The sequence below is a fragment of the Peromyscus maniculatus genome, chromosome 11 (genome assembly GCF_049852395.1).
Source record: "Peromyscus maniculatus bairdii isolate BWxNUB_F1_BW_parent chromosome 11, HU_Pman_BW_mat_3.1, whole genome shotgun sequence".
NCBI lineage: Eukaryota > Metazoa > Chordata > Mammalia > Rodentia > Cricetidae > Peromyscus > Peromyscus maniculatus.
This window is the reverse complement of record NC_134862.1, coordinates 100,928,298-101,047,553: the sequence shown is the minus strand read 5'-3', so window position 1 is coordinate 101,047,553 and position 119,256 is coordinate 100,928,298. Positions and strand designations below refer to the sequence as shown.

The 119,256-nt window shown below is 50.7% G+C and overlaps 2 protein-coding genes and 2 long non-coding RNA genes across 5 annotated transcripts; 2 read left to right on the top strand and 2 right to left on the bottom strand.

The window, feature by feature from the left end:
- Positions 1 to 7,418: 7,418 nt before the first annotated feature.
- Positions 7,419 to 50,399, top strand: Traf5 (TNF receptor associated factor 5). Its single transcript, XM_042258869.2, has 11 exons — positions 7,419 to 7,737; positions 26,953 to 27,171; positions 28,861 to 28,918; positions 33,856 to 33,957; positions 36,913 to 37,077; positions 38,062 to 38,139; positions 38,403 to 38,477; positions 40,795 to 40,887; positions 44,589 to 44,729; positions 47,998 to 48,166; positions 49,609 to 50,399. Exons 2-11 carry the CDS (start codon positions 26,954 to 26,956, stop codon positions 50,184 to 50,186), a joined length of 1,677 nt encoding a protein of 558 aa, XP_042114803.2. The 5' UTR covers positions 7,419 to 7,737; position 26,953; the 3' UTR covers positions 50,187 to 50,399.
- Positions 50,400 to 63,949: 13,550 nt separating this feature from the next.
- Rd3 (RD3 regulator of GUCY2D) lies at positions 63,950 to 73,788 on the bottom strand. Of its 2 annotated transcripts, none has more exons than XM_042258866.2 (3): positions 73,490 to 73,788; positions 67,387 to 67,698; positions 63,950 to 65,763 (listed from the first exon to the last, which is right to left on the bottom strand). In XM_042258866.2, the coding sequence occupies exons 2-3, from the start codon at positions 67,680 to 67,682 to the stop codon at positions 65,472 to 65,474; spliced, it is 588 nt and encodes a 195-aa protein (XP_042114800.1). In that variant the 5' UTR covers positions 67,683 to 67,698; positions 73,490 to 73,788; the 3' UTR covers positions 63,950 to 65,471. The 2 variants fall into 2 exon arrangements, with proteins under 2 accessions (XP_042114800.1, XP_042114801.1); XM_042258867.2 differs by having other exon boundaries at positions 67,387 to 67,695.
- Positions 73,789 to 83,378: 9,590 nt separating this feature from the next.
- Positions 83,379 to 103,568, bottom strand: LOC121821411 (uncharacterized). The gene is made up of 8 exons (XR_013043514.1): positions 103,283 to 103,568; positions 102,890 to 103,022; positions 94,038 to 94,211; positions 92,752 to 92,902; positions 90,141 to 92,657; positions 89,723 to 89,896; positions 87,753 to 87,840; positions 83,379 to 87,455 (listed from the first exon to the last, which is right to left on the bottom strand). It is a non-coding gene; the product is annotated as an uncharacterized LOC121821411 (long non-coding RNA).
- On the top strand, positions 96,919 to 113,226 carry LOC121821410 (uncharacterized). The gene is made up of 6 exons (XR_006062231.2): positions 96,919 to 96,948; positions 98,396 to 98,517; positions 104,878 to 104,934; positions 108,104 to 108,244; positions 110,101 to 110,361; positions 112,803 to 113,226. It is a non-coding gene; the product is annotated as an uncharacterized LOC121821410 (long non-coding RNA).
- The last annotated feature ends 6,030 nt before the right edge of the window (positions 113,227 to 119,256 follow it).

Genomic DNA, 119,256 nt, shown 5'->3' with positions numbered 1-119,256 from the left:
TGGATAACATGGGGACACCAGGACCCTCAAAAAGAAGGCAGCTTGGGACTCAAGAAGGCCTTCTCTGTGTGCCTCCCCAAAATAAATGACAGCCACACTCTGACTGCAGGAAATAGATGAACAAGAAACCAAAATGTGTTGAATGTTTTAACTTAGCCCCTCACAGTCACCTAATTTGTAGGGTGGTGGCATCTGAGCCCAGAGGGAACCCAAGTCGAGCTTAGGAGCCTTGCTGTATGAGTTCAACAATCTGTTCCATGGCCACTAGCCTGTGGGAGTACATAGGACATATAACCACATTTTCATATAGATAGAGGGTTATTGGAGTGGCTTACAGGCGGGGTTTGATGGCTGTCTCCTGACAGAAAGGCCAGGGGTCCGGCAGTTGAGTCACAACACAGCATGTCTCCACAGCCCTGACCTGGTGCTGGAGTCCGGGGGTCTCCTAGAGAGCTGCTGGTCTTCCGTCTGTATTGGAATCCTAAAGAAGTAGGTTCTGATACCACTGAAGGAACGCCTCAGCAGCAGGAGAGCTGAGCTTGCCAGCGAGAGTGGGGTCAAGCAGGAAAAAGCAAAGGAAAGCTTCTCCCATGTCCATGTATGTGGCTTGCCCTCAGAAGGCATGGACCATATTGAGATGGCTCTTCCCAATCAAGAAAATCGGTCACAGGGGTGGTTAAGTTGACAATGAAGAGGAGCCATTACACATACAGTTCACCCTCACTTCATCCTTATCAGTCCCTTAGTGAAGGAACAAGGCTCCCGGGGTCTTGTATTTGTGTTTTTTAATTATCACACAAAGTACTGGGTGTCATGGCATCGCCAGCCCCGTCTTTGGTTCCCTTCCCCTTTCCTCAGCATCTCTTACCCCTGAACACTTCATTAGAAAACAATGAAGGGAGATGGTCGTTGCATTGAGGTTTTTGCAAGTTGTCATTAACAAATTAGAGGCTTACTGATAGGGAGCAGGTCTTCCTGATGTGACTTCTTGGGACTCTGGCAGGAGTTTGTGTAAGCATGCTTGTAAGCGTCTGCACTGGTGAAGGCAGTGCTGGCAGCAGCCAGATGAGGGCCGCTGGACACTTGTGAGCTGCCGTGTCGGGGCTGGGAACTGAACCCGGGTCCTCTGGAAGAGCAGCTATTGCTCTTCACCACTGAGCCATCTCTCCAGCTCCGAAGAGAGTATCTTACAAAACAAATCACATCAATCTCGGGAGAAGATCTGCCTGCTGCCTGTCTTTTGTAGGAGTTAACCCACCGACAGGCGGAGCTGAGGGCGGTCATTTGATGGAATAGAAAGGATCATCTGTCACTGATCAGGAAGAAAACCCACGGATGTCTGTGCAGCACACTTGGTAAGCCAGCAAGTGTTTACGTGCGCCACAAGCAGGCTTGCTTTCCACCGGCAAAGCTTTCCGTAGGCTTGCTGCTGTCCACACTTTCCAGGCTTTTCCACGCGCTGTAGCCCATAATGGATTTTAAAGTGCGATTGCAAGCCCAAGGAAAAGATGTTTTCTCCTTGTCTGGTCACATCTGTCACTAGGTGATTGAAAGTGAGTCTTTTGTCCTTAACTAACACGACCTCACCAGTCTTGAGGTGTAGGGTGAGGAAATAATGCATTTGACCAGCAGGTGGCAGCCTTCCCTCTTCAGCCTGCCCTCAAGTTGGCGCCCAGGCTGCAGTCACTCCAGTCAATTAAACCACTGGTTGTAGGCAACTGTAGAGTGTCCAGAAGAATCAGATGTTTGCCCTTTCCTTCTGCAGAAAGAGTTTGTGGATAGTTTTCAGTCCTTCTCTTTGTAGGTGAATCTAGTTTAAGGACTGCTAAATTAGTTTACTGTTAAATATGATATGGAAATTAATACTGAATATTTTTAAAATAATAAAACTGCTCAAATTTGCCTCTGTCTTAAGGCTGTTTTGCTTGAAATCTCCCTCATGACTGCTTGAAGGGAGGGTACTGTAGGAGCTAAGAGGCCCAAACCTGACTTCCTCGGTTCATCTTCCACCTCTCTCAGAGTTCTGTGGTTTGGAGAAAATTGTTCAATTGATGACTTTTCCAGTCTGTAAAATTATGATGATTAAGTGGGTGTGTAGTTTGAATAAGAATGGCCCCCATAGGCTCATATATTTGAATGCTTAGTCATCAGGGAGTGGCACTACTTGACAAGGGTTAGGAGGTGTGGCCTTGTTGGAAAAGGGGTGGGCTTGTTGGAGGAAGTGTGTCACTGGGGGTGGACTCAGCTTTCAAAAGCCCCAGCCAGGCCCTGTGGCTTGCTCTTCCTGCTGCCTGCAGATCCAGATGTAGAACTTGCTGTGGGATATTGTGGTGGTATTCTAAATGTACTAAAATGTGATTTTGATTGTATGTTAATAAATAAAGTTGCCCAGGGGTCAGAGCTATTAGAGCCATAGCAAGAGTGTGGTGGTGGTAGTGGTGGTGGTGGTGGTGGCGGCGGCGGCGGCGGCGGCGGCGGCGGCGGCGGCGGCGGCGGCAGCGCACACCTTTAATCCCAGCACTTGGTAGAAGAGCTAGGTAGATCTCTGTGTGTTCAGGGATACAGCCAGCATTGGAGACATGTGCCTTTAAGACCTGGGGGGATGTACATACAGACAGTGACGAGGCAGTCATGTGTTTGGGTTTACAACCAATGAGAAGGCAGAACAAAAGACTATGAAAAGACATACACACAGGAAATAGGTCTCTTTTGGGAAGCTAGGAGCACAAAGGAGGAAGGATGAGATTTTAGCTCTGAGCTCTGACCTCTCGGCTTTCTCTTTTACATTGGTTCTGTTTCTTATTTAATAAGACGGTTGGTTACATCTACATCTGGCGCCCAATGTGACAAGAATCCATTAAAAACCACTTGGATAAGATGGTTGGTTACATCTACAGGATATCCTTCTGTACACAGTGAATAAGTGTTTTTCTCATTGGTTGATAATAAAGTTGTTTTGGCCTATAGCCAGGCAGAATAAGGCTGAGTTGGAAGGCCAAACGGAGATACAGGGAGAAGAAGGGCAGGGTCAAAGCAATCACCAACCAGACACAGAGAAAGCAAGATGAGAATGCTGCACTGAGAAAAGGTACCAAGCCACATGGTTAAACATAGATAAGAATTATGGGTTAATTTAAGTGTAAGAGCTAGCTAGTAATAAGCCTGAGCTAACGCCAAGCATTTATAAGTAATATTAAGCCTCTGAGTGGTTATTTGGGAATTGGTGAGTGGGAGAGAATCATCCATTCACAAGAACTCTCAGTACCTCTCCAGCACCACGTCTGCCTGTGTGCCACCATGCTTCCCACCATGATGATAATGGACTGAACCTCTGAAACTGTAAACAAGTGCCAATTAAATACTTCTTTTATTAGAGTTGCCATGGCCACAGTGTCTCAACAGAACACTGACCAAGACTGTGGTTTAACATGGAGCAAGTGCTGGACGCACTATACACACTTAGCCTCAGGAAATGTAGTTTTAAGCTGCACGTGCACATGTTTCTCCCCCCCCCCACCCCCATTTTTTGTTTCTTTTCTGACACAAGGGCTCTCTACATAATCCTGGATATCCTGAGACTTGCTGTGTTGCCAGGCTGGCCTTGAACTCACGGAGAACTTCCTGTTTCCTCACTGCAAAGATTAAAGGCACCTGGCTTTTTGTTTTGTTTTTTGTTTGTTTTGTTGAGACCATCTCTTGCAGATCAGGCTGGTTCACACTTGCTTTGTATCTGAGGCTGACTTGTATGGTAATATTTTATTTGTACTGAAATGTGATTTTATTTGTATGTTAATAAATAAAGTTGCCTGGGGGGTCAGAGATAATAGCAAGCCATAGCAGAAGCCAGGCAGTGGTGGCGCACACCTTTAATCCAGATCACATGACAAACAGATGTCTGTGTGTTCAAGGATACAGCCAGCATGGAGACACACGCCTTTAATCTCAATACCAACCATAGAAGACCTGGAGGTCTATATAGACAGGCAGTGATGAGGAGGTCATGTGGTTGGGTTTACAACCAATGAGAAGGCAGAACAGAAAGTCAATAAAAAGACACACAGGAAGTAGGTCTCTTGCTGAGGGGAAGGACGGCAGCGGCAGGAAGGGTAAGAAGGTGGTTTTAAGTCTCAGCTCTCAGCTACTGCTCTGACCTCTTGGGCTCTTAACTCTGCATTTGGCTCTGTTTTGCTGTGGGATGGTCTGTATGTCAAATGTGTTGCTCTGATTGGTCAATAAATAAAACACTGATTGGCCAGTAGCCAGGCAGGAAGTATAGGCGGGACTAACAGAGAGGAGAATTGAGGGAACAGGAAGGCGGAGGGAGTCACTGCCAGCCGCTGCCATGACAAGCAGCAAGTGAAGATGCTGGTAAGCCACGAGCCACGTGGCAAGGTATAGATTTATAGAAATGGATTAATTTAAGATGTAAGAACTAGATAGCTAGAAGCCTGAGCCATTAGGCCAAACAGTTTAAATAATATAAGCATCTGTGTGTTTGTTTTATAAGTGGGCTGTCGGACTGCCGGGGCTTGGCAGGACCCTGAGAGAAAACTCTCCAGCTACACTGTGTTTCTTAATTAATAAGACTGTTCATCTACAGACTTGAACTCCTGATTCTCTTCCCTCTGCCTCCTGAACACTGTGATTACAGGCTTAAACCACCACATCCAGCTTTATTTCTTGTCTATGTACATTTATGTTTTGTCCTTCCCATATACCTTCATGAATGTTTATGTTTGGTTTTGCTTTGTTTTGAAACAAGTGAGGGTGTCTCTACAGGTGTTAAGGCAGGTGATGGAGCCATCTGTGAGGAAAATGAAAACTTGGTTCAGATTGACTTCACCAATGTGGATCAAACCTCAGAGAATCTGATGCCGGGCAGTTTAAGGTAGGCATATTTAAACACAACAGAATTTGGATAACGGTTTGCATGCAACAATCATCCCATTCCAGGTATACAATAAAACTTAAGGTGAGACTACACAAAAACTCATTTACAAAGTACATGTGACTATGAAGATGGGTTCTATAGCTAAAAGGCATAGAATCTGGTGTGGTCTCTGGCTGAGACACCAGAGAAGCTAATAGGCTATAAAGTACCTGTGACACCTCCCCTAGGGATGCCTATTAACTGGGAAATAAAGGTCTATCTAGTGAGCGGAGAGTCTGGGATAAACATTTTAGGTGAGGTCTGTCTCTACTGCACAAGGTGGGTGAGGTCTGCCTCTACAGATAGCAAAAAGATCACCAGTTCATTAATAATAGCTACACCTGCCTTCTGGGCAGAAAACAAGTCATTCCTCCTTTGAGGAGAGGCCCCCGCATGTCTAACATCCCTGTTTTCCCTAGTGCTCTGGGCACAAGGACTTTTGTGCCCCCAACTGACAAGGTCTTGGTGTAGCCCAGGCTGCCCTTGAACTCAGCAATCCTGCCTTAGTCTTCCAAGCAGTGAAATTCCAGGCATGAGCGCCCCTGCCCAGCCACCATCAGAATTTTTAAGAAAGGCTACATGACCTTTTTCTGTCTGGGCTGCACCCCAGGGTTTGTGTCTGATCTCTTAGTCATCCTTCCCATGACTCTGGGATCAACAACGGGAGCTTCTGACTACTACCATGTCAGCATTACCAACACTGGCTGCTCTTCCAGAGGACCTGGGTTCAATCACAACACCTACATGGTGGTTCACAGCTGTCTGTAACTCCACGTCACTCTTCTGGTCTCCTTGAGCACCAGTAACACACAAGGTTACAGACATCCATGCAGGCAAAAAAAATTTTAAGTGTGTGCCCTCCCAAGCCCACCAAAAAGTCCTACTATGTATCTGTGGAGTCCAGTAGCCACCATTTGATAAAGATTTACTCTGTCCCAGCTTGGGATTTCATCATATCAAAGCCTTGGGTCTCATTTTTGGAACAGATTACTTTATTCAGTTGGTTAAGAGAGACCAGGGAATCATAGCTGAGCGTATTGCCAGTAACCAAACATAGATGCATTGTTCATACCACACAAGGATCTTTCCAGTCTAAACCATCTATGTTTCCTACGGTGTCTGTGGTGGTTTGAAGGAAAATGGCCACCAAAGGGAGTGGCACTGTTAAGAGGTGTGGCCTTGTTGGAGTGGGTGTGGTCTCGCTGGAGGAAGTGTGTCACTGTGGAGACAGGCTTTAAGGTCTCATATATGCTCAGTGATACAGTTCACTTCCTGCTGCCTTTAAATCAAGTTGTAAGAACTCTCATGTCCTTCTCCAGCACCATATCTGTCTGCATGCTGCTTTGCTTCCTGCCATGACAATAATGAACAGTAAGCCAGCTCCAGTTAAATGTTTTCCCTTATAAGAGTTGCTGTGGTCATGGCGTCTCTTCATAGCACTAGAACCCTAAGACAGGGTCTAAATATATAGATAGGGTTGTATCACCTTGCAGTAATGTAAGGAGAGGTGGGAAGTAGGGCATATAGATGTACTGTGTGGAGGGACAGAGGGGAGGGCTTCAGCTCAGGACAGGAATGCAGCTCTTTCAGCTCTCACAAGAGTAAGCTGATCCAGAGTGCCAAAGCAAGCCCACAGTCCATCTTCCCCAATGATGTTTAATCTCACTAACCAAAGGTTAGCATCTGGAGTTCCAGCTCCTGTTGGCTGCTCCACCAGACTCCACATCTGCTCCTTAAAGTTGCTGCCCAGCTCCAATGAACACCTGTGTCCACTCCAAAGTACCCAGTACCCCCTTCTCTTAATGATGGGCAGTGGACATTCAGGATAGCTAAGTACTTCCACGGTTGTCTGACTTGGGATGCTAGCCCATTTCATTCATATAGGCTGAAATTATTGTGAACGTGTGGAGAGAATGAATTGTAACAGTCCTGTGTTTGGGAGGCCAGGATTCAAGTTCTAGCCTTGGGTAGATCACTCCAGTCACCTCTAGATAGCTCTCGTAGTTCATTCAGGCACCAGGTGGCTCTGAAGACCAGGGGAGCTGTCTGGGGAGCTTTTGACCGATGAACTAACTCTAAGGATGACTCTGAGAGACAGCTAATGTTAGGCTAACAGCAGGACGAGGGCTGGCGGTAGATTTGTACTGCTCTGCAGGAAGCTCCAGGAAGAAGTGTTTTGAGACAGACCTCTGATCTTGAGCAAACGCGCGTCTGCTCCAGAACGGACAGGTTTGGGAGGCCGGCGAGAGACTGATTGAAGAGCGAAATGCATACGGTTCAAAGGCACATGAGGTACTGATGGGCCTAGAGAAAAAAGGCTAGGCTTCTAGCGTGTGGGTGACTCTCAACCTCCGAGGGGATACTTCGCCCAGCTCGCCGGAGTTCCGGCCCGCCCCCAGGGCCTCACGCCCCGCCTCTTGAGCGTCATGACCACGCCCCTCCGCCCGCCCGCCCTGACCACGCCTCCATTCTCGGCCCCGCCCCTCCCGGAGCCCGCCGCTAGGGCTGGACGGCGTCTGCAGCTGAGGCGAAGCAGCCCTGTGCCTGCCGCCGTAGGGCGCCAGCGGTGCCCCTTGAGCCCCACTGGTGGCGAAGGCCGGGTGAGCGGACCGTCCCAGCTACTCTGAAACCGAAAGCGGCTCAGGACGGCAGGCCGAAGGCGACCTGGGACACCCGCGCTCGGTCCCGGCCCCTATGAAAGACTTTGCAAGCAGAATTCGTTAACGTGAGCTTAATGCCAGGGACGCGAACTTGCACCGGTGCTATAGTGCGTGCTTGTTTGGAGACAGCACCCGACTTCCCAGAAGGTGAGTTCTAGATTTCAGCCCAGCCGCGCCTAGAGGTGAGCACCCAGCAAGGTGGGCGGAGACAGTTTTCACACCATTAAGGGCTTGACCTCCCTGCCAGCCCGCTGTGGGGTCTGACAGTTCTGAGGACTCTTGTTGCAGGTCCCTCTGGGCCACCCTGGTTGGCTTCTTTCTTCCTCAGCCTCTCCACTCCGTCCTGCTGACTTTCCATATTTGGCTGTTTCAGATTTCCTTTCTTGAGAACTCGGTATCGCTCCGCGGCAGGCCCGGAGCTGGTCGGAGTTCGGTTGTGGGCTAAGGTCGGTGAAATGGGGAGAGGCTCCCTTCTCCCCAGCCCTACCCAGCCGTGAGAAAAGCATCCAGCCACCAGCTTAGTGTAGTAAATATTGGGCATAGGTGCAGTGTGAAAACTGCATTGGGGCCAAAGAGGATGGTTCCTTTTTCTAGGAATATATGCATTTTTAAAGTGCTGGGGAAGACTTAAAATGCGAAGAAATTGGTTAAAGCATTCTGAGAATAGAACTGTCTGATGTGCTTCGTACGGCCCAAAGCCAGGAGTGTTAACACGACTGAGGTTCTGAGTGAAAACCTGCCACCTTGGACAACTGAACATAAAAGGCAAAAAGGCGGCAGGCAAGATGAATGGAAGGTGATGGTCGGAAAAGCCTAGGTTCTGTTCCTGTGGTGAGTTCAGGAAATGGGTCAGCCCCAGGTCCTGGACTGTAGTTTCCCTGGGTCTCTTGAAGGGCCAGCTTGTGGAAAGGGGCTGTGAGAGAGAAGGGTGACTTTCTCAGGGTCCCTGGCTGAGGCCTGTGGTGTGGGGGAAGCGTGGCCAACGTCAGCAGAGAACCGGTTGGATGTGGGTGGATGACATGGGGGCCTAGCCACTGGGAGTAGGAGCTTTCGTGTCCTGGGTGTCTTGGGGGTGACTTACAAGGTGGGGGAGCCGAGGCCTCTGAGTCAGTCCCGTTAGACTAGTGGGAGAAACACGCCTTACTGAGGGGGACCTTGAAGAAAAGGAGAGCTGCCTGGGAGAAAAACTGTCCCTTTCCGAACCGATTTGCTCATCACTCCTGTCCCTCGTCCTCCTTGGTCCCCCACGACACCCTATGAGTCAGGGCAGCTTTCCACATCCCCCAGATGGTGAGGGGAAGCACCGTGTGTCAACAACCCCTGAGCTCTGCCGCTGGGCCAGGCGTGGGACTTGGAGGTTTCTGCTTCAGCTTTCTCAGAGAGCCACATCTGCCTACCTCCTCCTTAGTCTGAGGGGTCAGCAAGAGGACCCAGATTCCCATAAGTACCTGGAGCATCTGTTCCCAGCAATGTGGGCAACATTCTGCTGGAGACTGCTCCTGCTGTGTGAACAAACCTACTCCGTCCACTCAGGCAGCCAAGTGCCTGGGGCAGGACCTGGGTCTGATTTTGTCTAGCCTGGAATCTGGCATTGGTTAGCCTAAAAGACGCTGGCTGAGTTGCACCCAGTTTATTTGGGGTGTGTCTCCCAGCTACCGAGGACAGGTGTTAGTGAGACCTTGATTAGACCCCGGGAATCAGACTAAGATTTCGGGTTATTAATAGTCTTTCACGTCAGACTAGCTTCTCTCTCCCAGACTAGCTTTTCCTCCCACTCCACCTGATTGCAAGCTGGAACTCAGAAGTGATAAGGAAATCTCACAGGGATAGGAGTGGACCCAACTCAACTCCATTATAGTTCTTGCCATTATATGTCAACTAGAAGAAGCCAAGATTCTCTAGACAGGTGGATGGGAGCACCAGCCAGATGTTAGCCCCACAACTGCAGTTTTAAAGACTTAACAAACAGATGACCGGGACGCAGGGAAGATACAGTCTCTGAGTGCTTTCTCGCCCTGGTTGTAGCTTTTCTGATTCTTCTGGGCAGGAGCTGGTGCCCCTGCGGAGCTGTGGGAGGGGTGGCAGGTGGGTGTCTACAGCACCGTTAGGGAGAGGTGAGTCATTCTATGGGACAGACAAGGAATCCCAAGGGCTGGGGCACCTGCCGCCACCACCACTCCCAGGCCTGGGCCAGCACTTCTGTGGTGCTTTGCTGAGAAAACAGTGCTTGAGGAATTCCTATGCATGGCCTCTGGCAAGCCCTGTCTCAGGAAGAGGTGGGATGGCAGACCGCGAGATAAAAGTGAAAACGCTTGCTTGCTTGCTCGTTAGTCCTGACAGGGACTCTAGTCCTAGGCACATTTGCATGTTAGTGTCGCAGGCAGCTGGCTGTGATGTGCACCTGTGCCTCTGTGCCCTCTGCGGCACACTCAGATGTGTGCATGTCGGCCCTCTGCATCCATGACAGCCCAGAGGGCAACGCTCATTTCGGCAGCCTGTGCCAAGTCAGTTTCCCTCCTCACCGAATCAAAACACCTCTGGAATCTCCCCGCAGCCTTCTCTTCCCTCAAGGCCAAGCGGCGCTCCTCCATGGAGAACCATGTCTGTCTTCTTCCTGAGGCAGGCTCCCTCCGCTGCTCCCTCCCCTCCGCCCCTGCTCCTGGTCCAAGCCCTCTACACTCTGCTGTTGACCTGAAGGCTGTGTTTCCAGTTTCTCTTCTCCCAAGTTCACTGGAAGCCCATGGAAAGAGTCTGCCCTTTTGGCTTCGGCCTCCCGGGATTCCCTGCACCTGCTCTGCAGCCCAGAGGCCTGGTGAAGGCTCCTGAGGTCTGCTAATCCTCTGTCGCCAGCAGGCGCCTTGCAGCTGTCTTCAGCCATCTCCCTGGAGCCGGCTGTGTCCCCACTGGGGTTCCCTAATTTGGCCCTTACTCCTCCCACCCCCCTCCAGCTTTGGAAGTGCCAATGTGGCTGTATCCGGAAGTCAGTTTTCTGTCCCTAGGCTCCTCTCTTGGAGTTCTTTCCCACTCTGAGGCTTAAACCTCCAGGCTTAAGGAAAGACACTTGATTTCTGTAGTATTAGTCACCTTGATTCAATGTGGTGTTTCCAGAGCTCCCTAGACACTCATCTCAAGCTGCTTCTTCCTCCCAGTTCTCCAACTGTTTCAAGGTCCACTGCTGTCTCCCTGTTCTAGTCCGGTCCCTGACCAGGCTCAGAACCGCTTTCCTAGGGTCCCTGACCAGGCTCGGAACCACTTTCCCGGGTGGCCTGAAGTATACATTTACTCTCTTCAGTCCCCAGGTTTGTCTGTATTCTGTTTTTCTTTCCACCGTACTGCAGATTGTCTCTGTAAGCCTTACTGGTTCACACACGTTGCTTTCGGTATGTCAGAGTGGAAGAGTGCAGGTTGCATAATCTGGCAGGCTGGGATTCAAATCTGGATTGCTTTCTTTTATTTTTGAGATAAAATGTCACTATATAGCTCAGGCTTCCCTTGAACTCACTGTGTAGCCCAGACTGGCCTGGAACTTGGTAGCAGCCTTCCTGCCTCAGCCTCCCAAATGCTGGGATTGTAGGTATTTGGTGTCTCGGCATAAGAAGCAGTCAAATCTGGAGTTTTGACCTTCTGGGTATGGTCATGTGATCAAGGCAAGTTGCCCAAGTCTCATAAGGATCTTAGTCCCACTGGCTTGAAGAGGTGGTGATATCTCCCACCTGGGGCTCTGGACGGGAAAAATGAGCCAATATCCATACCAAGCCCAGAGTATGAGAGCTCAGGAAGGCTGTGTGTTAACAGCACTAGAGTTGTGAGATCTCTGGATCTGGGGAAGGCATGCCTGACCTAAAGCAGACAGGCTAGCAGATGAACTTCCATGTGCCAGCATAGACCAGAAATTTATGTCATCCTATGCTGTTTCTTCTTAGTCTAGGCCAGAGACCTCATGGGACAAGACACAGTGGGGATTAGGTAGAATGAGTCCCAGGCAGCTTCAGAGGCAGAGGCTTGGGGGCTAGGATTTAGGTCCTTGGAAAGACCCAAGGCGGACTATTTAAAGAAGAATAGCATTTGGTAGAAGGTCAACACAGGGACCTATCAGAGGGAAATAAAGCAGACCAGAGAAGCGAACCAGAGACTCCAGGTCACCAGGAGCAGGCAGTGGTGGGGCTGACTTGTAGTCACCAGCCAGGGCTTCCCCCGGGTGGCTTAGAACTGGAGGAGGAGGGTTGGTGAATGGGACCAGGCTAAGCAGATACTGCAGAGGGTCTTCTGCCTCCTGAGGAAGGCGCTGGGAACACAGCTTGGGTACAGCCTAGGAACATTTGTCCTATCTCCCAGGTCAGCATAAATCAAAGACAAAAGAAACAGAGCCGTGCTGGGGAGGTGGAGCTAAGGGCACTTGTAGTTGAAGTTTTCTCCAGTCCTGCCCAGCCCCATGGACCCCGCAGCCACGTATAAAATCATCACTCAGAAGCTTATATTAAGTATAACTGCATGGTCATGGCTCAAGCCTTTTGCTAGCTAGCTCTTATATCTTAAATTAGCCCATAACTATTCATCTATGTGTCACCACATGTTCCGTGGCTTTACCTGCATCCCATTACATGTTGCTCCTTGGGCAGCTCGCTGGCATCTCCCTCGGCCTTCTTCCTGTCTCTCCCTTTGAATTTCCTGTCTGCCTCTAAGCTGCCTTGCCATAGACCAAACAGCTTTATTTATCAACCAATCAGAGCAACACATATTCGCAGCGTACAGAAAGACATTCCCCCATCAAGCACTGGCTGCTCTTGTAGAGGAGCTGGGTTCAGTTCCCAGCACCCACATGGCAGCTCACAATGGTCTATAACTCTGGTTCCAAAGGATCTGATGCCCTCTTCTGGACTCCGAAGGCACTGTGTGTATGTGGTGCACACACATGCATGCAGGCAAAACACTCACACACATGAGAGTAAGTATTTTGTAAAAGAAGCAGAACGAAATGGCATGGCTACAAAACCAGATAGGGTTTGAGGGACATGGGCAGAATCCATAGGTGACGTGTGTTGCGCTGGCTTCATTGCTAGAGAAGGGGATGAATATCTTCCTAGAAGTAACTCTGGAGAAAGCAGCCCAAGGCGGGCCGTCTGCTCCTTTTTGGATGCACCGACTTTGGAGTGTCTGAGGTCTGCAGTCGTGCAGGTGGGTCTCTAGGGGAGGATGTCTGGGTTGAGAGGAGAGGCGTGGACCTCACATCATGGTACACCATCTTCCATGCCAGCTCAGTTGGTTTCAAGGAAGCTTGCCAGTATTTTAAAGTACCTGTGTTAAGTCTGAATAGTTGGGGGTTAACTGTGTCACAAGCTGCCTCAAGGACAGATAAGGGAAGACCAGATGACCAGTGGCACAAGTGAAGTCAGTCACAAGGGGCCTGAAAAGAGAAGTTTGGGGGTGGTGAGAGTGTATGTCCTTCTTGGGAAGCTGAGGTTGTGTGGAATGAGATGTGGGCTAGTGGGGACAAGGCGCAGGGATTCCAGGGACGTCTGAGAATCCGGAGCTTTGGCTCTGCTCAGTCCCGTGAAACTGAAGGATGGAGCTGGCTGATGTGGAGATTTAATGTAGAGCAGGTGAGCATGCATGAGAAGCAACCACAGATGCTGCCCAGGAGTCCAGGGCAGGCGTTTGCCAGCTGGGGAGCTTGGCTGAATTCCGAGGTTACCTCTGCCGCCACTGTGAGAGAGCCAGGGCAGATCGTGGCCCCCGTGCAGGGAGGCACAGGTGTGGTGGCAGGAAGTAGAGGCTGTTCTGGTCTGATGACTTCTGTGTTTTCTGTGCAGTAGGAAGTGAAGTTTCCCGGGGAGGCTGGGGGGAGTGGTCAAGGTTTGTAGAGAAAAGTTTGAAATAGATACTTGAAAACACGGAGGGCTGAAATCAAAAGGCTGGCCTCATACTATTGTCACAGTGAAATTTCATGAAGGGACCCTGGTCCGTGGGACTTTAGACCTAGCACTTTGTGTAGTGGGTCCCTCAGGTTGCGGGACCCAGATGCCCCGTGGACATCAGGTGACCTGGACTGTTGCCTGTCTGTGTACATCCTTCTCAGCCCTTTACCCAGGCACCTAGTGCTCTGAGGCTGGAGCCTCCTCTAGGGCTCTTCCCTGTGAGTGGGGAACGTTGTTCAGACTTCAGACTCCACCTGCAGCCCACCCCAGGCCAGCCTTGCTCTACCCAGAGGATTTCAAAGCTTACAGATAGCTGGCATAAAAAGCGTTAGTCCCTGAGCGGTGTGCTCAGTGGCGCGGAGGCTCCTGCTCGCTGTGAATTGTTCGTCTCAGTCAGTACTTACTGAGCACCTATGGTGTGCAAGGCTCCAAGGCCTGGAGCTCAGTAAGCAGAAGAAACACCCCGCCCGCCCTCATGGTGCTGTGGAGAAAATGGGTGCAGCAGGACGGGGTGCAGCAGGTTGACGGGGTGCAGCAGGAGGACGGGGTGCAGCAGGATGACGGGGTGCAGCAGGACAGGGTGCAGCAGGTTGGGGTGCAGCAGGATGATGGGGTGCAGCAGGATGATGGGGTGCAGCAGGATGACGGGGTGCAGCAGGATGACAGGGTGCAGCAGGTTGACGGGGTGCAGCAGGATGACGGGGTGCAGCAGGATGACGGGGTGCAGCAGGTTGGGGTGCAGCAGGATGACGGGGTGCAGCAGGTTGGGGTGCAGCAGGATGATGGGGTGCAGCAGGATGATGGGGTGCAGCAGGATGACGGGGTGCAGCAGGATGATGGGGTGCAGCAGGTTGACGGGGTGCAGCAGGACGGGGTGCAACAGGTTGGGGTGCAGCAGGATGACGGGGTGCAGCAGGATGACGGGGTGCAGCAGGATGACGGGGTGCAGCAGGTTGGGGTGCAGCAGGAGGACGGGGTGCAGCAGGACGGGGTGCAGCAGGATGACGGGGTGCAGCAGGAGGATGGGGTGCAGCAGGAGGACGGGGTGCAGCAGGAGGACGGGGTGCAGCAGGACGGGGTGCAGCAGGAGGACGGGGTGCAGCAGGAGGACGGGGTGCAGCAGGAGGACGGGGTGCAGCAGCAGGACGGGGTGCAGCAGGAGGACGGGGTGCAGCAGGATGATGGGGTGCAGCAGGACGGGGTGCAGCAGGAGGACGGGGTGCAGCAGGAGGACGGGGTGCAGCAGGACGGGGTGCAGCAGGAGGACGGGGTGCAGCAGGATGACGGGGTGCAGCAGCAGGACGGGGTGCAGCAGGAGGACGGGGTGCAGCAGGATGATGGGGTGCAGCAGGACGGGGTGCAGCAGGATGATGGGGTGCAGCAGGACGGGGTGCAGCAGGATGACGGGGTGCAGCAGGATGGGGTGCTGGGCTTCTGTGTGGGCTGCTGAGGTAGGCTCGAAGCAGAAGGCTGCTCTGCTGTCAAAGCACACAGAGGCTGTTGTGGCTGGAGGGGGTGGGGGAGGGGAGGAAATAAGAACACGGAGGGAGGGTCACAGCAGGGCAGCCCGGACTGCTAAGGACAGCGGCTCCCACCCTGAGTGTCGTTTTTTAAGATTTAATACTTCATTTCTCACTTCCCTTTTATCCCTCCAAACCCTCCCATATATCCCTCCTTGCTCTCTTTCTAATTCTTGGCCTCTTTTTTCATTAATTGTGTTACATGCATATACGTATATGTATAGACATGTATATTCCTAAATGTAACCTGCCCAGCTCCCACTCACAGCAATCAATAGTTTCCTATAGTTTCCTCTGTGGAGGACTGAGTCCTCATGGACGTCCCCCGTCCACTGTGGCATGTCCATAGTTGTTATCTTTATTCCACTCACATCTGGGTAGTCATGCTTTGTGGGCGTGGTTTCTGACGTTACCAGGGAATACAATCTCCCAGCAAACTCGCTGACCTCTGACTCTTACAGCCTTCCTGTCTGCTCTTCCGCAGTGGTGTTCCCTGAGCCTTAGCTGCGGAGTGTTTCGTAGATGAATCCCCTGGGACTGGGCTTCACCGACTTCCAGTCTTTAAAAGGGCCGTTGTGACTACAGGGCTGTAAAGGAGTAAAGCCGCTGCAGAGGCCAGCCTTGAGACCAATTTCACCCGTGGAGAGCTGGCTGCGGCATGGGTGAGGGTGGGTCCACTGAAAGTGGTTCTGTGGGGGCCGGCTAGGGACAGGAGAGCAACAGGATTCGGTGTTTCGAGACAGCGAGGAGCCAAGGATAAGGCCCAAGTTTGGAGGCCAAGCCACGGGTGGGGGTGGAGGTGGCAGCGTTTGACTAGGATGTGGTCACAGGAGCGGGCTGGAGTGGGCCCTGGGGGTCGGGTGTGGCACTTGCCGATGGGAAGGAGTGCACTGGGGAACTGAAGTGAGGCTGGGGTCCGAGGGAGGGGCTCAAGCTGCAGACAGGATCAGAACAAGTAGAGGCTGGGGCAGGAAGATGGCAAATTCAAGCGTGCCTGGGCTCCAGAGTATGTTCAAGGCTAACCTGGGCAACTTAGTGAGACCCCCATCTCAAAATGTAAAAAAAAAAACAAAGGGGGGGTCAGGACTCAGTGCTAGAGCACTGTAAGGTCTTAGGTTCAGTCACGTGCAAGTGTGCACACACGTTCTTTCACTTAGCTCCAGGCTATATGTATAAGGTGTAATAAAACCTAAATGAGTTTACATTTAAACTTGGATCCCATTTCCAAGTTATTTTGTTATGTATATACAAATGTTTCAAAACTTCAAAATTTTAAAAATAAATTAAAATTCAAAATCCAAAAGCACTATCATCCCCACCTTTTGGATCAAGGATGAGGGATCTGTGTTTAAATCTCTTCTTCGGGGCCTGGAGAGATGGCTCAGTGGTAGACACACTTGCTGCTCTTGCAGAGGACTTGGGTTCACTTCCCAGCACCCACTTGGAGAGATATAGCTGCCCATAATTCTAGTTCCAGGGTGCCCAGCACCCTCTTCTGGACTCTGCAGGCACTGCACACACAGTGTATTTACACACATGCAGACAAAACACTCATACACATAAAAACAAATCTCTTAAAAAAATAAATAAACCTTGCCTGCTTACAGCTGTGTGATTCGAGGCTGGTTATTTTGTTACACGGTAGAAGCCCTAAATATGGTGGTATTTTATTTGTACTGAAATGTGATTTTAATTGCACGTTAATAAATAAAGTTCCCTGGGGGTCAGAGCTATTAGATCCATACCAAGAGTGTGGCGGTAGTGGCGCACGCCTTTAATCCCAGCACTTGGTAGACAGAACTAGGTAGATCTCTGTGTGTTCAGGGATACAGCCAACATTGGAGACACATGCCTTTAATCTCAATACCATAGAAGACCTGGAAGTCTCTACAGACAGGCAGTGACGAGGCAGTCATGTGGTTGGGTTTACAACCAATGAGAAGGCAGAACAGAAACACTATATAAAGACAACCACACAGGAATTAGGTCTCTTTCAGAGAGGTAGGACCACTGCAGGAGGAAGGGTAAGGTTTTAGCTCTGAGATCTGACCACTTGGCTTTCTCTTTTACATTGGTTCTGTGTTTCTTATTTAATAAGACGGTTGGTTACATCTACACCTAAGTAGGAGACTACATGTGAAAGCACAAGCTGTAGCAGATGAAGAATCAGGCTATAGGGGGTGGAAAGCTGGCTCGGTTGTTAAAGGAGCACTGGCTGCTCTTCCAGAGGACCCCAGTGTGTATCCTGCCACCCACATGAAGGCTAATCACTGGCTGTAATTCCAATTCCAGTGGACTGGACGCCCTCTCCTGGCCTCTGTGGGCATTGCATGCCTGTTGAGCACAGACATACATGCAGGCAAGACACTATTCACATAAAATAAAAATAAATAATTAAAAAAAATCAAGCTATAGGTCCCATAGAATTACCTTCACAGGTACTGCTTCAGTCAGGACAGTCCCTCTGGATACAGTTTCTGTCTCTTTTTCTTTATTTCATTATTTAATATATAGCCCAGTTGGCCTCAGTCTCCAAGGTGCTGGTATGTGCATCACCCTTGGCCACTCTATTGATACTTTTGCCTGATATTTATTTGTGAAGTCAGTGGCTAGCTCATCTCATGAATCTTTCCAGAGATGACTGGTTCCACTGAGGGAGGAAAAAGTTACCCCAAATTCATTCTGCCTGCTTTTTTTACATTGCCTCACCGGGCTCCCTGCTGTTCCCCTCTCCTGTGGTATCCATCCTGGTAGTGATCAATACAGAGTATCTAAGGGAAACGGTGCTGGAGCTGACCCTGGAATGCCCACCATATGGGTTAGGTATCTGGGGTGTGCCTGGGTAGTAGACCTCACAAGCCTCTGCCCTGCTCTGTGAGATTGGGCTGGGAGTACCACCTTTGGTCCATCTGTTTTCTCCATGGGCCTCAGTCACTGTTGGCCTCCCTGCCAGTTAGAAGGGGTCTCCCTATCTGCATCTCATAAAATATGAACCCATGTTTCAGCTCATGTCTGTGGCCAGTTTCTAGCCTTGAGATGGAGATATATTACTGAGCTTGGACTGAGGCATCAGTGAAAGGTGGAACATGACCTTTGGCAGCTAAAAGCCACCAGTGGTCAAACCAAGGCTTCTAAGTATCAAAGCACTCCTTCCAAAATACCCAGTGGCTACCTCATACCTTGGATAATACTGGACCTATGTTTACTCTGTTTTTCCTACTCACATAACTGAGTTTAATTTATAAATTAATTACAGTAAGAGATGAGCAACTAATAATAAACAAAATAAAACTATATGCTATAATAAACTGCCAGTATCATTACTTATTCATGTGTGATAATGAATAATGAAGCTCTGAGAAATCATAGAAGTTGATCTGATAAAAAGACAACTTCCAGATGACTAATGGGTGGGTAGTGAATACAGCCTAGATACTCTGGAGAAAGAGAAGGTCCACCTGGCAGTGGTGGCGCACACCTTTAGTCCCAGCACTCGGGAGGCAGAGGCAGGCAGATCTCTATGAGTTCGAGGCCAGCCTGGTCTACAGAGCAAGTTCTAGGACATCCAGGGAAACCCTGTCTTGGAAACCCATCCCCCAAAAAAAGATAAGGTCCATATCACAAGCAAGATAGGGTAGGAAGGCATAAGATTTCAACATGCCACCAAGAAATGGTGTGTGCAGCTTAAGACTCATGAATTATTTATTTCTGGAACTTTTCCCCTTAATAGTTTGAGACATTGATCTCAGGTAACAGAAGCCACAGCCACTGTACTCACTGCGATGCATGTTCTGGAGCCTGACTAGGGTGATTTCAGTCTCCGTTTCCTTCAGAACACCTCCAGACCATGGAAGGTGGACCAAGGGCTCAATTCTCACTTGAAAATGCTTCAGATTTCTAAGCTAAATCTAGCATGTTTGTTGTTGAGTGTGTATAGTTCTGTGTCCACATGATCACTGGAATGTCACATTCCATGTGTGTGTGCCCCGTGTATCTGTCTGTGTGAACAACTGGGATGGCCAGAAAGGGAGAGAGGAAACAGAACTGTGAATCTGTGCTGTTAGCCGCCCGCTTGAGGGAGCAGGGTGCTTACCTGCCTTCAGAAGCAGTCTGGCTTCAGAGGAGGGAGCCTTTCTAATGAGAACTGGGAGCTGTGGCTGAGACCAAGGGTAGAGAACCAGCCCTGTCTGGGGAGCCCTGCAGGAAGTGGGGTGTTGAGCAGGAGGAGGAACCTCTAAAGATGTGGTCAGCCTTGGAAGAGAACCTAAGAGTTCAGTGTCCCCAAGGCCAGGAGGATTGGAGAGGGATATGCCACAGACCACTGGTTCAAAGGGCAGGAGGGCTATGACAGACTCAGCCCTCACCCCCAGGTGACTCAGCCCCACACCCCAGTTTATTCAAGAGCAGAATACTGATGCACTCAGGAGGGTAGGGAAGATCTCAGAAAGGTGCTGGGGTATTTGGTAAGGGACATAGATCTGCTGGGAAGGCGTGGTTCTGTCAGATGATGCCCTGGAGCTCCAGGGATGAGACAGAATCTAGAAAACTTGGCTGGAGATGCTCCTGGGCTGAGGGTAGCCTTCGGACGGGGCCCAAGGAATGGGAATTGGGCTGACTCAGCAGTGCTTTTTGTTCCCCAGTCTGTCTGTAGAGATGGGGTGGTTTGCACATGGCAGCTGCCTGGCCGACTGCATGGTGGGATGGCTCAATATCACTGAATTCTGAACAGCGCACTGAGTAAGGAAGCAGGAAAATGTTCCCAGAAGATAAAACAGAAATGAAAACTGGCAACAACTGGGTAGGAAGACGGACAGCTCAGCTCATGTCGTGCTTGCTGGCCTAGTTCGTGAACTCCAGACCAATGAGAGACCCTGTCTCAGAGAGCAAGGGACAGCTCCTGAGGAATGACACCTGAGGGTGACTTCTGGACTGCACATGCATGCACACATGTGGGTACAGCTGTACCTGGAGCTGGGGAGTGGAAAAGGTGTGTGGCTGTGGTGGGGGGTAGGGTGAGGACAGCCTGAGGACCGGGCACACCTGCACACCTCCCCCCTGCCACACACACACACACACACACACACACACACACACACACACACACACACACACACAGCTCTGGGTAGGAGAACAACTTACTGAAAGAGGCCAGATGTGGAGAGCAGCCCTTGGGCTCGTCTGGGGAAGCAGCAGGTACCTGATGAAAAGCTCACACATATGCCAGGACCTAGAAAAAACCTAGAATTGCACATGTACCACTCTCAAGTGTGCGCTAGCCAGCAGGGAGCTATGCCTCCCAGAAGCTACTGCTGTGGCCCCAGCTCCAGCCCCAGCCCCGGCCGCCATCACATTCTCTCCAATGCAAGGGGAGAAAACACAGCAAGACAACAGACAGATGGTGAGGAAGTGGGGCCTGAGGGGGTGGGAGGCGTGGCACATTGTGCTGAGACCGGAGCCGTGTCTTCGGGAAAGGAGCTGGGCCATCTTCCTAGGGCCCCAGACAGCTCCTGACATCTGTCCTTTCACCCTACCTTTCCCCGTTTCCTTGGATGCCAGCACCTCTGCCCAGGTGTGGGGACTTAAATCCCCAAAGCCAGCCTTGGTTTCTCTGGGGACCCTCAAGCCCCACATCACAGGGGCCTGCCCTGTCTCCCTCCCCCCTGGGTGGAGTCAGCCTCCTGTCTTTGACACTGCTGACCCTCAGCCACCCTCTGTTCAGCATCTGGAAAGGTCTTTTTAGAACCAGAGCAGCCCATGCAGGTTCTCTGCACTCTGCTGGCAGAACAAGCCAGAGCGCCTCCCTGGTCCACTGGCTCAGCAGCTCTGGCTCCTGCCCTCTCCCGCCACCCTCCTCCACCATGGCACTCGGGCAGCATGGCCTCCCTTCTGTTTCTCTGACAGGGTGTACCCTGCCCCTCTAGCACTGGCTCTCACAGCTCCTCCTTATTTTCTTCAAAGAGCTTATCATATTCTGTAATTGCCAACTTCCTTTACTCCTGTATCCCCACCCACCCACCACAGCTGGACCGTATATCCTGTTCTGTTTTTTTTTTTTTTTTTTTTTTTTTAAAGATTTATTTATTTAATGTGTATGAGTGTTTTGCTCAAATGTATGTCTGTGCCTGCAGAGGTCAGAAGAGGGAACTGGAGTTATGGATGGTTGTGAGCCACCACATGGGTGCTGGGATTCAAACCTGGCCCTTCAGCCGGTCCTGGCCTGGACTGTCTTCAGGGCCCTGAATCTAGTAGCCCTTCTGCATGTGACCTTACGTTGGGCCCCTGTGTCCTTATTTACCAACTGTTGACTGAGCGCTGCTGGCTCCTCAGGAGAGTAATGAGGAGTGGCTGTCCCCGGGGACGTTTGTACAAAGTGGGGACCACACAGAGTGGCAGCTGTGGAGGAGGTCCAGAGCTTTGGAGCCAAGCAGGCCTTTGAGGAAAACTGTGGCTTTCCCTGGAGACTTAAAAATATCCCTGGTTGGCACTAGCTGACTGGCGGGGAGTCTGTGTTCCCCAGAGGCTTCCCTCCCGACTAGGGGCAGCCTCAGGACATGAGTGGGTCCGTGGCTCCAGAGATGCCCTTCAGCCCTGCACCCACATCCTTTGCTGTCTGCTAAGCTGCTGGAAATGAGGAAGTAGACTTGGCAGTCAGAGAGAGAGAGAGAGCACACTTCTCTGAGGAGCTGAAGCCCCGCCCTCCTGGCTCTTCCTCTTCTTCCTCCCCAACACAGGCCTGTCCCATCCCATCCCATCTGTAGCCTCAGAAATGCTTCCCAAGTGAAGGAGGGCTCTGCCTTCTTCCTCCCTAACACAGGCCTGTCCCATCCCATCTGTAGCCTCAGAAATGCTTCCCAAGTGAAGGAGGGCTCCGCCTTGGCTCAGCAGGGCTGTGCTGCCCTGCTGTGTGCACTGCAGCAGCGTCTTCCCATAATCCCCAGCTGGCCATCCTCCACATACATAAGCCTGCACCACAGAGACAAGCTGTAGCGTCCTGGTTGTGGCATCCACACAGGCTCCCCTACTACACACTAGCATCTCAGCGACTTTTCGAGCTGTTTCTGAAAGTGAGTTCGGTTATGTAGGCATCGGGTACACACACAGGTGACAGAAAACCAAGAAGCCAAATAGAAGACCCAGAGAGACTGCTGGGAAATGAGGCGGTTGACAGCAGGAGCCACGCCCTCCAGGGCTGAAGGCACAAGGGGCGGTGGTGGGTGGTTCTGCCGATCATCATCTGGGACTGTGCTGAACTAGGCTGGTGAGAACTGGCTGAGGAGAAGGGCCATCTGGCATTGGTGAGAACCACACAGATGAGGTCACATCGAGGTGCTGCCCCATCATGTTCTCACTTCATTCTCCTTCAAGAAAGAGTCTGCAGTGCCAACCCTCGCCCCACCTTCTGGTTCAGACCCTAACCTAGCAAGAGTAGAGATGGACCACCCCACCTCAGGGTGCAGACCCCAGCATAGTGGGTACAGGATGGACCACCCCAGCTCATGTACAGACCCCAGCATAGTGGGTACAGGATGGACCACCCCAGCTCCTGTACAGACCCCAGCATAATGGGTACAGGATGGACCCCCCCCCCCAGCTCAGTACAGACTCCAGCGTAGCGAGTGTACCGGATGGACCACCCCAGCTCAGGGTGCAGACCCCAGCATAGTGGGTACAGGATGGACCCCCCCCAGCTCAGTACAGACCCCAGCATAGTGGGTACAGGATGGACCCCCCCCCCAGCTCAGTACAGACTCCAGCGTAGCGAGTGTACCGACGGCTCTCAGCAGGCAGTAAACAACTGGCCATCGCTTTCATGTCACACTGGATATAGTTTATTATTAACCAATCTAGAACTTGTACGATACCCTCTGGGAAATTCCTTTATGTTTTTCATCCATTAAATGCTCCTTCGGTCCAGCTAAGCTGCTTTCTTTGTGAGCTCAACAGAGGCGGGCGGGTCAGCAGACTTTTCCTAGGCCTCTTCCAGACTCCAGTAATCCCTCATCAAAGTCTCCTTTGGTGGCACTTGCCACTGTGATATTGTAACATCATTTTCTGTCAGAATCCTGCCCTTGCAGGGCCTCAAGGACAATTGACTATCACAGGCCTGTGCCGGCTCTGGACCTGTGCCTGTGTGGCAATCAGTGGATGGGCGGTCTGCCATGGTGGGAGATGGGCAGGTCTTACTCAGGGCTTCATAGCTGGTGGGATGTGGGGCAGACAGTGTCCAGTTGCTGGTCTTGAGCATGCTTCTGAGTTTTGCTGAAGGTCCTGAATCTCCCCCAGGAACCAGAGCTTGGAACCCACTTGGGCTTCTTAGAAACTGTAACACAGTGTCTGAAAACATTCCCAAATTTTCCAAATACTTATGAATCCAAACAGGGTATTGGGACACTGGAGGTGGGTGGACAGACAAGCAAGGACTACCTTACTTTGTTAAACCTGAGACTAAGACAAGTAACATTTTTGCAGAAAGCTAAATGTTCACAGCTTCCACATTTGAGAGTATTTATGTGCTCCTAAAATGAGTTAGTAAAAAATAACATAAGGTGAGTCAAGAACTTAAATTGTTGGGAGCTAGAGATGGCTGAGAGGATACGGAGAGGATGCCACTCCTGGGCCAGAGCTAAGTTCCCATTCCCCACATCTGGCAGCTCATAGCCTCCCATGGCCCCAGCTCCAGGGGATCCTGATGTGCATGCACACACACATAGACACTCTAAAATCTTTTAAGTACTTAAAATGTGATACTCATTACTGTCCTTTGGAATTCTTGAATTTTAGAAAAGATACATTTGTTTATGAAACAGAAAAATGAGGTTTAAAAGGACTCTGAGTTTTAGAAAGCAGATGGATGCAATTTCTCTTCTTTCTTGGCTTGAACTGGTAACTCTCCGGCGATCTGTGCATTCCATTGCTTGCAGAATAGCCTCTGTCGGGAGTACGGAGGCTCTCATACTCCATGGTGATTGCTGGTTTCTCCCTTTTTGCTGGTTCTGTCACATGGCTCTTGTGACTCTGAGGGGAAGGTTTTAACATGCTTATGTATCCCCCATTACCAACTGGAAGCATCTAGTTAATTAGTATGTTAGGTGAAAAGACATCAGCCTATTGTGGTTCTGTTGGGCTTTCCTGTGGATGAGCCGAGTGGGTGGAGGCTTGAGGAAGCGTGGGAGGAAGGAGCAGTACCCCACCTTAGGACACACCCCATTTCCTTTCCTGCACAGGAACTCTGTCCTGAAGATCAGAAGTCCCTACCTGACAGCTGACCATACAAGCTGATTTTAAACATGTGATGAGATCAAAGTCACGGTTGGACCCTGGTCGGCTCTGGAGTGTTCAGTGCTCACGGGCACAGGCATTGAAATGGGTCTAGGAAGTACAAAAGCAAATGACAGAAGGAAGGACGTTCAGTCCTGATGCCCTGCTCTCTGCTCACCAGGAGCAAGAGAGTGTCCGTGACAGTAAGAACCACTAGTCCAGCAGCCCCAGACCCAGCAGCCCCAGGCCCAGCAGCCCCAGGCCCAGCGGCCCCAGGCCCAGCAGCCCGAGACCCAGCAGCCCCAGCCCAGCAGCCCCAGGCCCAGCAGGCCCAGCGGCCCCAGGCCCAGCGGCCCCAGGCCCAGCAGCCAGACCAAACGTGTTTCCCAAAATGAGCGTCAGGGACCTGTGGTGCCTAAGCAGCTTCTACTGGCAAAGCATTGCTGGCACTTGCCAGCTTCTGGCAAACTGGGTAAGGAGAGTCCTGTGGCTTCTGGCTTTGGCCAGTGGCAATGGCCACAGTGAGAGAATACTGGTGTGGCTCTGTCTTGGGCTGTCTGATTCCTGGTTAGAGGATCTGCACCTGCAAACAAACCACACTGTTGGCCGCTTCTGCTCCCCCTTCACAAACAAACGCACAGGCGTGTTTTCCAGAAGTTTCCAGAGGCGGGATGCTGTAGTGCCCAGGTGAGGATTCAGCTGTGGCCTGTTGAGCAGGATTTGAAGACGGACAAAAAATGGTGAAACAATGTGACTTTTTGTTGATTTTTTCATTAAAAAAAATTACTAATGCTAACATATAATTGGCTTATGTTAAAATAAATGAATGAGGGGCTGGAGGGATGGCTCAGCAGTTAAGAGCACTGGTTGCTCTTCTAGAGGACCCAGGTTCAATTCCCAGCACCCTCATGGCAGCTCACAACTGTCTGTAACTCCAGTTCCAGAGGATCCAACACTCTCACACAGACATACATGCAGGCAAAACACCAGTGCACATGAAATAAATAAAAAATTTTCATTAATGAAATGTTTTTAAATTCTTCTATTTTAATCTCAAATATAGCAGAAATCAAAAGAGAGAGAACCTCACAGACAGGAAGTCAGATCAGCCTCCTACACCTAGCGAGTCCTCCTAGAATTGAGGGGGTGTCAGTGACCCCAGTCTTGGGACAGTCTTGTAGCCAATGGCTGTTGCTGATGTGAGATAGCAGTAGCCATGGGGTTCCTAGAGGGCAATACTCATCCACATCAGGGACACACCCCCGGCACAGGGAGCCGCTCTGCACGGGCCCTGTGGTGGAGGCAAGCTTGTGGGTTTGAAGAACCAGAAGAATTCTGTGTGGCTGAAGTGTAGACAAAGGCAAGAGAGGTCCTGGGTAGTTGCTGGGGGTGGCAGGTGGGTTGTCCTGTAGACTGTTTAACATTACAGACCGTTTCTTTCCTCCTCCTCCTCCTCCTCTTCCTCCTTCTTATTCCTTTTTTTTTTTTTTTTTTTTGAGACAGGGTTTCTTTGTGTAGTCCTGGCTGTCCTGGAACTCCCTTTGTAGACCAGGCTGTCCTGGAACTCACAGAGAACCGCCTGCCTCTGTCTCCAGCATGCTGGGATTAAAGGCGTGCACCACCACTGCCCAGCTTTCATTGTAGGCTTTTTATCACAGCTAGGAGAAGCCACAACCGAATCACAGTAGCTGAATCATAGCAGCACTGAAAATACCATCCTGGTGTACAGCTTGGAGAATGGAGTGGAGGAGAAAGCAGTTAACGGGATCTTAGTTTGGGTGGGACATGGTTTGACTTGGTCCTGTCCTGGGGCTGTGAATAACAGGTGACTGTTAAGCAACGTCTGTTTCCCAGCAGTCTGGGGACTGGGCTTCTGGACAGAGTGCCAGCACTGTCCAGCTTGCTCAGACTCTGGTGAGGCTCCCCTTGTACTGTTGCAGGAAGAAAGAGGGAGGGTATTGGTGAAATTATTAAGGCCTTGTTGGAGGAAGTGTGTCACCGTGGGGGCGGGATTTGAGGTCTCTTGGTCAAGCTTCCCTCAGTGTGACAGTCAGTCAACTTCCTGTTGCCTGTGAGATGTAGTAGGACTCTCAGCTCCAGCGCCGTGTCTGTCTGCACACTGCCACGCTCCCCTCGTGATCATAATGGACTGAGCCTCTGAAACTGTGAGCAAGCCACCCTCAATTCAATGTTTCCTTTATAAGAGTTGGCGTGGTCATGGTGTCTCTTTACAGCAATAAAAAAAAAAAGCCTAACTAAGAGAGGGATTGAGGCCCAGCCGAGGAAAGGCATGGCTATGGTGGTGAGAGCCTGAGGCTGTTTCCTCACATCTCCAAGGATTTGGAAGCAGAGAAAGGGGAAATCCATGCTCAGCTGGCTTTCTCCTTTCTATTTGGCCCAGGACCCCAGTCTATGTGATGGTGCTGCCCACATTCAGGGTGAGTCCTCTCTCAGTTAATCCCCTTGGAAATGCCTTCAAGGGGATTATAAATCCAGCCAGGAGGGACCATCACACAGCCTTGCTGGAAGCCATCTGCACCCTCGCAGGTGCCTCCCTGTGGCAAGAAGTTGTTCGAATCCTGACGTAACTGCTAATTATGACCCACACATGGTGGTTGCTGCTGTTTGGGTATTTTCCAGTGAAGTGTTCCATCTCTTTGACTCCCCAGAATGGCGCAATCAGAGGAAAAAGGGGGTGTCCCCTGTGCCTTCATCCGACAGAATTCCGGCAACTCCATTTCCTTGGACTTTGAGCCTGACACAGAGTACCAATTCGTGGAGCAGCTGGAAGACCGCTACAGATGTGCCTTCTGCCACTCGGTGCTTCACAACCCCCACCAGACGGGCTGTGGGCACCGTTTCTGCCAGCACTGCATCCTGTCTCTGAGGTGAGTCGGCAGGACCTGCAGCTCTGACTGCAGCTGACCAGACAGCTGGAGGTGCCATTCTGGAGTCTGAGCCTGCTGTGGCCATGGGGCTGTAATTGAGGTTAGGGGCGGTTGCCGTGGCTTGGGAGACGCTGTCCCAGCTCCCGGCTGAAGTGTAATCCTCTTTGCCTGTGACTCCTTCACATAGTCACCCTGCCTTAAAATTCACACTACACAGTCTATCACCATAGCTGTCTATTGGCAAGGGCTCGTGGGGTCTGTATTGTGGCTGCCCTGGTGATCACATGTTTGAGGTAGCAGGCTGTCGTGGCTTTAAGGGACCTGACTGCCATGGGACTGTCCATGCAGTAACATCACTCCATCAAAAGGTTCAAGGTCATTAGCTCAGGAAGGGTACACTTTGGCTCATAGTTTTGGGGGTGCCAGTTCATGATTGACAGGTCCATTGCTTTGGAACTGTAACAAAGCAGCCACGCCAGGGTGGGATGACATTCTGGAGCCAAACAGTACTCCATCATCCAGGAAGGAAAAGGGAGGAGAGGAAGGGGCCTGGTCCCTCCGTCCCCTTCATGGGCACAGCCTTATGAGGCTCCACCTCTCCAGGGCTCCGCCACACGTTAGGTTCTCTAGGGGAACAGAACCCGTAGAATGAATGTACACTGAAGGGGGTTACTGGAGTGGTTTTCACGATGCAGTCTGGGCAAGCCAACAGTGTCTGCTTGCATGTGGAAAGGCTGAGAACCTGGCAGTTGCTTAGTCCACCAGGCTGGATGCCACAGCAGCCCCCAGACAGGCTCGGAAGGTCTGGGGGACTCTTGGAGAGCCACTGGTCTCCGGTATACATCTGAAGGTTGAAGAAGCTGGGCGCTGAAGCAGGTGAAGGGCAGAGTAGATGCACTAACAGGAGGAAGTGACAGCAGGCAGGCAGCGCAGCTTTTCCCCGGGATGCTTTATATCCGGGCAGGAAGGTGCTGCCCTTTCCAAGAGAAGCACCCCCCTCCCCCGGCCCCAGGGAATCCTTCCTGGAAAGAATCCGCCCAGATGCAGGTCTTAGTTGATTCCAGAGCTAAGGCATCCCACCAGCACCACCCTGGGGACCATGCCTGTATTTAACAGATGGGACTGGGGAGATACTTCACATCAAAATCATAGCAATCTGGGTCATGCCACTTGTGGGAGACCCGGAGAGACATGGAAGCAGGCTTTGGGGGTTTCTATGGATGTGGCTGCCAGGCTTTGAAAGGGGCTGCAAAGCCCATTCTCACTCACTCCACATGTCTGCACTCTCAACACCTCTGCGTTCGGGCTGGTTTGCTTGACTGAGCTCCGGGTCCTGAAGGTGAAGAACCACAGGTGATGTGGGTCTGATGTCTGCTCTCTGGCATGTCCCCATCTCAGGAGGCAGCCTGTAGTACGGCATGTTGGACAGGGGTGGGACCATCCACACCATCGGGGGAACTTGTGTTTGATGGCATGCTGGTGGGTAGGTAGGCATTTTCCAGGAGGGCTGTAAGACTATGAAGTTTGCTGAAGCTGGCTCAAGGCTGCTGCCTGGGTAGCACACACAGCTTGTGCCGATGCAGAGACTGGGCACTCAGGGCTAATGTGTGGCTGGGTGCCTGGATGCTCTTGGAAGGAATGTTAAGATTAAATGCTTGACTTCAACCTCATCTTTACTTTCCTCTCCAGAGAACTGAACGCAGTGCCGATCTGCCCCGTAGACAAGGAGGTCATCAAGCCCCAGGAGGTGAGCTAGTCACTGATTTGGCTTGGGTGTTGGAGAAAGCGCCAACATTCAGAGTTGACATCCAGGACAGTGTCTGGGGCCCGCAGTCCTCTCCTGCGGGTCAGATCAGACCCTTCTCCTGTCTGATTGGAGCATGTGTGGGTTTTACCGACCACACCGCACCCAGGTCTCACCACTTACCTACACTAGCTCCAGACACATCAAGCTCCTGGAAAAGGCAGAACACCCGTTTCTTGGGGTTCACCTTCCCCTCTGGCTAATCCCTAAGACATATTCTTCTGTTTAGTAACAACTTTATTGCTATGGTTCATAAAGTTTCCCTTTCAAATGTCTGGTTCTATGGGGCTGTTTTCAGAATCATGTGGCCATTGTGATGTGTAGTGACACCCAAGAAGAAATCCCTTGCCCATTGGCTCTCACCTTCTCACACCTCTGTAGCCCAGGAAAACCACAGTCTAGTTTCTGCCTTGATTTAGCTGCAATGTTGGATGTTTCACATAAATGGAATCATGCCTTTTTCCTCCACTCAACAGGTTTTCAAGGTTCATCCACGGGGTTGACTGTGTTAGTACTCCAACTCTTTTTTATTGCTGTATACTATTCTGTTGTATAGATATACCACATTTGGTTTCTCAATCAGCAGTTAGTAGACATTTGTGTTGTGTCTACTTTTTAGACTACTATGAATAATGCTGTTGTGAATACTCACATACAAAGCTTAAATTTTTGAAATATGGGGCTGGGGAGATGGGTGGCTCAATGGTTAGAGCGCTGGCTGCTCTTCCAGAGCAGTGAGCTCAGTCCCAGCATCCACATGGTGGCTCACAACCAACTGTAACTTCAGTCCCAGGGAATCCAATGCCCTCTTCTGGCCTCCACAGGCACTGCATGCACATAGTACACAGACATACATGCAGGCATGCACACACACACACACACACACACACACACACACACACACGTAGATATATCTACCCCAGCACTCCAAGAAAAGTTGGTATCTCATATTAGGAGCTGAGGGTGTGGTTTATGTGGGTCCTTATTCATCAAGCTGGGGCTCAATTCCCAGCCCTGGGAAAGATATAGTTCCTATAGATGATTATATCCATGACCCTAAAGTCTACTTTAAGAAGCTAACATTGCTCTTACGTGCTGGCTTCAGAACGTATGCAACCCAGATGATCAGTTCTACATGTACCTGAGGGTGGAACTCCCGAGTAATGTGGCAGCACTGGGTTTAACATTTCTTTTTTATAATTAAATGATTTTGGGGGCAGATTTTTTTCTTTTCTTTTTTGGTTTTTTGAGACAGAGTTTCTCTGTGTAGCCCTGACTGTCCTGGAACTCACTGTGTAGACCAGGTTGGCCTTGAACTCAATAATCTGGCTGCCTCTGCCTCCTGAGTGTTGGGATTAAAGGCGTGCGCCACCACTGCCCACCTGGGTTAACATTTCAGCAACTGCTAGTCAGTTTTGTAAAACAGTGGCCCCTTTTGTACCGTCCTACCACAGCGCATGCTGGTTCTAGGTAGCAAATCCTCATCCAAATGAGTTCTCAGCCTTTCTGATGCACCTTCCTAAGGATGTGAAGCCTGATTTATCCGGGTCTGAGTCACTTTTGTAGATGGCTGGTGACACTGTCAGCTTAGCTGCCCCACTGTGTGTCTCCGTGTCTCCTCTGTTGGAATGCCTCGTAAGATTCTGTCTGTCTGTCTGACTCTGTGGTGTGTGTCTGTCTCTCTCTCTGTCTCTCTGTCTGTCTGTCTGTCTCTCTCTGTCTCTCTCTCTCTCTCTGTGTGTGTCTCTGTGTGTGTGTGTGTGTGTGTGTGTATGTGCTTGTCTGTCTGTCTGTCTGTCTGATGTCAGTGCAGTACCCATTGAAGCAAGAAGAAGGCATCAGATCCCCTGAAGCTGGAGTTAAAGGTGGTTGTGAGCTGCCAGATGTCAGTGCTGGAACTGAACTTGGTTCCTCTGCAAGATCAACACGTGTTCTTAACCACTGAGCCATCTCTCCAGCCCCACCTTTGCCCATTTTAACTGGATTTTTGTCTCTAATTGCTGAATTATTACAAGTCCTTTGTTATATTCTAGACACTAGGTTTTTTATTATCAGATTTGCCAATATTTTCTCTTATTACATGATTTATTCTCATTTTGTGGGTGGTGTCTTTTGAAGCAGATAGTTTTCAATTTGCTGAAATTTAGTTTATCTGTTTTTCTTTATTTGTGGGTTTTACTGTTGTCTTAGTTTCTTCTCCATTGCTGTGATAAACGTCATAATCAAAACCAACTTGAGGAACATGTTTACTTCACCTCACACTTCCAGGCTACAAACCGTCACCTAGAGAAGTCGGGGCAGGAGCTCAAGGCAGGAGCTCAAGGCGGGAGCTGAGCAGAGGCCAGAGAGCAGGGCTGCTTTCTGGCTGGCTCCCCTGGCTTGCTTAGACCGCTTTCCTGTACAGCTCAGAGTCACTGCCCAGGGCTGACAGCTGGGCCCTCCCACATCAATCATCAGTCAGGAAAATGACCCCCACACTTGCCCACAGACAAACCTGATGGAAGCAGCTCTTTAGTTGAGGCTCCTTCTTCTAGATGACCCTAGTTCATGTCAAGTTGACAGAAAAAACCCTAACCAGCCCAACTGACCCCTTGTCAGCTTGACGCACAGATACATCACTATTAAACCATAACAGTTCCCTTCTTTTTTGTCCCCAAGATTATGTTAATACTAATATCAAACAGATTAAAACTTTACAAGTCCCACCATCTTTAAAACACTCAAACACTTAACAAGTTCAACATCTCTTTAAAAATACCCAGTCTCTTAACTGTGAGCACCTCCCCAGACAGTGGTGGCACACACCTTTAATCCTAGCACTTGGGAGGCAGAGGCAGGCCAATCTCTGAGTTCAAGGCCAGCCTGGCCTACAGAGTAAGGGCTACACAGAGAAACCCTGTCTTGAAAGAAAAAACAAAACAAAAACAAATAAAACCTGTGGGCTCCTGTTTAAAAAAACAAAAAAAAAAAACAACAACAAAAAAACAAAACAAAACAAAACAAACACTTAAATATTTCTTATTCCAAGAGGGAAGAACCAGGAAACAGTTATAGTTGGATCAAAGCATAACCAAATTTCAACAGTAAAAAGTTCTGGGACTCACTATGTTCTGGATGGCTTGGGCAGGCACCCTTCTTTGGCTCTGCTAGCCCCAACATGCAGCTTGTCCAATAGGCTCAGGACCCTGCCATTGTCTTTGGTAGTCTTCCCAGGGCCCTGACATCTCCAATGTGCTGGCGTCTCCCCTGCACCGAGGCTGCACATTTGACAATGGCCTCCTGGCCTCTCTCCAAGGGCTTCAGTTCTGCCACACTGAGCCAAGCCACAACTGCCCTCAACCCCATCAATTCTGCAGTTCCCAGGCCACAAAAACCACGGACCCGCTTACTGGATGCTTCTGGCTTGCTCAGCTACCTTTCTTAGACAGCCCAGGCCCTGCTGTGTAGGGATAGCACTGCCCACAGTGGACTGGGCCTTCCCTCATCAACTGGCAGATAAGAGAATGCAGTGACCACAGGCCTTTCTGACCCCAGCAATTCTCCAGTCAAGATCCCTTCTTTCTGGGTGATGCTACTTTGTGTCAAGTAGAGAAAACTACCTGATACAGTTGTTGTTTATTGTTCTTTTGGTTTTGTTTGTTTCTTGTCCTTTTGTTGTACCTAAAAAACCGCTGTCTAACTCAGGGTCATGGAGATTTTTCTCCCTGAAAATGTCTCTTCAGTTCAGTTTTCTTTTTTTCCTTGTGTTTCAGGAGCTCAATCTCTGCCTCCTCCTGAAGCTTTCCCTGAGCGGCCGATCTGACTCACCAGCCCCTTCCCAGTAGTTGCCTTCCAGAGGGCCAAGTGGTTCTCAGTGTGTTTGTCAGGGACAGGCATGCTACAGCCTTGGGCAAGTTCTTCAGTTTGTCTCTAAACTAAGAGAATGGCTTTCACATTCATAAACATTCATGAAAAAAGAGTCACAAAAATATGCTATTTTTGCAACCTCTTGTGAGTCTTAAACTACTTTAAAATAATTTATTTTAAAAAGCCAAGGGGGCAGGAGTGACAGCTCAGCTGTTAAGAACACTTTCTGCTCTTGCAGATGACCTGGGTTCAGTTCCCAGTACCCGCAGGGCAGGTCACAACTGTCTGTAACTCCAGTTCCAGGGGCTCTAACACCCTCTTCTGGCCTCTAGAGGTAACCTCATGCACATGGTGCTTGTAAACTCATGCAGGCACATACACTTATACAAATAAATAAGTCATCTAAACATTCAAAATCAAAGAATAATGTTTTGTGTCACATGAAAATGATACACTCTTCGACTTCCCGTGTCCACACGTGTTTTATTGGAGCACAGCTGTGCCTACTTGTGTAGGTCTTTTTGATGTCAGAGTTGAGGCAAAGGCAGGTGAATCTGTGAGTTCCAGGCCAGCCTGGTTTACAGAGTGAGTTCAGGGATGGTTGCCTCGTGACCTGCCGAGCTAACAGTATTTACCCTCTGACTCTCTATAGAGGAAGCAAACCAATACACAATTTGTGCTGGAATAACCAACCAGCACCTTCCAGGGGCACCGACACTTACACCCGAGTGGGAAACAACCCTCGACCTTGGCCTGGGCCTCCTCTTGACTTTTTTGACTGTCTGGGGTCAAGCTTACCCTGTGCTTCCCCCAGCTGCAGCCTGCTGGGTTGAGCGTTGAGTTGATGTCACTTCCTAGAAGTGTGTGTCTGAGGCAGCCTTTACTTTCAACGTGGTCTTGACATTTCCGTTTCAGCCACTGCCTGGAAGTTTCCAGCCGCTGAGATAGACTTGAAGACCAATCTCTCACCGTGGCTTCCTTTGCACCCCCGCGGTGCACTGGAGGGTGTGTGACTGATCGTGTCCGTATTTTAGGTGTTCAAAGACAACTGCTGCAAAAGAGAGGTCCTCAATTTATACGTCTATTGCAAGAACGCCCCCGGATGCAATGCCAGGGTCATTCTGGGACGATTCCAGGTCAGTATCACTTAGGACCAGTGTTGCCCATGCCATCCCTCTGGTGGCACCCACTTAGCTGTCCTGTGACGGGCCCTGGCTGAGCCACGTAAAGGGTTCTCTGGGTTTCTCTCAGACTGTCCCCAATCGGGCAGTACCATGAGCACCAAGGGCGGAGTGTAACCAAAGGGCTTGTTCTGTAGGAGCATGGAGAAAGCACCATCTGTATGCTAGGCTGTAATTATGGGATCGTTGAATCAAGAAGAGGGTGCAGGACTTAGCAGGCAAAAAGGACACTCCTAGTACCTCAGCATTCGGGAGGCAGAGGCAGGCAGAACTCTGTGAGTTTGAAACCAGTCTGGTCTACAGAGTGAGTTCCAGGACAGGCAGGGTTACACAGAGAGACTCTGTCTCAAAAAAAAAAAAAAAAAAAAAGGAAAGAAGGAAAAAACTATCCACAGGGGTGCACAATTGCGGGACCCCAGGGTGGGAGGCAGGCTGACTGGCACAGGGCTCAGCGGGAGGGCCAGGCCTTCCCTCCAAACCTTTGTCTCTTGGTGCTGGGAACAGTGCGTTCTGGTCTATGTTGTGACCCGTGACAGAGACTGAGCCAGGCCACCCAGGATGTGCTCTGTGAGACTGGTGGAGACGTAACAGGGGTGTCAGGGAAGTGCAGGTGAGGAAGGTGGAGTCCTGTGAGAGACAGCTCATCCCCTGGGCTGAGGAAGGCACAGCCCTATCAGGCTCAATCTCAGGCAAGTGACTCAGCCACCTCTAGCTTCCAGGGAATTGCTTGGCAGCTGCTGAGATTTTCCCCTCACACCCACACTGTTTGGAACATGCACGGCAGATGACTCAGCCCTTCATCAAGCCTCCAGGAAACTCACACACACACACACACACACACACACACACACACACACACACACCACCCACCCTGGGCACTGGGATGATAAATGTGTAGATGATTTCCTTGTCACCCTGGGGGAGCTCACAGGACTCCATTGTTTTCTGGGCAGCAGTCTGTTGCCGCTCATTTGAGTGACAGATTCTAGGCGAGGCTGCTTGTCCAGCTGTGTTGTCACCAAGCCAGAAAAACAAATGGGCTTGGAACACCACGGAAAGCTGTGGGAGCACACACGGGCTGTGGGGAGCACACACGGGCTGTGGGGAGCACACACAAGCTGTGGGGAGCACACACGGGCTGTGGGGAGCACACACGGGCTGTGGGGAGCACACACGGGCTGTGGGGAGCACACATGGGCTGTGGGGAGCAGGATCCGCTTTCTGCAGCTGTTTGCCAAGCGCTCTCACTCCTGTCTCCAGCGGCTTGTGTGGTGAGGTGGGGGAGCTCACAGGTCTGAGTGAATGTCAGCAGTTCAGGTGAGTCAAGGAGACTATCAGGAAGTTAGTCTGGGTTTTCAAAAGGCAAAAGGAAATAACTTTAACCTCATGATGAGAAAGAAAACCTACTCCTGGTTGCTTTCCCTTGAGAACAGGCAGCAAACTGTTTCTGTTCAGAGCTAATAGTGGGGCTGGAGAGGTGGCTCAGCAGTTAAGAGCATCCGCTCTTCCAGAGGACCCTCGTTCCAGTTCCCAGCACCCACATGGTGGCTCACAGCCATCTCTAACTCCAGTTGTCTCCCTGGGCACCAGGCACCCATTGTGGTACACAGACAAAATACCCAGACACATTAAATAAATAAAATTTTAGAAAGAGTCAGTAGTAAAATGACTTGGGCTTTGCATCTCCCCCAGCCTCAGCCCGCCCCTCCATTAAGAGCCTGACTGTAGGGTAGGTGAAATGGCCCCTCAAGAAAAAGTGCTGCTTCCAAGCCGAACGACCCGAGTTTGACTCCTGGAACCTACACGACAGAAGGAAACTAAACTTCTACAAGTTGTCTTCTGACCTCCACAAACAAACACACCACCATGCCACCTGCACCCCGCTCTTCACAAATACATGTGACGAAATTTTTTTATTTACTTTTTAAAATATATGTGGGGTCTCACTATGTACCTCTGACTGACCCGGAACTCACTATAGAAACCAGGCTCCTTGAACTCAGAGGTCCATCTGCCTTTGCCCACGTAGTGCTAAGGTTCAGGGTGTGAACCCCCCCCCCCCGCCCCCCGGTACTTAGACAGACAGTACGCAGGCTCTGCGCGGCTCCCTCCTCCCCCCCCCGCCCCCCCCCCCCCCCCCCCGCCCCAAGCAAACCAGCCCTCGCAGGACGTGAGTGAAACGGCTCAGAAAGAGAGGTGTCATGGAGGTAAATGAGGGTGGGCCACATCTGGGCTGTGGCTTCAGTGGGCCAGCTGTGCGAAGGTGTCCTGTGGAGAGACAGGTTCTGGTGCCTCAGCAGGGTCGTAGTAACTCGGAGTCGTGAGGTGTTTTCAGTGTCTGGTGTGACAAGCCCTGAGTAAATGCCTTCAGTTCACTCCTGCCCTGATGAAGAGCATTCCAGGTTATCTACCTGAACAAAGCCTGACCGTCCTCCTCCTGCCTGGGAACCTGCCCTCTCTCCTTCTGTCTCCCCCATCGTGAGTCTGTACCCCACTTCTGTGGAGTCAGCTGCTCCCTTCCTTCCTTCTGATTGTCCCACCTCCGATGTGCAGAGGTTAATAGAAGGTGCTGGGATAGGTAGGGATGGGGAAAAACACAAACAGAAATCCCACAGAGACCTGCCACACTCACTGGAAAGGCTGGAGAGAACGTGCATGACCTGGCACTTCATACAGGAGCCGGCACTGGATTCTCTAAACAAACTTCTTGTTATTGCCCCCAAACCCTCCCAGACCCTACCCCACACAATCTCCTAATTCCTGACAAGCCAGACCAGCTCTCACAGTGCCAGCCCCAGCGGCCTCTCTGCCCTTGTCCTCAGAAGAGGCAGTGGGCCTTCATGACAGCTGCAGAGAGGCCGCTGTGCCCCACACTGGCCCCGCCCCTGGGGATGCTGTCACCTGATGCAGGACCATCTTCAGCACTGCTCCTTCCAAACCATGCCCTGCCCTAACGAGAGCTGCCGGGAAGCCATGCTCCGGAAAGACGTGAAGGAGCATCTGAGCGCGTACTGCCAGTTCCGGGAAGAGAAGTGTTTCTACTGCAAAAGGGACGTGGTGGTCACCAACTTGCAGGTGAGAGCAGGCACCCGTGGGCGGCCATGCATGCAGCTCAGATGGGGTCAGAGGTGCAGTCTTTTCTTATTTGGACTGAATTTGGACTAAGGAGAGGATTTACCTGGCTGGGGATGTCGCTTGGTGGGCAGGGTGTTTAACTAGCATGCAGAAAGCCCTGCATTTGATCTCTAGCATGGCATAAACCAGGCATAGTGGCTCACAGCTCTCATCCCAGCACTTGGAGACAGGAGGATGAGCAGTTCATGGCTCCTTCGCATTAGGTCAGTCTGGGCTGCACAAGACCCTGTCTCTAAACAGATGTGGTTTTGTATCATCTGAGGCTGGAGTTGGAGCTCAGCTGGTAGCATGCTCACCTAACATTCACAAGGCTATAGGTTTAACCCCCACCACACACACCAGGTGATACATGCCTGCACTCTCAGACACTGAAGAGTGGAGGCAGGAGATCTGAAGTTCAAGGACGGCTCTTCCTTGTCTATATAAATAGGTAGTTCTCAAATCGGGGGGAGAGAGGGCAGAAGTTTGAGATTCTGCAAAGAACTCTAAGCCTTTTCCTTGGTGGGACTCTACATTTACTGTTGATGACAATAGCATTGGGCCTCTGCTGCAAATATGGGAGATGAGACGCAAGGCCTGGGTCATGTGGAGGCGATAATGGCTGCTGTCTGGATTCTGTTACCTGGCTGGAGGCGCAGGATATCAACATGGAGCCCATGGGCGCTCTTACATGTGTGGGGCCTCGATAGTCCATCCCCAAGCTGACTTTTTTGTGCCCCAAGCCTTCTGATCTTTCACTCAGAAATTTTTATTTTTTAGTTGAATTAATTTACATCAAGAAAGCAGGCATCTCTAGTCTTTTTTTGAAACTGGGCTATAATTGCCTATGGAGAACAAGCCACACGATGTGTCTCTCCAGAGACATGTGTATGAACACCTTGAGGCAAGAGATCTTGGCTTTGTTTCCCACACACTCTGTTTCAGGATCATGAGGAAAACGTGTGTCCTGCGTACCCGGTGTCTTGTCCTAACAAGTGTCTGAGGACTATTCCGAGAACCGAGGTGAGTAAACAGTCCTCCTTGGAGAGTAGAGGGGAAACATTTAGCAATCCTTGCGGTGTGGGTTTGATGAGAACTATAGACAAAGGCCTGGGGATTCCATAACCCTGTGATGACTCCGCCTATCTTCTGGGGCCGGCCCTTGCACACCCTTCTGTCTTCACCAGTTTCTCCTGCTGTCCCTCACTTCCTCTCAAGTGGCCTGATTATAGCAAACAGTTGAAGAATCTGTGCGTTCCCACAGCATAGGCTGTCCCATTTTGTAGGTGAACGAACACCTCACTGTGTGTCCTGAGGCCGAACAAGACTGTCCCTTTAAGCACTACGGCTGTACTGTCAAGGTAAGGTTTGGGTCATCTTCATCTCCGCCTCTGTAATTCACTGGTGAGTTCATTTTATTTTTTAACTCTATTCAGGATACAGAAGGGCAGAAGGACACTAGAGCTTTAGGACTACAATGGAATTAGGGCTTTCCAGAGAAACAGAACTCCTACATGCATACATATTTGCACATGTATATGTTATGTTCATGTATCTGTTCATACAGATGTGTAGGGAGACTCATTCTGCTGCTGTGGGATTCATGTGCCCCACATCTGCAGATCAGCAGACTGAACTCTCAGACTGGAGTTTCTGTGTTGAGGTCATGAGAAGTCTGCACCTAGGCCTTCAGCTGACTGGACAAGGCCCACCCACATTATAGTTGGGTCATCTTTACCTAAGGTTGACCAGTTGTAATCATGTCCACACCTAGACTAGTTGTCATTGAACATAGCCTAACCAGGTTGTCACATAAATCCAACCATGGCAGTAATTCTTTCTGATTCTGCTCTGTTGTGTCTACCAGGGTTAGGAACTCTTCAGAGTCATCCTTCCCGTGATTTCTGGGTTTATGGTACCACTGTATATCACTAAATGTTTTGAAACAAAGAGATCTGAGGCTGTGGGCATAGCTCCATAGTGGAATACCTGCCTGGCAGATATGAAGGAGGCATTGAGTTAAATTCCTAGCACTGGGGAAAGAAATTGCTGAAATAAAGTGATTTGAAATCATGCTTTAAAATAAGTTTCAATATATTTAAACAGCTTTAAAATAATTAGTAAGTTGTATAAAATAAAATAGAGAGAACAAAGTTTGACCTCTACTTCAGGCCTTTTGGCAGATTCCATTTGTTCAGAATAGAAGCTGAAACATCATGCTGAATATAACCTGTATATTCTATGAGTCTAATTACCCCAATTATATTTTTAACATAAGTACATTTTTTAGTTTAAAAAATAAATTAAAATTTGACTAGTCAGTGGTAGAGACATTAAGAGCTTGCTGGTTAATCCCTAGCGCCATCCCACCATGTCTATCAGTAGGAGCCTTGAAATAGATTGGGAGAACCTGTGGTTATGTTAGCTGCAGAAGGGTCAGGGTTTACCTCTTAGGGTGCTGTGGCAGCATTGCATCTAGTGCTGAAAAGACTTTACAGTCAGGCTCCGCCTCCAGCTGAGCTGTGTTCTGGTGCTAACCTCAGTGTCAAGAGCTGAGGGTTGGTAGGGGAGTTGTTCTCTGGAACCTTCCTTGGAGCAAGGTTCCAGCCCTCCACTGAAGGGAAGCTGAGGACGTATGTTCGCCTAGAAACATAGGGGAATATGGATCTTTGCTTTTATTAGCAGTAGCCTGTCAGCCAATAGCAGTGTAACTGTCAGGGGAGATGTAACCATTCCTTCTCTCAAATGTGTGACTCCGAGTGCAACAAATTTGCACAGGCCAAAATTAAAAGCAGGCTGCAGGCTCTCTGCCCCCTGCAACAGGGCATATAGAAATGTGCTCTGGGGAGCTGGCCCAGGCTTAAAACCAGTCTGCAGAGACTATGCTTGGGGATAGCTGAGTGGTGGAGAGACCATGCATGGGGATGGCTGAGTGGTAGAGAGACCATGCATGGGCATAGCTGAGTGGTGGAGACCATGCATGGGGATAGTTGAGTGGTGGAGACCATGCATGGGAATAGCTGAGTGGTGGAGACCATGCATGGGCATAGCTGAGTGGTAGAGACCATGCATGGGCATGGCTGAGAGTGGTGGAGACCATGCATGGGCATGGTTGAGTGGTGGAGACCATGCCTGGGGATGGCTGAGTGGTGGAGACCATGCATGGGGATGGCTGAGTGGTGGAGACCATGCATACCATGCATGGGCATAGCTGAGTGGTGGAGACCATGCATGGGCATAGCTGAGTGGTGGAGACCATGCATGGGGATGGCTGAGTGGTGGAGACCATGCATGGGCATAGCTGAGTGGTGGAGACCATGCATGGGCATGGCTGAGTGGTGGAGACCATGCATGGGCATGGCTGAGTGGTGGAGACCATGCCTGGGGATAGTTGAGTGGTGGCTATGCCTGCACCAAGGCAGGAAGAAAGTCAGCAGTGGAGTTTTGATAGCAGCCTGGTTCATTGTCCTGTAAGCTTGTTTGGTCCTGGCTGCTGGAGAATTCTAAAGCTGAGAAAGGACCCAGTGGAGTCATTTTTCCTGCATCTCTCTAGAAAAAAGTGCACAGGGAAACTAAGTTGGCCAAGTTGCTGAGGTTCTGTGTTAAGCGCGTACCTGTCACCTGCCTCGTTTGGGGAGCTTCTCAATAACTGGACTTCACTTTTGCTTCGTATTGAAGGGCAAGAGGGGGAACTTGCAGGAGCATGAGCAGGCAGCCCTGCGGGACCACATGCTTCTGGTTTTAGAGAAGAACTTCCGACTAGAACAGCAGGTGAGTCGTGGGGCCACGTGGGAAGGTGCAGGGCAATCGCTGACACTTAGCTGCTATGTTTTTTTCATGCTCTCTCCGGTTCCGTGTAAGCTGATTGAAGGCACATGCTTTTCTACTAGTGGCCAGTTACGCCCTTGATGTTATAGAACCTTTGAGCTGGAAGGTGCCTTTGAGTTCTTTGGGTTTATCACCTCCTGCAGATGAACTAAGATCAAAGAAGCCTGAAGTCTGTAGCCTGTAAGTGGCAAACTGGATCTCAAGCCAGTGCTCTCAGTGGCTTCCCATCCACTCCAGAGCCTTTGCACATCCCCTTCATCCTTACCGAGCACCTACCAACTGTTTGATATTTTAAAATTAGATCAGTCAGAGCATTACAGTAGTCGAAGGTCTGTTCTAAGTACTATGGGCTTCATGAACTTTGATGTAGAGCTAAGCTGCCCTAGAGAAGCTTTGTAACCCAATAAACACATACTAACTTCATACACACTCACTGACCCTGGCTGTCAAGCCTGTCATGGTTCCTGAAGCGCTCACAGCATCCATAAAGGCTGGCGCTAAGGAGCAGTTATTATGGAAGTTAATTATGTTGCAGGACCATTTTGGAAGACTTTTCAGGCCTGCTGTCAGAGAAGAAGTTTACCACTGCAGATTATTTTGTGATGTCCAATTCCACGTCACAGTGGGAGTGTGCTTTTCAGGGTCACAGCCAGGAGAAAATTAGAAATCCTGACTCAGCAGTAACTGGTCACAGGCCCTGCTGCCTGGGAACTGCGGGTTCTTTATATTCTCCCTATGCATACATCCACTGATTGAACAGACAGTACATGCAAGGTATAGGGTTCATTGTTAGGGACACTGAGTCACAGAAGACATAGCCTCTCCGTGAAGAATCATGGAAATACGAATAGATGAGTGGCTGTGCCTTCTGGAACACAATAATGCTGTGTGGGATACGGAGGCTGCAGCAAGGCACTCTGGGAAAACTGTGGAAGGCTTCTCAGGGTAGAACACCCAAGCTGTACCCTTGTTTGCTTTATTTTTAATTATGTGTATGGGGAATGTGTGCATGAGTGAAGGTGTATGGGGAGGCTGGAAGAGGGTGTCAGGTCTGGAGTAGAGGCAGCTGGGAGCTGCCCAACATGGGTTCTAGAAACTGAACTCAGCTCCTCTGCAAGAGCAGTACGTGTTCTTAACTACTGAGCCGTCTCGCCAGCTCCCCAGGCTGACACTGAAGGGAAAGAGAGTGTGCAGGAGCAGGGCGTGTGCCCAGACAGGCTGGCATAAAGGGTGCTGTAGTTTAAGGAAATGGAGTAGTCGAGTGCCTGAACTCCCGAGTGAGACACAGTGATGATCAAGACAGCAGTGACTTTCTGTGTAAACCTGACACTGTGTGTTCAGGTATTGTTTTACTTATGCATACTCTGCCTTGTTTCAAAAGGGATTTAAGGTCAAAAGTTAGAACTAATGTGTTTCAGTGTTTGGCTTGTTAAACATGTAATAGAGTGGCATTTCCTTTAAAATAGGTACAATTACCTATTATCTTTACGAAAAGGGAATAGCGTGTCAGAGGCTGATAGTGAGGGTGCTGGAGCCGGAAGGCCTGAGCCTGCAGGCTACACACCCACCTGCTTCACTTCTCGGCCCCTCCCCCCACCGGTTCCTCATTTGTAAATGGGATGTGGTAGATGGAGCGGGGGAATGCGTTTGCACTCTCAGGATAGTGCCTGGCACACAAGAAGCATTTCAGTATGGAGGGGAATGGAGAGCTGGAAATGGTGGTGGGAGCCACCCCTGCACCAGTGGACTGCAGACAGCATGGAGGCATTCTGAGGCTGAAGTGGATGCTTAGGAGGCAGAGAACCTGGATGGTATCGACTGAGATGGGCACCAGGAGAACAGGAGCCGGTTAGAAGCAGGGGTTGGGGTGGGGGGACTGCCAGGTGAGCCTCCTGGCCATTTGTCCGTCATTCGTCAAACACGCATCCAGTGTCTTCCCTCTAAGGGATCGCGCTGGGTCCAGAGAATAAAGGAGTGAGTCTCGGCAAGCACTCTAGTGGAGGAAAAGGACAAAACAACACTAAGAGCGAGTTGTGGGGGGGATGAAGGAGCTACGGGTGGGTATCGATGGGACTGGGAGGGCCTGGGTGGGTGATGGGGGTAAGGCGATATTCCCAGAGGCGGTGCCTTTGAGCGGCTGCACTGAAAAGGTAATTCTGGATGAGGGAAGTCCCCTGGTAGAAGCAGGCACTGAGCAGTCTTGCCGGATGCACATGGTTAACTAGGTGCTGTGCCGTCTTGTTGGACAGGATGCACATGGGTGAGAAATGAGTGTGAAGCCACAAGGGTGTCAGAAGATATAGAGCCTCCAGTTTCCTTTAGAAAAAAAAAAAAAAAGCCACTGGAGACGTTGAAACAGGGGAAATAGAAGACCAGATTTGTCTCTTGGTGTTGTTGGTTGTGATAAGGAGTATGAACTGGAGATATTTTCCCAGCACCAACTGGTACCAGGCTCCATACAGCTGCTGTGAGATCCAGGATGATCCCAGCTTCCATGGAGGGAACACTCCTGTGTGAGGGAAGGTCTCAGGGTGGGATCAGGTGTGAAGCGTCACAGCCTAGGAAAGAATTGATAAAAACTGTGATTGCTGAACAGATAGGACAAGTGTGATGTGTGTGAGTGTGTGTGTGTGTGTGTGTGTGTGTGTGTGTGAGTGATGTGTGTGAGTGAGTCTGTGTGTCTGTGTGTGATGTGAGTGAGTCTGTGTGTGTGTGTGTGTGTGTGTGTGTGTGTGTGTGTTGTATCATCTGTCTGTCTGTCTGTCTGTCTGTCTGTATGTGTGCATGTGTATGTGTGTGGTACACCTGAAATTCCAGCACTTGGAAAGTGGAGGCAAGAAGGCTCGGTCACCCGAGCTATGTAGCTGGTTCCAGGTCAGCCTGGGCCACAGACTCTCAAAAACCAGAAACCAAACAAACACACAAATGAGACGAAGTGAGAACTGGCTGTAAGAGCTTTTCTGTGTGTAATGTTGTGAGTGGAAGTTGGCCCGCGTTCAGACTGGGATGACTCTTAGGTTTCTGGTCGTCTCCCTCACATAGATTACAAATTCTGGGCTGGCAGGGTGGCTGAGTGAGTAAGAAGAGCACTTGCTGCACAAGCCTGAGGACCTGAGTGGAGGGCGGGCAGCCCAAGTCCAGGCTCGGTGAGAGACCGTCTCAAGGGGGAGGTCCAGAGCAGCAGAGGAAGCTGCAGACATGCGTGTGTGCACACACAGATTGATTGTGGTGTCTAAGTTTAGCAGTGCTCACCTAGTTTGGCTCCACTTGCTTGTGAGCTGACAGTTACCCGAGGGGGCTCTTTGGGGACGAAGGGCAGAGACAGAGCTGGCAGGAATTCGGTGAGGCGCTGACAGGTGTCTGTCTGACAGCGAGCAATGAAAGAGTGCACCAAGGCAGTGTATCGAGTCCAGCCACGTGACACCCCGACTGGCTGGCCATCACCGCAGGTCAGGGATGGCACAGTCTATGGGTCTGATTTTAGAGACTACCTGCAAATACTTTCTTGAATTACGTGGGACTCTGCCCATCAACACTGCCCTGGAAATGCACATGTACCGTTTCCCTCTAGAAAATGTTACCCCATGAGCCTGTGTGAATGCAATTAATGACTCGTCTCTCCTTGTTCACTTGCCTGTTACTAGATCTCTGAATTATATCAGAGTCTCGAACAGAAAGAAAGCAAGATCCAGCAGCTGGCGGACACCGTGAAGAAGTTTGAAAAGGAGTTTAAGCAGTTTACACAGATGTTTGGTAGAAATGGAAGTTTCCTCTCAAACGTCCAGGTAAGGGCTGGACAGACACGCAGGGGTTGAAAGTGCTGACTCAGCGGCTCACAGCCACCTGTAACTCCAATTTAGAGGAAACGATTCTCTCTTCTGGTCTGCACAGGCTCCTGCATACACGTGGTGCATACAGATATACTCAGGCACACACACACACACACACACACACACACACACACACACACACACATAAAATAAATATTTTTTTTAAAAGAAAAGAAGGGCTAGAGACGTGGCTCAGCAGGTAAGAGCACTTGCTGCTCTTGCAGTGGACCCGGGTTCAATTCCCAGGTTCAATTCCCTGGGTTCAATTACCACCCACATGGTGGTAGTTCACAACCATCCATGATTCCAGTTCCAGAGCATCCAATACCCAATTCTGACCTCTGCAGACACCAAGCGCATACAGTATGCACAGACATACATGCAGGCAAAACACTCACACATAAAATAAGCTAATATAAATCCTTTAAAGCAAGAAAACATCCAGGTGAGACCTGGTTTTTCCATTCAAAGCTGTGACCTGCTTTCAGTCAGCCCTGCTGGCTGAAGCCCCTCACTGGGGTTTTCCTCTTAATGTTTTAAATGGAAACCATATCAAATGCGTAGGAGTGCTGCTAGAGTCAGGGGCACCAGAATCAGGGGGTGCCAGAGTCAGGGGCACCAGAATCAGGGGGTGCCAGAGTCAGGGGCACCAGAGTCAGGGGGTACCAGAGTCAGGGGTGCTAGAGTTAGGGTGCCAGAGTCAGGGGACACCAGAGTCAGGGGCGCCAGAGTCAGGGGCACCAGAATCAGGGGGTACCAGAGTCAGGGGTGCCAGAGTTAGGGTGCCAGAGTCAGGGGGTGCCAGAGTCAGGGGCGCCAGAGTCAGGGGCGCCAGAGTCAGAGGGTGCCAGAGTCAGGGGCACCAGAGTCAGGGGGCGCCAGAGTCAGGGGCGCCAGAGTCAGGGGCACCAGAGTCAGGGGGCGCCAGAGTCAGGGGTGCCAGAGTCAGGGGCCGCCAGAGTCAGGGGGTGCCAGAGTCAGGGGCACCAGAGTCAGGGGTGCCAGAGTCAGGGATGCCAGAGTCAGGGGTGCACCAGAGTCAGGGGTGCCAGAGTCAGGGGCACCAGAGTCAGGGGGTGCCAGAGTCAGGGGGTACCAGAGTCAGGGGCACCAGAGTCAGGGGTGCCAGAGTCAGGGGGTACCAGAGTCAGGGGTTACCAGAGTCAGGGGCCGCCAGAGTCAGGGGGTGCCAGAGTCAGGGGGTGCCAGAGTCAGGGGTGCCAGAGTCAGGGGGCGCCAGAGTCAGGGGTGCCAGAGTCAGGGGACGCCAGAGTCAGGGGCACCAGAGTCAGGGGGTGCCAGAGTCAGGGGTGCCAGAGTCAGGGGGTGCCAGAGTCAGGGGTGCCAGAGTCAGGGGGCACCAGAGTCAGGGGGTGCCAGAGTCAGGGAGCACCAGAGTCAGGGGTGCCAGAGTCAGGGGACGCCAGAGTCAGGGGCACCAGAGTCAGGGGGTGCCAGAGTCAGGGGTGCCAGAGTCAGGGGGTGCCAGAGTCAGGGGTGCCAGAGTCAGGGGTGCCAGAGTCAGGGGACACCAGAGTCAGGGGTGCCAGAGTCAGGGGTGCCAGAGTCAGGGGGCGCCAGAGTCAGGGGGTGCCAGAGTCAGGGGGCACCAGAGTCAGGGGGTGCCAGAGTCAGGGAGCACCAGAGTCAGGGGTGCCAGAGTCAGGGGACGCCAGAGTCAGGGGCACCAGAGTCAGGGGGTGCCAGAGTCAGGGGTGCCAGAGTCAGGGGGTGCCAGAGTCAGGGGTGCCAGAGTCAGGGGTGCCAGAGTCAGGGGACACCAGAGTCAGGGGTGCCAGAGTCAGGGGACACCAGAGTCAGGGGTGCCAGAGTCAGGGGTGCCAGAGTCAGGGATGCCGGAGTCAAGGGGACACCAGAGTCAGGGGCGCCAGAGTCAGGGGTGCCAGAGTCAGGGGACACCAGAGTCAGGGGTGCCAGAGTCAGGGGACACCAGAGTCAGGGGTGCCAGAGTCAGGGGTGCCAGAGTCAGGGATGCCAGAGTCAGGGATGCCGGAGTCAAGGGGACACCAGAGTCAGGGGGCGCCAGAGTCAGGGGGCGCCAGAGTCAGGGGCGCCAGCAGCACCCGCACAGCCCCCGTCCCTGGAACTCCTTGTCCCAGTCGCTGTTTCTGGCACTCTGCGCTCCCCTGGCTGTGCGGCATGCATCTCCAGAAAGAATGCTGCATGTGCTGTGGCCGGCCTCTGATAGTAACAGCACTGCTTTCATGACCCAGTGTATTGACCAATGTTGGTACATGTAACATTTATACCATACTTTCATAGTATGTATGAAAATCAGAGTTTTGATTCATGTTGGGTTAATTTCCCTGATTGAGACACATTGAGAACATAGTTCTGCATTTTGAAGACAAGAAAGCAAAATCATTAATTACCCTTGGAAGAGCATGTGTTAAACCTCACTAAAATAAAATATAAAAAAAATCACTTGGTGGATCACAAATGTTAGATAATCACAAGCAGATTTCTAATAGATAAAAGTTCTCATTATGAGATTTGCAGTGGAAAAATTTAAGATTATATAATATGGGCAATGTATTTGAAATTTGTTTTGTTCCGGAAAATCTGGGCCACATAAACTCTACTTATCCAGTACATCATATATGTATACATATATGCATATGTTCTACATGTGCTGTATGTGCTGTGCATATGTATGTTCAGATGTGTGTGCATATATGCATGTGTGAACATGTCCAGAAAAAAGCCTATCATACTATTAGTCCTGGCATGTTTCTAAACAGACGAGCAGTGTGGAATTAAGACTGCATGGGCAAGGCAGACAGATGAATGCCCTCCATCTGAGAGAGCCATGGAGCATGTAGGCCTCTTCCAGACCATGTCCTGCTCTGCCTGGGCCAGAGCAGGGGCCTGGTCCGTCTCAGCTTCCTTACAGAGGGGAGCTGGGAGAATGGCTTCTCAGGGAAGGACATGCTAAGGCCAGAGGAGTGACAGCCAGAGAACACGTATGTAAGTGGAAGGGGACTTCAGACACATTAAGAAAAGCTCCGAGATTCACCAGAAGCGTTCAGATGGGCGAGGAGGGGGAAAGGCAGGGGCTGGTGAATTTTCTCTCTGGACTGTGTCGCTTTCTTTTCATTGGTGGATAATATGTGAAATATTTGCATTAAAATTCAGTCTTAACAAATGATGAATTTATTGTCTAATTTCCAAATCTGATTTCCAAATCTTTTTGCACTGCCAGACTCTGACCAGTCACATTGACAAGTCGGCGTGGCTGGAGGCGCAGGTGCGGCAGCTGCTACAAACCGTCAACCAGCAGCAAAACAGGTCTGACCTGCGGGCTCTGGTGGAAGCCATCGACAGCGTGAAGCAGAAGATTAGCCTGCTGGAAGCCAGTGACCAGAGATTAGGTGTGTGGCAGTCCACTTCTCTCCTGACTTCCCTGCATGATGTGAGAGCAGCTAACACCTCCAACAGGTCACAGCCCAGCTCTCAGGGATAAACTGGCTGAATCCTGTTTGTGAAGCTGCCTAGGCCAAAACGAGGGTCGCCCTGATGTGGGGGAGTCAGACAAGGCCCTGAGACAGCTCAGGCAGTCCCAAGAGCAGGGAGCCATGACTGTCAAGAGCAGGGGGAGATAATAATAAGTTAAGGGGGAGGTAATGGATGCCTGGCTGTCTTGGGTATAGATAGGAGAGGACTTGGCTGCTAAAAGGCACACCAGGGCCAGTGAGATGGCACAGCGGGTGATCTGCTGTGCAGTCAAGATGACCCGTGTGTTAATTACTTTTCTGTCACTGTGATGAAACACCATGGCTGAGGCAGCTTACAGACGGATAAGAGTCCATCACCAGCACACAGGGAGCGTGGCAGCAGGCAGGCAGGCATGTGCTGGAGCGGCAGCTGAGAGCTCACATTTCTATCCACAAACAGCAAGCAGAGAGCGCTAACCTCAAGCCCAGTGACACACCTCCTCCAACAAGGCCACCCTTCTAATCCTCCCCAAACAGCCACCAACTGGAGACCAAGGACACAACTCATTCAAACCACAAGACCCAGAGTTTGGCTTCTGGAGCCCACATAGTGGAGGGTAAGAGCCAACCACTGAAAGTTATCCTGTGACCTCCACAGGTATGCTATGGCACAAACGTGCCTGCACACACACACACACACACACACACACACACACACACACACACACAATAATAATAATAATAATAAAGCTTTTTAGTATAAAATGCATTATAGGGGCAGGGGAGATCACTCAGTGGATAAAGCATTTCTTCCTGCATAAACATGGCCTGGAGTTTGAATCCCTAGAGCCTTGTGAATGCCGAGTAAGCTTGAGAGCTCCTGTAATCCTAGCGCCCTGGAGTCTGAGACAGGATCCCCAGGACAAGCTCGCTGAAACAGCAGGGACTGGTTCAGTGAGAGACCTGCCCCAAAGGCTAAAGGACAATTGAGGAAGACACTCAACATCAACTCTGGCCTCTATATGCACACACATGCACACACACATGCACGAATGCAAAGACACTTTCATCACACCCATGCACACACTAGTTAAGCATAAGGCTGAGCATGAGAATTCACTTGAGGTGAATGCCCAGTGTGTCTTACACTTAGGCAAGCTTCAGGGTCAGAGGACACATCCCTGTGTGCTTGGTGTCAGCTTACCAAGGGGTGGCATCCACTGAGTTAGTGTTAGTAATGTGTGCGGTACCCGTGTGTGTGGTACCCGTGCGTGCGGCACCCGTGTGGATGCTGTGCTTAGCTCCACTTTGCCAGCGTTTCACTGGCACTGTTTGGCTAGCAAGCCCGGGCTGCAGCTTCCTGTTCTGTTTCCTTTCAGTTGTTCTGGAGGGGGAGACCAGCAAGCATGACGCACACATTAATATCCACAAGGCACAGCTGAATAAGAACGAAGAGCGATTTAAGCTGCTGGAGGGCGCCTGCTACAGTGGCAAGCTCATCTGGAAGGTGACAGATTACAAGGTGAAGAAGAGGGAGGCCATGGAGGGACACACAGTGTCGGTCTTCAGCCAGCCCTTCTACACCAGCCGCTGCGGCTACCGGCTCTGTGCCAGAGCGTACCTGAACGGCGATGGGTCTGGGAAGGGGACTCACCTGTCCCTGTACTTTGTGGTGATGAGGGGTGAGTTTGACTCACTGTTACAGTGGCCGTTCAGGCAGAGGGTCACCCTGATGCTTTTGGACCAGAGTGGCAAGAAGAACCACATTGTGGAGACCTTCAGAGCTGACCCCAACAGCAGCAGCTTCCGAAGGCCTGACGGCGAGATGAACATCGCCTCGGGCTGTCCCCGCTTTGTGTCACACTCCACTCTGGAGAATTCCAAGAACACCTACATCAAAGACGACACCCTGTTCTTGAAAGTGGCCGTGGATTTAACCGACTTGGAGGATCTGTAATATTAACCGAAAAGAAGCACAGGGGGCAGACGACATCGTTGAAGCCCAGACCTCTGGACTGAACGTGCTTTTGGTGTTGGCCTTTTGCCTTTAAGATCTGAGTGTTATCTTTTTCTCCTGGATCCCGCCCCAGTCTGAAACTTAAAACTCTTAGACTATTGCTGTTATTTATATTTTTATATCTTGTGAAAATTATAATGATCTTGACAGTAAGGCCTGGGGCTCCTCTCTCTCTCACTGATGTTAGGGAAGTGCCACGGGATGTCTAGTACTGAATGTGACTGAGTGCTCAGAGGCAGAATTCCCAGTTGACAAACTGGCAGTGGCGGTACACACACACACACACACACACACACACACACACACACACACACACACACACTTTTTATCCCAGCACTCAGAAGGCAGAGGCAGGTGGATCTCTGAGGTTGAGTCCAGCCTGGTCTACAGAGCAAGTTCCAGGACAGCCAAGGCTACACAGAGAAACCCTGTCTTGTGGTGGACATCTTTTTGGAGGCAGGCAGGCTGTCCTAGTGAAGTATGGGTGATGTAACTATAGGCAGTATGCTGCATTTGGAGCACAGTTCCTCAGGGAAGTACCACATCCTTGAAAACTGCATCACGTCTCTGTTTTCTGTGATTCACTAGCAGACTGTAAGCACAGTTTTCAGAGTTGTGTAACAGCTGGTCAATGGGGTTAGCATTTCACCCTCTCTACCAACACAGAGCAGAAGGTGCAGACAGTTATGTTTAGTGAACCAAAGTACAGATCTCATTAGGGTTAACCAGATGAAAACCATCCGCTTTGGTCAACTATACCAGTTTCATGAAACTCAACCAAGTGACATTTGTGTAACAGTTAGTGTGAAGACAAGCAAAGTCTTTATTATGATAGAGAAGATGTGAAAATTGGAGAATGGGGATCCCATCTGCTATGGGTAGCAGCTGTCCAAACATTGTTCTTTTGGAAGAACTTTTAAATTCATATATTGACAAAAAAAAAAGGGGGGGGTGTTTGTAGAAACCTGTGGAGTTTCCTGTCAGAGTTCTGAGTACTCTGTGACCAGAAATGACCAGATTTTTGTGTATCTGTCTACTGCGGTGGTTCTCAACCTGTGAGTTGTGACTCCTTTGGGGGTGGGTCAACCGACCCTTTCACAAGAGTCACCTAAGACCACTGGAAAACACAGATAATTACATTACAATTCATAACAGAAGCAAAATTGCAGTTATGAAGTAGCAATGAAAATAATTTTATGGTTGAGGGTCACCACAACATGAGGAACTGTGTTAAAGGGTCACAGCGTTAGGAAGGTTGAGAACTACTGGTCTGTTGTGTGTAAATACAAGCCATGATCTGCCTTTCAACTCAATAAGCCCGAGACTGACATCTGCCAACCTGCTCTGACTGGAAAAGCATGCTATGCCGTCTCCATTGCTCGTATACAGTTGGCTCTTCACACAGAAGGACAAGTGTCATGGCCCAAGGGCCATTCAGAGCTCACTCGGGTGACAGCCATGCACCTTGCAATTGGCACTCAACCTGTATAAGAAACAGAACTTGGGGCTGCAGAGATGGCTCAATGGTTAAGAGTACTTGTTCCTCTTCCAGAGAACCTGAATTCAGTTCCCAGTGCCCATGTCAAGTGGCTCACAAACACCTGTAACTCCAGCTCAGGGGATCTGATGCCCTCTCTCTGGCCCCTGTGGACACCTGCATTCACATCTGCACACACCTTCACACAGGTGCTCACAGATACACATAACTAAAAATGAATCTTAAAAACAAAACACAGGCCAGGCAGTAGTGGCACATGCCTTTAGTTCCAGCACTCGGGAAGTAGAGGCAGGTGGATCTCTATGAACTGGAGGCCAACCTGGTCTACAGAGAGTTCCAGGACAGCCAGGGCTATAGAGATAAACCCTTTCTCAGGAAAAAAAAAATGGGGATGGAGAGATGGCTCAGCAGTTAAGACCACTAGCTGCTCTTCCAGAGAACAGTTTCAATTTCTAGCACCTACATGGTGGCTGACAACCACCTGTAACTCAGGTCCCAAGGGATCCGACACCCTCTCCTGGCCTCTGGGCACTGCGTTCATGTGCACAGACATACATGCAGGCAAAGCACCCATACACATAAAATAAAATACTGGTTTTAAGTAGAAACAACTTACCTGACTGACTTCTGGGAGTCCAGGAACCCTCTCAGTCTCTTCTGTGAGGACACTAGAGTCACACCACAGGACAGAACAGGTGCATCTTAGAAATACACCGTCCCTGGCTGCTGGCGAGCTCTGGTACAGCGATGGCTACCTGTGACCTCAGAATAATCCAGAAGCCCAATCTCTAGTCCACAAGGCCAGACTGGGGGCATGCTGTGGGTTTGTTCACTATTTCATCTATGTATTGTCAGGGTTCTCTAGAGCAGCAACTTACAGAATGAATCTTTGTCTCTGTGTCAGGTGTGTGTGTGTGTGTGTGTGTGTGTGTGGAATTTATTCAAATAACTTACAGGCTGCAGTACAATTAATCCACCAATGGCTAGCTGTGAGCAGTAAGTCCAAGAAGCCAGTAGTTGCTCAGTCCATGAGGCTGGATGTCTCCATTGGTCTTCAGTAGATGTTGAAATCCTGAAGAAGCAGGCTCCACTGCCAGTGAAGGAATGGACGTGCTAGCAAGGCAAGAACAAGCAGGCAAAGAACAAAAGCTTCCAGCAGAAGGTGTGGTCCAGATTAAAGTTGTCTTCCTGCCTCTGATCCGGATCAAAGCTGTGTGTCTTCCTACCTCAGAGGTCCAGACAAGTGGCTTCACCCAAACAAAAAAACTCACAGGTGTGCTGTCCATTTCTGGATTGTAGTTCATTCCAGATGTAGTCAAATTGACAACCTAGAATAGCCATCCCAATCTCCAAGGTCTTTCTCTGTGTCTTCTAAAGTAGAGGATCATATTGTGAGTTGAGCTTTGAAAAACAAACAGTTACCAGGACAGTGGAGGTCAGAGGACAACTTTTAGGAGTAGGTTCTCCTGCCTTTCAGATCGGGGATCAAACGCAGGTTGTCAGGGTTGGTACAAGCCCCTTTACCTACCCTCTGAGCCATCTGACCAGCCCATACTGTAAGGAGTTTTAAGTAGTTGATACAGAAAACATTTTAAAGTGAACCTATCAAAGTATTGGCCTTGAATTTTAACCAGCCCCCTTGCATATAAATGTTGGGATGTAGTTTGCTTAGAGTCCAGAGTCCCTCCGTCACTAAAGTAGTGACCACAGAACAGAAAAGTAAACAGTGGGCTTTTTCACAAAATAAAAGTTGTAGGTTTTGTTCTGAAAAAGGTAGATCCATGTACAGATATTTTCCTCTTGTGTGTTGAATAGTTATCGTCACTAAATAACAAAGTTCTTATTTTCATTTTCATGTAATCTTGATTCCTCATGAAGAGAAAATACAGTTGGCAAAAGGGAGTTAGTATCCTCAAGGAGGGTATGTAAGGGTTACAGTAGAGTGTGATATTGATGGCTCTGAATTCTGACCCCTGACTGTTTTCAGGGAGACGAGATATTCACAACCAGGTTCTATTTACAGTACCATTGGAGAAATGATGACTCAGCAATTAAAAGCACACGAGAGAGAGAGAGAGAGAGAGAGAGAGAGAGAGAGAGAGAGAGAGAGAGAGAGAGAGAGCGCACACACACACACACACACACACACACACACACACACAACTGTTGCAGAGGACCCAACACCCACTTCAGGGAGCTCACAATTGCCTGTACCTCTTACCACAGCCACCTGTACTCAGATGCACAGGCACACACATACACATAAGTAAAAACAAATCTTAAACAAACATGGAGATAGAAGGCGCCTCTGTGAAGAGCACTGGTTGCTCTTCCAGAGAACCTGGGTTCAATTCCCAGCACCTGCATGGTGGCTCACAACCATGCACAACTCCAGTTCCAGGGGATAAAGTGCCCTTTTCTGGCCTCTGTGGGTCTGGCGTACATGTGGTGGTACACAGACACACAAGCAGGCAAAACACCCACACATAAATAACTTTTTTAATCTTAAAAAAAATAGAATAAGCTTTTTGTTTTGGTTTGATCTTTTTGTTTTGTTTTTGTTTCAGGACTGTTTCTCTAAGTAGCCCTGGCTATCGTGGAACTTGATCTGTAGACCAGGCTGGCCTCAAGCTCAAAGATCTACCTGTCTCTGCCTCCCAAATGCTGGAATTAAAGGTGTGCACCACCACAGCTGGCATAATAAAAAAAAATAAAAATAAAAAATAAAAAATAAAAAACTACTGAACTGGGGAAAGTTTTAGCATTTCTCAGTTGACCTGTTGTTTCCACACCCGACCCTAGGCCTGCGGTAGCCATCTTCTCAGAGGCAGGTGGACTGTCCCAGTGAAGTATGGGTGATGTAGCTACAGAGAGCATGCTGCATTTGGAGCACAGTTCCTCAGAGAAGTACCAAATCCTCGGAAATTTCTTCACCTCTGTGAATGGAAGCCCGGGAGGTGCCCCAGTGGTGAAGTCACCCAAGAATAGTGTCATGGGTGGGGGAGAGGATCCTGCCCAGCATCTGGGGAGGGATGGCTCAGAGGTAAGAGACGAGGGTCACTGAACCTGAGGCTAGTGTGAGGCAGTGTGGAGAGTGGGAGGTGCTGGGTATCGCTTTGTGACTTTGTGTTTGTAATGTTTCATACCAAACTTCTCTGCTTGTTCTGAGACAGACCTCCTGTAGCGAAGGACTTCAACTAGCCAACAAGCTCATGCTGATCTTGAACTTTGGATCTTCCTGCTCTCACTTCCCAAGTGCTAAGATTGCAGGTGTGTGCTGGCATACCTGGCCTCATAGCAAACATTTTAAGGAAATTTTCAAGAAATCTATCAACTCAAGATTCTATAAAAATAATAAACCCCTTGCCGGGCGGTGGTGGCGGCGCACGCCTTTAATCCCAGCACTTGGGAGGCAGAGCCAGGCGGATCTCTGTGAGTTCGAGGCCAGCCTGGGCTACCAAGTGAGCTCCAGGAAAGGCGCAAAGCTACTCAGAGAAACCCTGTCTCGAAAAACCAAAAAAAAAAAAATAATAATAATAATAATAAACCCCAAGAAATAACAAGCAACTACCTAAGGTATTTACTAACGAAAGAGAAATAGCATTTAAGATAGTTTATCAATAAGAGTCAAAAGCTAGCTCAGTGAGTATGATTAAAAAATACACAAAAATGGATGAGGAGTATAATATTAAAAAATATTAAGAACACTGGACAATAGTGTAACATTTGCAGCAGTTTTTTTGTCTGCCTTACACAGTTTAACAATGAGTAACATAAAATTTAACAGCCTACATGGTGATCTAAAGTTCATATTTATAAGCAATCAACTTCAATGCATGATTTTCAACAGTTGAGGGTATTTACTTTCAAATGTTACAGGTGTACATGGTGTGGGAGGGCAGAGTAAGCGAAAAGCAAGAAGAGAAATCCCAGGGCACTGCCTGTTTAAAATCATCCCAGCAAGGGGCTGGAGAGATGACTCCTGGGCACCCACAGGGTGTACAGACATTCAACCGAAACACTTATACACAAATAAATATTAAAATTTAAAATTTAAAAATAAATAAAAATGTTTAAAGAAATCATTTTCTTTAAATGAATTGTTTCTTACCCTCTTTCTTTTTTAAAAAAAAGATTTATTTATTTATTTATTTATTTATTTATTTATTTATTTATTTATTATACAGTGTTCTGCTTGCATGTATGCCTGCAGGCCAGAAGAGGGCATCAGATCTCATAAGGATGGTTGTGAGCCACCGTGTGGTTGCTGAGAATTGAATTCAGGACGTCTGGACAAGCTGCCAGTGCTCTTAACCTCTGAGCCATCTCTCCAGCCCCACATAATTTTAAACATTAATCTGTAGCCAGAAGTTTCTCCAGTCCCACCTGGCCCCACAGTCCTGCGGCCGATTATAAAATAAACACTCAAAGGCTTATATTAATTACCAGCTGTATGGCCTGGGGCAGACCTCTTGCTAGCTAGCTCTCTTATCTTAAATTAACCCATTTCTATTCATCTGTGTATCGCCACATTTACCTGCGTCCCATTACATGCTGCTCCCTGGACAGCTGGATGGCGTCTCCTGCCTCTCCTTCTCTTTCACTCTCTCTCTTGGATTTTCCCCGCCTGACTCTAAGCTGCCTTGCCATAGGCCAATGCAGCTTTTTTATCAACCAATCAGAGCAATGTATATTCACAGTGTACAGAAAGACATCCCACAGCATTAATCTCTTGTCCTATGGCTTTAGTTTTTGTTGTTGTTATTGTTTCTTTTCTTTTCTTTCTTTCTTTCTTTCTTTCTTTCTTTCTTTCTTTATTTATTTATTTATTTATTTATTTTTTTTGAGACAGGGTTTCTCTGTGTAGCCCTGGCTGTCCTGGAACTCACTCTGTAGACCAGGCTGGCTTCAAACTCAGATTTGTCTACTTCTGCCTCCCAAGTGTTGGAATTTAAGGCATGTGCCACCACAGCCCAGCATGCCTTTAGATTTTTTTTTAATTCTTCCATAAATGAGGAAAATAGAGAAAAGTCTCAACCATTTGTACCAGTAAATAGCAGCTATTAATATTATATAGTTTCATTATTTTGAAATAATAAAAACCTATTGGCAGTGCAGGGCAGGAGCACATGCTTGGCTTCATACCTCAGGGGCCTCCCGGTGTACACTTGAATCACACACAAGGAGGAAAAAAGGTTGCAGATAACCAACCATAAAAAAAAAAACAAAAACAAAAAAAAAAAAAACATTCTTTGTAGTCCGTTCTCAGGCTCAGCTGCAAGTTTACCTTAAGCCACAGCTACTACACAGTTCTTACATGTTCCATAGAAAGTTGTCTTTTAGGCTAAGAAATGTTCAAAAGTTGTTTACAAAGTCTTGTTTTTTGTTTTTCGAGGCAGGGTCTTTCTGTGTAGCCCTGGCTGTCCTGGAACTCACTCTGTAGACCAGGCTGGCCTCACACAGAAATCCGCCTGGCTCTGCCTCCTGAGTGCTGGGATTAAAGATGTGTGCTACCACCACCCAGCTTGTTTACAAAGTCTTAAGAGAAAAAAAAAATTTTTTTTTTTTGCTCCCAAAATACTATAAGGTTTCTAGCACACTCTGGGAGGTCTGAGCTCATCTTTATTGGTACAGTTCCATACACTGCACTGTGGAGGTCTGAGCTCATCTTTATTGGAACAGTTCCATGCACTGCACTATGGAGGTCTGAACTCATCTTTATTGGTACAGTTCCATGCACTGCACTGTGGAGGTCTGAACTCATCTTTATTGGTACAGTTCCATGCACTGCACTGTGGAGGTCTGCCATGCCTGCACTGCCAGAAAACTGAGAAACACCGAATTCTGGGCTGGGCCCCCAAAATGCCTTGTTTCATGGGGTTGTTGTCCGGGCAGTGAGCAGTCCAGGATGTTAAGAACTGGTCTGTAGGGGAACACGGTGTGAATATTTGAGTCTCCATCTTCCGGGAAGGGTGGAGTGAGGACTGCAAGGGCAGACTGTGGAAAACACACTTGATTGGAGAAAGAATTAGGGGTGTGCTCCCCTTGTGAGTGTTGGGGGTGGGCCTGATTTGGGAGCACATGCTGTTGGGAGCTCATAGGATTAGGATAGGGAGGTCTGAGGAGAGCCCCATCTGTTATTAAAGAAGTCGCTGGTGATAGGCCACAGGCTCCTGCCTCTACTCCGAGGCCTAGCAGAGCTGGCCCGTGTGTCCCGCCGCATCTGTTGCCACTTCCGCATCACCTGCTTGCATCACCTGCTTCTGTCACGTTTCTGGGAACTCCATGGGCATGGTGCTATGATGCATATTCATTTACTGAGCCTGGGGGCTCACTGCTGGAAACCTACTATTTTAAACAATGGAGAAAACAGATAATGATCACCTCCAAGACTGGTACCGAAAGTATTTGGGAGACCTTAGTCATTTCTAATTAAAAAAAAAATATTAAAAATGACTCACAGATGAGAAAATGAATATTGTAATTTTTAAAAAGCCGCCTACCAGAAATCTGGAGAAACAGAAGATGCCACCTTGAAATAGGTGCCCTTGGGGGTACTATCCAGTGAGATACTAGTCTCCTGGGAAAAGTGAATTTGTTACCTATAAATAGATCCTTACCTATAAAATTAAAAGAAACATCTGTCAAACCATCAAATTACAAAGAAAAAAATACAAAGATCAACCACCAAACACCACACTGTGGTAAAGTATGACAACAAAACCTGCCATAGCCAAACTTAAGAAATACTCCAAAAAGAGAAAAATCAAGTAAAGACGAGAGCTACCATGCTAGCCGGAAGTGATCATCAAACCTGGGGAAATTAACCTGCAAACACATACAGTCTCAAATCTTGGTCACGATCGATTACAAATTCTGTTCCTAAGGCCTGACGCTGTTCACCACGCTCTCCAAGCGGGGGAAGCAGCTGAAACCGAACCCGAAACCCATAGCCGGAAGTCGCCCAGAGCGTTGCCGCGGGGCGGGCTCCTGCCGCGGGGCGGGCGCAGGCGCTCCCGGAAGTCCCGCCCAGCCCCGCCCGGTCGGCCGTGGGACTCTGGTCCGCGGGCCTCCTGCCTCCTCCACCTCTGCTGGCTGCCGTGGGTTTCCAGGAAGTGGCGGCCACCCGCGGGGCTGCGGGCGACACAAGTCTCTGCCGACCACGTGCGCCTGGTGTAGAGCAGAACTACTGAAGAGAGGAAAAGAGTTTGAGATGAATGCCTGTGGAAACCAATCTCTCCGAAAACGCGGATTGTTTTGAGAACAGAACTGCATTCTGAGACGTTCCCAGACGTTCACCTCCCAGACATGTTGGAATTTTTTTCAAAAGGCTTATTTTTATTTTCTGTGTATGGGGGTTTTGTCTGTATAATGTAGGGTATATGCACTGTATGCACTCGTAGTGCCCGCGGGGGCCACGGGGCATTAGATCTCCTGGAACTGGAGTTCTAGGTGGTTGTGAGCCACCATGAAAGGTTCGGGGAAATTGAACTCAAGTCCGCTAGAAGAGGAGCCAGGACTCTTAACCACTGAGCCATCTTTCCAGCTCCCAAAGTATTTCTTTATAACATCTTCAACAAGCTTTTTTGCATTTAATTTTTTTTAACTTTCATTGAAAACTAAGACATAAACATACACATTGGCCTGACTCTGTCCTTTAGAGAGTGTCACCTACCAGTCTGAGTCAGAATTATAACCACTATGGCCGCCTCCACATCCTGCCCCACTGAAAGAGCTTCAGGGGTGAGAGTACACACAGGGCTGCTAAGCTAACCAGGCTCTCCTCTGCGGTTCTTGCTGGGGGCCTGCCTGCAGCTGTTAGCTTTTTGTAATAATAGTGTTTTCTGAAGTCACAACAGAAGCACAGCACAGCACACACGCAGTCCGCCGGTCACTTTGCCAAAGCACTGCCGCATCTCTGCACTTCACAGGGGAGGTTTGACGTTTTGGAGTGTGATGAAATACAGCCCTAGGAAAGTTTCCCCTGCGGTGTACGCAGTCAATGGTTGACCTATACCATGCAGAACTGCAGTGCAGGTGCCTCTGCCTTTCTCCAAAGGGCCGCGTGTCAAGTAGATGCATCCATCTCAAGTGCAAGGCAAGGCCCGCCAAAATGAGGGGTGGAGCAGACACACACACACACACACACACACACACACACACACACACACACACACGCCCACCTCCCTCCCTGTCATTTTGTTCTCGGGAAATCCCGCCTCCGCCCAGAGCAATTCAGACAATCAAACACTTACCTCATCTGGCAGAATGACTCAGGGAGTCCCACCACTGACCCAGTTCCCAGGTGGATACTGTAGACAGAAGTGCTCAATAAATGCATGATGAGCGTCTCAGTTTGGGTTACTGTTGCTATGACAAAGTCAACTTGGTAAGGAAATGGATTTCTTTCGATTTACACGTTCATATCGCTGTTCCTCATCAAAGGAAGTCAGAACAGGAACTCAAACAAGGCAGGAACCTGGAGGCAGGAGCTGATGCAGAGGCCATGGAAGAGTGCTGCTTACTGGCTTGCTCCCTCTGGCTTGTTCAGCCTGCTTTCTTATTGAACTCAGGGCAACCATCCCGGGATGACCCCACCACAGTGGACTGGGACCTCCCCCATCTATTTCTAAGAAAATGTGCTACAGCCCGATCTTATGGAGGCATTTTCTCAATTGAGGTTCCCTCCTTTCAGGTAACTCTAGCTTGTGTCAAGTTGACACAAAACTAGCCAGCACAGTAAGTGAAATAAAGGTGTGTTGACCACCTACTGTGTGCCAGCCATAACTTGGGAGATGTAAACTGAAATCAGACATGGACCCTTGCCTCAGAAAACTAACACTCTAACGAACAGTACAGATACATCAAAAATGCCTCATGCTCCTCCCTCTGCCTCTGTGAAAACCCCATGTTGAGATCCATATGCTCATCCTGTATCAGCAAAGTGTTTGCTGTGTGTCTGAAAGAAACACGGGCATGAAAAGTTCCTGCACCTAGGACTCTCACACACACTGGAGGCAGAGGGTGGTGAGAGCAGGCAGGGTAAGTGCATTTACATCCCTGCATGATGGGCATACTGCAGACCGGGGTGCCGCAGATGGAGGAATCTGGCCCGGGTGCTGATCCCCAAACCCAGGCCTGCTGACCTGTAACCTGAGATGAAGCACAGCACCTGACAGCTTCTGTGATGACACTGAGGTGCTGTGTGAACTGTAAGGACCAGTCAGATCTTCTTACGGGAACTTCTCTACGACAGACAACAATCTGCCCTTGGCAGGGTCACAGCTGGCTTCCTTGGTGAAATGAATTTCCCCAACTCCTTTTGCAGCTCTATTGGCCAGGTCTGTTTCCCTTCTGCTTGTGATGGCTTTGGTCCTAATCTGAAGCCTGGACATTTGGTGACAGTCCAGCAGATGTGCCTGGCCCCAGCAGGCAGAGGTCTCAGCTCAGAACTAGAGAAAGAGCTGGCTCCTGGAATGTCTTTCTCCTTCCAGTCCACCGTGTCCAGACCCTCACCTCCCAGCCGAATCCCACCCAGGACGGGGAAGCAGGCTTAGAGAGTTCAGGTGTTTCAGCAGCAGAACCATGACTGGGCTTGAGCTGGACACCATGATGGAGAACATGCTAGAAAACGCAGCCTCTGTGGGCTTGTGAACACTTTTCTCAGGAGTATTCAGAAACCTATAAAAAGTTTGTTTGTTTTCTTTTTTTTAAGATTTATTTATTTATTATGTATACAATGTTCTGCCTGCATGTGTCCCTGCACTCCAGAAGAGGGCACCAGGTCTTACTATAGATGGTTGTGAACCTCCATGTGGTTGCTGGGAATTGAACTCAGGTCCTCTGGAAGAGCAGCCAGTGCTCTTAACCTCTGAGCCTTCTCTCCAGCCCCTGTTCATTTTTTTTTAAAACTGGTGAAGAAAACTTTCAGCAAGTGCTTCTATTTTTAGGTAAGCACTTTTAGATCTCACAACACTGATTTAATAAAATACACATTACTATCCAGAAATGCCAGGAGCTGATTTCCAGACACATGTGCACTTGTACCTGGAAACATGTACACATACAGAGATACACACAGATGATTGTCTAAATTATTGTTGAATAAACTTTGAAGTAGCATGCTTTGCTGGTACTGGATGAACACTAGCTAATGTGGAATTTAGAATGAGGGCGTCTGACATAGACCCCGGCCGGAGTGAAGATCAGCAGTGGAATGCTTGCCTACCGTGGGGGAGGCCTTGGATTTTCTCCCTGACCCCACGTTAAAATAAAATACTTTTTTTCATTGCCTGCTTTTATGGTTATGGCTATTTTCCCTGAATTACTCTGGTGGATTTTAGTGTCCTATCTAAATGAGAAGGAAGAAGAAATATGTTTTAGGTTGTTGTTTGCGAGCACATCTCAGAAACACACAAGTGGGTGTGGCAAGAAGCTGCATTGGACGAAAAGTGACACATTACCCCAGAAACGTTAGAGGAGGAAGGACTGGTCAGCCCACGGCTGCAGAGGCTTCACGCCGACTCCGCCTTGCTGACTTGGACCTGTGGGGAGGCGGAGCATGATTGTGGAAGGGCAGAGTGGATCTGGAAGGTGGAGGGAGGGCCAGCTGAAGGGGCCAGGGACAAGATAGGCCCTAACGGCACAGCCCAGGGACCCACTTCCCCAGCCAGGCCTTCTCACCTCCCCATAAAGCCATTAGTGATGGCTCCATCAACAGACGAGGCTACTGATGAAGGGAGGGTTGTCATTCCGGTCACACCACCAGCTGCCAAACATGCCCTCAATCAGACCCTTACAAAAGCTCCCACATCCAAACTGCTGCATGCTTCAGTAACATTGTGGACATAACTTTCAGAGAACTAGAGAGATTCTTGGTTGTGTTGAGAAATTTTTACCAAATGGTTACAATGAGAATCTGGGCAGAAACCATCTTTGGCTGACTCTCAGGGTCACTATCCTTTATTAACTGCCTATCACCATGGTACTCCATAAACAGTATTCCATAGTAGGATTTAAGAACACTGACTGAGTATAGGTAAATCATAATTTTCTTGTCGATGTGAAGGATTTGATGAGACCCTCATTCTCAGAAACAAACTGCAAAAGTCATATGTGGGAGAAAGTTGAGGTGATTTCAGTGTGGATTAGTTATTAGATAATAGAACAGCAATGCTTTATATAGATATGTTTTTCAAGAGAGGGTTTCCCTGTGTAGTCCTGACAGTTCTGAAACTCGGTCTGTAGCCCAGGCTGGCCTGGAACTCAGACATCTGCCTGCCTCTGCCTCCTAAGTGCTGGGACTAAAGGCGTGCGCCACCATGCCCAGCCATTCTTTTTTTTACCCCAACTTCTGGATTGTTCTCTTTTGCAGAGCACACTGAAGTGTTCAGGAGTGAAGAATCATATCTGAGATTCTTATTAAAGTATATGCCCAAATTTCAGATTGAGATATTAAAACGTGAAATATTAGTTGTTAATCTTATTAAATAAATATTAATAACTAGTCAAGCTCCCTTTACTTTCTAGTACTTGAAAGTTTTCATAACAAATAAATAGCACCACAAATAAATGCAGTCATCAGTAACGTGGCTCCAGCCCCAGCTTAGCAGGCAGAGGCTCTGAGCTACATGCAGAGGGAATCCATCTTTGTCCTGGGCATCCAACCCTCCCACTCCTGCCACACTAGCCACTCATCAGACACTTCTGTTTGCTATTCCTGAGTGTTTTTAAGTTTTAGGAATGACAGCAAGTGCCATTAGTCCCTTTAACAGCCTGGGTGCAGAGGCCCAGCTCTGGGGCCCTTGCAGGCTCTAGTGTCACAGATGAGATGGGACAAAGCGGGACAGTACTGAGGAGGCTGGCAGGGACGTCAGCCTCAGCTGCCTGTCATCCAAGAGCAAGTTCATCACCTCAGGTTTTCCTTTTCTTTGATGAGACCTGGAAGGAGAAATCAGGAGTCCTCTGAGGACTCTTCTGAACCTCCCGCTGGTCACACTGTAGCCAGTGAGGGCCTCGGCCAGGGTGCCTGGCGCACTCCAGCTCCCTCAACATTGCTCCCCACTGTAGACTTGTTTGTTTAGAAGTCTTCTCAGTTCTTAGTGTCACAGCTGAAGCATCCACAAACCCGGCGAATCGATGGGACCCCCATCACACAACACAGGTCACTTTGGACCTCCATTCAAAGTTTGGCAACTGAGTGAACTTTTCAATATCTTCCAGTAAAAGACATGCTTAAGGTGTTTTTATTTAGAAGTGATTATATTAAAGAGCCAATCAGATCCTTCTTCCTGACAATGGTGGACAAGAGGTGTGTGCCATCCTGTCATTCTCTATCCAGATTCCAGTGAAGTAACCCCAAACCAGATCACTTAGAAAGAGTATCTATCTATTCTGTAGCTTCAGCACTCAAGAGGCTGAAGCAGGAGAATCACATGACCAGCTGGCCAGAATAGTCAGACCCTGTCTTGAAGGAAAAGGAAGAAGAGAGGGAGGAAGAGGGAAGGGGGAGGAGAGAGGAGAGGGGAGGGGAGGGGAGAAGGGAGGGAAGGGGAAAGGAGAGGGAAGAGGAGAGAGAAGAGGGGAGGGGAAGGGAGAGGAGAGGAGAGGGAAGGGGAGGACACACACACACACACACACACACACACAGACTTCCCACTGAGCCAGGGACTACATGCATTACCCAGTGATTTCTCTCCCCTATTTATTATAAGGTTCACTTGTGTTTTCTGGGCATGCACTGGGAACTAGAGAAGGACACTTTGCTCACCCACTACCCTGAACCCCACTTCTGCCCTGGAGTGTGGTGGCACCTGGCCTTCCAGATTTTTCACAGGTGACCCACACATGCACCATCAGTTAGAGCATGAAGCTATAGGACGCTGCTTGGGACTGGTTTTCTCAGGCACCAGAGGTGACCTAGGAAAGCTGGAGAGCTGGCGTGAACAGAAGCCTGGACTTCAGATGCCTTGGCTCCAGCAGCAGGTCTGAAGGCTTCCGAGCCCTGACTCTGGACTGGCCACACCCCACGGATGACATCCTGGGGGTATGGTCATCCTAACTATCCCTAGCTGCTTTTCTTGGAGAGCAGCCTTGGCCCCACCCCGACCCACGTGGTAGTAAGGGATAGGTAAGGCTACAATGGGTGGACAAGCAGCCATGGTCCTGTCCCATCATAGCCCAAGGACTCAAAGGCAGGAACAATTCCACATTGGAGGGATCAGAGTTAAGGCAAAAGCAGCAGATCCTTGGGAGACTCCATTTTTCACTCACTAGCTGAAGAGTGAGGTCTCTGTGGTCCCTACCAGCTGTCCTGGGCCCGAGGCTGTGGCTCCCCTGCAGTGAGTGCCATCTGGTCACCAGAAAAGGTGCCCCAGATGGGTAGGGTGAATGGGGCATCCTGGAGATTGGGATGAGAACGCAGGCCTTGCCAAAGAGGCGGACACTTGTTCCTTGTTCCAGACAGTGGTAGGAGATGGGAAGGTGCCTGCTCCAACACCAGGCCTTGTGTATGCATCAGGCTGGGAAGTGGAGACTTGCTGGGGAGGAACAGGGCTCCAGTCCTGACTCCTCCCTGTAGCCAAGCAGGTGTGCGCACTTGGGTAGGTGGCTCAGGTGGTTCAGCTGTGCTGTTTGGGTCTCCTGTTCCGGGTAGGTGAGGAGGTTCCAGCACCGGCAACCCGGAAACCGGCCTGTCATTCCCTCCTGCAGGTGACCGCCCAGGGAGGTCAGTCGGCCTGGGGTGCCCTGAACTCCGGCATGCTCCAGGTGCGTGGTGGCGGTGGCGCATCGCGCTCCACGTCCTCCGAGATGGTCCGGATGTCACTGGCGAAAGGCGCGATGCGCGCTCGGCTCTTGAAGGAGGACAGGCTGCCGCGGGGCCTCAGGCTCCACTGACGCGTCAGCTTATGGGCTTCCTCCTCCTGCTTCGTCTTCTCCAGGGCCTCCTGCAGCACGGAGCGGAAGAGCCGCGCCACCTCCTGCACCTCGGGCTCCCGCTCGGCTAGCAGCTGTCGGAACCTGCGGCGACATGATGTGACTGGCTGAGCATCCCACCTGCGGGCAACTCGCTGCCTTACTCTTGTCCCAGTCAATCATAAACTCATTCCCAGCACTGTTCACCTCTGAGCCTCAATTTCCCCATCTGTAAGAGGCAACACCTGTCTTTTCTCAAGGTTCATGCTCATATGCAAGGAGCCTGCCGCCAGCCTAAGTAAGGCTTAAGAGGCAGAGAACTCAGCATGGCTGTGTGAGGCTTTCCATGCCCCACCTGCCCTGGGGATTGCTCTGAAATGCATGTCTGGTTATGTCACTGTGTGTAATCACAGAATCCCATCTCCCCCAACTCCATGTCCCTTTCTTCAGTGTGACAGACACACTGTGCTTTCACATTGGCCCTTCTCCTTCCCAGGAAGCCCAGGAAGAACATCTGTATCTCCTTGGTCCTTGTCTCCCAAGCTGTTTCCTCTGCCTGGAAGATTTCTCCCTGGAGCTCAAGAATCATCCATCTGATCCTTGCCTTCCTCCTCCCTACAGAGAGCCAGCACTTGGCAGGGGCAAACGGGAAGGCCAGGAGGCAGCGTGGGAGTCCCCTCACTGTGGGTTTGGCCGGCCAGAGCACATTCCCTCTGTGGCTCTCTACCTCAGCCCCATCGTCTCTTCTGAAGTAAATAAACACTTTCAGAGGCTCCCATCATGTAGAGTCAGGAAAACGGGAGATGGCAGTCTGAAAGGTAGGCAGCCAGCGAGAAGACCACAAAACCAAAGAGGGAGAATAAGGGCAAAGCCCTCCTTTCAAGGGAATTTCACAGAGAGAGCAGAGAACGCGCAAGCGTTGGTGGGGGTGACTGGGAGTCGGGTTAGAGTGTTTAGTTGTAGATTTGTCCTTTACAAAGAGGAATGCTGACAGGAAACTTCTGTTCTTTTGGACTCATTCCTGGTTTGGGACTGACTTCTCCCATTTGGTGGGGACAGAGCGAGGGGAGCCGCAGCTTCGGGGAGACGGTTTAAGTTCTGGATAGAGCTGCCCCAAGCTTTCTTTACACACTTGGTGCCCTGTGCTCTCACACATTTGCTAGCCATTCATGTTCCCTCTCCCCCACAGACACACTCCCACCTCAGGCTGACCCGTGTCAAAACTGACTGAAACGGAATAATGAAGACACCAGTTTGGAGACATTGCCTGGGAAAGGTCCTAAGGAAAGAATACTGGTGCTGATATGCCAGGATTGCTGTGACTGTGAGGCCAGCCTAGGCTACCTAGTGAGTTCTAGGCTAGCCTGGGCTAAAGGAGGAGGAAGAGGAGGAAATGCAGTAGGAGACATTGAAGATAAACAGACAACAAAGGAGCCCATGGTGACATGCAGGTTCCCAGCCACCCAGGTAGAACGAGAACTTATGGGCTTTGAGGCTCACCCATCAGAGCCTGAGGGCCGCCAGATCTGCCTCCCGCCCCACATGAAGCCTCCCCCGGGTCTGATATGCCTTTTGAGTTCTTTTTCCTGCTCTACCCCACCTAACGTATATCTGGGCCACTCATGCCCTCTGGCTCTGACCCCCGTGGCCTCGGGCTACTGTAAGTGCAGTCACCCTCTCTGGAGGCAGTGAGGTCACAGCTGGTCCCCAGCCCAATGCCAGGCTTACCTGAGGATGGCAGGCCCACAGTAGGATGGGTGGATCTTGGCACACACATCCTCCAGCTGCAGCCGCTCCCCAGGGCTGAGGTCATAGGCAGGCCTGGGCGTGCTGGCCAGCCAGCTGTAGTCCACGCCAGTGCAGACCTTCCTGGCCGCGCTTCGACGCTCTCTCTGCTGCCTCTCCACCTCCCGCAGCTGCCCAGCCAGCTCCATCATCAGCGTCTCCAGCACCATCTCCGCCGGGCTCCGGGCTGACAGCCGGGGTGGGGTGTCGTTCCACCGGAGCCATGGGATGAGGGACATGGTCCTCCAGGCCCTGCTGAGACAGAGAAGAAGTGGGTCTTCCCTGTGCCCCTTGTCAGCTAGGGGAGAACCCAGGGGACCAAGAAAGAGAGTTGGGCCCTGGCTGAGAACATCTGCTCCCACCCCCACCCCTTACAGCTGTGTGGCCTCATGTAGGTCACAACCCCTTTGAGCAACATTCTCAGTTATGAAAAAGAAGACAGGGCCATTTAAGAAGCAGTTGTGAATGAGCTTGGTTCACAGTAAACATTAAAAGAAATAATGCATGCAGCCATGGTGATAAGAATCCTGAAAGCATTCTGATGACTGAACCCAGAGAAATTGGTCCCCAAGCCTCACTATCCCTAAAGAAAGCAGGAAACAGTCCATATATAGCACAATCATATCCCCATGATCTATGGGGGAAAGCACACACACACACACACACACACACATACACACACACACCATATGTAACACACATACACATATAGACACATACAACACAGAGTACACACATATACAACACATGCACATACATACACACACGTACCCTTAGACACTTACATCCTGTGCCAGTCCAACAAGAAAACACTGTTTCAGATGCCCCCAGTAAGGATGGTCCACCTAGAAATGTGTGGGCTGACATTACCCTGATAAAACTCAACTCACCCACCATCTGTTCACAGTTCATTAGTCCAGTGAGCATCAGCCATTCAGTGGATGGACACAGACAGGAAAGCATGCAGGGACCCTGCTCTCCATGAGACACAAGACTTACATCTCATGACTGGGGGAGAGCACGCTCAGTATCTGTGGGGAGGGTGAACACTAGATGATGAAGGGGAGCAGAGAAGGAGTTGTGGATGAGCAGGGTCAGAGTAAGGGCAGAGGGCAGGCATGAGGGCTGATAGAGATGGTGGCCTGGGTGGAAGACCTAGCCTTGGTCCAAGGTGTACACAGGGATGCCTGAGCCGGACCTCAGTGAAAACCAACTCTACATTGATCAGACTTCAATGTAAGACCAGAATTTCTGTGACTGCTAGAGAAAAAAGTAGGGAAACATTTCAGACACAAATATAAGAAGGGCTTTCTCAGCCGGACTCTAGTTATCTAGGAAATAAGGCCAACAACTGACGGACAGGACCTGGTGACATTTCAAAGAAATGTTAACTGAGTGGAGAAGCCTACAGAACAGGAGAAAACCTCTGATTTGATGGACACACACATGACATAGAATTAATATCTAAAATGTACAAAGAATTTAAAAAAAAAAAAACATGATGCCAAAGGGCAGAGTCAATAACGGGGCTGATGAAATGAATGGACAATTCTCAAAAGATGAACTACCAGCCAGGCGGTGGTGGCACACACCTTTAATCCTAGCACTCAGGAGGCAGAGGTAGGTGGATCTCTGTGAGTCTGAGACCAGCCTGGTCTAGAGCTGTTACACAGAGAAACCCTGTCTAAACCCCCCCCACACACACACACACACACAAATGGCTGGTGAACACAGGGAAGTGTTTAACCTCACTAGCCAGAGCTGGTCTCAAGCGTGGCCTCCTCTGCCCCTCTTTCCTGGAGACCTTAGTTGGCCTGTATTTCAGGGGCTAAGGCTGACTGGGCCTTGTGCTCTGTGAACCTAACTTCTGGGGCCCAGCATGGGAGTCTCACTGGAAAGGGGGGGATTCTCAAGTTTCCTCTCCTCACTCCTGCGCTCCTCCACACCGGCCCCGATCCAACAGCAGCAAGGTGCCAGCTGCTCCCCCAGGAGGCTCTACGGGCAAGCCCGATTAAGTTCTTAAGGCCACAGGATGGTGAGGGAGGGTGGGGGAGGGTCTCCAGACAGCTGCCAGCCAGGCAGACTCCTGGACCAGCCAGGCCTTGTGACCTGCCCTGGGAGATTGTAGTTTTGGCTCCTCACCACCCTCTGGAGGCAGGAACAGAGCTCCCGGGAAAGCTTCCAAGGCCCCTCCCTCTCTAGCTCACCTAGTCTGTGACAGGGCCTGGGTGACCTCGGAGCCTGTCACGGAGGCCTGCTCGCTTGCTCAGCCTCATTGACCGTCTCAGATACCAGCCTGGATGTGAGGAGGGACTGCCGTTTCCTTGGGTGTGAAGCAGCTGTGGGGTCTAGGGCAGTGTTAGGAGACAGTGCTGGAGTGTTTGTGGATGTGGGCAGACTTACATTCCAACCATTCAGACAAGCAGCATGCATGTGCATTTGCACACATAAACATGTGACTCCAGCAAAATGATTGTTTTATTGGAGTTTTTGTTTTTGTTTTGGGGTGTTTGTTGTACTTTTCTTCCAACTTGCCTGCATGTCAGCACATGGGGCTGTGGAATTCTCCACCAGCGGGCACAGGAAGTGTGCTGGGCTAGCCTGAGGTCAGCAGACCCCGGCCTGTGCCATGCCTCCCACTGCACTAGATGTGAGGCTCCCTCGAGGAGTATGTGTTCAGGAGTAAGTGTGTGGGGCGGGGGGGGGGGGGGGGGGGGGGGGAGGAGGATGCTTGTAATCCAAGCACTTTGGAGTCCGAGGTGGGGGTCTCTAGAGCGAGCCATCGAAATGCTTCTACAGAGTCAGCACTCCTGGATGGAAGGCACCTCTGTCATCAGTGTGTGACCATCTGAGAGGACATCCAGGTAACTAACCCCCACTGAGAAGACACTGCCTCATTCTCCCTGACCAGCCGGGCCTTACAGTCCTCATCTATGCATGGGGTTGACACACCATGCAGCACACTCCCCAGACTTCTGTGACTCTCAAAAGCAGGTGTGTGAAGTCCTGTGCAATACCTGGGTCTGCCATCCCAGAACCTGGTACGCAGTCTGGAAGTGAGTGCGGCCTCTGTGCCTGCCAGATGACAGAGAAAACAGGCAGAATGCTGGCCGACGGTGACACAGAGAGGAAAAGAAATGAAAGCCAGCTAGGATGACACACCCTAAGACTGCAAAGACCCCCACCATTGTGGTCTGTGAGAACCTTGGGGATGTGTCTCTCTCCCACGTCTGGGAAATGGGGCAGGATGGATGCTGCCTTCTGCTGATAGCTCCTCCCTCTTCTCCCTGAGTCTCTTCTGCTAAGGAGTGATGCCTCACCCTCCTTTAACTGCAGGCATGCTTGGTGGCCTGGTTGTCCCCCTTCCCTTTGGTCAATTGCTGTCTCAATGAGGCATGCTGAGGCTGGGGAGAGAGTGCCCGCTGTCCCTGACACATCTAGCCTGCGTCCAGCTCCCTGGGGTCTCAGTTTCCCTGTCTGTAAGAGGGGCAATGAGGGTGTTTGTTTCGAGTTCCTGTAAAACCAGATAACCCTGAGAAGAGCGTTCACACCAGGAGGCTGCTCCACCTGAGGCTGTCCCCGGCCCTCAGTGCAGGGACTCTTCCCTGGGGTCCTAGGAGAATCAGGTTATGAACTTGGAAAGACCTTGTTTCCACCTCTGATTTAAAATGTAGCATTTCTGGGCCGGAGAGGCAGACATGCAGTTAGGAGGGCTCGCTGCTCTTGAGAGGGCCAGCACTGACATGGCGGTTTACAATTCTTGGGGATCTGATATCCACTCTGATTTCCACAGGCACCAGCCACACACAAGGTGCACACACACACATTTGCAGGCAAAACACTCATACACATAAAAGAAATAAATCTGAAATATTTTAATGTATCATCTCCTCCAGGTAGGAATGCCCACCACACAACCCAGGAGTATCTATTATGACACCTGAGACTTCACCTCCAGCCAAGATCATGAATATAGTCCTGACTCCTCAAAGTTGCTATTTGTGAAATATTGTGTGCTCATCATTACTCTGAAACGCAATATTATGTCACTAGATCTTATAACCTTACCTATTTCTAGAAAAGCACAGCTATCACCATGTCATAAGTTGTTTTTATGCATATTTCAGTGGTTGCATTTCTACACAGCTAGTTTTTCTCTAATTCAGCTTTGGTGATGTTTCATTTAGAAACACTTCAGAGAATGTTTTCTCAGTGACCCCCAGCAGTCTGTAGAACAGAAAAGAAAGCCTATCCTGCCCCTCCCCACCCCACGACTTGGTGCAAGTTTCACCCCAACCTGGATCCTAGCCTTCCTTGGCTCTGTGATCTGGTGTCTGTATAGGGGAGCTGAGTCACTATATTCCAAGAGAAACTGATTCTAAGTGCCTGGGCCGGGTCACACGAAAGCCCCTGTTCCTACCGCTGCCCCCAGGTGTCACTCTCCCTCACTGGCCTCTTCCCTTCCCGGCCACCTCTGATCATGCTCTGATCATACTCTCCTCCCTCCATTTCTGGACATCCCCCGAGGACAGTGGCTTTTCATCTTAGAAACGCCCCAAGCCTGCCCTGAATCCCGAGGGAAGAGGAGTCTGGTCCTAGACAGTTAGAGGGGACCACTATGCTCACAGGTGCCACACAATGAAGGGGATGCTGGCCTTGATCCAAGAACCCTGATTTATTGGTCCAGAGGGAGCCACACCCAGGGCCGCAGCTGTGGCTCCCTCCTTGTATAGCTGGACTCCCACAGCTCGGATGAGTATCTGCAGGCCAGGGAGGGCTCTGTTCCCGGTGACCCTAAGGTCTAAGGGCACCTGACCCAGGCTATCCCAGAGCATGAGTTACCTCTTAGAGCAGCTGTGTGAGCTGAGGCCAGACCCCGGGTCCTGGCAGAGGTACAGAGAGCATATGTAACTGCCCTCCCTCACCAGTTCTCTCCCTGGCCCAAGGTCAACTTCACCAGCTGCAAGTTAGCCTCGTTTCTTTTCGGCATTAGAAAAATTACTGCCGTCAAGCCAGGTGTGAACGGGCCTGACCTGTGGGCCTTTCACCTACCCGGCAAAGACCTGTTCATCCCTCACACCCTCTTCTAAGGGTCAACTCTTCCTATAGCCTGCCCTCACTGCTCCCCACTAAGATAGCATGGGTCTCAGTGGCCATAGGACCCATCATTCCAGCATCTGTAATGATGGATGGATGTGTGCACGGGCAGCTGGGTATGTGAATGGATGGGTAGATATGAGTGAGTGAGTGAGTGAGTGAGTGTGAGTGAATGAGTGAGTGAGTGAGTGAGTGAGTGAGTGGATGGATCAGTGGGTGGGTGGGTGGATGGGTGGATGCATGCATGTGTGGATAGATGGTCCATAGATGGATAGAGGGCAGATGGATTGATGGATAGATGAGTCTCAGTCAGTTCTCTTAATACTGAGGCAGAGATGCAAGTACTTAGGTCTGAATATGACGGGAAATCTCCAAAAAAATTCTCCCTTCATCCCAATGTCACAACCCATTGAATCCTCCCTACCTCCACCCAGGTTCCCTCCTGGAGCCTTACTGAGCCCTCATAGGCTGCTCCATTGTAGAGGGGACCACACGTCCCCTGGACCCTTCTGTATGCCTAGACTTGACTCTACCCTTTGGGCGTGCTAAGTTGCATTTCTCAGATGGATTTGCTTCCTTCCTGTGGCTGTGTCTTCTGAGTACCACACAAGGGAGCTCTGAGGCTGCTTCTCTCTGAGGCTTGCTCAGCCCAGAGCAGACAACAGTTGTGGCTCCCCACAAGTTCATGAAGAAAGAACCAGGCTAGGTAACCCCCTCCCCCAGGATCCTGCCTGAGTCCTCTCATCTTTGACCAGTGAGGTCCGAGGGGGCCTCCCATGGCTACCTGGGATCCAGTCTATTTTCTGGTTCCCAGATGGCCAGGGAGCCTCCCCTCCACGCTCATAGCCAAGTGTGCCTGACTCCTCCTGAAGGCATAGCTGCCACTTCTGGACACACACACACACACACACACACACACACACACACACACACACACACACACTCTTACCTGAGATCCACCTCCTTCCGGGGCAGTGACACCGTAGGGGCCCTGCTTCCCGCTTCCCGCTTCCCGGTCTAGGGAAGGTGGGAAGCTGAGCGGTTGTACAGGGGCAGAGGTAGAGGGGTGCACAGCATCCTCACAGCCTCTCTCTGCCTCTTCCGCTGCCGGCGGCCTCCGGTGCTCTCTGCTTCTCCTGTCTGAGAAGTTTTACTGGAGGCACCAACTGGAGGAAGGCCCCAGCTGGGCTGGTGTTTGTGGAGTGCGCGTCGGTCCCCAGAGCCGAGCCACAACTCCCCGCAGAACCCGAAGGCAGGCCAGCTGCGGTTGCCATGGAGACCCACCTAAGCCTCTTGGCCTGCAGCCGGTATTAGCAGATGAGGGAGGGCTGACCTGACACACAGATGCCAAGAAGATCAGGCGGGCGAGAGCTCTATTCCCAGAAGGCACCTGGACCCCTCCTTTCCCAGCACCACCCAGTTAGATGCCGCCGACCTCAGCAGACTCCTGGCACACCTACTCGTGGCAGATGTTTCCAGCTGCCTGGTGGATGGTTCCTGAATGCAGATGCACTCTTCCCTCCAGGAGGACATTACTCTGGGCATCAGGGGCCCAGGATTACTTTTCTCCACCTTTCTGAGTCCCCTTACCTGTCGCCCTCTGTCTCTCCTTCTCTCCCAGGAGCACAGGGACAGAAGGCACAGGTAGGTCCAGGGAGAAGAGAGAAAGTGGTCCTGGGGAGTCAGGGTTCCGTCAGAGGTTGGCATGGGCTTCCTGCTGCTTCACCCCAGTCACCACGGGGTCCCTGCCTTTCTGCTCCCTGTACCACATGGAGGCTGTTCTGGCTACAGGCCATGAGTAGTCCTGGCTGCGCCTTGCAGATGTGAAGAGGCTCTGAGAAAGGAACGCTGCCCTGTGAAGGACCAGTGAACCGCAACAGCCTGCACTGTGTGAATCCTAGGGGATGCCGAGCCAGCAGCAGGAAGGGAGTGGCTTTGGACACATCTCGTTCAGTTGTGTTGAAAGTGAAGCAGAAAGCATGGCCAAGAAGACTAAGGCAAGCCAGCTACTCAGCCTGGGGCTGGCCTCCCACCTGCACAGTGGACGTTTGCGGTTGGGAGGGGAGACAGTGTGCAGAGTCTTCCGCCTTCCTTCCTGTGGCAGAGGCAGCAGGGTCTGCCATCAGGAGCTGGAGGTCAAACATTTCTCTTGGCAAGTTCGCATCATGACAGTCCTAACAAGTAAAGGGACGGGTTAGGGACCTCCTTCACTGTGCCCAAGTGGCCTCCATCCAAGGCCAGCTAAGGCCAGAGCAACTGAGGCAAGCACCAGGACAAGAGTGGCCGACTGATGATAGCACCTTCCGTGGGGCAGAGTGGGTGCCTTGCTCTGGCCAGGAGCAGGGCTGGGGACAGTTCTCTCTGGGAGCCTTTCCTTGTCCTTTCACAGACTAGAGAGTAGCCAGAATTCCCACCCCAGACACACTAGGTGTCTCTGCCCGCCCAGCCCCTTCCATTTCCTCAACCAAAGTCCTGCTTGTGTGCTCTCTGCACCAGCCCCAGAGCCTGGGCCAAGGATGAAGACAGAGAAAGCAGGCCACCAGCTTACAGGCCCAGGGCTCCCAGCTGGGGTGACTGGTGGCCAGGTACCTGTAGAGATCCGGAGACACCTTGGAGAGGAGCCCCACGCAGTGGGTCCCACCTCCTCTTCCTATTCCCTTGTCCCCATGCTGCAGACCTGAGAGTCCCCAAGCCCAGAGCAGCAAAGGTCCTTTACTCCCACACCTGCTGAAGTCAGGTTGTCAGAGGGACTGGGGACTTCCTCAAACAGCAAGCAAGACCCACGCTCCAGTCCACTGCACCTCTGTGGTCTCAGCAAATCCCAGGACTCCTGGGCCTAGCACAACACCCAGCGTCAGGGAGAGCACCAAACATACCCCCTGTTCTATGAAGGAAAGAAGCAGGCTGTGCCCCATGTCTGTGTGCAGTGCAGAAATCCGTGTTACGTTTCCCTCTGCATCCTAAAAGGTGCATGAGAGAAGCAGTATGTCCACAGACCTCAAAGTATTGAAAGATCTTGCTGGGCTGAATGAGGATGAGACTTGTGCCCTAAGGCTACGGGTAGAATGGAGATGTGCGGTGCCACTGTGTGCTGAGATTAGGACTTGCCTTCTGTGAAATCTGCTGGTTGCTAGAACTTTCCAGAGAGCATCAGAGTCTCCAGAACTGGTTTGTTTTGTACCAGTGCACTTGGCCCTTTCCCAGAAGGTAAACCAAAAACACCATAACTTCCTCAATCTCACCCACCACACACAGGAAAAAGGGCAGAGTTGCCCCAGCAACCACAAGGAAAGCAGAGGGCTGCAGACTGGCGTCCAGGCCCCAGTGGACATCTGGGGCCAGAGGTAGAAACCAAAGTGGCTTGAGAAAGCATCCAGGCATAGGGACTCGTGAGTAAGGACTGGAAACAGAAATTACAAGACAAAGCTCAGTGCTGTGCTCTGACGCAAATCAGAGGCAAACTGTCCGGTGATGGAGGAGCCGCTTCACAATTACAGATGTGCCAACATCCCCATCTGTGCAGTCAAAGAACAATTACAACAAAGTACATCTCTAGCTGGGCTTTGGGAAAAGCAGCAGCATCCCACCAGCCCAGGAGTGAGACTCAAGGCAGGTCTCAGTGTCTGGGGTGGCAGAGAGGGACCTGAGCCACGACCTGGTCCCTCTGCCACCGACACTAAGACCTGATCTGAGTCTCACTTGTGCCTGAGGCACAACCAGGAGCCCAGGTCTTCTTCCAGGTGAAGGGACGCTTGCACTCTGAAGGAATAGAGGGGGTTACTTGTTGGTCTAGCTCAGGTGTCCTCAACCTGTGGGTCACAACCCCTTTGGCAAACCCCTATCTCCAAAATTATTTACAATTCATAATAGTAGCAAAATTACTGTTATGAAGTAGCAACAAAAATAATTTTATGTTTGGGGGTCACCACAACATGAGGAACTGTATTAAAAGGTCTTAGCATTAGGAAGGTTGAGGACCACTGATCTACCTGATGTCAAGCTTGCTCATTTCTTGGGAAATACCTCTTAGTGAGTGTGGTGACAAGTTATTTGGTCTCTATAAAAGGACATAAAAGAAAGTTTGGACAAGAAAATTTTGCACAAAACCAAAATGAAGGAACTTGACCTTCCTACTTTATAATGTCACCAAAGCAGCATTAATTGGGGGGGGGTGTGTGTGGACCAAACCCCAAATTCCTCAGGGCAGTCTGCATCCTAACAATCCTGGGGATTTTGCATGGGATTTGCATAAATTTACATATAATTTGCAGAACATTAAGCAATTCTCAAAGCACTGGGAATGTGGGTGGATCTGTGTATTCCCAGGCTGTCAAGGACAAATTTTTGGAACTCCATTTCCAGTGCTCTGCTAACTTTCCCTCAGTTCAAGGTCTGTTTGCTCTCCGTGTCTTGGAGGCATTGCTGAATCTCCCCTCCTTGTAGGACCCTAGCACAGAAACAGAGGCCTTGAGAACAAAGAGCTGAGGGGTGGATCCTCCTCAAAGGATCACCTCTCAGGATCCTATCTGGACTGGACACCTGTCTGCTGGGTGACCCTGTAGAGATACTCTAGAGGGACTCTTGTGTAACCTGACTCCTGAAACGATGGACCCAATAAAATGTGGTAATTTTCCCCAGGACTCTCACCAGGGAGAAGGAAAAGGCGCCAGCCAGATCCCTGCTGGAAGAGATTCTAACTTGTCAGTCCGCCTTCCAGGATGACTGAAGCTGGAACAACCAATGATGGGTCAGGGTGGGCGGGGCCACACCTCGACCAGGACTGCCTAGACACAATATCCTTGGCCTTTATTTAAACTCTGGTTTCACTGCAGGACCCCGAAGACTGGTTTTGGGGGGTCTCTGGATCCCTTTGTCCCTCTTCCCAGCGCGGCCACATTAAATAAATCTCCTTTTTCTGCTTACCCCTTTTAATTTGGCTCTTGTAGTTGGCTTATTGAGGATGGATGGCTGGACCTCACTTGGGGCACAAGTGGTGACCCCCAAGTTGATAACATTATGGTGCTTGAACCTATGGCAGGACCCCTTTTTTTCGTCTTTTGAGAAATGGGCATATCCTTGACATGCACCTGCCCCCTATCACCCTCATGCATCCTGGCCCTGAGCCTTGAGGCCCCGAGCATCAACCAGAACTAAACTCCAAAGAAGCCCCAGGGCTCCACGTTGCTTCACCCTCATCTCCACAGCTCCCCAGCAGTCCTGGTGTGAGGGAGAAACCCAGGCTCGGCCCACAGCTCCCTTGTCTGGGTGGCTGGGAGCAGGCTGGCTGTGACAGGCTCAGAATTCCCTGTTGACCAGAGCTCCTCCTACCTGTTTGTACTTAGTTGGCGCCAGAGAGGCGTGCCCCAGGTGCCCAGGGCTGAAGCGTCAATGCTCAGCTCTGCTCCTCCTGGATACCACGGTCCCCAGAGCCACCTAAGCTGGTAAACATGGCAACAGTTACCTGGCTTCTGTTGCCACTCTGATTTGGAGTTCTGCTGTTGGTGAAACCATAAACAAGGATCAACTCAGTTTCTCCCACAGCCCTTGGTGGGGTTCCCCCTTCCCCCTCCCTTGCGGACTCCTCCTGTCCAAGCCTCTTTCTCAGCAGACATCTGCCTGTAGATAGCTAAGGAATCCTCTGTGGTTTTGAACCACACAGCTTCCACCTTCTAGGGCAGTGGTTCTCAACCTTCCTAATGCTGCGACCCTTTAATAGAGTTACTCATGTTGTGGTGACTCCCCAACCATAAAATTATTTTTGTTGCTAATTCATAACTGTAATCTTGCTACTGCTCTGAATTGTTATGTAAATATCTGTGTTTTCCAATGGTCTTAGGCGAACCCTCTGAAAGGGTCATTTGACCCTCAAAGGGATCGCACCCCACAGGTTGAGAACCACTGGTCTAAAGTATCTCTAATGATGTTGCCACAGGGCCACATTTCTGCACAAGGACAGGCTGAGTGACTAGAGAGAAATATCAATCCAACCCCCACATCAAGTCTGAATCCTTCTGTGGATGCCTGCAAAACTTGCCTCATGGGAATTTGATTTGTGTTTGATTTATGCAGCTAACCCCATATTGCTCATGCACGTGCAAAACCTTAAAATTATCATTAAATGTGTTGTGTGTACCAACCTGCTCAATGGGTATAACTGCCATCTCCGTCTTAGACATGGAAGAACACAGCCATGACCTAAGCAACCAGCCCAGGGCTCACATGAAACGAGTGGTAATCTAAGCCTGGGGCTGGGTTGGCCCTGGGGATGGTTACAGGGTTCGACCCTTGCTTCCCTCTTGGGATTGATCCAAGTCCGTTAACCCTGTCAGCTGCCACCAGAGCAACAGGCACACATGCGTAAGGAATAACGAGCGGCTCTCCAGACCCTGCCACCTGAGGCTACAGAAAACAATTGAACACATCTCAAGCTCACACAAGATACATAAACATGTTGATACTTTTCTATGTGGTTATTTTTTACTATTTCTTTTCTTTTTTCTTTTTTTGTTCTTGTTGTTAAAAAAACAGTGTCTTGGGGCTGTAGAGATGGCTCAGTAGTTCACAGCCCTGGCTGCCCTTAAAGATCGGGGTTAGTTACCAGCCCCACATGGTGGCTCACAGCCATCTGTAACCCCAGTTCCAGGGAATCTGACACCTTCTTCTGATGTCTGCAGCCCCGGGCACACACATGATGCACAGACACAGATGTCCACTGTGTAACATGTTGGAACCACACAGAGGTAAAATGTCAGTGGCAGCAGGAGATCTTGGAATCTGTGATCTTTGTTCTCTGAGGGATGCAGTGGGATCAGATGGGAGTCATTTGACCACAAATCTGCCCTCTGAAGAGGGACCCACCAGTCTGCAATCACCCATCTCCTGTGAAAACCTCTGTGAAGCCATCTTGGAATGAAGGACACCAGCACCTTGCAAAACCCTTACCCGCTCCCCCAAGTTGTTAGAGACCAAAGGCACTCCTCCCCGTGACCTTCTTGGTCTGCAACCAGAGAACAGAGCAGGGGCAGGTGTCCCTTGCCCTAACTCTGGACTGACCTATACATGAAAACCACACCAATTCTGGGTATGGTGGTGCATGCCTGTAATCCCAGTGCTAGGGAGGCAGAGTCAGGAGAATTGGAAGTTTAAGGCCAATCTGGGCTACGTGAGACTCTCTCTAAGAACAAAACAAAATTATCTAACACCCCTCCCAGGGCCTGGGGCTGTGGCTTGTGAGGGACATAAAGGGTTCCTGAAAAAATAAAAGCCTGCATGATTCAGCCTCTCGGGAAGAGATTGTCCCACTGCCTGACTTCGGCACTGGCTTCTGTCCTGCGGCAGGCAGGATGACAGTCACACTAGTTTACAGCCCTATCCATGGGCCTGTTTCAGGCCCTTCACATCCTAGCCTGCATTGCTATAGACGGTCTTTTTAATTGCAATCGTTGTAACCCTTGCATGGTGGTCTCAAAGTGTGGCTTTCAGGGGTTCTCCGGGACCGTGTCTTCCTTTGCTTACCCCCCCACCCCCACCCTATCCATTTGCCTTTGGTAAATAGTGCTTCTGATATTTACTCCCACCTGGGTTGGTTGTTTGAACAGCACTAAGAACATGCATGTAGTTCCACATGTCCTGAAACCCCCAACACACTCTGCTCAGATTGCACTCATAAATCTGTGACAAATGCAACAGCCTCATGGATCTTCATTTTCTCCTAGATGGTTGTCAGAACTCATGTAGATATCTATGATCCTGTTATAAGACTTGTCCCAAGCCAGAGCCAGCCATCGGCCCTCAATAAACCAATTACAAGAGCTGAACTAAAAGCAGACAGCAGATAAAGGAGATTTATTCAATGTGGCCACTTGGAGAAAGGGACAAAGAAATCCATTCAATGAACCTCCCAAGTCCTCAGGGAGGAGGCCAAGGATATGCACATCTAAGCAATCCTGGCCAAGCTGTGGCCCTGCCCACCACGGACCCATCATTGTCTGGGCTTCATCTTATCCTGTAAGGTGGGCTGACAAGCTAGAACTGTGTGGAGTCTCTCTCTGGGAGACAAGATTGCCCTCTGGCTGCCATCTGTTCTTTCCCCAGTATCAGATTCCTGGGGAAAGTCCTGGTTTGGGTGGAGGGTCCATTGTTTCAGTAGTCTGATAGAGTGAGAGACACAAGCGTCACTTTAGATTATCTGCATTTCTTCCGGGTCTATAACGTTTCTAACCAACTTTTGCTGATAGTCATGCATATTAGCAAAGTTCTTTTGGGAAGACAGGAGTTGCCAATAGTCTGGCACATTTGCTAAGTGTATCCTTTTGTGAATGGAGTTCTTTCTGCATCATCCACTTTAATGTTAAAGAACAGATCCCAGGAGCCTGTCTTCCTTCATGCCAACATCACATTATCCAAATGATCTCTTTCTGAAACCTTAAAATAAAGTAGTCTTGACTGTTTGAAGTTGTATTGTCTGTTCTAGGTCTGTGGTGGTTTGAATGAGATCGTCCCTTAGGCTCATATATTTTGAATCCTCAGTCCTGGTTAGTGGAATTGTTTGGGAAGGACTGGGGGTGTGGCCTTGTTGGAGGTGTGTCACTGGGGAGTTCCTCTCTACTCCTGACTTGGCGAGAGCTTGTGTTGTCAAAGGACATCTGACTTCATGAATGTTAGAATTTCTGCTTCTAATCTGTTCAACGGTGACTTACATTGTCAATTATGTTCTTAAAAAATTAAATGGTTACCCTCAAGTTTGCAATGTGATAACAGCTAATCTGTCTCAGATAACAGGGTACCACTTTATGTGTGGTATGAGCAACATGTGTAGCAGTCTTACCAATTCCTCCCTCCGACCCTTAGGATAATGTTGCTGTTCATGTCATTTAGACATAGGCAATAATCATGGAAGACTCTGATACCATGATTATTTTAAACAAGCAGTTATCTTTTGGATCAGTTGAGAATAAGAACAATTGTCAACTTTATCTCTTATATGAGTCCTTTCCAAGATCTGCGTTTTTGATGCATGTCAATGTGGATGCTACCCTCTGAGCATAACTTAGTTATTACCATCTTATCCAGAGAAGCAGTAATTGCTCCAAGGAGACCCTCCAGGAGGCCAGGGCTGCTGAGTTCCCTCATAAAAGGAGGGGTGTGGAGGGTCATGAGACCCTCACCCGGGAGTCCAGCCGCTCATTTCCTGCGGCACCTGTCTCTCACCTCCATGTAGTTTTGTCCCCGTGGTCTCGGGGGTGCTAAGGGGCAGAGAGTTAACTGAGGGAGGGGTCTCCCCTGTGCAGCTTTGGGGGACATCATCATCTATGCTGAGTCACCCACGCTTCTGAAATTCAATGAGCTCATTGGTTCACCAGGCTAGATGCTGTAGCCGTTGCTCTGGCCTGTCATTGGCACTCCAGCTGGCATTTGTTCACGTCCCCAGGGAAAGCTGACACACCAGTCATTTTCCTTCTTGCTGATAAACTTGTGTTACGCTATACCCAGTAGCTCTGATCAGCATGACATTCTCTCCTTTTTCGTGCTTATCTACGAAAACCTCCATTTAACTTTCGCGTCTGCAGAATAATGCCCGCTTATGAAAAACAGATTTCAGGGCTCCACCAAAAAACAAAAATAAAACCAACCAACCAACAACAACCAAAACCGAAGTTTTTGTTTTGTTGGTCTTGCCCGGTGTCAGCTAATTGCAAACGGCAGCGACATCTTGTGGTGATGACAGGAAGTGACCTTGCAGAGCGTGACAACTTGGCCACCACCCTGGCCAGGATGTTGCTGGACCACGGGCGCCCCTTGTAGTGCCAGCAGAGAAGCCCCTAGGCTCACTCGGTCCCCGCGGGTGTTAGGTCCTGAAAGCCATATTTACTGTAGGGACGGGGAAGCCCAGTGTTGGAAATTTTCTGGTTTATTTCAGACTACTTACACTCATTTGTATGAGCGAGTTCCTCCGTGAACAACAGAGGGGCTGTCCCTTCTGCTTCACACTCAGCGACGACTTTCAACCAAAGCAGCATTTGACATAAAACCCACGACGGCTCGGCATCCATCCTTGCCAAAACGGACGAAGACTGTGGGGATAGAGGTGGCTGCTTGTGAGCTGTGGAGAGGGGAGCAGTGATCCCACGGGCCCGGGAACTGTGAAATCGGTAGTTCGGGATGACTCTCTGGACTTGGGAGACAACCTGAGCCTGGTCTGGGGCCTTAGTTAGAACCCTGGCTAGGCCTAAGCTTTCCAGCGTTTGTGAAGACGGCAAGAAATCAGCCACTTAGATGCAGAGAAGTTGAGCATAGTAAAAGGAGCCTCCAAGGAGAGGAAAGTTCTCGGCTGGGGTCCCTCTCTGCCACCAGACACGGAGACCTGACTTGAGTCTCACTTGTGCCTGGGGCACGAGGAGCGGATGTGCCCCGAGGCTCCAGGGCAGCAGGCTCCCTCTGGAATAAGACATTAATGATTAACAACTGGGTTAAGGAGGCCTGCGGAGGGAGGAGGTGAGCCCGGGGGAGGGGCGAGGGCAGCAGGCCCCTCCCCACCCCTCGCCCCTGCCGCTGGGCTGGGTGCTGAGTCACCTCGGCCTGGCAAGTTCCCCACAGCAAAGGGTCCTGGAGTTCAGCCCCAGAGCGACCTCTGCCCTTTCCGGCAGTTCACAGGCAGCAGGGGGCGCCCTCTGGGCGATGGACCCGCCGGCCAGGAGGGAGGGTGCCTTTCCAAAGTCCTAAACCTGGGATAGTTAGGGCAGCTTAGACAGGCAGGCAGGCAGGCAGGGAGAGGGAAAGGGGGCGGGAAAAGGGGGGAGGGTGCCTTTCCAAAGTCTAAACCTGAGATAGTTAGGGAGGCAGGCAGGCAGGCAGACAGACAGGGAGAGGGAAAGGGGGGAGGGTAGGAGGGAGGGAGAGAGAAAGCTTAGTTTTTAAAGGTTCTGTCGGGTTATTCAGGGAGTCTAGGCCAGGCAGGGAAGGCCAGCGTCTAGTACCGCCCTGTCTGTAAAAGAGGCACGGGACAGGCACAGCGTCAAGCCTCCAGATTGTCCAGGTTGAAGTCATCTGAGCAACCAGTCCTGCTTCCGAGCCGGTGGGCCCTGGCTGTGGCTGGGCCCTCCCCTAGTCTGACCCCAGGAGCAGCTTTGAGAAGCAGGGGATGAGCCAGAAATGGCACAGGAGCTGAGAGCGTAGGGAGTAGAGGTCCCCACTGTGCCAGGCAACGTGGCTCTAAATGGTGCTAACATCAGCTAACTGGGCCGCCCAGAAGGGTGGGTAAATGTTTAAAACAGGAAACTCATTTGTGAAGTCACTGATTCATTCATTCATTCAACAGGCATTAAGAACTCGCTCGGCACGTAAGGGCCTTCTCTCCTTGGTAGCAGCAGAAACATCAAGAAAAACCCAGTTAGACCCCTGCCCTGGGCACTCCCAGGTGCGCGTACAACTTTCTTAAACTTGAACCCTGCCGCAGCAAGGAGGGAAGGAGGACAACCTGGGGGGCGCGAGAGGCCGTGTCCCGAGGTGGAGGAAGAAGGAAGGAGGACCAGAGGCCCTGCGAATCAGCAAGCTGATGAGTCACCTGCCCTGAGTGTTGCCCTCTCTGACCACACTTCTCTCCACACGCAGACACATTGGCTTAGAAATGGACGCACCTGGGGAAGTCGCCCCGGAGGGAGGTCCAAGCAGAACGTTTCACTCCTGTTTCAGGCCCAGAACGGTGCACTCTGCTCTCCCAGAGACTCAGCCTAGGGTTAACTCCAGCCTGCCTGGAGGATGACTTCCAGGCAGAGAGGGCTAAGGTGAAAGGTCTCACTCCTGAGTGTCACGAAGTGGGTCAGGCTAGGAAGTTAACAGGCAAGACTGAAGAAGGCAGAGTTGGGAGAATGGTGAAGAGAAACAGGGATGTCTGGAAGCAAGGCCAGCCTTGGGTAGAGAGTGGTCACCACGCCACCCCCGACAGAAGCTGACATGTCGGCCTTATGCCCTCAAGAGAGACTGGACTTGTCCTGTTGCAGTCTTCCTACCAGGCTGCCCCTAGGAACTTCCAAAGATACAAGCCACAGGTCCCTTTCTCCACCTTCCACCAGCGTGCTGGGCACCTGCCAGCCATGGACCAGCCTGCCGGAAGGCGCATTCTGAATGAGGCCTCAGTTCTACCGAGCTTGGTCTCCTGGGTACACTGTGTTTGGAGACATTCAAGGACAGTTTCCCAGGTAGTTAGGCAAATGTCATTGTCCTCTCCGTCCCCTTATGGAACACCAGTGGACCCAGAATCTTTCCTTCTAGAAGTGAAGATGGCCTGGTGGTATAGAAGGGTCTACACCCCATGCCCAGCTCTCCATGATGGAGAATAAATGTTGTTACCATGGCCACAAAAGGCTGTGAGCATTTTGGTCGGGGGACAGGCAGAGGTAAAAGTGCTGTGGCTGGAGAGAGCACAGGGCATCAGTCACTGCAAACAAGCAAACCAGCGAAAGCACCTCAAGAGAGGGAGGAATCTTGGCTTGAAGGAAGGTAGTCACCGTGGGGAGAAAGATGGGGAGTGAGAGTGCGTGTGGCTGACTGACGCTGGGAGATGCTCACCTGGGTCATTCCTCAAAGCCCGCCCCAGGTGAGCCATCTCCTCTGTCTGCACCTGTTGTTGTTGTTGTTTTTAAACTCTACTCTTTGGGAGGCCCGCCACCCAGCTCCCAAATAATCATACAGAGACTTATTCTTTCTTATGAACGACTGGCCTTAGCTTGGCTTGTGTCTGGTCAGCTTCCCCTAACTTAAATTATCCCATCTACTTTTTGCTTCCGGGGTTTTATCTTTCTCTATACCTTTCTTTCCTTCTTACTGCATGGCTTGCTGTGTAGCTGGGTGGCTGGCCCCTGGAGTCCTCTCTCCTTCTTGCTCCCCAATCTTCTCCTTTTCTCCTGCTATTTATCCTCTCTCCTGCCGGCCCTGCCTACTTCTCTCTCCTGCCTTGCTATTGGCAGTTGAGCTCTTTATTAGACCATCAGGTGTTTTAGACAGGCACAGTAACACAGCTTCACAGAGTTGAACAAATGCAACATGAAAGAATGCAACACATCTTTGTGTTATTAAACAAATGTTCCACAGCATAAACAAATGTAACACATCTTCAGCTGATATTCCACAACATGTACCCCTCACCTAAAAGGTTCCACGGCCTCTCAAGACAGCACCACCCGCTGAGGGCCAAGCATCCAAAGCCTTGGGGGCAGGGGGTCATTCCATGGCCAAACAAGGGCAGCTGAGAACAAAGAGCAGCCCAGTGTGGCTGGGGTACAGAAAAGGGGAGGGTCATGACACTCTAGCCAGTGAGGAGGGTCCAGAAGGTTCAGGGCTTTGTAAGTCTCACCAGTGAGTTTTTATTTTTATTTCAAGAACAAAGGGAAGTGTGTGTGTGTGTGTGTGTGTGTGTGTGTGTGTGTGTGTGGTGTTGTGGCGTATGTGTGTGATGTGTATGTGTGGTATGTGTGTGGTGTGTGTATGATGTATGTGTGGTGTGTATATGTGTGGTATGTGTGCGTGTATGTGGTGTGTATTATGTAGTGTGTGTGGTATGTGTGTGGTGTGTATATGATGTGTGTGTGGTGTGTATTGTGTGTGTGATATGTATTTTGTGTGTGTGATGTGTATGTGTGGTATGTGTGTGTGTATGTGGTGTGTATGTATGTAGTGTGTGTGGTATGTGTGTGATGTGTATATGATGTGTATGTGGTGTGTATTGTGTGTGTGATGTGTATTTTGTGTGTGTGATGTGTATGTGTGGTGTGTGATGTGTATTTTGTGTGTGATGGGACTAGGTTTGTGTCCTTTGAGAACCACACAGCTGCACTGTGGGGAACACTGGATATGTCCACGGTGGACTCGAGGCGGAGCAGTCGGCTGACTCTTGAAGTAGCACCGAGTGACGACACTGAAGCAGAGAGGGAGGGGGACTGGAGATGGTTCAGGAACTCAACTTGGCGGGATCTGGAAATTTATTAGATACAGAGGGACAGAGCGGCGAAGGGAGGGAGGAAGGGAAGAAAGAGAAGAGAAAGACGGACGGGGAGGGTGAGAAGGAAGAAAGGATGGGGTGAAGGAGGGCAGAGACGCAGCACCAGGGACCCCTGTGCGTTGTCTTTTACCTCATTGCTTTCACTTTCCTGGAGTTTTCGCAGAATGACTCTTCTCCCTCCCTGCCCCTAGCCCACCTTTCCTGAACTTCCTTTTCTCTGCACAGTTTCCAAAAATGTCCTGTGGGCTGACTGGGTAGTGTTTGCTTATTTCCCAGGTGACCCATTTCTTGATGGTGTCCCAGGTCCCCCTGACCTTCCTTTAAAGTAGCTCACTGAGTTGGGAGTGGTGGTGCATGCACACTTTGATCACAGCAGAGGCAGAGGCAGAAACAGATGAATCTCTTGGAGTTCAAGGCCAGCCTGGTCTACATAGCGAGTTCCAGGACAACCAGGGCTACATAATAGAGACCTTGTCTAAAAAAAAAAAGAAGTATCTCACTGAATAGTATCTTCCTGAACCATTTAATTGACACGCCCAGCCCCTCCTGTGGTTCTTACCCAAGAGCTAGGAACCTACCAGGTAGTGCTTGCTAGCAACATCCTGTCATTTCCTCTCACTGGAGAAGTCACATAAACAAACCCAACCCCAGGGGTCTGGACTTGTGGTCTAGACTGTGGTTATGGTGAAGACCACTTTCTGCCAGCCCTGAGCCTCCTTCCTGCTCAGTTACTGGTTCGAGCCCCAGTCCTCCATCTCATCTCATCTTCAGGACAAGAAGTAGGGGCCGTGTCTGTCACTCCAGTCCCCAGAGGCAGAAGAAGCCATTTGCCTGAGTTCAAACAACGGAGACTTGAAGCCAGGTCTCGTTTCTCTTGAAAATACCGGATTCTCAGCCTCTCTCCTTTGCCATCAGCTTTCTAAGAAGAGCAGAATTTGACCATAGCTACAAAATGCCTGTTTGTCAGACCCCAGGAACCTGGAATGGCCCTGGCAAACAGATCAAATTCACTGTACTGAGTGAGACCTTCTAGAAACTTCCTTCTCCCTACCATCACCACGGACAGCTCTGAGTCATCACCGGCAATGTGCTAAGTGCCAGTGACATAAGAGGGTGAAGCACTAGCTGGAAAGCTCCGACTGTCCTCTGGGTGAAGAGCCAGAGCAGCAACTTCTCCATTGCGTGCTAGTTCATCAGGAAGTTGAAAGTTACATGCCTTTCATAGGTGTGCGGGAATCTCTTCCTTTTAACCAGGAGCCGAGTTCTGCCAATGACCTTTCCAAAGGTCAACAATGAAGCAATTGCTTTTGAGAAAGAAACAAAGAATAAACTGAAGCTAAGTTTGTTATTCTCTGAACATGCTTCTGTTGAGAACGTCGGTGTCCACACAGTTCTATTCAAAGGTCCCACTCTCAGGTCACGGCACAGTTCTCACCCAGCCTCCCTCACGGTCCCCTCAGCCCCCTGCCAAGGCAGACTGTCTCCAACCTTGCATTCTTATCCTCTCAAGTCTCAGCTTGACCCATTTGTCCCTTCCCATTTTCCTGGGTACATTTTTATTCATTTTCAAGTCTTAGGACTTGTCCGCATGTCCCCACTTCTCCCACAGAGTCCCCAATACCCATCCACATTCGACTCCTTTCCCTTGGCCCGGGCTGTGTTTCCTCTGTCTTCATCACACAAGCACTTCAATCGTCAGAGTCTCCCGGGACCCAAGCATGAGCCCGGACCACAATGCCTATCACTAAACAGCATTGTAGGGCTGGCAAGATGGCTCACCTGGTAAGGGTGCTTGCCAACAAGCCTGAGTTCGATCCCTAGAACCCACATGTTAGAAGGCGAGAATGGACTCCTGCAAGTTATCCTCTGACCTCAACACTCACATCGTTGCATCTGCCACACGTACACACACACACACACACACACACACACACACACACACACACACTTACACACACACTTAAACAGATATTTTTTAAAAAAGCCCATGACTGCTTCCCTGACTTATGAAATAGTTGTAGAGCATTTGTTGAATATCTGCTAAGTTCCCCGAAGTCATACAGCCTTGTAGGTCTGGTCACTCCCACTTTAAAGAGAAGGGTGCTGGTGCTCAGCTTTCCTAACTTGTCAAAGGGTACACATTAGGAAGACACTGGACTCAGAGACACCCAACTGTCCTCTTTCTTCCCAACTCTGGCTTTAACTCACACAAATCTGTGTCATCTCCAAGTTTTAAACTCTGTGACTCAAGACAAAAATGTGTTTATTTGACCTGAGGTAGATCACCCTGCCCTGTTTGGTTTCAGTTTTGTGAAAGGTAGAACAGGGGAGGAGAGATGTAATGTATGAACGCCAAAATGACAGGTTCAGATTAGGACAAGATGGAGCAGCTTCCCTGGAGGAAGTAACGCTGGCGTATCACTGACCTCCATGAGCCTTGAACTTGTTCTACCGTGGCACAAAAGGAATATGTCAGCAGCAGCAATGGTACTTGGACAGATGACTGTTGCTGCTCTCTGGAGCTACAGCTTGCCTAATGATCCTGTCCAGGGAAGTCGAGTGGAAGCCTCAGCCGAGGGTCCTAGGTAGACTCACGGACAGTGAGTGGGGCGGGTTGGGCCCTATGATGCTGGTCCCAGCCACCAACATGCTAGTCAAGCTCTCTGGCACCAAACTGCATCCCAACCTTTTTTTGTTTGTTTTTGTTTTTGTCTTCTTTTCTAACCTTTTATTCTGAGACAGGGTCTCACTGGGTTGCACAGGCTGTCCTTGAACTCACTCTATAGCCTAGGCAGGCCTTAAACTTGCTGATCCTCCTGCCTCAGCTTCCTCAGTGGGCTTACAGGCTGGCACCACCACCAGGCCTAGATCTTAGATAGGTTTGGACTTAGGATGTTTTCAGCTTGTTCCCGTGGCTGTACCTTCACCATAAGCCAGGAAACACCGTGCCCCTGGCTGGTTTCCTCTAAACCTTGGAAATGCATGGAGTCGGTGTGGCCTCAGCCTGAACAAGTGTGCACAGATCCAGCAGCTACAAGCCAGCATGTAAATGTTCTGATCTGTATGTATTCAAAAAGCTACTGAGCCTGCCAGGCCTCTAGATATTCTTGGCCACTGGGTGTTCATTAACTGAATCTAGAAATGGGCTGTCCTGTTCCCCAGAGAGCTGATATCAGGCTGCTCTACCTGAGTGCCAGCGGCAGAGTGCTTTCCCGGGTCCTGCTGGCCATCCCTGCCTTCTGGGGCATACCCGGGCCTTGCTAGGATGTGTCTCCTGCTCCCTCCTGAGGCCTGAATCCCAGCTCACAGCATCCTCCGCTGCTCACCCCTGCTGCTGATCCTTGGTGGAGAGCTGCCTCTCTAGGAAGAAGAGGAAGGTCCTGTTCTGTACCTAGCAGGTCTGTGAGGCTGTCTCACAGACCACAGCAACACAGAAAGAGGGACAGAGAGGCAAGAGAGCAAACACAGAGACTTGAGTGTGAGAGGGATCTCCACAGATGAGGGTGCATGCGAGTGAGCTCTGACCCTCCCACCCACCCGCACCCACCTTACCACACTGGCAATAGCCACTTGACCAATCTGAAGCCAACGAGTGTTCAGGTACCTCAGATTAGGACTGTCCAAGATCCTTGAAGCCGGGGGTTCCCGGTCCCCTGGTTTTCCTTGGCCATAAGCCTGAGAGCCACTGTGAATGCAAGAGTGGGAGACGCAGAGCCCTGGACCCCCAGGGTGGATACAGAGGTGGGCTAGGGCTGGAGGTGAGGAAAGTGTGGTGTGGGTGGCGGCAGAGGAGGGCAGGGTGCCTAGAACAGAAAGGCCCTGAAGTCAGCTCCTGCCACCCCACAGGAAGCAGAGCTTCAAGGGGACTCAGGACGCCTCTCACTGGTTTCCTTCCTTCCTGACCCTGCCTTGGAGGAGAGCCTCTCACCCCAGAACAGCACAGCCTCCACCCCATCCTCCACAGCCTTCCCCACCCCAGGGGTACCAGGGACATCGGCCAGGCCAGCCACCCCCACCCAAGGAGAGGTAGAGGGAGGAAACCCAGGTCACAGGTCCCCAACCTGGGGTACTTCACGGGGAGGTAATGGGAGAAAATGAGCTGTGTTCTGGAGCACATGAAAAGCTCGCACACTCCAGGTCAAACAACCTGCAAATAAACACTTCCTCTGCCTTGTAGCCTCTGCAGGCCTCCACTCCAGGACTCTGGAGTTCTCCTGGCCCTAACCCCACACGACATGAGGTCCTCTGACAGCTGTGCCAGGGTTCCTCGTTCCTCGCCCCGCCCCTCTGGGCTCCCTCATCTTCTTCCCGGTGTGCAGGTTTCTCAGCAGTTCAGCTGAGGATGCAGCCTTAGCCGCTGATTCCCAACAGAACCTCTTCTCCCATTCCTCCAGCCTCACAAGAGTGAGGAGGTGGACAAAGAGACCCTGGACACCTCGGCAGAAGGTCTGCAGATGCTCCAGGCTGAGCAGAAGGGTCCACTTCTCCCCGGTGGGTCACCTCACTGAACCCAGCAAGATCATATCGTGTTTTTTGCCTCGAGGGAGAGCCTGGAACGTGGCAGGGTGAGATTCAAGAGAAACATAGGAGGGCGTATAAGCCCTGGACGGAAATAAACAGCTGGTTTTGAACTCAGCACTGGGGGAGCCAAATGCCAATCAACAAGCGTTGGAAGCGACACTGCCAGGGTGTCAGAAACACAGTCTCTTTCCCAGAGATTGCCTCTGGCCTCTGGCCCTGAGTCCTGCTGGGCTGTCCTGGCTAGAGGCTCAGAAGTCAACTCTGGCTCCTGTCCCAACAGGACTAGGGTACCACATGTGGGGTTCAGGGGTCTGGGGACCGGCCTCAGCAGCAGCAGCAGCTCACCCTAACTAGCCCTGCCCCCACTCCCTCCCCCAATTCTTGCTGGTCTTTTCTTCTAGCCCCAGTCAGGGCTTCCCCAAGCTTGGCCCAGACTCAAACAGCCTGGCCACAGCTCCTAGGGTAGAGAGGAAGCCCAGCCATCCTCCAGCCTGACTCTGCCTGAAACAGGAAATTCTTCAGCCACTTTCAAAGGCACAGTCACCAGGGGAAGCAAGTCTCACAGGGTGAGGCCCAAGGTAGGCCAAGGGCTTCCAGAAGATGGAAGAAATAAGTACAGGCCTGGACAGGGAGAGGGCCACTCACTGCCTGGGACCCGGCTATAGAGTCCAGAGGGCAAAGGGAGCTGGCCTGCACTGCTCTAAGGCCAGCACCCAGGACAACTGAACCAGTGACCTCTCCCACACTAGTCATGCTGTGTTCACAGTCCAGCCTCCAGGGCAGGGGATGATGTCTCTGACACCAGGCAGTGCTCCGGCCCCAGCTCCAACGTGAAACTCTCTCCTCCTTCCACACTCTAATGATCAGCAAGGAGGTACCCCACCTGAGTGTGCCTGCAGTCCTCTGAGCTGGGTTGACATTTCCTGTCTGCTGGTGACTAGGATAAAGTCAGGCCCACAGTCACTCCCCGTATCAACCAAACAGGGAATCCCAGGGACTCACGTGTGCCGTGTGCCTCAGCCCCAGGCAGTGGGAGGAAGAGCAGTAGCAGCGACCCCTGTGCTCACCTCCACATTTTGTTAACGTCATCTAGCTGTTAGATCTGGGGCGCCACGGCAAGGGCTCGTGTCTGCTCACTGCCATCATTTAACAGACAAGAAAATGCCTCTTCAGAAAGCTCGAGGCTCCTAATTAGGAAGAGTCAGGATGGAATCCAGGGTTGATCACCCCAAAGCCAGCACCCCGGGAAAGCGCTCTGTTCATTTCTTTGTCCTCTGAAAATGTCCCCTCAGCCATGGGGGCACAGGTGAGCCCACAGGGTCACAACTGCACTGGTTGTTTTCTGTGTCTTCCCCACGCCCTGTAGAGGAGTAGGGGATCTGCTGAGCAGGTATCCAAGGCGGGGCCTCCTGAAACTGGGAGCAAGGCCCTCTCCCTCCCCACTTCCTCATGACCCCACTTCTCTCTCCCAGAGATCTCTGAAGACTTTGAGGTCCTCTCGGAGACCTGGTGAACTTGCTGCTGCCACCCTCTCTCCCGAGAGCCTCGCTGGCCATCTGAAGCTAGCTCTGAGTTCTCACCGCTGGGAGGAAGACGGGAGCTGAAGGGAAAACCAGGGAAGGAACAAAGCCAGACCCTAAGGGGAGGTGCACTTCCCGTCTGCCATTCATCCCGGAATAAAGACCACCACTTGCCTTCTATCGGTGGGCAGACTGGAGATGTCTCCTGACATGAGAGCAGGCCACAGGGCTTCATCAGCTTCTGGGCTGCTTGTGAGCATTCTTGGAGGGGCCCTGCCCAGCATGCTGGCTACCTGCTCTTTTGCCCGGACCATGAATCCGACACCTGAGGGCAGGGAGAGCCGCACAGGCCTGAGAAGCCCATCTCAGCCTTTCCCCCCAGCCCAATATGTTCAGTCTGGTGGGGAACAGCCAGGACAATCAGAAAAAAAAACAATAAGGTATCGATTCCTGTTCTTTAAAAGCTCCCAGAGGCCCCCCACACCACCAGTAGAACGAGTGGGAACTGGCTTTTTGGCAAGTCTCCCCAGCAAGGCCCCTTCACAGGCACACTTCTAGAAGATTCCCTCATAACAGAGCCCAAATGCCTATCAATAGAAGGAACCTGTGAGTTGATGCTGTGAGTTTTATGAAGACATGGGAAAGAATGATCTACAATCCACAGTAACAAACACAGGCCTCCCTGGCAGACTGCTGAGTAAGAGACCGGGCACAAATGGGTAGGACCAGGTCCCACTTCTCCGGAGGCCGAGAGCAGACAGTCCGCCCTGCAGCAGCTGCCTCTTGCCCTGTGGAGGAGGCATGTTTTCTGGGAGCACACAGAAGTCTGTGGGATGCTGGAAGTGAGTCACGTGTTTGTGTGTGTGGCGTGGTGTACTGACATATGGGACACTCCATCTGGCTCCACGCTGAGATTTGCAAACTTCATTATGTGTTAGCTCTGCCCACCCACAAAAAAAGAAAGAAAGAAAAAAAAAAAGCAGGCAACAACATGAGGTCATTTTATGTAGTTTGGGTTTTGTTTCTGACTTCACTGCTGGGGGAAACGCTGGCTTGCTCCGGTCTAGCCCAAGTCTGTCCCACTTGAGGAGGTACAGCAAGAACAGGGATGTCCTCCTCAATGTCCCGGCTCACTTCCTGCGGGCACGCACACATCGCAGTGTGTGGGTATGCAGCACTCCCACAGTGTACACATTCTAATAGTTGACAAACTACCAGGGGACAGCGTTGTGTTCCTGAAATTCCCGCTAGCCCGGTGTGGCAGGGCGCACCTTCAATCCCAGCACTCGGGAGGCAGAGGCAGGTGCATCTCTGTGAGTTTGAGGTCAGCCTGGTCTACAGAGTGAGTTCCAGGACAGCCAGAGCTGTTACACAGAGAGACCCTGTCTCAAAAATAACAACAACAACAACAACAACCCATTTCACTTAACACTGCACCATGTGTGGAGAAGTTTACTTACACAATAGGCATCATTCTTGGGACTGGGGACATAGCAATGACACAGAAATCCCCGTGATGGTCAGGGATGTTGGTCAAGGCTCAGGACAGTGGGTAACGGTGGTGGAAAGGACAGTTTCTTTCTGACTTGCACTGTTCTGTTGTGAGCATGCTCCTAGGTTCAGCTTTCTAGGGGCTGGGGAGGAAGACAGACATACAACTCTTTTACCATAATGGCATTACAGTCCACACTTGCAGACATCGCTGCTAAATCATGTGTCCCCAGAGCAAGCAGAGAAAACCCTTAAGACAGCAGGCCACTCAGAGGGCCAGTGTGATAAAAGGTTGAGGGACTACAAAATGGACCAGTGTTGACTCTGGTGTAACGGCTAATCTTGGTTGTCAATTTGACACACCTAAAAAGAGAGATCCTTGGTTGAAGAATTGAAGAATTGCGTCAAAATGCTGGCCTGTGGGCACATCTGTGGGCGCCTTCTCAAATGCTGTTTGATATAGGAGGGCTCTGCCCACTGTGGGCGGTGCCATCCCTAAGCAGGCGGGCCTGGGCTGTGTAAGAAAGACAGCTGAGCAGGCCTGAGGAGGCAAACCATAAGTAGCACTCCTCCATGGTCTCTGCTTCAGTTCCTGCCTCCAGGTTCCTGCCTTGGCTTTCCTTGATGGTATACTGTATAATTTGTAAGCCAAATAAACCCTTTCCTCCCCCAATTTGGTTTTTTCCAGTGTTTTACCATAACAACAAAAAAGCAAATGACATCACCTGGTTGTGCCATGGCAAGGCGGGCCATAAATACATCATGAATTTTCACACACACACACACACACACACACACACACACACACACACACACACACACACATGCACGCACGCACGCGCAGAGCAAAGAATAAGAAGTATGTCACAGTTGGAGCCAGAAAGTTTTTGTCTGTCCTTCTTGCCTCTTGAGCCTCCTTTATTCTCACTCACAAGATGAGATGGTCACATACACCTCAGACAGCCAGTGAATGAACTGAATGAAATGGACCAGTGTTTGGTAGACCCCAGTGGCTGTGGAATAAATAGCAGTTATTAGGATTAAATAGATAGAGTGTACACATTCAGAAGAAGGCGCTCATCCACTTCCCACTCCTGTCTCAAGTATGCTCGCCCACTTCCTTAGCTCACAGGCAGCTCTTCAAACTCCTACACGCTACCATCAAAACCTAGTTCACCTCCTTCCACAAACTATCCAGGAGATTCCATGGGCTGCTGGCAAGCCTTGCTTCAAGCCTCTATTCCCTGCTGCTCCTGGGGTCTAACCCCACAATCCTGCGCCTCAGACATGAACAGGAGCCGTCTCCCAGCTTAGGATCCAGGCACCAGCCACTCCAGATCCCTTCAAATGTGACCCTGCTCCACCAATGACAATGTGTGCCTTAATGCTTGTGGTTTGGCCTCGGCTCCAACATCAATCAATTCTTCGACACCCAGATGTCAGCTTCAATGCTGCTTCCTCCATGAAGCCTTTCTAGACCCCCAGACTGAAACAGCTATTATCTGACCTCTTGCAATCCAGTGATTTCCTCCAAACACCATGGGCTTACCGTGGTGAAGGGACAAGACCTTTAACACTGGTTCTCAGTAAGATGCACGTTCAGCCAGAAGGGCATTCACACTATTTCCCTGTAATATTCTCAATACTCAGTTCAATGTAGGGTGCGTAGCAGAAATCAGTCAATACTTGATAAATAGGTGTATTTGTTGATGTTTTGGTTTTGGTTGAATGGAAGAAAGAATGAATGCAACCTCTACCTACCATACCCAGCTCTCAGCAGAAATCTGTGCTCAAAGAACACTCTCGGGGGCCAAGGAAGACAGACTTAAGGCCATCTGGCTCCAACTGTGATGTATTTATTCTTCTATTGAGTGAGTGAGTGAGTGAGTGAGTGTGTGTGTGTGTGTGTGTGTGTGTGTGTGTGTGTGTGTGTGTGTGTGTATGCGTGCATAAGGAGAACCAGATGTTGACAGGTTCTCTCACTGAGTTTGAGTACATGAAGCCGGCTTAGGCTGGCTGGCCAGGACTCTCCAGAGCTCCCTCTCTCAGTGCAGGCCACCACACTTGGGTTTCTCTGTGAGTTCTGGGAACCCCAATTCAGTCTTCACACATGCATAGCAAGCGGCTTACTGCCTGAGCAATTTCCCCCACTCCATATTTAATTTATTTTTCTGATGTTTGTTCTGTATACAGTAAAGCCACAGTTTCATAGACTACAAAGTTCCACCACCTCCTGCCCAAGGAACACATTCCTCTAAAGAGGAAAGTGGCCAAGGGTTCCCTCCACGGGGAAAGACAGCATGCCAGCCTGGCCCTCAGCAACCACCACCTTCTAAATACACCCTGCTTTGCATCATTTGCTTTGAAGTCCACCTGGCTGGGAGTGGGAGGAGTCCTCACAGCATGAGCTCCAGTTCTGGGGCCCACTCCTGTCCTTTGAGACCCCCCCCCCCACAACTAAACCAGAAGTATGTCCCTCTCCTCCTCAGGTGGTTGGACACATTGCTTCTTCTCTCTGGGCTTGGGTCTTCACTGGTCAAATGGAAACAACAGAGGCATCACGTCTGAGCTTCCTGCCTCAGCGGGAGCTCAACCTGGAGGATTGTGAGAGCATCCCCGTGAGAGGAAAGAAGCCAGGGTCAGAGGCAGGAGCACGGGGAGGGATAAAGATTGACAGCTGGGGACTCAGGCCCAGCAGACTGGACCTCTGTCCATGCACTGTGACCTTTGATACAGGCTCCATGGCCTAGAGGAGGTGTGAGGGAGTCATGAATGAGCATGTGTGAAGTGCGAAGACGGCCTCAGTCATTGTTACTGCTTTTCCCCTTTACCTCACCCATCACATGTACACAGGCTCTGAGGGCACACGGGTGTGCACCGGTAAGCAACATGGACTGAAAGACTCTTGTGTTTCTGATTGGAAATGATCCGAATAATGGTGTGTGTGTGTGTGTGTGTGTGTGTGTGTGTGTGTGTACAAACCAAGCATGGTTAAAATCTTTAGGAGGTGTTAAACAAAAGGAGCCTGAGCAGGGGTAAGTTTTAGGACATGGGTTTCATGGCAAGAAGCCAGGCAGGAAGAGGAGAGCAGGATGAAGGAGAGGAGGACTGGAGGAGAGCAGGATGAAGGAGAGGAGGACTGGGGGAGAGCAGATGAAGGAGAGGAGGATGAAGGAGAGGAGGATGAAGGAGAGCAGGATGAAGGAGAGCAGAATGAAGGAGAGGAGGACTGGAGGAGAGCAGGATGAAGGAGAGGAGGACTGGGGGAGAGCAGATGAAGGAGAGGAGGATGAAGGAGAGGAGGATGGGGGAGAGCAGTGATGGGGGAGAGCAGATGAAGGAGAGGAGGATGAAGGAGAGCAGATGAAGGAGAAGAGGATGAAGGAGAGGAGGATGAAGGAGAGGAGGATGAAGGAGAGGAGGACTGGGGGAGAGCAGATGAAGGAGAGGAGGATGAAGGAGAGGAGGATGAAGGAGAGGAGGATGAAGGAGAGCAGGATGAAGGAGAGGAGGATGAAGGAGAGGAGGATGAAGGAGAGGAGGACTGGAGGAGAGGAGGACTGGAGGAGAGCAGGATGAAGGAGAGGAGGACTGGAGGAGAGCCTGAAGTCCTCACCACAGAGGCAGCAGAGTCTGGTGACTGTGGCTTCATCTTTAGCTGCCATGTGGGGATGGAAAGGTCCTGGAGGATGCAACGCCATGACAAATGTCCAGCAGGGACCAGGCACAAAACAAACCAGCGCCCACCCCTGATGCTTTATCTCATTTGGCTCAAAGAGAAGTCGGGACAGGGTCTCCAGACCTGAGCTCAACTTCCTTCTCTGGCCCAGGGCCTGCCTTTCTGGTCACAGGACTTCACCCTTCTCTCTGCTGGGTCCCTTGAGAGGGCTGTAGGATCTGGGGGCAGTGGTGACCTTTGGATAAGCAAGAAAATAACTAGTGCCTGGAGGGTGACACTCCCCAGTCTTTCAGCTGTGGGACCCTTGTTGACTAGAGACAAGAACAACAGCTGTATGGATACCATTTAGTGCTTCACCCTGGGAGGTAGATAAGGGGCATAAGCCTGGGGGTCATGTCACACAGCCAGAAGGAGGGAAGTCTAGGTGGAGCCCAGGGTCTGGAGTCCAAAGTCCCTGCCCTGAGCAGTGGACCATACGTATCAGAAACAAACAAAGATAAACAAGGAATATTTTTAAAGATAGATAAACAAGGAATACTTTTAAAGAATTTATGGCCCCAAAATAGTGCACAGGAGGTTGATGATAGAAACCACTCAGAGCTTATCTGAAATTGAAGTCTATCTGGTGTGCCGTGTCTTTCCGGGCAGCCCTGGCTCTATGCTGCTCTGGGACACTGTCTCCCAGGGCCTGAGACCTCACAGGCGGTTGGGGAAACAGAGCTGTGAATATCCCCACGGTGCTCCTGTCTCAAGCAGAGCCGTGATGGAAGGTAAGCTGTGCTTCTCCGTCTCCATGAAGGAGGCAAACGGACCCTACCCAGGGGCTGACTTCGCAGGGACCCAGATCTCAATCCCCATCCTCATGGGAGGGGCAACCTAAGGCCGTGACATACCCACCCACCCACCCAATGTCTGCTTCCTCTACACACTCTAGTACTGGGACCCCCGAAGCTTCTCCCCAGGGTACCCTGGACCTTCTTGCAGGGGTTCCAATGAATACAGAGCACTGTCATGTCACTGGATACCCTGGCTAGGGCCACCAGGCAGAGCCCAGGGTTCCTGGTCTCAGACACACAGGGTGTTTTTTAGTATATCCCAAATACCACAACCTTTCCTGGGCCCAAGGAGTGACCTGGCTGCTGTTGGGTGGTATGTGAGAGTGTGGACGGTCACGTCCTCACAGACACTGCTGGCCTCTGGGACACAGGGTGGGAGGAGAAGGAGAGTGGCCTGTGGTCAGGGAATAGCACTTGTTTTCTTGTGTCCAGCTCACGAAAGCAAGGCCAGCAGGTCACCCACTTCTCAGCCTGCCCCAGCCACCCGCAGCCCCCAGAGGGACTGGAGCATCATGGGAGCAGCAGACATCACTCTCCCACACTACCTCCAGCATTCTAAATTGTGACACACACCCCCATCTTCTCCCAGTGTTAGCTCTCCCCACAAAACCCACAGATGGCCACAGAGACTCATGATGGTTTGGCTGCTCTGGCCTAGACAAGTTTGGTTCAAACTGCTTCCGGGTGGGAATGTGGGAGACTGACCAAGGGGTGAACAGTGACCCAGAAAGGAGTAGGGTGAGGACTGCTGGGGGTTCAGGAGGGGACTGAAGGCTTCTAGTCCCCACTGCCATTAGACCTGGCCACCTATTTCCTTCCTAGGGTGGGTCCTCTCACTGATGACCACAGAAATAGAAGCAAGATTTCAGGTTGATCCCTCCAGCTAGACACACATAACCTGCCTGAGGCACATGCCTCCACATGAATGATCACACTCACTCACACTTAGACCCCACTCACGCATGCCGTCTCGTGCACTCACACCTCACCTTCAACTCACACCTGCTTACACCCTTACACCCATACTCTCCTTTACCTGACACACACCCACTCTGCAGATGGAGCAAAGCAGCTAACTCATGGGCTCGTGGAGTCACCCACCATGCCTGATCAGGAACCTCCCTCCCGGCAGCAGGAGCACTGTGCATTGAGCGCTCTCTTCCAGCTTGGTGTTGGGGAGCATGCCTAGCAGGCAGGAAGGCTGTGACTGCTAGGACAGTGTGGGCCACCGAGGGAGACACTGCCCAAAGAAGTAACAACAAAACCCCACTCTCCTCACCTTTAAAAAAGTCAGTACTGAGCCAGGTGTGGTGGTGGTGCACGCCTTTGATCCCAGCACATGGTGGGCAGAGGCAGGCCGATCTCTACAAAGTGAATTCCAGGACAGCCAGAGCTGTTATGCAGAGAAACCCTGTCTCCAAAAATGAAAAACCAAAAACCAAAACCAAACAAAAACAACAACAAAACCACCATAAAACAAACAAGCAAGCAAGCAGTCAGTACTGACCCCCTTCTCACCTCCTATATCCTTTTGATTTCCTAGTAATCTTATTGCAAACAGAGCCCCACACCCCATCAACGCCCCCCCAAAGACCCAGAGTTAAGGAAGGCTACCCCACACAGGCTGGACAGAACATAAACTTCCTCACGCCCCTGTCTTCTCCGGATGCTTCTTTGCTGGGTCTGTGAGCTTGGGGACCCTGAAGGGAGCATCAAGGGACCTTGTGCTCAGGGGTGAGAATACCCTTTTACTCTGGGCATCTGGACACATCTGTGGGGCCCAGGCCTGAACTGTACACATCTGACCTGCTTCAACGTCTCAGCCCTTGTTCAGCAATGTGCCCTGCCTGCCCAGTGGACTCAGTTTTTGTGTCGGACTCAGCTCTCATCCGTTTCCCCGCCTCTGCCCAGGACCCCCTCTGAATCTGCAGGTCTTTGTTACTCTTCCTGGTTCTCCGTCTTCGTCTTGCCAGCTCCCTAAGTGGCTTCCCTGTAGTCCTTGTCATGCCTGGCAGCTGGTGACAGAAATCCCTTCTGAGAAGGATCTGTGCTCCGAGGACAGATGGGCAGGTTGAGTGTGTGTGTGTGTGTGTGTGTGTGTGTGTGTGTGTGTGTGTGTGTGGCGCAGAGGGAGCATCTAAAATGTGAGCAGGGAGGAAAAGCCTGGCTGGTAAGGACAGGGAAGAAGTGATGGAAGAAACTCACTGCACGGTGGCATTGTCTGTGCCAGAAGGGGACCTCAAGGGCAGAGAATGTCCTCTGGTCTCCTCAGGATGGTCCTCAGGGATAAGTGCCTTTTTGTTTCTTTATTTTGTTTTGTTTTGAGACACCACATAGCCCTGGCTGTCCTGCAACTCTGTAGACCAGGCTAACCTCGAACTCATAGAGATCCACCTGCCTCTGCCCCTCAAGTGCTGGGGTTAAAGGGGTGGGCCACCATCGCCTGCTTAGGGATGAGTGTCTTTACAGCAATGGGAAAAATTCCCACCTGGTCCTTCATAGGCCCATGGCTCAGGGGGCGTACCCCACCCCCAATGTACAGGCAGGCATGTGCCTCTTCAACACAACACCAAAGCAGGGTGAACCTGCCTTAACCAGCCTCACTCTGTGAGACAGACAGGGGTTCAGCAGGCTTGGAAGTCAGGCGGGAAGGGCCCAGGTTCATCCACCCCACCATGTCCTCACTGTGCGTTTAGGAAACTGGTCACCGTGTAAGGGACCCACCTTCTTTCCTTTCCCCGAGCCCCTCCCCCCCATCACGCACCAGTGTGCGATGCTGTCTTCACTCGGGCTCTCTTTAGCCCCAGGAGGCCTGGCTTTACCTCTCTGCCCTTCATCCCCACTCACTCTTCCAGCCCAGGCCAGGTGATTGCCTCCTGCAAAGCCCTTCAGGTCCTGGCCTCAGGGTCCAGCCTGTGCCTCTAGTGCTGGGCAGTGCCCACCCGCAGCTGGACTGTGCAAGGACAAGGGCGTGTCTCCTGTGTACTTTTTTTCTGGGGCATAAACAAGCCTCATTGTCCTGGCTTCTACCACCATCTTATTTTTTAATCAGCATTACTGTTGGGTAAGTTCTCCCACGGAGAGCCATGCGGGGTGAGAGCCATGCGGGGTGAGAGCCATTGGCATGCCACACGCTTCCTGCACACAGATTTACAGGACAAGCCTGTGGGATGGCCACTGTGTCTTTCAGTGCTTCTTCCTTAGTTTGGATGCAGTATCATTTCCCCTAATTTCCCCTATCATACAGGATTGCATAAGCCATTTTCCTGCAGGTATCTAATGTACAACAGGACTCTGCCTTCCTTCCCCTTGGCTCCCAGCCTCACTTCTGCTGTCATGGCATGAGCACACCTGTGAGCCTATGTGCAAGGCCACACCTAGAGAAAGCGTGCACATCTGTCTCTCTGAGACAGACTTGATTCATTTACATAATGTGATTCTCTCCAGTTGCATCCATTTTCCTGCAAAGGACTTAACTTCGTTCTTCTTTAGGGCTAGGGGGGAAAAAGGTTTCTGTTCTGGACTCTGTTGCTGGACCCCCAGGTGGGTCCCATAACTCAGCTGTAGTGAATAGCCCTCAGCCAACTCTGGTATGCCCCGTCTCTGTGATGGGTCGGCTTGGAGTCTTTAAATACCAAAACGACCTTCCATTTCAAAGGGGAGGGCCGCTGGCTGCTCTCAGCCAAGGCAGTGGGCTCTGCCCCGTCCTGTGCCAGCCCCTCCCTCATTAGGGCCGTCTCTCACTGGGCTTCCAGAACATGGGCTTCCCTCTTGCCTGCGGTGGGGGTGGGGGCTCCTTCTCTTGAGTTCCTAACGGAGCTCAGGGCTCAGCCTTGACCTTGGTCCTGTCTACAGTTTGTACTGTTGGGATGTCTTTTTACGGGACAAACCCCCACTGCTCACATCCTAGCCGAGACTTCTGACTTGTACACCCTGTTCCTGCTTGATCCTGCCACCAGAGCCCATGTCTCTCATGGCTGGATCTCCCCAGCACCCAAAGCCTACATCTCTTCTCCCCATCTCCCCATCTCCCCATCTCCCAATCCCCAATGAAGGGTGCTCCCTCCTCCCAATCCTGCTCCCCCTCTTCTCCATCCCCACTGAAGGTACTCCTTGCTCCCCCTCATCCCTATCCCCACTGAGGGGTGCTCTCTACTCTTAGTGGTCGTAGCCAAGAATCCATCCCAAGGTCTTCTTAGACTCCTCATTCTAAGGGAATATTCTAAATCTAATCCATCCAGAGAGACTGCGCCTGTTCCCTCACTATATCCAAAGTCCTCCCTGATCCTAGCTGCCGCTCCCTTACCCAGCATCACTGGGACTCTTAGCTGCTCTTTCATTGCGCCTTCCAGTTTAGCTTCCTGCTCCCCTTCTGTTCCTGGGACACACAGGCTTCTCATCTCCTCTTCAGCTTCTGCCTGGACGGGTGTCCTGGAAACCTGCAAGGACAAGTCTGCCCTGAATGCCCCTGTGGAGATTGCTGCTGTCACCAGCCCTCAGCCACACCCCACTTGCGTGGCTCCAGCTTGCTGCTCTGGCTTGCCTTCAGGACCCAGTTCACTTCTTGTGGTCATTATTTGCTGCATCCCACCTCCACTGAAGTAACCCACGGTCAGGGCTCTTCGTCCCAAGCACCTAGCACCTAGAAAGTCCTCAATAAACACTGAATGAGGACCAGGCTTTTCCTTTCTCCTCTCACCTTCGGTCTAGGAGACCGGCCAGGTGGACGTGCTGTGTTTTCTTAGCCCAGTGACCTGGGGAGAAGGAGAGGAAGGCCTTGAAAAGCCAGGAAGCTGCTGGAGGAAGTTTGGCTTACCCCACTAACAAAAATAAAAGCTGCCCAGGTTGGGCTGAGCTCTGTGGACATAGCTGTGACTTTGGCATGGAGGGGACCCCTCCCTTACTGCTCTCCTGTCCCAAACACGAGAGGCCCAACAGGGTTTATCCAACCATACCCATCCCACCCACACCCCCAGCCTACAGTATGCTCCACCTACTGCCCCAACCAGTTTCCTCCCATTCACTCCCCCGCTGTTTCTCCAAACATCTGCAGGAGCCTCCATTCACACACATCAAAGAATGCCTGCTTTGATCTGAGCCAGTGTGGGCAACTGAAATAGCCCCCAGAGAGCAGAGAGAGAGAGAGACAGAGACAGAGACAGACAGAGACAAACAGAGACAGAGAGACAGAGAGGCAGAGACAGACAGACAGAGACAGACAGAGACAGAGAGACAGACAGACAGAGACAGACAGACAGACAGAGAGGAACAGAGGGACAGAGACAGAGAGAGACAGAGAGACAGACAGAGAGAGACACAGACAAACAGACAGACAGACAGACAGAGGAACTGGGAACTGCTCTGGAGGTTCTGGGCTCCCTGCTAATCCTGGCTTCTCTCATAGGGAGCTCTGCAATGAGAAGACGTCTCTGTCTCCCAGGACCCCACTTCCTGACCTGTGGGGGGAGAAATACTGCTGCCTTTGGGAGTTGTCTGTAGGAATTCAGCCACTGTGCCTCATCCCCAGGCTGCTCAGTGAAGGAATCCTCACAAGGGATCCATCCACATGGGGCCACCTTGTGGGGTGAGAGTGGGGCCTCTGGAACTGCTGCAGATTGCTGCCTCCAAGTGTCAGAGGGGATGGTGCGTGACTAGGAAGGACCCCAGACGCTATCCCGAGTTCTTACTGAGAAATTAATGACATTCATTAGTTTAATTCTAGAAATCTGTGAGGCTCATCTGCGGAAACCCCTGGAGAGAGAGAGAGAGAGAGAGAGAGAGAGAGAGAGAGAGAGAGAGAGAGAGTGTGTGTGTGTGTGTGTGTGTGTGTGTGTGTGTGTGTTGGGGTGAAGTCAAGCAACTCTGGACCCAACCCTAGACTCAACAGAAAACTCTGGAAGCATACACACTTTTCTGTGCAAGATTTGTCCCTCCCTTTCATCATATACCGGTGGTTAGGAACACCACAATATGTTGCCACCTCTGGGTCCCCAGCACCAGGAACTAGTGCCAGTGAGCAATAAGGGAGGGTGGCATGCTGCATATGGACGTCTTCCTCTCTGCTGCTTGGCACAGCACTGTAATCTTGTTAACCCAAGAAGCCGTGGAACTCGTGACTTGCTGCTGTCTGTATTGACACATCCACGTGTCAACAGTCAACACTCCCAGTTGAGTTTGCTGCTGTGTGCCAGGGCTAAGGCACCCTCCCTCTGCACAGCCTGGCTCCCACAGTTCTGCTCCATCCTGTCCCCAGGGAGCAGTTCAGTGCTGAGTCACACACCTTTGTACTTACAGTTTCCATGGCATAGACTAGAATCCTGCAGCTTCTGACATCTCCCAAGGATTGCTCAGGTACCTGAATCCCTTTCTTCCCTCTACTTCCTAGGAAGCTGATTTTAACAAATGCCTTTTTAAATTACAGACATGCTCTTAAAAACATAGCCCCGGCGTGTGTCAAGGGATGGCTTCTGCATGAACATGGCAGCCACGGGTCTTACTTTTGCACTGAATCGTATTGAGTTGCTAGCTTCCTGGCTCGCCTGTGACCAATCTGGTGTACTCGCCTCCTTGCCCCTTCCATGCCCCTTCAGTTCCAGGAACCCACTGGACATTTTCCATGCCAGGCACTTCCCGGGACCACAGAAAGCAAAATGATCAAGAGTTAACCTGGTGTGTGGGAAGGTAAATGATCTTATTCAGCTCATTTCAGCCATTTATAAGATAAATGAGGCAGGGTAAGGACAGAGACCAACCATGTAAACTCCATGTGGAATTTACTCTGTTGGCTCACCCATCACCTTCCACTGAGGCCTAGCCAGGAGGTGGGATGGCTACCCACCCACCCTCACACATTACAGTAGGCTCTGCCTTTTTCTCTGTCAGAGAACACCCAGGACAGACATGGTAGAGAGCAATAGGGGTGGAGATGGTTCTTATATTTTCCCGCCAACTATATAGCCAAGCACTGGAGATGCAGTTGGAAGGATGTGCATGAGTTCAGGATTCCCTCATAAAATGCAAGCTCTGGGGACACTGGGCACTTCCCATGGGGACAGTGTAGATAGTGCTCCAGAGAATGTGAAGTCTCTGGCTCACTTCTCTTGCTCGGTTTGGGGGTGGGGATTGCAGGTCCCGACTCAGATTGCCCTCACAGTGAGTGCTTACACAGACAAGAATGTAGAAAGCAGTGAACATTTGTAACAATGGTGCCTGGCATAGAAAACTGGGTCCCCCACCACCACCCTTTGGAGGGAAAATCAACCTGCCTTTAGGCTGCCATGTTAAAAGGAAGCCCCAGTCCACGAGGAGGCTGTGTGTGTTGGACAGTGAACAGCAACAGGTCTGAATTTGAACAACTCCGGTCCAGGCACCAAGCATACAAGTTAAGATGTCTCCAGAGGATTTCATCCCAGAGTCATCCCGGTCATCCAAGCTGTCTGAGTCTTCTAGACTGAGGCCAGAGACACTGCGGATGGACCACAGACAAGCCACCACAATAGTTGTCAACCATAGTAGAAGGGCTATGTTTGTGTCGTATTTATTGAGCATCAGATCAGAGCATCCCTTAGGAAGAGACAACTGAGCTCAGAGTGGACGGATTAAAAAGGAGGGCACTGGAGAAGAGCATCTCATAGAGGAACAGATACAAAGGTCTCTGGTGGGAGGAATTTGATACCCCCAAAACCACTCAACAGAGAAAGAAGCCCCCACCCTCACCCCGAAGATTTCTCAAGTACAGAGGTATTCAACAGAGACTCAAATCCTGAAACACACCACTGGAAGGGCTAGCTAACAAAAGCCAGCAGGGCCACCTCTCCGTTTTAACTCTGTCGCCTGCTTTCAGGGAGTCGGGAAGTAGCCAGAGCATAGGAGAATCCTCAACTTAGATCTGCTGCTCTGTGGGGCTCTGGGGCTGAGGCTTATGTCTGCCTTGTCTAGGCAGAGAAACCACATCATTTCTGTTTCTCTTCTACTTCCAGCCCTCTGAGATGTGTTGGTCGATGGTGGAAACTTGACTAGAATCTTACCAGAAAACAGTTTTAGGAAATACAGTCCCCGGGCTGTTTATGGCAAAGATCAGACAAGGAACGAGGATGTCATAGCTGGCCATCCCGAGGCTCAGCATCCTGGCCTTCCCCTCCTAGGCCACTCCCCCCATCAGTGGGCTTGTCCCTCACCTGCCCTGCCACTCAGTCCCCAGTTGCTAGATATGTCACTTCCTGCCGTCACACCTCCCACTGGCCAGCGTGCCTGCCTTCCCAGGTCACTCACTCTGGAGCTCCAAAAATCCTTCCCCTTCTCTCCCCTCCCCCAGTCCCTTTTCACCCAGGGCAGATGTCACCTCATTAATCTGATAACCCTCCCGCATAGCTCTAATTCTGCTGTCCTTTCTTGTTTCATTCTTCCAGGGGGGGGGAGGGGGAGGCCAACTTTGGCTAAATCTAGTTATTTATTTCACACCTGCCCCCACATAGCACCTCTGTGGCTAACCACCCTCATTTTAAGCTTACAGTCAACCCTCTGCTTAGAAACCAGAGCTTGGCCTCTGTGATGGGAAGGGTCAAGAGGAGGAGGACTTCATCAAGTAAAAGGAAGTTCACTGGTCGAGAGGGGTCCCCAAATGGGTTACCAGCCTTGGAGTTTTAGGGGTTATATGTCATGGGATATAGAACAGGGCTGGATCATAAGCATTAATGAGGTAAAAACTTGGAGACCATGCACAGCATAATGGGGTCTCCATTGTCTCAGCAGGCCATTTAGAACCCAGGGTCTGCAATAGCTACTCTGAATGGCATAGAAAGTTCTGGTAAGCAAGCAGGCAGAGCGGTGAAGTTGGTCCACACGTCAGCATTTTGACAATGGTGCGGTACCATTCTAAGCTGAGACTCTGCCCCTCACTCTCTGCCTGTCCTTAGACTCTGCCTCTTGTCTTGGAACCTCCTGAGAACAGTACTTGACATTCTCATCTCTCTGTCTTGTAAGTCTCTGAGCCCTACAAGCATCTTGTTACTTCTACCTGGAAAACCACTTCTCCTAATTCCATGCTATAATTATTATTGTTGTTGTTGTTGTTGTGTGTATGCATGTGCCGTGACGTAGTGCGGAGGTGGGAAGACAACTTGTGAGAAGCAGTTCTCTCCTCAGCTGCAGCCCCATCCCTTACTGCACTATGGAGCAAAACTCACTTTTTAAAAGGGCTCTTTGCTCATGGCTTTCCATTCTTGGCTTCCCTTTCTGCCTTGGCCCCATTCCATCAGCCTTGTCCCTCAGGTCTCCACAAAACAGGCCTTCCCAAGGTCACCAGTCACTTGCCGAATGACCAAGTCCCCACCACGCCCTCATCTGGTCCTTGTCCCTGGAGACACCTTCTTCTCCCAGCTCCACATTCTCTGACTCACCTTCTACTACCTGTGGCTGCTGGTTCTTGGGTCTTATGTTGACCCTCATCCGTCTTCCTGGCCCCCAAACACGCTGAAGAGTCCCAGAGCTCAGTTCCTCAACTCATCTCCATCTTCCCAAGGGCACACCGAAGTTGGCAGCCATCGATTTCAAATGACAGTTGAAGCCAGATCCAGGGCTGATGATGCCTCAGCCGGCTGGTAGGTAGCTGTTTCCAGCCAGAGCGGCCCCTGGACTCCAGACTCCAGCACCCAAGTGTCTGGTGAGCCGCCCCCCCACATACAATGTTCAATGGCCATATGGAATTTGTACACTCTCAGGTGCTACATTTTCCCTGAACCACACTTCTGAAGTCTTCCTATTTCTGCAAGGACCAAGGGCCCCCACCTCCAACCCCCGTAACTGGGACAAAAGTTCGGCACCACATCTGAGTCCTCCACTTTTCTCACAGCCACAGCGGGCCATTAGGCAACAGATCTCTACCTACGGAGTAAGTCTGGAGTTGGCCTGTTCTCTCTAGCTTTGCCACCAAGACTGGCCTGAGCCTCCATGATCCCCTCCTGCTGCTTACCAGCTTGGGTGCTCACCTGTGTCCTGCTCTCCCCAAAGCAGTGGAGGGGTGTGTTCAAATTTTAAATAAGTGTGTGAGGGGCATGTCCTCACCGGGTTCAGAACTCCAGTCCACAGAGGGAGAGCCGGCCTATGAGCACCTGCAACTCCTTTGGTCCCATCCCATCTTTCCACTCTCCTCCCCGGTTGGCCACAGTGACCTCCTTGTCATTCCCGGCCTTCCCTCTGGTAAGGCTCTCCTCAGATTCTGACAGGTCTTTGCTCCAGGGGATCATTACTAGTGAGGTTCCTTTGCTCAGCCCTTCCATTTCACTTCCCTCCTGAACACTTCAGGCCATCTTACCATGCACACTGCCCATCTCTCCCTCCTAGAATGCAATACATGAAGGCAAGGGCTTCACCTGGAAAATCCTCAGCACCCAGAGTGACGCCCAGCTCAGGCAAGTGTGAGTATTATCTGCTGCATTCCGGGAGGGGTGGAGGTAACAGGTGCGAAGTGAGGCAGAGGTGTGGGCAGGAGCCAGGCCAGCAGGCCCTGTGGGTCTTCTTGCTCCAGATCCGGAGGAGGGCTGACATCTCCATGGTTGTGTTTGGAAAAGCTCACCTGGCTGGGCCGGTGTGGGGAGGTGAGGACAGGACATTCTACTACCGTGGTTCCTCTGGACTTAATGGACTGGTGGTGGAGAATTCTAAAGATTTGTTTTCTGAGAAGTTCTTTCCCTCTTAGAAGGAGGATTGGGAGGGGCTGCGGGACCAAGAAGGTCCCTACATTTGTGCAAGACTCAGTTCCCCCTGGGCCGGCAATTACGGATATCAGCCCCGTGCTCTGAGTCAGCTGCTGCACCAAAGCCTACACAGGTTGCAGGGTGCTGCTTCTCTCCAAGCATCTCCTGCAGGAACTGGTCCCACCATGCAGAGGCCTGCCCCGCCCGCCCGCCCTGAGAGCTTCTGATACAATAGTCCCGCTGATCACCCCTCCTCCTCCTCTTTAACCTGGACTGATTTCAGTAGCAATCATGGCCAAGGGCAAGGGCCTTCTCCATCCCCCAGATGGCAGGAGAAGAGCCACCCAGGCCTGGGGAGGAGAGTGCCAAGTGGGGACAGAGGCTACCCACGGGTGCTCTTGGAATGGAGCCACCAGGGGCCACCAGCATCAACCCTGGTTGTTTATGGTCCTAAGCTGCCTCTTACCCCCACTCAGCTATCCAAACGGCCAGAATAATTGCTCAGCATCTCCTTGCCCTGCTGGGTCCCTCACACTGCCTTTGCCTTCCAAACATTCCTTGAGGGTTCTAATAACTGCTGGTAGGAACAGCAGGACCATTTCAACTAAAGTCACAAGTCAAGCCAGGGTAGAAATGCCTTTCAAGGGCCCCTCCATTTGGCACAGATGGACTTTCTTTGCTGAAGTAATACAATTAATTAATTTCCATTTCGGCCAACATTCATCTATTAACTCAGCTAAGCATGAGACAAGGGAATCATGGCTATCGAGAAAGAGCGTTCCATGCCCGGGCACTCGGGTTAGAATTCTTCCCTTTCTTACAGACTATAATGCGATGTTCCTGAAAGTGATGCCCACCCAGGACGTGCCTGGCACCCTTGCTGTGCATGTTCCACCTCACAAAACCTGCCTGGGCCAAAGGCAGCTGGCACTGCGATGTCAGCAGCTGCAGACTGCAGGACAACCCTAGGTCAGGCATGCAGCAGGTGTGGCGGTACCGTGAACAGGGGAGACTTACCAGGAGGCAGCTCCAGACAGAACATGGTCCACAGAAGAGGATCTGCAATGCAGACTCCGTCCCTGAGGTATACATCTGCAGTCCACTAGCTCAGCCATGTTCTGGCTCCACTCTTGACCATGTTTCTCTCTACTGAGTCCCCTCTTCTGTGAGACTAAAGACAGTAAGCTTGATTCACTGGCCGGCAGGTTCACTTACGTGAGGAGAAAAATGTCTGTCCTGGGGGAGGAAGAAGAGGAGAATGGAGCAGGAAGGTACCAGCTGAGCTCCTTGTGCTCACTGTCCAGTAGTAGTTGGCCTGGTATTTGGGAAAGCACCCCAGCACCTGGGCATGGCCTAAGAAGGATACGGGCTTGAACCCCAACTCTCCCTGTACAAAGCATGTTTTGCAAATAGCTCTGTGCATGTGTGGATTCAAACAATGGGTCAAAAAACAATCATCAAAAACAAGAACAAAAACCCTGTGCCTAAAGGGCCAGAAAGGTGTCTCAGGGGTTAAGAACACTGACTGCTTCCCAACACCCACATCAGGCAGCTCACTACTTGTAACTCCAGTTTCAGGGGACCCAACACCCTCTTCTGACTTCTAAGGGTACCTGTATATGTATGAATGAGCATGATCCTACACACACACACACACACACACACACACACACACACACACACACACACACACATACATACACACTCACTCACTAAAAGGAATCTTAAAAAAAAAAAAAGAAAGAAAAGAAAAAAATTTTAACATGACAAAACTATTGAGAGAGTTTGAAGAAAATTACAGGAGAGGAAGAGCATAACTGTTGAAGAGGAGGCCTTGGTGCTCAGCAAACATACTTCTCTGGACTGGTGTGCATTTATATGCAAATTAAAACAAAACCGCAATACCATACACATTTTGGGGCAGAAGTCTTTACATTTTCCAGTATGGAGTTTTTGAGTGTTCTCGTGCATTGGTGTGGGGATTTAGTTGGCACTTTGTAGGGCAATTTGGCAGGTGCTGTGGTGACATTTACTGGGGGCATTTAGGAGTGAAGAGCTGGCCCCCCTAAGAAGCCCTCAGTAGGACCCTAACCAAGTAAATTCCCCGCGGAGCGCACCGTGCGGCAGGTTGCAGGTGGAGCCAGAGGCCCTGGACAGCATTCTGCGTGGGACAAAGTCGGTCACAGAAGCCTGAGTCTGGAAACACTCTCGCACTCAACTCCTGACCCTCCGAGAGACAGTCAGTAATCACACCAACAGGGAGAAACACAAAAACCCGAACAGGCTACACTTTCTCACGTCAAAATATGTGATTAAAACTGAATTTACGCCTTTAATCCCAGCACTCGGGAGGCAGAGCCAGGCGGATCTTTGTGAGTTCGAGGCCAGCCTGGGCTACCAAGTGAGCTCCAGGAAAGGCGCAAAGCTACACAGAGAAACCCTGTCTCGAAAAAACCAAAAAAAAAAAAAAAAAAAAAAAAAAACTGAATTTACACCTTCCAATCCTAGAGTGGAGACCACCATGGCTACTCTGACCTGAGGATTAGCTGGGCAGTTGGAGACCATGTTTTAGTGCCTCTGGGCCTCTGGGCTGTGACCAGAGCGGGCTTGGTGACCTCCCCTGAAGGTCCATCCCAGGCAGGTGGTTTGCTCTCCAGCTTCTGCAAGCTTGTTAGCTGGGGAAGGGAAGGCAGCTGAAATCCTGTCTCTTCCTGGATAGCCACACAGGGCTCCTCTGCCTGAACAAATGACTCTGCAAAGCACCTCTGAAGGGCTGATTTTAGTGAGCAGGTGTTTTAGGAGACTGCGAACCTGTATGCTTTTAAAAAGCATTACTTTTTTTTATATGTCTGTACACGTCAAGGATCATGTGGAGGTGAGGAGAAACTTGGAGGAGTCACTTCTCCCTGCAGGCTTGGGGCATTGGACTCAGGCCATCAGGCTTAGCAGCAAGCACCTTTACATCCTGAGCCATCTCAATGGCTCTCTTGCCACATTTAAAATAAATATCTTATTCATCCAAATCCATCTGCAAATGATATGCCTGTAGAATGACACAAAGAGACCATGATATCCTAAAGTTACATGGGAATGACACCAGGCCCTTCTGTTAGGGGACAGGAATCAGAGGCAAATCAAATGTAATTAGCTTATCTGATATGGCCCCACCCCACCTCCACCTAGCTCCTCTGATATGCAAGGAGCACTTATAGCCGGTGTTGTGATCCTGGATGCTCAGGGGCCACAGTTTCACCAACAGCTGATGATGGCCAGTCCATTGCCATGAGAGGGCTCAAGAGGCCAAAACCACCCCAGTGCTAGCTCACTGAACTTCTTCCACGTGCCAGCACGGTGCGAGGCACACACCTCCATCGCCTGGCTGGAACTCGGTCTCTAATGACATAAACACCTTTTTAGTTCCTCATGTCAATGTCTTGCTCAGGGTTACATAACTCAGACTCCAGAGTGAGTCTCTGGTTTCAAAGGCTCTGTTTCTCTGTGCTCATTAGTCTCTCCTTTTTCCAGGGAGGTCCGAGGGAACCAATGTTTGCATACAGCTCCACGAGTGCAGGCATGGAGACGCTGACGGCTTTGGGAAATGGCTTCTGAGGGACCCTGGTCGACCTGGGGCTGGAGCTGGGCCTTGACTCTCAACCACAGAGCAGCTCTGAGTTATCTTTGTCTCCATTGTTACATAACAAGTGAGAACGCTGCAGAGCCAGCCCAGCTCCTCAGGGTGGCTTTGGCCTTCACTGGCGACCCAACAAAGGAATGGTGGCTGCTTACCTGGGGTGGAAAGCCTGCTTCACAGTGCGGTTCTTCCCAGAGAGCCAGCCCCGCCCTACAGCCGGCTTTGGTCTCCTTATCCCAGGGCTCTTCCCTGACTGCTTCAGCTTGCAAACACCCCTTTCTCTTTCACAAAGGCTCTCGCGGCGTGTCCGTCTAACAACAGCCCTCTGCCCTTTGTGTTGCACTGGCCCGTGTCTTTTCCTCATCTGCATCACTGGATCAGACAGAGCAGGAACTCACATCTGCATCCACTACTAAATTCCCTCCTCTTGATCAGTGCCTGCTGCCCAACCCAGCGCTCAGTAAACAGCTGTAGAGAGACCAGCTGATCTATGTGCCAGAGGACAGGGCAGCCTGGGCAACAGCCGTAAGGGTTAAATGTGGCATTAGCAAAGGGTGACAGCAGGACTCCAGAGGCCTGGGGTTGAAGGCACCTGGCCAGGCAAGCCATGCTTACGTCTCACCGTGTTCATTTGTGGCCAAAGAAGGGTCATCTGAGCCTCCGGGGATCGTAGTGACTGGGCCAGGACAAGAGCCACAGCAAGGGCCGACCCTCCACGGGCTGGTATCCCTACGCGGGCAGCATGAGGACAGGAACAGACGGGACAGGACCGCAGTCCTTATCTGTGTCTCCTCACTTGGTGTTCTCATTATTACACGATGCAGTTAGCTTCCACATATAAAAAGGCTGGGCACAAAACTACTGGGCCCCGTGGAGAAATAGTACCAAGAGTGTTCTTTTATTCCCTCCCTTCTGAGCTTCCCACAGAAACGTCGTGGACCCTTTGTATTTCAGAAATGCTGCTTCTGCCTCTAAAAAGAGCTGACAGTCATGCTCTATCTAACACATGGGCCACCTCCTCTGCCCCCCTCCCAGCCTGGAGCCGCCATGCAGCCTTTCATAATGAACTACTGTCTGTCATTTTACCACTTGCCTAGGGTCTTCGCGAGGGCTGCTGCCATGCCGCTTTTGCAGAGTGATCTATAGAGAGGTGGTATCTTTACTTTAGATGCTTATCTTATTAAAACCACTTTTAATAAACTTTTTGATGTTATCAAGTGGATTAAGTTGCTCGACAGAATTTCATTCGTTTGAACAAGAAAAAACAGTTTGTAGACCCATTCACGGATGAATACATGTTTACATAGTTGCTAAATGTAGGGTGACCCCACGTGTCATTGTCAAACAATAAATAAAGTGCTCTGAGAACTGACTTCCTGCAGAGACGGCTCAGTGGTAAAGGTGCAGCCACCAAGCCGGAAGACCCAAATTTAATCCCTGTGTCTCACATGGAAGGGAGAACTGACTCTCCTGTCCTCGGACCTCCATTCATGCACCATGACGTGTGTGTGTGTGTGTGTGTGTGTGTGTGTGTGTGTGTGTGTGTGTGTGCAAAATAAATACAATTTGAAAATAGAAGACGTACTTATGTACTTGACAAATCCTACACACATACGGTGTGTGTGTGGCAGGAGCTGGGGTTTTGCCTTAAAAGATGAGGTAAGGAAAGGTTTCAGGTAGCTCCCCGTACACTCTTCTCTGCAAACCTACACAAGGCGTGACGTTCTTCCTGCCCACGCCCAGAAGTCCATGTTGGATGGAGCCAGCGCCCACGTTTGCCCTTTTGCACGTGGAATTTTGGATGAACACCGATGTTTCTGTCTGTGAATTGAACAAAGTGGCCAACGGTCTTGACACCAGCCAGGGGCAGATGTGCGGAATCGGTATTTCCTTCTTGTAGCTCATTTACGTTTACTCCAAGCGGGTGGTCCTTGTGAGGCTTCTCTGGAATATCACGGAGGGTCAGGCACCATGTCAAACTCGAAGGCACCGCCGCCTGGCAGGCACACTGTAATCCTAGCGGTGGGGAGGCTGAGGCAGGAGCATCAAGTTGGAGGCCAGACTGAGCAACACAGTCCGACCATATCCAAAAGGGCAAACAAACAAAAATATACCCCGTGGGGGCATCATACGCCCCACACACCGCCTTCTGTGCTGCCTCGGGCTCCCTTCCTGCTCACACAGGAAGTTAGTGACCTGATCCTATGAAGGCCTTTACGAATGTCACAGTAACTGATTTCAACACCGAAACAGAGCGTTAGGCTAGGAGAACAGAGTTCCCCAGCAGTGACATGCCAGGGCCCAGCATGGGTGTGTGCCCGGGAGGGAGAGAGAAGGCGGGGGGGGGGGGGAGAGAAGGGGGGAGAAGGGGAGTGAGGATGAGAAAGAGAGGAATGGAAGAAGAGAGGAGAGGGGAGGGGAGGGGAGAGGAGGGGAGGGCAGGGAAGGGCAGGGGAGGGGAGGGGAGGGGCGGGGAAGATGGAGAAAGTGGCCCAGAAGGAGAGAACTGTAGAGGACGCAGACACAGTGGCGTTGGGCTAGAATGGTCCTAATAGAACAGACTCCAGTCACTGCTCAAAGGGAAGGAAATGAGGAAATATTTGTGACATTTCAGTGAGAGTTGACAGACAGTTTTATTCATCACCTCAGGGTCTATTACAGGAAAAGGCCAGTCAGGGCACCCATACACTCTGAGCAGAGGACGGCCTCGTCCCTCATGTTCTGACCCCGGTTTGCGCTGTCCACACCTTTCATACATACATGTACAGTGAACCTCACCAGAGTGTCTGCATTTCCTGGAGCCACCATCTGGGTTCCAGGCTCATTCATTTGTTCACCTCACTGGGCTTGAGACTGTGAGAGATTCCTGGATGGGGGGGTGGGGGGTGAGCAGTAAGAAACATCTTTTTTTTCCTTTTATTTTATTTTACAAGTAAGAAACATCTTAAAAGCAAATCTGAACACATTTCTAGCAGAATGAGGCATGAATGGTGGCCCACACCAAAACTTCTGAATAAAATTAACTGACACCCAAGCAAGGGTCCCAGGAGCTACATCATCCCTGAACTGTGCTTATCAACCAAATGTCTAACTTCCCAAATGAACGGAATTAGACTATTTATGGATATCTCGCAGTGGAAGACTGAGCTGTAAATGCCCATGTCCAGTCCTGTTCACGTTGCCAGAATTAGTCCAACCAACCATCTGCTTCCTCCTTCACACCCAGAAAGTGCTCACTCCAAAGCCTCGTCTATCAGAGCCCTGCAGAGGAGACACCTCATACTGCAGGTGACCAAGGTGTCCTCCCCTGTGACATGCCCTCAAGGTGAGATCAACCAACCTCTCACTTTACAGTTGGGGAGCCGGCCCAGAGGAAAGGCGAATGTCCACGGTTGTGGTCACCGCAGGAAGAACCAAGGTCCAGGACCAAACCCTCTGGGCATCCAGCCTGGTACTCTGCACTGTCCCAGGCCACTGCCTTAGGAAGTCACCACTGAATCCTGCAGCTCATCTAGAAAGGCCTGTCAGGATGTCATCACGCCCAAGTTGGTCCTCCACAGAGGTCACACCAGGGCTTCCAGCCACAGGCTTGTGGGCAGCATGCACTCACATGCCATCACTTCACCTCACCACCCATCCTTCAGTGGCCTACAAGATTGCTGCAATTGTCTTTCTTGCACTGACTCTCAGGATGATTGCTCCAGAGGCAGCAGGCTCTTCCCCACAGCTCCTTACCCCTAGACCAGTTCTCAGATTACTAGGTAAAATACCTGCTATTCCTGAAGGTATGCCTCTCTCTCTATGGTTACCTAGCCACTGTGGGGGAAAACACACACACACACACACACACACACACACACACACACACACACACACACACACTCTTATGGTTTGAAAAAATAAGAGTGTTACCATTAAGACCGCAGGTCACAGAAGGTGTCCATCAAGGATCTGTAATTGGTCTTAGGACAGGGGAAAAGGAAAAGAAAAAGAAGAAGGAAAGGAGAAAGCCTGAAGTGGAACCAGGATAAGCACAGCTAACAGTTCACACTTAAGGACTGGGTACTGTCCAAAACACCTTCTCATCATCTTCAGGTCAACTCTGAGAGAAGTGTTAATATTGCACTGATTTTTCAGATGAGGAAACTAAGACAATGAAGCTGGGACTCAGACTCAGGCCATGCAGCTCCCAGGCAAAAGACCTTGCTGTGCTGTGGAACGTGGAGAGGGTCTGTGGCTCACACTGGGCGCTGACCAGCTTGGAACATAGACCTGCTCAGATGAAGACATTTGTCTCTATCTCTCCACCTGCTGGGTGTTTGAAGGGTCCTCATTCTCTCAGCCCCAGTTCCTAAACTGGAGCTAATGTCATTATAAGGGTGCAGCTGGATGAACAGGGGGAGAGCAGAGAGGGAGTGTTGGTTTTTCCACTCTTTGGGGGCCTGCCACCCAGCTCCAAAATAAAGACACAGAGACTTATTCTTATTTATGAATGTCTGGCCTTAGCTTGGCTTGTTTCTAGCCAGCTTTTCTAACTTAAACAATCCTATCTACCTTTTGCCTCTGCACGTTTTTCCCCTCTCTATACCCTTCTTTCCTTCTTACTCCATGGCTGGTTGTGTGGCTGGGTGACTGGCCCCTAGGTGTCCTCTCTCCTCCTTTCCTCACTCTTCCCTCTTTCTCTATTTATTCTCTCTGCCTGGCAGTCACACCTATCCCTCTCCTGCCTAGCTATTGGCCATGCAGCTCTTTATTAGACCAATCAGGTCTTTTAGGCAGGCAAAGTAACACAGCTTCACAGAGTTAAACAAATGCAACATGAAAGAACGCCACACATCTTTGCATCATTAAACAAATATCCCACAGCATAAACGAATGCAACACATCTTCAACTGATATTCCACAACAAGGGGACAGGGAAGTGGGAATACAACAGGGAGGAGCAGAAGAGAGGTCACTTAGGGCAGGTGGCCAGGAGGCTGCGGGAGGTACGCGTGGTGACTTCAAGTAGGTTCCTATTGTGACAGGAGTTATCTGATGTTCACCTGGCCTTAAGGTCAATGACTTGAGACACACATAGAGAAAGCCATCTCTCCATATTACACACCACCCCAGCCTCGCCTTCCTGAGAGTCCAGACTGAATCTAAGCTGTTGCACAAGCTCTGTCACCACTCAATGTGTCCAGTTCTTTTCTGATAAAAGCTTATTTACAAGTCAGTCCGTAATTGAACTCCAGTGAGCAGAGTCTTTGTAAGTATAAACATGAGTATATACATTGTAGTGTTTATGTGTTTATCTATTCTGTTTTTCTTATGGCTGCCATAACTTTAAAGAGGAAAGGCTTGGGCCTGGAAATGTAGCTTTGTTGGGAGAGCACTTGCTGAACGCACATGAGTCCAGAACTCAATCCCCAGCACCACATACACCAAGCTTGGTGGTGCGTGCTCAAGATCCCAGCACCAGAGATGGAGGCAGGAGAATCCAAAGCTCAAGGTCGTCCTCAGCTAGAGCTTGCTCAACACCAGCTTGGCCTTTAAAAAGAGAGAGAGAGAGAGGGAGGGAGGGAGAGAGAGGGAGGGAGAGAGAGGGAGAGGGAGGGAGGAAGGGAAGTGGGAGGGAGGGAGGGAAAAGAAAGGACAGATTTAACTGTCTTCCCATTCTGGAGCCACAAGTTCAAAGGTCTGATCTTGAAGGTGCAAGCTGAACCGCATCCCTTCTGCAGCCCCATCCTGGAAAAAATGAGGAAATGGAAGGAGAGCGAAGCTGCCACAGTGACCAGGCCTGCCCAGGGGCTCTGTCCTCTGCCTTCTCCACCTGCTGAAGCCTTTTATGCTTTTTGTTTATGTTCCTTTGACTCATGGCCCTTCCTCCATCTTCAGGGTGGCCATAGACACCTTCTCATTTAAGCACCTGTCATGGCCTCTCAGCGATCACATGCTGTGACTGGCCCTCTGCCTCTTCTGATCAGGAGCCTTATGATGATGTTGGGTCCATATCAGCTCTGCCCTGATCTTTGCTCTCCCCATTGGCCCCATAGTGAGAGCTGAAGAATATCTAGACAGGCACAGAACCCACAGGGTCTAGGGATTCGGACATGCACACCTTTAGGGAGCCATATTCTGTCTACCATGGTGTGCTTCATTTTTCTAGCTCATTGACTGCTGACAGGGTATAAGTGCAAGATCAGATGGATGAACAAGTATTGTCTCATCAGCATCACCCCAGAGAAACCTAAAGCCCAATACAGAACAGGTGTCTCCCAGTCACCCTTGTTCCATGCTATGAAAAGGTTTAGTAAATTTAGCCTAATATTGTCCTTGGCATTTTTGCCATTAGAAAGAGAAAGT

Bases quoted from the DNA above. Each gene is read 5' to 3' on its own strand.
- Traf5 (XM_042258869.2), top strand. From the start codon at position 26,954: ATGGCGCAATCAGAGGAAAAAGGGGGTGTCCCCTGTGCCTTCATCCGA. The intron at 37,078-38,061 runs GTGAGAGCAGGC...ACTCTGTTTCAG, and splicing joins TGGTGGTCACCAACTTGCAG to GATCATGAGGAAAACGTGTG. The intron at 38,140-38,402 runs GTGAGTAAACAG...CCCATTTTGTAG, and splicing joins GGACTATTCCGAGAACCGAG to GTGAACGAACACCTCACTGT.
- Rd3 (XM_042258866.2), bottom strand. From the start codon at position 67,682: ATGTCCCTCATCCCATGGCTCCGGTGGAACGACACCCCACCCCGGCTG. The intron at 65,764-67,386 runs GTAAGCCTGGCA...ATGTCGCCGCAG, and splicing joins TGTGGGCCTGCCATCCTCAG to GTTCCGACAGCTGCTAGCCG.